The 144,179-nt window shown below is 36.2% G+C and overlaps 2 protein-coding genes across 2 annotated transcripts; one reads left to right on the plus strand and one right to left on the minus strand.

Moving 5' to 3' along the window:
* The first annotated feature begins 2,501 nt into the window (after positions 1-2,501).
* On the plus strand, positions 2,502-18,038 carry DEXI (Dexi homolog). Its single transcript, XM_051963369.1, has 2 exons — positions 2,502-3,750; positions 16,121-18,038. Exon 1 carries the CDS (start codon positions 3,258-3,260, stop codon positions 3,537-3,539), a length of 282 nt encoding a protein of 93 aa, XP_051819329.1. The 5' UTR covers positions 2,502-3,257; the 3' UTR covers positions 3,540-3,750; positions 16,121-18,038.
* Positions 18,039-19,775: 1,737 nt separating this feature from the next.
* CIITA (class II major histocompatibility complex transactivator) lies at positions 19,776-75,985 on the minus strand. The gene is made up of 19 exons (XM_051963361.1): positions 75,737-75,985; positions 56,956-57,102; positions 53,963-54,055; positions 46,820-46,864; positions 46,320-46,406; positions 44,307-44,366; positions 41,864-42,013; positions 40,819-40,959; positions 40,063-40,206; positions 36,506-38,165; positions 34,996-35,154; positions 33,750-33,821; positions 31,353-31,433; positions 26,725-26,817; positions 26,396-26,482; positions 25,678-25,761; positions 24,644-24,727; positions 23,521-23,619; positions 19,776-21,345 (listed from the first exon to the last, which is right to left on the minus strand). The coding sequence occupies exons 1-18, from the start codon at positions 75,750-75,752 to the stop codon at positions 23,544-23,546; spliced, it is 3,279 nt and encodes a 1,092-aa protein (XP_051819321.1). The 5' UTR covers positions 75,753-75,985; the 3' UTR covers positions 19,776-21,345; positions 23,521-23,543.
* Between the last annotated feature and the right edge of the window lie 68,194 nt (positions 75,986-144,179).

Consider the following 144,179-nt stretch of genomic DNA (forward strand, 5'->3'; position numbering starts at 1 on the left):
TGATAAATGTCATCAGCTAAGGTTAAGTAAATATTTTTATAGCTGGCCAAGACTCAAGTAAATATGGGCCTGCACATATTGTACTTATGCAGGTTGTGGAGACACAGAAATAATAAAAATAAAATACAGAAAAAGAATTCACACATTGCTGTAAGTTCTTCACTTTATCTCTCTCTATTCCACACAATAGACAGTGAGTTGGACTAGAGTTGAAAAGGAGGAAAATAAATTGGATTGCTTTCAGAAAATTACCACAGGTTTTTACTGATCCTGAAGTTCCCATGAAAAAGGCCCATCTTTTCCATATTAACATTTTATTAGGTTCTATGGCAGTGAGATATAGAATATCTCTGCATCTGAACGATAATAATCTGGAAAAAGTATCCTCCAAGAAACAAATCCAAAGCAGTGATGGTTCTTTTACATTTTGCAGATGAAAACTGGCATTTATCTGGATGAAAAGAATAAGCACCTACTATGTGTCAGATAAGCACTTTACAAATATATCATGTTTTGTAATTCAAAAAACATTTCCCACAATAACCCTGTGAATAGATAAGGCAAATTTGTCTATTTACAGAGAAGAAAAATAGGGCTCAGGTTAAATGACTTTCCAAAGTCACAGAGCTGATAAGTGACAAATTCATGTCCTTAGTCTTCCTATTATATCCTGTCTCATTTAAAGTTCAGGTAGTTTAAGTAACTTGTTCACAGTCATATATTGAGGTGGGGCAGAGATTGGAATTTTGTTTCCATGACATCATTTAGAATTTACTGTCCTAAACTCTAAGAAGGTAATGAGCAAAAATGATATCCTATCCTACCTACATAGTATGGGGAAGAGGGAAGAGAAAGGATGAATCTTTTAGGAAATGGAACTATACTACTTAGATTCAAATGAGAAACCCCTTTACCTCTAGTTGCACAAACCATTTTACAATATAAGCTCCATAATATCAAGCTGTTAGCATTCTAGAAAGTTCAAATGATAGCTCTCAGGCTTTGCCCTACCAACACTTCCTCAAGAGAAAAGTGCAAAAAAAACGTATATTCACTCCTCACACAACTTCCTAGTTCCCCATGCTAGTTTCAGTAGGAATTTCTCATTTACTTCATTTATAGAATTATAGATTTAGATCTGAAAGAAACCTTAGAGATCATCTAGCTCAGCTGTCTTCCCCCTCCCTCCACTTATATAGATGAAGGAATTGAGGCTCAGAGATATCAGATAAATTGCTGAAGGTCATAAAGGTTGTAAGTGACAGAGATAGGATTTGGTTCCATTCAGACTTCTGTAATGGCGAGGTACTATGCATGGTGAGTGGTGAGGAATGGTGAGGAACAATAAAAACAACACACACACAAAAACATACAGTCTTTGTTCTAATGTGATTTATCATTTGGGAATAGAGAAGGGTACAGGTTTAGAATTTCTACAACCAAATAAGTATGATACAAGGGGCTCTGGAAGTTTAGAACACCTGATTTCAGATCCAGATGCTTTTTACTTGTATGATCTTGGACAGCTCAGCACATATGCCTAAGCTTCAGTTTCCTCATCTTCAAGATAGGATGTCATCTTTGTTCATTGCCTTCTTAGAATTTGGGACAGTGAATTCTAATGATGTCCATGGGAACAAAATTCTAATTAAAAATGGAGGGGCAGCTAGGTAGCATAGTGGATAGAGTGCTAGACCTGCAATCAGGAAAACTCTTCCTGAGTTCAAATCTGGCCTCAGACACTATCTGGGTCACCCTGGGCAAGTCATTTAGCTCTGTTTGCCTCAATTTCCTCATCTGTAAAACGAATTGGAAAAGGAAATGGCAAACTCTTCTAGCATGTTTGCCAAGAAAACCCCAAATAGGGTCACAAAGAGTCAGGCATGACGGAAAAACAAAACAAAACTCTGAACAACACAAAGATGAAGGGATTAGACTAGATGACCTGTAAGGGCCCTTTCAATTCAATTTTAGGATTCTAAGAGAAGAACGAGTGGACTAGGAAACTCTGAGGATGCTTACTCTCTAAACAGAGGGCTGAAGGATTCAGGGAAAGTTTTATGGGAAAAGATGCCCTTGTTCTGGGGAGAAAAGGATTTCAAAAAGAGAATTATGGGGAAGGAGCATTCTTAGGTTTTGCTAGAAAACTTCTTCTGTAAAGATTAACAATGGTGCCATATGTGCAGTAACATGAAAAACGTGTGAATGACTTTTAGTCCTTATTTTTCCCAATTTACTTCCCTCAGTCTTTCAAACACAGGTGGAATCCGGAGGACAGCGCCCTAGTCTGTTGGACGAATTGAGGACAAAACGAAACGAGTCAGCCCAGGGAAGACCGGGCAGCTGGGCTTAGAGAGCTATCCGGGACAGACTCCGCGAAGTGGGGAACGGCAGGAGGGGGAGGGGGAAGAGGGGGCGGAGGGACGAGAGAGATGGAGCAGCTCCCGCCTCTCCCCCCGCCCCTGGGCGGCCCGGGCCAGTGCGCGCTGGGGCGGGGCGGAGGCTGCGCTAGAGGCCGAGCTGGGGCCCCCGCGGAGGCGGGGAGGGGAGACGCGGACATGGGAGCGCTGGCCCCGGGGAGCTGAGGGGGTACCCGAACCCAGCTGGACCTAGAGAGACCACAAGCAGGACGTTTCGGGAAAAGGACATACAGGGCAACGAAGGCGGCGGTGACACTTGAACGAGCGGAAGCGGCGATGTCCCCGGAGCCTCGACCTCCTCCTGGACACTGAGCCCCGCCGCCGGGCCCTGCGTCCCCAGCCCGCGGGGATCCGGCCGCAGTCCGCCCTGGGATCTCTGGGAAGTGGGGAGGGAGCGCTCAGCCGGGCGCCCCCATTGCCGGCGGGCCGGGAGTGGAGCGCTGCCCCTTCAACCTAGACTGCACTACTGGAGAGCCCCGGGGGCTGCCCGGAGGTGCTGCTGCAATTGTCTTACAGTATTCCCACCCTCTCTCCCGCAGCTGCCGCAGTGTGGAAGCATCTGGACTCCTGTCTTGGGACTGCCACATCTGGATACCTCCCCTCTAACAGCACAGGCCTTGCCCGGGTTTCCCATATCTGGAACCCATCATCATAACTGGAAACCCCTCCCCCCTCCTTCCTCAAGTTACTGCAGAGTCCTAACACATCTGGACTTATGCCCTCAGATCCCAAATCTCTCCTTCCCCCTTAGCACAATAACCAAGTTTTCTCCAGTCCCACTTTCCTTCCATTTACCACATATACATCTGGATTGCCCCACCTCAGCCCCCAGCTTGCATGCCCACTCCAGGGATTGCAGCCCATCTGGATGCACTGGGCCCCCTTAGCTCCCATGTGCCCTTACTACCCTATATGTTCTACGTGGGGTTGTTCTTTGTCAACGTCCTGATCCTGTATTATGCCTTCCTGATGGAGTACATCGTCCTTAATGTAGGTTTGGTCTTCCTGCCTGAGGACATGGACCAGGCACTGGTGGATCTGGGTGTACTCTCAGATCCAGGCTCTGGGCTCTATGACACTGACAGTGAGTTGGATGTCTTTGATGGCTACCTGGAATAGGGGGATCCTGGGGCTGGGATCCCCCAGTCAGAACCTTCCTTCTTCCCTCAGGCCTTGCAGAGGAAACCTTCAGGCCTGTCACAGCTTGTGCTTCCTGGGCCAGAATGCCCGGGTCAGGCTGATACTGTGGGCCACACAGGAGTTGCCACCGATGATGTCTTCCCTCCTTCAAGGGGACCTAGGACAATGCCTTCCCTGGTCCTCAAGACCTGTAAGTGTCCTTCCTGCTTTGTAAAATTGAGTGGGTTTGAATACCTGTGGGCTGATCAGGGAAGCAATGAAGGCTGGGGAGCTGTCTGCTCTAACCTGGTTCTAGAGGACCCTTTGACTCCCTATACAGCTTTTTCCCAACTGATTCCCTTAGAGGTCTTTGCTTCCCCCCTCTCCTTGCCTGTTCTGCTCTGGAAATAATTTATAGCCTGTATTCCATGAAGGTAGGAATGGAAAAGTCAGTTCTCCCTTATTGGGTCTTCAGAAATCTGGGCTATGGAGCATTTCCAGAGGGTAACTGTGAAGCTGAAACCTTGTTTATGTGACAGCTGTTGTTCATAAGTGCTTACTTGGACCTGATCAGTTGCTGCAGAAAATTGGAGGGTTAAAAAGAAAGAGAGAAATCGTTACTTTGACATTAAGTAGATCTCAGACTTCTAAAAGGGTCCTCTGGCTCAACTTTGAGTTCAGCTGCCACTGGGCATCAGGAATCCCAGATTCCCACTTAGGAATAAAGGATAAGCCACAAAGCCATGGGACAAATCAAGTTCTCTTTTTCTCTTCCATTTCCTGAGTGAGAAGATATGCAAGGGGTTATCGTTATAGGAAAAAAAAACTATTATGTTATGTGAATTTGTTAATAAAATACCCATAAGTGGTTGGTGGTCTTCCCCCTGAAGATTTAATTTCTTTCAGGAAATTATGAGCTATATAAAAGAGAGGAGAAGGGGTGATAATTATTCCTGTTGTTTTAGGATTTGCTCTAGCAATTCAGATGAACAGTGAAAGGCGCTAAATATCAGCACTTTGTTGGAAGGTGGGGGGCTTGAGAGAAGGGCTATTAGGAGAGTCACTAGTTGGAACTTTACTGAGAAAGAACTTGTGGGAGGGAGGGGAGTCAGAGACCACTTATCTTGGGTATGTTTTTTTTTTTTTCAAGTCTACATTCTGGAATCAGATTTCAGGGTGCCTAACATAATTAATATTGCATATTGTTTCTGTAGGGTAGGCCAACTTTGCAAGGCAACCTGAAGGGGGAATATTAGAGCCTGAGGCTGCCTGTGGCATCAATGTTTGCATTCCCCATTGAATTCCATGAGGAGAGAGGCCCACTGGAACATGAAACCTTAAGGTTAAGACTCCCAGAAATTTCTCTCTTTTGAGGACAACATTAGGGGTCTAAGAAACAAAAGGACTGACTCAGGTTCATGTATTTCTGCCAATGAAGTTATGGAAACCCAGTTAGGTCGCTCTTTGGGGGATTAAGATAGGTTTGTTTGCCTCTTTGGGCAGCTGCTGTTGTTGGCTCAGTCAGATGACAGCTGGAAGAAGTCCTACAGTCCGAGTCCATTCCTCCCCGCCAAGATTAAGAACATCCTGCTTGTCATGTCAGCTTTTTGAGTATTTGCTGGGTTCCTGAGATCATATCCAGGCACCAAGCCAAATAATTCTATAATAATAAGAGTCTGGCCTGAGTTTTTGGGTGGAGATCATCAGAAAAGATAGCTAGGACTTTTCTCTGCTTTCCATCCCTCAATTCCATCCCCCCAAATGTAAAACTGTTCCATTTGCCCTCATTTATAATTGAACACATATTGTGCCCTGTGCCCATCTCCACCAAGATGGCAGTGATTGGTGGATTCCTTTGTGGGGATTATGAGGCCACCTGGTTTCGTTTGCCACCCTGAGAGGGTGGGACATACCTTTGAAAAACCACATACAAGACTCAAAACCATTGCTGTTTTAAAAGAGATTGTTTCCACAATGCAAGTTGGTGAAAAGTCTTGTTTTATCTTTTCTGCTTTGCTAGTCATCACTTTCAACATCAACAAGAAACGCTTTCCTATCCAAATAAAAGTGTTGACATATTCTAACTAAAAATTTAAAGCCAAATGGTCCTACGTAATATTCAGCAAACGGTGTTTAAGTATAAACACAAGAAAACACTCTTTTTTTTTCAGAGGCATCTTTGCAGAGCTATCAGAGTTATTTTTCAATCATGGGAAGTAATGAAGATGTGTCTCTATGTGACAAAGATGTTATTGCCTTGACTTTTTGAAAGAAAAGAAACTTTCAAGACAGGGGAAAAAAAGGGAACATAGCTCCCTTCCTCTCTAGCTTTAATTATCTTGAGCTTTAGCCCTACAAACAACATGCCAAAATCAAGATACATAATGATTATAGGGAAGGAAAAACAACCAAAAATAACACAAAGATCTTTTTTAAGTTAACTCCCCAACTGTGGACTGATCATGCTTATAGGTATTTAAACTGTATAAATCCTAAGCCACAAAATATTTAAGGAAAAATAGCTTCACGCTTCTCCTTCACTTTGTTGTTTGTCTCTCTGTTTTCTCTTTCTCTTTGTCTCCGTCTCATCCTGCCTTTATCTCTTTCTTTCTCTCTCACTGGCAAAAAGAAACACATCTATCTTCCTACTGAGCAAATATTCCTGTAACATTGAACAAACAGATCAGCTATACTCCCGCCTTTCCCTTTTTTTTTTTTTCCTTTTCCCATTGAAGCTGTTCCCAGAGATCCTCCATTTTTTGAGTAAAACTAGATCAGAATCATCAAGATATCATTCCTGTTGCTTTTCTAGTAAAGTGTAACTATGAAAAGATAGGCAGTCAAAAATATTGCTTCCAGGAGGAAAAAGATAGGCTTGCTATTTTTAAAGAGAAGGACATTCTCATTGTTCAAGTACTTTTGAGGTCATGTTAGATCTTGGGATATCCTCCACAACTGAACTTTGACTCATGTTCTTAGTAAAGTCTTTGAAAACACTATTCAGCTGTCTCCGTTCTCTTGGCTTGAGGATCTCTCCATGATATTATCATTTTGTTAAGCTGTGGAGACTGGCATAGGTAGAAAGGGGGTCATAGGAATTAAGAGGAAAATACCTATGGGGCTGAAATGAAAGGAAATAAGACATTTGCAGTTAACCATTTAGATTAGGAGTTCCTTACTTTTTTTCTTTCATAGACCTCTATAGGAGTCTTCTGAAACCTATGGATTTCTCAAAATGTTCTCAAATGCGTGAAACAAAATATCTAGAATTATGAAGGAAACCAATATTATTAAAATAGAGTTATCAACATATTTCCCCCACCCACATTCATGATCTCCAAGTCAAAAACAGCTGATTTAGGTTATCCATATTCCACTGCTTCCAAAGAATGCATGATACTGCATCCTGGATAATAAGAACCAAATTCTTCAAAAATCTGTAACTCTTCCTTTTTCTGATCCTTGTGCAGGTGAAAACAGTGATAAGGTAAATGACCTCAGCATTCTCATTTGCTCAACAGACAAAAATTGTTACAAGCAGATTCCTGAGGAGTTATTTCCAAGACTGCCATATGCCATTAACCCTTCCCAGAGATTGTACATATACAAGAACTCTCTTGTGTTATCTTTCATAATCAATGGTAGAGAGGGTTCTTCTAGAAACACATGAGAATTTCCCAGGGTAAATAGAGCATTTTAAAATTATCATTATCATTATTTTATTTTTTAATTATTAAATTTTCATTTAATTAAAACCATTGACCCTTTACTAACTCCAATAACTTTTATTAAGGTAGAGCATCTTACTGAAATGATTATCCCTTACAGTAGACTAATAAACAATTGTAAATTTGAGAATTTAGTAAAGTTATTTGAGAGGCAGTATTATATAGTGGAAAGAGCACTAGACTTGGCAGAAGACTTAAAATTAAATCCTGGCTTGTCCCTTTATTATCTGTGTGACCTTGGTCCAGTAATTAATTTAACCTCTCTGAGTTTGTTTTCATTATCTGTAAAAATGAGGATAATCATGCCTATCCTAAGTACCTCATAGGGATGATTTAGGCATCAAATGAGCAAATAGGTGGGTAGTCCCATATAAAGGTAAGCTTTAAAATCATTCTTTTTTTTTTTTTTAAGTCTTTGATACTTCCTTCACAACAGTAAACACTATTTCCCCCAGTGACATCTCAGATTTCTCATCTCCTCAAGATATAAACAATCATATTCAGATTCAACATATGTAACTTAGTGAAGTGAGCATAAGGGCAATATAGAACCTCTGCATTTTACTGCTCATCCCTGAGTTGAAAGAGAACATTTTCCTTTTAGAGCTAATTGGAGAAAAAAGGCATTCAATGCTAGTTCAGGTGTGATATTTGATCACCATTTATCATTGACTGCTGAAAATTACTACTTCAGTCCTAGCAGCTTAGAGATTCTAGAAAAGCTACTACTAAAATGCTGCTTTTAAACTTTGTTCTAGAAGGAAGGAAACAAGCATTTATTAAGCTCCTATTATGTGCCAAGCTTTGTGCTAAGCACTGTATAAATATTATCTCATTTGATTCTCACAACAACTCTGGGAGATAGGAAGTAGGTGCTATTATTATGCCCATTTTATGGTTGAGGAAACTGAGGCAGCAGGGGCCAGATGATTATCCATATGGCTCATAAATGTCTGAGGCTAGATTTGAACTTAGGTCTTCCTGATTCCAGGTTTAATGCTCCATCTATTGCCTCACCTAGCTGCTTCAATGAAAATATTTGGTTCTTTGAGCAATTAATATTAACTTAGTAATTAATTCAATAAACAAGAGTTTATTAAGCAAGGCACTATTCTAAGTGCAAAGACAAAATTTAAAAGTCTTTGTCCTTATGGAAACTACATTACAGTAGCGAATACAATTTGTAAATATATAAGAATATATTTGGATGCATTTCAGGGAATTTATGAACTTCAATAGAAAAAAATAGATTTTTATTTTTATTAAATTCTCACCAAAATATAGCATTTCCTTCAATTATTTAAAAACATCATTCCAAAGGGAGTCAGTTGACTTCACCAAAATGCTAATGGGGCCCTCTGAAGTAAAGTGTGAGAAATGTGTATATACCTGTAAAAGTGTTTACCACCTGCATCAGATGGCATAAGAGCTGAGCCTTGAAAGAAACTAAGAATATCAAAAGAGAAAAATGGGGATACATTTCAGGCATGGGGGATAGCCTATACAAAGGTGCAGAGGGGGAAGCTAGAAATTCCAAGTTTAGGGGATACCAAGTACTCCTGTTTGCCTAAAATGTACAATGTGGGAATGAATATCATGAGTGACAAACACTGCTTGGTACCAGGGATAAAGGGGAAGAATTGGATTAATAGTAAGTTAATGGAAGTTGGGAGTATGATTAGGATAATGTTGTAATAAAATATCCAAGAACTGATTAGGGTCTGAATTATGATGATGATTCTATGTGTAGAGATAATGGATATGAGATAGAGGCTGGAAATAGAATCAATAAAAATTGGATATAAGGGTGAGGGATTGGAAAATTTTCAGACATGGGTGCTTCTATATGTTGTAGTACCCTCAAATAAAGAAAGAAAATTGAGCTTTGGGGAAAAATTTAAGTGAAAATTGATTATGCATTGGACATATTGGATTTGAGATGCTTATTGAACATCCCATTTGAAATGAGAGAGAGCAAGGGCAAATAGATAGATCAGTGAATCATATGCATAAAAATGACAATAAAACTCAGAGGTTCAGAAAGGTGTTCTTTTTTTATTATGGCTTTTTATTTACAAAACATATGCATGGGTGATTTTTCAACACTGACCCTTGCAAAACCTTCTGTTCCAAAATTTCCCCTCCTTCCCCCCAACCCATTCCCTATATGGCAGGTAGTCCAATATGTATTAAATATGTTAAAGTATATATTAAATACAATATATGTATACATATCTATCTACAATATACGTATCTAGATACGAAAAATCACATCTAGAAAGAAAATAAAAAAAAACCTGAGAAGGAAAACAAAAATCTAAGCAAACAGTAACTGAAAGAGTAGAATGCTATATTGTGGTTCACACTCATTTCCCATAGTTCTCTCTCTGGGTGTAGCTGATTCTCTTCATTACTGAACAATTGGAACTGGTTTAGATTATCTCATTGTTGAAGAGAGCCACGTCCATCAGAATTGATCATCATATAGTATTGTTGTTCAAGTATATAATGATCTCCTGGTCCTGCTCATTTCACTCAGCCTCAGCTCATGTAAGTCTCTCCAGGCCCCTCTGAAATCGTCCTGTTGGTCATTTCTTACAGAACAATAATATTCTATAATATTCATATACCACAATTTATTCAGCCATTCTTCAATTGATGGGTATCCATTCAGTTTTCAGTTTCTAGCCACTACAAAAAGGGCTGCCCATATGGGTCCCTTTCCCCAGAAGGGTGTTCTTAACTAGGAATCCTTGAACTTGTTTTTAAAAATATTTTAATTACTATTTCAGAATGATTAGTTTCCTTTGTAATTTTATATATTTTATCATTTTAAATTTTAATTTATGGAATAAACCAAACATTTCCATAAGAAAGGATAATAATAAAAGATGATTGCATCTGAAACTGCAAATCTGCTGTGTACAACTTGCTTTTTCTTTTAAATATACAACAAAGTTATATCATGTAAATTTCTTTTTTTCTTTCTCTTCCTTTTTTCCCCCTATTCTCCCTGCCCTCCCCTTGCTCTAGAGATGGCCATCATTAAAAAGAAAAATAGATATATACACACACATATAAAAATTATTCTATGCATACATCTATTCATCTTTTTACTTGTTTATCTTTTATTTTATTCATTTAAAGCAATACTCTGAAAAGAGGACTGTAGGCTTAATTAGATTGCCCAGAGGGTTTATTACATACCAAAATGGTTCAGAACCTCTGGTGTAGACAGAGAAGAAACCATGATAATGTCTGGGAAAGACCCAATGGAACATAGATTATACTTCCACAAAAGGAAACGAGTAGTATATAAGTGAGTTGTATGAGAATAGAATGAAAAGCAGTGTTGATAAACTAAGGAAGAGAGAGTGTCCAAGAGAAGGTGATAGTCAACAGTGTCGAGTGCTACAGAGAGGTCTAGAGGTTTGAGCCATGGAATCAAACAATTCATCCATTATCAATAAACTTGGACTGTTTCAGTGGAGTAATGTCACAACCCAAATTAAGAATTATATAGGAAGAGAGGAAGTGGAGTTGACTTCTTTTTCTAGGATGTGTCTATGAAAGGAAGAAGATATCTATGGGATGATAAGGGATGGGATAGTCAAGCAAAGGGTTATTTTTTTTTTTTAAAGGATCAGGGAAACCTAAGCATATTTATAGGCTTTGAGGAAGGAGCCAAAAGATGGTGCTAGATTGATGACAAGAAAGGGAGAAAATAATCCTGCTATGATCGAAGATCCAAAGTCCCCACAGCAATACAACTGAAATAAAAATGAAATCAAAGAAAAGTGAAATCAAAAATAAAGGAGGCAGGAAGGAATGGAACACAGGGGACAAGTAGAGGTATTGAGGTTGGTGAGGGCCTTTCTTTGGAGATGAGAGCAAAGGAGAAGAGAATGAGGATGAAGGCAAGAGATTTTGAGGTATAGAAAAGTTTAAAAAAAGAGAGAGCTCTTTCCTTTGAAGTAGCAAATAAATTCCTTTGAGGAGAAAGAAGTAAGTAAATGTAGGAAGAGTGAGGTGAGAATAGCAGGTTTGGAACAGTCCCTGTAGTAGGTCAGACAGCGTCAATCAAGAAGGAAGAAAAGAATTGTTAGTGCAATAGTAAGGGGTCTGGTGAGATTAGATAAACTTTTGTGTAGAGAGTAGAAAAAAAGGAGTTTGGTAATAATGGTAAAAGCACTTCACTTAATGAGAAATCTGGGTTTTGTCCTATCTTTGACAATTACTGTGACCATGGACAAGTTATTTAAATTCTCTGAGCAGTACTTTTTTCATCTGTACAATTTGGATAATAATGAGAGAAATGTCTCAAATGAAAAAAAAATGCAAAATGAAGCTTTTTGCAAACCTTAAACATACATTTTTATTATTATAACAATTTAGCCTTGGTGATTACAGATTTTAGTGTATCTTTCACATAAATTATTTGATCACATGGGAGAATGTCTAAATCTCACTGCCAGAAATTCCCAGACAAGAAGACATTTTTTGGTTGGGGGTTTTTTCCATGAAGTTTTCCAACAGTGAGCCATCAAAATGGATTAATTGTTTATTTATTCAGCAAGTGTTTGTTAAGGATTTGCCCTTTTCCAAGGCACTATGCTGAATATACAAAGATAAAGAAGACAGCAGTGTCTGCCTTCAGAGAACTTAAATTCTACTGGAAGAAAATAATATGAATGCACATAAATTAATACTACATATGCAAAATATATGTATGTGTATATATGTTATATATTTATGTACTAAATATATTCTATTGTATATGTGTCTATATATGTATATCTATGTGTATATTAATACATATTTATATTCTGTTATATATACACACACAGATCAGAACAAAAATTACTTTGTATTTAATAAGCAATCTATTATTTATGAGCCACGATTTATATACAAATGTATTTACAAAGATATATAAAGTTCTGTATTGAGGCAGTATAGGATAAAGGATTGGATTTGGAGTCAGGAAGACACTGGGTTTAAATGCTACCTCAGATGCTTACAAGTTGTCTCATCCTGTGCCAATTGTTTAACCTCTATATCAATTTCCTCAACTATAAAAATTGAGATAATAATAGCATTTATGCAGGGGATTGTTTAAGGATTAAGCCCTTTTCAAATCTTAAAAAAACCTATATAAATGGTAGTTTTATTATTGATGTGGTATAGTGATAAGGCCTGGTTTCAAATTCATACTCTGTCTTTAACTAGTTTTCTGACTTTAGACAAGTTCCTTCACTTTTCTTGCTTTTAGTATCTTCATTTGTAGAAATGGGGTTGTTGCTTCAAACTCTCAGATTATATAATTGTATGAAATATTATTAAAGCTCAGAAAAAAGAGGACAGTTTGAAAAGGTTTTATGAAGGAGGTAGGATCCAAGAGGTACTTTGAAGGATGAGAAAGACTTGAACTGACAAGGTAGAAGTCCTGGCATGAGCAAAGGGACGAAGACCCTCATTGGCATATTGGGTGTACTTGCCATTTAATCAGTTTACAGGTATTTATTTATTATGAATGTATTTGCTTTTGACATTTATTATATTTTAGGCATTGTGCTAAGTGCTGGAGTCACAAAGAAAGTTGGAGTCTCTGTCCTCAAGAAGGTCATAATTTTAAAGGAGACAAAATGTAAATTACTAGGTACATACAATCCACACATACATTATATTAGCACTTTGCTTAAATAGTGGCAAAAGAATTGAACTTGGATTCAGGGGAAATCTGAGTTCAAGTTCTACTTTTGACTACTGTTTATTTTTGTGTGTGTGTGAACATACACGTATATATTATTAGTGTTTATGTTATTTGAGACATGCAGACACAGAGAGAGACAGAAAGAGGAAGGAGGGACAGAAAAAAAGAGAGAGACAGAAAGAAACAGAGAAGCACACACACAGAGAAACACATAGAAAAATATACACAGAGAAAAACTTGATGTAATCTCAAAGTAGGTGAAGAGGACTGGAACAGAGAAGTAGTAAAGGCCTATAGAAGAAAGATGGTATTTAAACTGAATCGTAAGGGAAGCAAGGGACACTAAGAGGCAAAAGGGAAGGGGAAGAGTATTCCAAACAGGGGAACCAGTCAGGAAAAAGGCATGGAGATGGGAGATGGAGAGTAGTATTTGCAAGTATGTCAATGTAGCTGAATCCAAAAGTACTTGGAGATAAAACCAGAAATGTAGAAAGAAACTAGTTTGTGAAGAGTTTTAAATCCCAGAGAGAATATTTGATATTTGATCCTGGAAGTAATAGGGAGCCACCGGAGCTGTAGCAAGGGTCACAAATGTATGAGAATTGAGGCTCATATATAGCATTTCTGGAAAAGCCAAAGGCTGAAAATTATTTAATACCATCTGATCTGCCACAGCTGAACCAGACCATGGGAGAAAGCCTGGAATCTTGCTGCAGCATTGTAGAACAGGATTATCCAGGAGTGTGGAGGTCCTGCCAAGTAACTTTACCCAGAAAACCATAGACAGGCTCTTCATTTTCAAGCTCTGAAATCTGGATGATAGGTATTATGGCCACAGGGTACTAATATCCTAGGGCAAGGAGGTTATTGAATTGGTAAATTCTCTGCTCTTCCCAGGCTCAGCAAAGAGAATGGAGACATTGACCAAATGTCAATACCTTTTTAGTCTTTTGGGAGGCAGGTATATGTTTGTGGTAGTATATCTCACTCCTGCTAAATCTCTTTGCTGCTGCCTCAGCAGCTACTCTTTCCTTCCTCTGGATTCATCCACCATGGAGAGACTGGCTGGGAGGAGGCAACAGGAACTTGAGGTGGACAAATTTAATGTGCTGGCCAAAAATCATGAAATAGTCATCAAGAGTCCTAAAATTCAGGCTTGGGTTTGCCACAAACTGCTCTTTTTCCCTCATACATCATTCTCTCCATCCTTTCTATGTCTACTTTAGTTTTCTTAGCCATCACATGGATTTATCCCAGATAATCTATCTTGGAGCTCTAAAAGCCTAAGATTATCTGACCTGAGATTTTGTCTTTATCTGGTACGATTACAAAGTAATGAGACTGACTTTCTTAGATTTGTAAATTTTGTAGTGTGCTTACCTTTCATGTGGAAGGAGTTGATTAATCTTTGAATTTTAGTTTAGGTGGCACAACAGACTCCACTGAGGCCTGAAATCGGGAAGATGAGTTCAAATTCAGCCTCAGAAGCTGTGTGAAGGGCAAGGTCCTTCAATTGTCTGCCTCAGTTTTCCCAACTATAAAGTGGGAATAATAAAGATTGAGGATCAAATGAGATAATATCTGTAATATGCCTAGCACAATGCTTGACAACTAGTAGGTACTTAATAAATACAGCTTTCCTTCCTTTCTTCCTTCATTTACAAAGAGCTATTTTGGAAATGATCTGAGTAATGATAACACAGTTTAGCTGTTATTTTGTAGAAGTTCAAAAGTTCCACAAGCAATTATGTACTGCCTTATATGCCCAAGGCATGGGGCTATGTTTGTGTGTGTTTCTAAACCAAATTCATTCTATTCTAGTCTCCCTTCATATCTTAAGGATTTGTCATGATTATTAAGCACTAGCATGGATGCCACAACTAAGGGATGTGTGGAATTTCCTACTCTGGAGGTATTTAAAACAGAAGAGAGACTCATTGGTTGGGGATACTTTGTAAATTGTTACATAAATTTAATTGCTATTATCATTTACTGTTGTTGTTTAATATTTATCTAGTATAATCTACCAAGCACAATTAACAAGAGTCCATTTAAAAGCATCAAAGAAACAAAGTAGCTGCCTCTGACACTTAATAGCAGTGGAATTATGAACAGATCACTTAACTACTCTGAGCCATGGTTTCTTTACTTGTAAATGGGAAGAGTATTACCTGTGGTATCTACTTTGAAGGATCATGATGAATATCATGAGATCAAAGGTTTAGAATTTGAAGGGAGCTTTGAGTTTATCTAGTCCAACTTTTCACTTTGCATTTTAGGAATGAGGCCCAGAGATGTCTCATGACTTCAAAATTGCTGCACCATTGACTGCCTCCCTCAAATGAAGCTAAATAAAGTCATTGGAAAAGAACAGATAGCCTCTAAATAGCACTTTAAGGTTTCCAAATTATTTTATATACATAGGTTTGCATATAAGGTTTGAGACATTTGATCATCACAAAATGACTATTGCCCCTATTTTACAGATGAGAAAACTAGGAATGAGTAATGCGTGGGTCACATAGGGTTACCTGGCTAAGAAATGTCTAAGGCAGGATTTGAATCCAGATCTTCCAAATCCAGGGCTGTAGCCTTAAAGTGTTTTATAAATGTTCTTTATTTAGAAATCAGGCTAGAACAGGGATAACAATAGCATTGACCTCCCACTGATTGTTGTAAGTATAAAATGAGGTGACATTTGGAAAGCAACTGCAAACTTTAAAATGATACACAAATGTTAGCTATTATTATACTAATAATGATAATAATAAATTTAAAAGAATTAAAAATGAGAAATAAAATTTATGACTCTAGTTCTAATTATAGCATCATATATTTAGCACTTTATATCTAGTTCAATGCCTTCATTGTATAGATCAGGAAACTGAGGCCTACATCATTTAATGACTTGTCCAAGGTGACAGTGTGAACAGCAGAGCCAGGACTCAAAATCAGGTCTGTTGACTCCCAAACAGGGCTTTTTTCCATGGCACCAATTTAATCTCTCCTGAGATTTCAGAGAGAGAGGGGAGAAATTTTGCCTGTGAGTCATATTGAGGGACATTTCTGGCTCTTCTGGCCACTTTGGATAAAGGCTGATTCTGCTCATGTTAGTGACATTAATATCTGCTTTTCACTAGGTCTGCCCACCATGAAAGTGCACCACAATGCAACTCCTGGGATTAATGAAGTTGAAAAGTGCTCAGGTTGGAAAGGCACACAGACTGGAATGGAAAGAAGAGCAATGAAGGAGCCAGATCACAGATTCTTCCAAACAGATGTTCTCTCAGTGACTGTCCAACTGCAGTGTTGCACAAGAGGCCAATGCCTTAGTTTAGTACCTTAAATGATCTGGATGCATATTTTTTATGAAAATCCAAGCTTTTCTCTTTCGATATTATTTCTGATGTACCTTGAAGTGTCAACTTTGGGGGGAAAATGTTTTTTAGACTGTTAGTAATGAAGAGTAGTCGATATCAATATTTGTTGTTAATAAAGCCTAAAGTAGTTGAAATATTTAGAACTTTGCTGGCAATTAGTTCTAGAGATGCTCTCAGTTGGGGACTCACAATTGAAAGAATTAGGGGAATCTTCCAAAGGTTTGGCTTGGTGGATTGTCTCTTTTGTTTTCAATCTGCTTGTCTTCCATTAGTTTTGCAGATCTCTCAACTGTTCTATGGAAGAGAACTAGAACATGTATAAAGAATGACTTAATTATCCAACCCAAGATACTTTGACAATGATAATATTAATTAAACTCAACTCCTATAAACCTGTAAAAGCACTCTCTGGAAAGCTAGCCTCTTTTGATTAAAAAAAAAAAAGATTCAATTAAGTGTTCTGGAATGTTTTGCCTTTTTTTATTCTTACCTTAATAAGGTTGAGAAAACAAGTTTTAAAGAAATTCAGTATTAACCAAGACTATAAAAAGATTGCTAACATTACTTAATAATTAGAATTTGGGCCACTGTGGTTTGGCAAGCTCTTATAATCTCTTATTTTTCCAGCCAGTTGGGCTTATTCAGACCATCAAACTAGCTAATGATGCCTATGGATACAGAATGGAAATTGTAGCAAGATTGGAAAGGGCAACTTGTAATCAGCTTGAAATTTAAGCAATAACAATTAATAATCTCTTCAAGGTATATGACACTTTATATTTGTTCAAATTCATTCACATACAGAATTGTACTTGATCCTTATAAGCCTATTAGGTAGATCTGAGAAAACTGTGATAGATAGAAGAATTGAGTTTAAATAGAATTCAGGTGAGAAGACAGCTTCCAGATGTACTGGACAGGTTTGTCACCTTTTTTCTTTACTTGTGATTTCTAGAAATACAAAATTGTAAGACAGTTCAGTGAAGTAGGAGAAAATAAGAACAAAGAGGAATGTGGAAGACCAAAAGCCCATGCCCATTTTAAAACATAGTATACATTATCAGGAAACGTTGATTATAAACCAGATTTTCCCACTAACCAGCTATGTGATTATATAGAAGTTACATATCCTTTCTGGACTTCAGTTGACATCTCTAAGGTTGGGAGAGCATGAGTTGAGTAAAAAAAGATTATTTTTAAAAAAGCATTCTGGGCTCCTTCAAAGAGAAGATCTAGACAAGTTAGTTTTGTCATCAGAATGTAAAAGAGAAATGTTTTGCAGTTCTAAGAGATACTTACTGAGCTATTTTTAAATTGTGTCCTCTTCCCCCCAACTATTTTCCAGCATGCTAATGTATTTTATTGCCGAGCCAAGTCAGGAGGCAGACAGGCCACTTGACAGGCTTTTCCAACTGTGTGGCTGAAATGCCATCCTCTGCAGGAGCTTTTCATTAACTGGAAGAGAAGAAGAAATTTAGTGAATGGGTTAAATCTGATCCTAAGTTAAAGTGTCCTAGTGAGAAAATTGAAAAATTGAAAAAATAACTTGTGTTGAACAATGTTGTACCTCTTGGAGAAAAAAGTAGCTAATACTGAATTTAAAAAAAAAAAAAACTGTTTATGACAGACATTTTAATATGTAACAATAAATAGTTTTTAATACTCTGAGTTCAAAATAGGCTCTTTGCCATAACATATGGTCAACTTTATGTAAATACCTTTCTTTGATCCTTACAACAATCTTGTGAGATATAATTATCCCCATTTTACAAATGAGGGAACTAAGACTCAGAGATGGGTGGTGGAGATCTTCAGAGTCCAGAGTTCTTTCCACAACACCCACACTGGAATTACCCAGACAGGCTCAACTTCAATTGTACAAGGTGAACCGGTACCAGTCCATTGAGGCATATGTAATAAGCTACCAAAAGGGCACCATCTATACTTTGCCACAGACATACACGGTGCTCACAGCTCAGAAATAGAGGATAAAAATACATCATCATACTCCTGACCCTTCTTTTCAGACAGTGAATGTAGGGCCAACCCCAGGCAATACTAAGAACTCCTCAAAGTTTGTCACGAGTATCCTCCCACCTCTTTTTCAGTTCTCTCTTTCCATCTCCTACCAAGCTTCCAGAATCCTTCCCTTGTATTATGTTGGGTAGGACCCTGTGCACAACCTCTTTCTTCCTACCCTACTAACCAAGCTGCTTATTTAATATTTCATTGTCAATAGTCAGTCTTAAAAGATTTGACAAACTCACCTAAATTGAAGTATTGATGACCAGTAAAAGCTTACTCCTTTACAATTAATTTTAATTTTTAATTAATCAAATAAATTTCAAATTCTAATACTAGCTGGAGATATTTGCCTTTTAATTAGGAATAGTGCCTTAACCCAAAAGGAATGACTCTCTAATAAACACTCTCTAATTCAGATGTTAACTACATGCTTTCTAGAGTGCCTGGAGTCAAACCATGGAAATGGCTGCCTCCCTTTATTGACAATGAATATGTGTAAGGTTGGCCCAAAAGATGGGATTTATTCGGCCCAGTGTTTTGGAGGCCTAGGTGTTCCTAGGGATTTCTTTCCCTTGTCAAGTTGGATGTCTCACTTGAACAATGCCTTAACTCTCTTATCTCTGGAGTCCTAGTTACTGAAAATCGGCCCCTCTATAATATAATGCTCATAGGACTGTTTCCTAAGGAAGTGGGTATCTTTGTCACACTTCTTTGAATAACCAAAGAGAAGAAAAGCTGCTTTTTAGAGAGTGGGGGCAGGAATTTAGATGTATCCTTTTCCCATGGTATTTACTCACTTTTTTCTGGAGATGTTATCCTTCTAATATTCATGTTAACAGTCACAGATCATGAATTATTTGAGCTTGAAGATTCTACCCATTGGCAGACTAACCCAGACTGGACTTCTTTAGGGAGAAAACTTTAAGGAAGGGAAGTTCAAAAACCTGTTTCAACTCAGAATTAGTCAGAATAGATGTGGACCTTGAATAATACCTCCAACCTAATCTTAAATCCTTTTTAGAAGGCCCATGATCCCATACATATGTTTGTGTGTGTGTGTGTGTATTTATAATGATGACTGCGGTGCAAAGCAGACCTGAAAATGAAGAATAGCAAAACGCAGAGAATCTTATGCTATTATAATAATATAATAAGGTTGTCATGTTTTAAATTTTTTTAAATTAACATTTTATTTTAAGAGCAATCACTTCCAGATACTTCTCCTTTACTCTCTCCCCCACTCTTCTTCTCCATGAGTCTTCCCCTTGTAATAAAGAAAAAGTTAAGAGAACCAATCTCCATGAGGATCGAGTTTGAAAGCTAATGTGCCATTCCACACCCATGGTCTCCCACCTTTTAATGAAAGGAAGGAGGCACATTTTCTTATCTCTTTTCTGGAGCCAAGATTTCTCATTATTACACAGTATTCAGTTTTATTTTATTATCCTTTTCGTTTATTGTAGTACTATACATTGTTTTCCTGCTTATGTTTATTTCATTCTGCTTCAGTTCTTATTCTTTCCCATATTTCTTATACTCATTTTTTTGTCACAATATTCCATTATATTCACACATCAAAATTTGTTCTGCCGTTCCCCAGTTTATGAGACTAAGATGCCTGGACACAAAGCAAAATGGCAGCTAAGTTAGACTCTACCAATATGGATTTGGGTCTCTGAACTAAAAGCCTGATGAATGAATGGATGGGGCCTGAGAATTCCAGAAAGGCTCACGGACCTAACATCTATCAGGAAGACACTCTAGTTCCAATGCAGACGTAGTCTACTCTCAGAGCAATCTCAGACAAAAAGAATGTCAATCTCTCTTTTTCAACTTGCACAGGAAAAATCAGCCACAGATGAGCATCCAGTCCAAAATGTGAAAGAGCAAATTGGAAACAGTTGCTACACTCTCTTTTCCCTGAAGAGACTCACTTCCCTCACTTTGGACAATAGAGATATGTGAGGGGGATGCTTGGCAAGCATTCTGTCAAAGAGCTGGTAAAAGAATTAGGAATTTCCCCTCTTTCAGGTCAAAAAAAAAAAAAAGATTTTCACTTCTCTATTCAGGTGTGTCAGATGACTCTCAGCTGCTAATCCTATGATTTACAATGAAAAATGCCCTTTCTTTCGTTGACTCTATAATCTCATTCCTAAGAATCCTTTTATCCCTACTTGTTCTGGTTATTCTGAGATGAGATCCTCATTTCCCACTTTCATCCTTCCATTCCTGTGCTTTTCTTCCAGATTGAAAAATAGTAGATTTGCTTACAAATGAAATACCACCATCCAACTCTTTTTGGTGACAAATGAAATACTGTCATCCAACACTATCTTTAACCCATTCCCCAATTAGTGTAACATTTACCCAGGGGAACTACCATTAATGTTATCTATAATGTTTTATTTGTGTTTCTTGATTATCCCAGCATTAGCTGCCAATTTTTTGCCTTGAGACTCTATAGTTAGGAAAGTCAGTGCAAAAATCATGTGTCCAACAGCCAAAGTGCAGTTACTGCAAGTGCAACCAGGTTTTCTGCATCTTTGAAAATTAGGTGTTAGAAAGCCACAGTTTCCCCTTAGGCTTCTAGGATTTGGGGTTGGAAGCAGACAGGAAGTTCTTTCATTCCTTTCCTCCAGCTCTTGGAACAGCCACAGGAAAAAGGAAATACTGCCACCTTTAGTTCATCTTCCAGACCACAGCTGCCAAATAAATACATCAGAGTGCTTCAGGAGCTGTATTTCATTATCACCCTGGTGCTGATCTGATGGCCTTTTGCAAGGGCGAGACTTTATGCCGGCAGAAGATCAGGAGGAACACCGACCAGACTGAGATGACTGGATACAAACCAACATGACAGCCAAGTTAGACTCTTCTAACAAAGATTCGCCTTTTTTGAGCTGAAGGCCTGATAGATGGATGAAGCCTGAGAATCCCAGAAAAGCTTCTGGACCTAGGACCTATCAGTAAAAGGAAAAGACTGTTTTGAGAACTAAGCAGACTGAAGGATGGTTAGAGAGACTGGGGTAAAAGGAAGTGGGGTATGTACAGGGATCAGATGCAGGAAATCTGAGAAGTGAATCTTTTAAGGCTACTCCATTAAATATCAGGACATGATTGAAATGGTTTAAATGTGAGCACCATCAATTTATAGCTAATAAAAGGAACAACTTCCTAATATTGAGCTGTATAAAGCACAGAATAGATGATCCATAGAAATATGTCCTTCCCTCTGCCTTTACCCTTCTGATAAAATCTTCATCATCTTAGACTGACAAGAGGACATAAGCTTTCTAGGGAAAGAGAAGCCACAGCTTTCTTTGAAATATTTAATAAAGGGGCAGCTAGATGGCATAGTGGATAGAGCACCAGCCCTGAAGTCAGGAGGACCTGAGTTCAAATCTGGCCTTAGACACTTAATACTTCCTAGCTGTGTGACCCTGGGCAAGTCACTTAACCCCAATTGCCTCAGCAAAAGAAAAAAAAAGAAAAGAAAAGAAAGAAGAAATATTTAATATAAGAAAGAAAGAAGGCACAGTGCAGAAGAAATAATAATGAATAATAAGATATAATAATAATAATGAAAAATAGGATGTGAAGTTCAAGTCTTAGTTTTCTTGCTTCCTAACTACATGATGATGGGCAAATCATTCAAAGACTTTGGACCTCATTTTCCTTATTCCTATGAATGAGGAGGTTAGACTATTTGATGTCATAAGTCCTATGCTATGAGCCTAAGCAGGAAGACCAATGGTTTGAGAGGTATTGTGGTCAAGTACAGAGGTGTCAAATTCACAACTAACAAAATCAAAGTGTGGGCTGAACCAGATTTTAAGAGTTAAAATTTGGTTTAGCCAACACTTGAACATTATTATATTTAATTGTAATTGAAATATGTCCAACGAGCATTACCTTAAGGAGCCATTTCTGTTTGAATTTGGAACCACTGGTATAGTGGGAGGAGAGTTGGTTTTAAGAGTCAGGAAGATTGAGAATAGCTAAATAAATCAGATAGAGCACTGATCCTGAAGTGAGAAGGACCTGAGTTCAAATCTGAACTTGGACACTTAGCTGTGTGACCTTGGGCAAGTCGTTTATCTCCAATTGCCTCACATCACCGCTCCCCTCCCAAAAAAACCCCCACCAAACCAGAAGACCTAGATTTATATCTTATCTTTGACACACATTGACTGTGTGACCTCCTAATAGTTTCTGTTATACACTGCTAGAGGGAGTTTCTTAACTCAAGATTATGTAGGCCAAATGAAATAACTAATAACAAAGAAAGAGGAAACACCCCTTACTATGTAGACTATCTGGGGGGGGGGTTCAGAAGTGTGATTTGGAAGGTTCTTTCTATTGCTCTTTTAGAAGTTTTTACTGACTATCCTTTCTCAAAGATGATCACGACATCAGGGAGATGATATCATGACATACAAGTAAATTAGATTCGAGGAAGGGAGAGCTGTGCAAAATCATTTTCTCCTTCAAAGCCACCTGGGTCCAGTGGCCAGATATAGATCAGGATGACTACAAATGGTCCTGGATGCCCTGGGTGACCTTGGCTTTTTTATGTTAAGGTCTTTCATAGGTGTCAGTTTGACTAAAGGTATCTGTTTAATTACCTAAGACTAAGTAAGAAAGAAATGAGGCTCAGATCTATTCCTATTTATTTATTTATTGCTTTATATGGTGCTCAACAACACCACAGATATTCCAGCCAAGATTGCAGGGTGGAACTAGAATCAGGATATATATTCCTTTGTATTCTATTTTGGGGAATATGGGGTTGAGTCTAGGTTTTGTTTTGTTTTTAGTGTAGGGTATATTACCAGTATAGAAATTTCTTTAATGTAGATTGAGAACTTTTTATACTTTATTATCTTAGAGAATTGCCTACAGTTCTGAGAAGCTAACTGATTTGCCACTGGTGGTTCAGGTGGTATAGACTTGAATTTAAGTTTTCATGTTCTGTGTCTTTTAAAAATAGCCTATAAAAACAATTTTGAGCCTGATACTCCTACTTCCTCCCTCTCTCTAACATACAATCCATATAGACTCAAAAAGACTCTGATCATTAGATATTGCACATTCCCTCCTTCACCGGAATAATCCCCAAATATTTCCCCAATTACCTCTCTGAACAGTCAATATGATGTTATCTCAAGCTTATTCGGGAGTCCAGTTGTTGTAGATGTTCCTGAACTCCATAAGGAATGGTGGGATTCCACATCCTGGAAAGGGAGGGGAGGAGAGAAAGGTTAGAAAAAGAAAAGAGATAGTGTCAAAGGCACACAGCATTGTTAATAGAGTTAAAGATCTGGAGTCTAGAAGAACTGAGTTCAAATCCAGCCCCAAATAATTACTAATTATATGATCCTGGGCAAGTTACCTGACCCCTGTTTACCTCAGTTTCCTAATCTGTAAATTGGGGGTGATATTAACACCTACCATTCAAGATTAGTTGTTGTAAAACATTAACATATGCAAAGTACTATGCAAACCTTAAAGGCAATAAGTGTTAGCTATTATTATTATTATTCCTAGATTCTAAATCTGGCTCAGTTATATAACTATGACCTATTAGTTTTATAAAATAGGGATAATAATTCTTGTATTACATACTGCACTGGGTTATTGGAAGATTCAAATGAGAGTATGTTTATGAAAGTACAATTTTTTTCAGCCTACCTTTCCAGGTTTGTTTTATATTACTATATTTTTACACACTCTCCAGACTAGCTCAAAAGACTTAGTCATTCTTTTTTTCTTCAATAGTATTTTAATTTTCCAAATACATGTAAAAATAGATTTCAACATTCATTTTTGTGAGATTTTGTGTCCCCAATTTTTTCTCCCTCCCTCCCTTCACTCCTCTCAAGAAAACAAGCAATTTGATATACATTATATATCCACAATACTTTTAAACATATTCCTATATTTTCCATGTTGTGCAAGAAAAATCAGACCAAAGTGGGGGGAAACCATGAGAAAGAGGAAGCAAACAAACAAACAAAAAGGTGAAAACTGTTTCAATCTATATCCATTTTCTATAGTTCTTTCTCTGGATGTGAATGACATTTTCCATCCCAAATCTATTGGAATTGTCTTGAATTACCACTGTGTATGAAAGCACTTTTTAAAAAGAGAGAGAGAGAGAGAGAATGAATATGTGTGTGTATGTTTAGTGCTACCTAGTTTAGGGGATCATTAGCTTTCCCACATTCCACATCCAGACCTCAGGCTGTCAGGACTTACGCCAATGTCTCAATATGTGGACATTTCTTCAAACTGGCTGTGAGCTGTTGTGCTCCTGCCCCTGTGAACTTGTTGTACTGGACACTATGGAAAAAAAAAATTCATTGATTGTTTGTTAGTCAACAGTGGGGCTCAGTGTTATGATAGCAAAGGATAGGACCCTAGATCTTGGATCTGAGTCCAGAGAGTAATTATCTCAGCCAGACCCTATTTCCTATGAGCAGGGAACAGCTCTTACAAAGGTAAAAAAAAAAAAAAAATTACCCATCCCACATATGGTACCCTTAGATCATAGGTAGGCCCTTAGGGCTTCTATATAATCACTCCAGATTTGCTGATATGCAAATGCCCACATTATGGAAACTCTAAGGACTTACCTATGATCCAAAGGGTTGGAGATAGAATTTTGGCCTAGGGACATTATATAAATTTGAGTGTCTGGTGTTTGAATGCTCATTTCCCTACATCCATGATATATCAGAGGGCTATTCAGGGTAAGACTCAGAAGGGCTAGCATTGTTTTTACTTTCCTGGGGCCAGGGAATGTTGATAGTCTTACTCCATATACACTATGTCCAACAGCCTAGCCTATAAGGGATCTGTGCAGTCTACTTTGGGGACGATAACCCTTTCAACTTCTGCCTCTAGTTCCCCAGCCTAGTACTTATTTAATTCTAGTGACCCAGAATTCCCTGTATACTATGAATTTCTTGCTCCTAAGAAAACTATACATTTACTGGTCAGTAGATAGAGAGGGCTCCCTTGAGAGTCCTTTCTCCTTCCCCTTCCCAAGCTGGAGATGAAAAAGGTTTTGGAATTTGGGTAGATAATTCCTAAGGAGGCTTGCATCTGTCACTCTTCTGGATCCTTTTGAAGCTTCCTCTCTCAGGGTTGAAGTTCCCTAGAAACTACAGCTCCTCTACAAAGTGTCAGGAGGAAATGCTGCAAGTTGCACAAACCAGCCCTCCCAAACCTTTCATCTCAAGCTTCCCACCCCTTGTCCTCTCCAATCACCCGGCACCTCCCAGACTCACTCCAGCATTCTCAGGGATACCATGTCGGGAAGCACGCTAGCAAGATTCTCGGCTCCAGTATCACAGATGCAGTTGTTATACAAGCTGCCAAAAATAGAGTGGGAGGAGGAATCATTGGGTTGGTTCTTACGGACCTGGGATATGGGGGAGGGAACTTCTAATTCTGTCTCACTGTGCCTTACATTGACCACTAGTCATTGCTGGGAGAAAACACATTGTCTCTTCAGTCACTAGGGTAGCTCAACACCCTATAATGTTTGTAGAGTCAATGTTATTAGGTCTTTTTCATACCATCAGAGTTATTAACATGACTTCATACTCATTATAATTTAATAAGACAAGCATTACTAGTCATACTGTCTTAAACACTGTGCCCACAATTATTACATCACTCACACACTACTGTATGGGATGTATTGTTCCTATATTTCAATGGTGACACTATCAAGGGTTATACCTACAGCAGGAGGGGTAAGACTTAAAGAGTGTCCAGCATTAAAGGTACTAGAAGAAGTAGAAGGACACAGGATCTTCTTCTCTGATGGGTGAGAGAGATATCACCATTTGTCTGGGAAATGTCTAGGCCCTAGGTCTCAAATAAGACTCCCTGCAAAGTCAATGGACTTTATAGTTTTTAAAAGTCAAGTTGCTGCTGTGATAGGGAGCTCTATGTATCCAAACCACTAAATTTTCCTAAAAGGAAAAGTTTCTCACTTACCTCAATGTAACAAGAGATCTTGCCAGTGATGGCAGAGCCTTGGCCAGCTCTGTGGCTCCCATATCAGTGATGTTATTCTGAGATAAGCTGAAGGAAACAGTATGGGGGAAGAGAGTGGACAAGAAGAGTAGAGTAGGATAAGAGTACTGGTCGTTATGATTCTTATTTCTGGGGAGATTTGGAATAGCCCAAATTAATTCTGTACTCCCTTTAAGGCCCCTACCAGCCCTCCACCCTACTATGGCTCTTTGATCTAAATTTTGGTCAAAGCTTAGTTTTCTTCCTGAGACTAGGGATAGAGACAGAGTGATCTGAGACTTGGCACTTACTTCAGGGTTTCCAAAGATTTTAGCTCTGGAAAGATGGCAGAGAGCTGAGCCACACCTTCATCCCCAATCTTGTTTTCACTCAGGGTGTCCAGGCTAAAAGAATGACAAAGCACAAAAAACCATTGATTGATTTTGAGAGGAACCCTTTGGCCCCCTGTTACATTATTCCCCTTGCCTAGTCCAAGAGGAGAAATGAAAGGATTTCCTTCTTATTAGTCATCATTGCCTGAAGATTGATGATGTTTCCTCCTGATGCTTCTGATCCATTTGTGTTTGTGTGTATGTGTGTGAACACAGTTGGGTTTAAGGAAGCTGAAAGTTCACTCAAGAACACAATACAAACTTGGCAATTGATAACTCAACATAGTAGAAAGAGTACTAGTCTGGGTAACAGGAAAATTGATTTAGGTTCTTATTCTTCCTGTCACTTATGAACTGGGTGATCTTGGACAAGTACATTAATCTTTCTGAGTATGTGTTTATGTATTTTATAAAAAAGGACAGTAATAGGCCCTACCTACCTCATAAGGACTGCAAGCATCAAATGTGCCCATGTATTTGATTCTTTTCTAATTTTTTTTGTTACTATAAAAAGATTTATAATGCTTAACGCCCAGCTTCTTAAACTGTGGGTTATGACTCCATATGGGATCTTGTAACTGAATGTGGAGTCAAAAATTATAATTTGTTATCATTAAATATTTGATTGTATATCTATTTTATATGCCTAGATAAATGAGGTTTCTCTGATGAAAAGGGGTCACAAGTGGGAAAAGCTTAAGAAGCCCTGAACTAATGAACAGAGAGTTTTGAATCAAAGGCAGGAAGACATAGGCTCAAGCCCTGCTTATGACATTCTCTCGCTGTGTGACTTTGGACAAGTCACATGTTTTCTCAATGTCCCAAGCTAGTCTTTAAGACTAGAAATTGCTAGTCTTCATTGGCAGAGTGAAATTTTCCCACCCAGAGAAAGACAGTGACACAGAGACAAAGACAGGGAGACAGAGGGAGTGGGAGACTCACACACACACACACACACACACACACACACACACACACACACAGAAAATCAGAGGCAGAGACAGAAAGAGAGTCAAAGAGACAAATACACAGAGACAGAGACAGAGAGAGAAGAGAAGAGGAGAGAGAAGGAAAGAGATAAGAGAGAAAGAAAAGGAGAGAGACAAGAGACATAGAGACAGAAAAGAAAAAAACACAGGGATACACAGAGACAAACGCACAAAGATAGAGAAAGAGCAGAAGAGGGAGGGGGGAGGACAGAGAGATAGATTATATTTTTGTATTTTGAAATATAAATGTACCTCCATACATTCAGAAATACTATGACTAAAATTCTAAATGGAGAGGAAACATATCTTGTTTTCTGTAGTAGTCTCACTTGATGACTTTCACTTCCCTGAGGAACCAGACAGAGAAAGGGAGAAAGGGAAATGGGAAATTTTCTATCAGAAATGACAGAGGATCAGAATTTCAGAATTTGGGGTAGTTAAAACCCCAAATGATGAGAGAGGAATCATAGAACTCTTCTATTAGCCCTTCATAGAGCCCACAAAACTGAGGGGAGCAGAATTTTGAATCATTCGAATGTATCTGGGTCCCAGATTGGTCTTGGCTGAATACCTTCCTCAGGTAGAGCCAGAGAAGAAAGGGGATGGAAAGCCAGCCAAACTGGAGTTTATAGGTTCATAAAGAGATTGTAGAGGCCCACTAGTATATTTCTCCATTTACAGATAAGATTAAAGGATTTGCTTGAGGCTATAATAGGTGGGACATCTGGGATTCAAACTCTAGTCAAGCCTTTTGACTCTTAACTTCAACATTCTTTCCACTGCCAAGTTTATAGGACAATAGATGTCCACTGACTCTGGTTTATCTTGTAGTTGTGGCTGGAAGGTAGAAAGATCTTCTGGTCATAAAGTTAGAGGAAGATGGGCCTTAAAGGGTATCTAGTTTGATGCCTTCATTTTACAGATGAAGGAACTGAGTGGCTTAGGATTTTAGACTTGCCCAGTCACACAAGTAGAAAGCTGATAGGATTTTAACTCAAATTTTAGACTCCAGTCTCAGAATATTTTCCCCTATATTAGGGGATTTAAGGGCTGAGAAAAAGGTATCGAAAGGTAGTTGTTTGACTAGTAGTCAGCAATTCTTTTTTACAAATGCTTTCCTGATAGTGCTATATTTGGTTTTTCTCTCTCTTTCAAACAGGGTTGGGGAGTCTAGGCAGGTAAACATCATGGATTCAAAAGTATCTAGTCATATTTATGGAAATTAAGCCTTGCCACAGTCTGTACAGTCAGCATGGTACAACTGGGCTTAGGAAGTAACTCAGGCTACCAACCTGGGCTAAAAGAAATCAAACTGAAAACAAGGAAAAAAATCTCTAAGAGAAAAATGCATTTCTAATGGTTTCTTTTGTCAAGCTTATATTAATATTTCATTCAATAAATATTAATCAAGCACCGACTACATGTAAAACATTGGGGATTTTTAAAAAGAGGCACAAACAGTGTCTGCTCTGGAGGAGTTCACAAACTGGAGAAATCAACATGCAAACAAATATATACAAAACAAACAGGAAATAATTAAAAGAGAGAAAGCACTGGAATTTAGAAGGGTAGGGAAGGATTTCCTGTAGAAGATAGGATTTTAGTAAGTTTATTAAGGAAGTCAGGAAGGTGTATAGTGAGAGAAAGAGAGAATGTTCCAGCCATGAGGCACAAACAGACAGAATACCTAGAGCTGAGACATGTCTTGTTCTTAGAACAGCCAGGAGAACAATTTCACTGGACAGAAGATTATATGTTGGATAATAAGGTATAAGAAAGATAGGAGAGGGCTAAGGTATGAAAGACTTTGAATGCCAAGCAGAGCATTTTGTATTTGCTCCTAGAGACAACAAGAAGCCTCTGGAATTTATTGACTAGGAGGGTGACATGAGTGGACATGAATTTTAGGAAAAACATTTAAGTGCCTGAATGGAAAATGAATTGGAGTGGGGAAAGACTTGAAGTAGTTGGACCTCCTAGCAGACTATGGCAATAATTCAGGGACAAGTAATGAGGGACTTGCCCTAAATTTGTGGCAGTGATAGAGGAGAGAAGGAGAAATAATTGAAGGTGATTGCAAAGGTGAAATGGGCAGCTTTGGCAACAGTTAGGATATGGGCAGTGTGAAAGATAGTGATCCTAGATTGTGAGCCCGAGGGACTGGGAAGATAGTGTTGTCCAGTTGTGTGTGTGTGTGTGTGTGTGTGTGTGTGTGTGTGTGTGTGACAGAGACAGAGACAGAGACACAGAGAGACAGAGAGACAGAAAGAGACAGAGAGAGACACACACACACACAGAGAAACAGAGAGAGACAGAGACAGAGAGAGAGAAAGAGAGAGACAGAGACAGACAGACAGAGGGGGAGAGAGACAGAGAGAGAGAAAGAGAGAGACAGAGACAGAGAGAGAAAGAGAGAGACAAACAGAGAGAGAGAGGGAGGGAGAGAGAGAAAGAGAGAGAGAGAGAGAGACAGAGAGAGAGAGAGCGAGCGCACAGTTTAGGGGGAGAGATACTGAGATAAGTTTTGAACATATAAGTTGAATCTGTCTACTGGACATCCAGTTTCAGATTCTGAAAGGCAGCTAGAAGGTCAACAGAGAGATTGGAAAAGGAAAGGTAGATTTGAGAATCATCAGCATAGAGATGGTAATTAAATCCAGCAAGAGAGACCAGGATAGAACTGTGAGGGATACCTGTAGTTAGGGGCCATGATCTGGGGGAAGATCCAGCAAAGAATACAGAGAAGGAGCAGTCAGGTAGGAGAAGAACCAAGAGAGATTGATGTCCCAAAAATCTAGAAAGAAATATCGAGAAGAAGAGAATGATCAACAGTGACAAAAGAGGCAGAGAGGTCAAGATGGATGAAGACTGAAGAAGGGCTATTGGATTTGGCAACTAAAAGATCTTTACTAACTTTGGAGAGAGTAGTTTTGGTGGAATGATAAGGTTGGAAGCTGGGTTGAAAGGGGTTAAGAAGAGAAAAAGAGGAAAGAAAGTAGGCATACCTATGAGGGCTGTAGCCACGAAGCACAAAAGAGATAAAGGATGATGGTTATTAGGAATAAAAGGATCACGTGAAGGATTTTTTTTTCTCTTTTCAGGTTACGAGAGACATGAGCTAGTTTGTAGATGGCAGGAAATGAGTCCGTTTATATAGAAAAAAAAATGTTTCTTTGGATTCCACTTTTCTCAAACAGTTGATGTGTTTGATGGTTGTCAGTCTGATTTTTTTTTAATTCCCCAGATTTGAGTGTACATTCAAGATTGTTCTACATGATTGCTTTATGGAAAATCAGCATAAAACTCTAGCTCCACAAGGGGGCAACAGTGGCTTAGAGAGTTGAAGTCATTTGCTTAATGATTCAATAGGCATTGAGTTAAGGAGTCTCCTCCAATCCCGCATCTGGTCTCTGGTCCCAAACCAGATACTGACCATTTTTCTCAGTATTACTCTTTCACCCTTCCCCACATTGGAGCTCTTGCCTTTTAATTCCTCCCCTCCTCCTATTATTAGTATTATCATTAGCCAAGAACAGAATAAGGGCAGAACATACTTACTCCAAATGCTGAAGAGATGAAAAAGCTGCAAGTATCTTAACCAATTTTGGAAAACCCTGGGGACCCAACACTGGGCCAAGTCTGGAAAGAAACAGCTTAGATGAGTTTCCAAAAGAGTTACAAGAGGCAATATAGTGTGGTGACTAGACACCACAAGACTAGACAGTTGGCCTTCAAAAGTCAGGAAAACCTTTGGTCTCTGATGTACTGGATCTGTGACCCCAGGGGAGTCACTTAACTCCTACAGATCTCTTAGATTATAGAGTAAGTGTCAACTTGAATTTCTTCAAGTTTTGAGCTATACCCTTTTTGTAATGGCAAGGAACTGGAAATTGAGTAGATGCCCATCAATTGGAGAATGGCTTAGTAAGTTATGGCATATGAATGTAATGAAATATTATTGTTCTAGAAGAAATGATGAGCAGGTTGATTTCAGAAAAGCTTGGAGAGACTTTACATGAATTGATGTTGAATGAAGTGAGCAGAACCAAGAGAACACTGTACACAGTAACAAGAAGATTATATGATGATCAACTGATGGATTTGGCTTTTTTCATCAATGCAATGATAGAAGACAATTCCAAAAGATTTGTGATGGAAAGTACCATCCACATTCAGAGAAAGAATTAAGGATACTGAATGGGGATCAAAGCATAGAATTTTCACCATTTTTTGTTGTTTGTTTGTTTTTTTTTTCTTTTTTAATCTGATTTTTCTTGTGCAATATTACATTGATAGAAATATGTTTAGAAGAATTGCACATGTTTAATAGCATGATTACTTGCTGTCTTGAAAAGGGAGGGAGAGAAGGAAAAAGTTTGGAAGACAAGGTTTTGCAAAGATGAATGTTGAAAACTATTTTTGCATGTATTTGGAAGTAGAAAATACTATTCAAAATTAAAAAAAAAGTTTTGTGCTGTAAGGCTCATATGGGTTTATTGATTCCTTTTTTTTCTCAGTCATGTCCTTTCATCTCTAGCCTCTTTCAAAAATGGAACTCAGAATAAACCAGAAGTATTTTTTTGTGATGTAACAGATATTTCCACAAGCCTTTTTCACTTTGCCCAGCCCCATCTGCCTGAATCCTCCTTGCTTACACTAGATTTCTATGTGAGGCACCTTGAGATATCCATAGATCCCACTGAACATACTTCTGATGGATGGACCACAGACAGAGGAACTTTGGATTCTGATGCCTTCTCTCCAGTAGGAAGGAACAACATTATAGAGTCTCCAACACTTCTATAGCATAGTGATCCCTATTTATATAGTATTTTAAAAGTTTTCAAAATGTCTATCTCATGGCAACTCTGTGAGATTACTTTAAGTTATTTGTTAAACATGTTAACTTCCTAATCTGTAAAAATAATGAACATGAAACTCACTCAAGTGAAGGGACCTACCAATGATCAGAAAGCTAACATTACTATGTTAGAAATAAGGTTTGAATCCAGGTCTCCTGAATGTAGGTCATATAATCATGGGAAAGAACTGGAAGGAACCTTAGAGGCTAGGGAATCCAATGCCCTCATTTTTATAGTTGAGGAAACTGAGACCCAGAGAGATCAAAGTGGCTTGCCTACAACCTAGTGCCTTTTTTCTTTTAAACTTCCTCACATGGTCAAATGTTTGCTGAAGAATTTCGCCTTTAAAACATGAGAATCTGCAAATACTCTCTTTTCCTTTAACTAGCTTTTATGAGAAAACTGAGTCACCATCTGTTGGCCTTCTTCCCTCCATTTCACCTCTCAGGTTTACTATTTTGTCCAGGACCCTGCATTTTGCATTCTTGGTCTGGCATCTGCTGCTCAGGCTGAGCTGAGGGAAGTATCTTGAGAGGAGGGATTTTTTTATGCTTAAAATAATAACTTCAGTGGTTTTTCTCATGAATTTCCTCTTTTCTGTAATACAATTTTCTGTAATATGTAACCATACATGGTCTTCACACCAGACCCCCCCCCCCCAACAGAAGCTATTTGTCTTCCAGATGGAGGAGGAGATTACCTTAACACTTCAATAGATGTTGTCAATCACACAATACGGAATCATCTCAGTTTTGCAGAAGCACTTCCCTTAGAGAAGCTTAGAGGGAATTTGATATGGTCCTTTTTTCTTGGGCAATAAACTCTAGACCATTGCATCCTATTTACTAGAAGTTTGTAGGGAGCCATAATTTAAGTCAGTTGGTGCAACTAGTATGTGTTCTGATAGCTAAGATCATAACCACAAAAACTCAAAGTGGAAGATTGATTAACCTGAGCCAGCTTTGTTACATATGAATGCTAGTTGTTGGGAGATGATATTGTGGGTATACTCATTCAGAGTTCAGGTGCTGCTGGGTTGGATGGGAATATACATAGGGGGTCACAGACCCAAAGACAATCAGATACTACTCACGCAAACTCAAGCTTCTTTAGGTCTCTGATGACAGGAAGGGGGTTACCGGCCTCTATAGCAGCATTTCCTGAACTATAAAGGATATAACATCAGTGATATTACAATCTCAGGACTTTATAGGGGTATTTTCTGAGCCCACAAGAACATGGCACAAGTAATACTACAACCCCAGGGTTGATCTTAGAAGCAGAGTATGCTATCTAATAGGATAATATGAAAGTAAATAGTCCTCTCCCTATTTCTGCCCTTGGTGTCTGTCTACATCTATAGCTAATACTTCACTGTTTGAGATTTATTCTATTGAGACAAAAAAGTGCTAAATTCCTAAGAAAATACATCTCCTTTAGTGAGGGTATTATATTAAGTCATTCGCTCGTAGGGCTTACCTTCTCATATAGTTTTGTATGAGAAGGAATGAGATATAAGATAGGGTTACTTTGAGGGGGGAAAGAAAGAGAAAATAAAAGAATGGTTTGGGTCCTGGGCCTTGCCAAGGTAAAATGCTACAATGGAAGGAAACATGAGGCTAGCATGAGAGTACTTGTTGACTAGGTGAGAGAATTCCATGAAAGGGAAAAGAAGTGAAGAAAACATTCAGATAAACTTTCATTTATTATTTTGCCAAGGTCTGACTTTACCCAGGAATATCTCTCCATTAAGGAAACTAAAATAAGGATATATTTCTCATTTAATGGATAAGATCAGAAATTTTATTATTATCATTGTTGTTATTATTGCTATTTTAAAGGAAGATAACTGCAAGATTTTCACACTTCCCCAGAGGCAATTTTCTAAATTTTGGTGGAAAAGTAATTTGACTGGCATGTATCTGTTATTCCAAAAGGAGGTACTAGATATTTGTCAAACTAGAGAGAGAATGAGAAAGGGAGAGCTTAACTACTGGGTTTCCCTTCCCCAAAAGACTTACTATTTATTGGTCTTGAACACTTAAGCTCTAAGTTCCTCCAGGATCCACTAGGGTTCCTACTTTTCTACCCTGTTGGTTCTTAATTTGGATGTGGGAGATCTCATCTTCCCCTCTCTATTCTTTGGAAGTCAGTGATTGGATAAAATCTCATCTTCCTCTTTGACTCTCTAGTGGGCTCTTTTTCCAGTGGCAAAACTCCCTCCCTCCAACAAAGGAACTCTCCAACCTGCCCCTAGTCTACCCTTTTTTCAAGGTCCTTTTCTTCTTCCCACTGAGAGCTATCAAAGCCAGCTTTATGCTAGTAAGTAGGCTACTTACTTTTGGATATGCACCAGGCTACAAAGGTCCTCTACATCCTTCATGGATTTGACTTTGAAAGGATCAATGGTGAACTTCTCAGTGGAACTTCGGAGTAGTTCATATTCTCCACTTTGCCGAAGGGATTCCCACAGCCACACTGTGTCACTCAGAGATGCCCTGTGGATGGATCCAGGGATCTAGGAACTTCCCATAGGGAACAAAACCCTAGAGTGGACCCTAGATTCCCATAGTAGCCAGGCCCCAACCCAATAGTAGAACAATTTTCTGCAAGGAGCTATCAGTCTATCTAGATCTCAACCATTCCTTAGAATTCAACTCTTCTAGGAAACCTTTAATTACTTCAGTCCTTATTAATCTCTCCTTCCTCCATAGCACTTATTTGCGTATTTATCATCTATTAGAGTGGTATTATTATTTCATGGTTTTATGTATATCCTATCTCCTTAAAATTATTAGACTTTGAAAGTACTTGATACCTTTCATAGCACTGAGTCATCAGTACTCAATAAAAACTCATGGAATGAATTACTGGAGTGTATAGATGAACCAAGGGAACTTCATATAAAAGATAGGTTCTCAGGGAACCTATGAAAAAAATTGTGGTATGCAAGACTTAATTTTTTTTTTGTTATAGGGATTATTCTGATTAAGTACAAAAACATCTAACCTGTCTGACTATGCCCAGGGAAAAATTATTAGTTGAAAAAGAAGATGCCAGAATTTACAGTCTGCATTTCTCATGGCACACATATGACATTGCTTGGATATATGAGGATTTGAGGTTTGGTTGAATGTTATGTAATTTTAAAAAATCTTGTCAACCAAGGTGTGACTGGTTAACATAATAGATTTGAGAATGGGGCTATTGAGTTCCAAGATTCACTTTCCATGACAGTCAGTGAATTTTGCACTGTTCAATGTTCACAGGCTATATCTCCCATTCCAGCCAGCCACCTGAAAATGTCTTAGGTCATAAGGAAGATTAGGTGAAAGATTGGGGATGGATCCAAAGGTCATTCTCACATAGGAAAGGTGACATTATTTTATGGCTGCTTTGATTTGTGGGAGAAAGTACTATATAGAAGAAAGAATCCTTTGCTAGGAAATAGCAAATCTAAAATTCTTCCACAAACTAACTCCTCTGGGCTTCAATTTTCTAATCTACAAAACGGGAAACTCGGTGACCTTTAAGGCCTTATCTAGCTTAAATTCTATATGTGTTTATTTTTATGTGTATATATGTGTGTGTTTATGTGTATGTATACATATATATGTATATGTTGCATTGAGGTGCTTTCTTGTGGAAGAAAGAGCTTTGAAAAGGGATGTACTATGAGACAGGAGACTCACTATTCTGTCATTTCCATTTTGTCCCCAAATATTTTCTAAAATGTAGGGGATGAAGAGATATAGGAGGAGAAGGTATGGAAAGGAAGCTAGTGGACACCTGACTTATTATTTCTCTACTACCCTCCCATTTCAGCCCTTCCCCTGCCCAGGGCCTCACCTGAAGCAAGTAACACAACCAAGTTGGACCAGGATCCTTAACCCTTGCAGGTCAATGGAGGTGCTCCTGAGATCCAGAGAGAAGTCTTTGCCAGCTGCTTTCAGGGCCTCACCCAAAACATGCACATCTGGGGGGGCCAGGCGGACTCTGCAGAAAGAGAGGCAGGAGGGCAGCCCAGCTGTTACGTGCTGCCACAGGTGGCTGTCGGTTGCCTCATGGGCACAATGCAGCAGTTCGAGGAGTCTCCCGGGCCCCAGTGTCCCCGGCTGTAGCTGGGTCAGGTAGCTCAAAAGTACCTTCTGCCTCTTGCACACAAGCCCAACCTGCTCATTTCCACCAAGAGGTCCAAGGCAGGAGGATAGGGGTTGGAAGAGGAGCCCGGCCAAGAAGTGAGGTACCCGCTCCAGCCAATTGTCATAGGGCTTTTTCTTCCTAGGAGTCAGAGCTAGATACCTGGGGAGCTCCTTGGCCCTTACTTCCTCACTGAGAGCCAGCCTCAGAGCTCCCAGGAAGTTCTGCAGGACAAAGGTGGAGAAGGCCATCTCCGGTTCTCTGGCTGTTGGGAGTGGCCACACAAAGTCCCCCCTAATGGCAAATTCCTTCACTTCTGTGGAGGGGAACTGGTCTTCTCTCAGGACGTTGCAATGTTTCTGGCCTAGTTCCCAGGCCAGCTCTGCCAAGCCTGCCAGGCAGTCTCTGGACCAAGTTTCAGATGGCCCCTTTTCCCTGGCTCTCAGGACTGAGCAAAGGAGGCTAACAAAGAGACCAGTGAGTGTGGAGGGAAGTTGGGCTGGACCCTCCTGGGCCATGATCTTCTCACAAAGCTGGCAGAGGGAATGGCAGACAGCAGGGCTGTAGCAGTGACTGAGCAGGTACGGCTGGGCCCGGACAAGCCTCAAGGCCTCATCTTTGTCTGATGGTGAATCCTGGAAGTATTTTTCAAAGTAAGACTCCACCTGCTCATTGGAGAAGCCCTGCACCTCCAGGAGCCTGTCTACCTTGGCCAGGTACTGAATAAATTTTCCCTTCGGCCTGGCTGTAATCAGCAGGGTGCAACCCCTCAGGAGCTTTCTTTGAAAGAGACCAGCCAGCAGCCCCTTGATGGGCCGGGACTCCCCAGGACAGGGACTGGCTGGATAATTCAGAAAGCCATCTTGCCCTTCCAGCTCCTCAAAGGAATCCAGAATGATCAAAGTGCGATTTGGGTGCTTCAAAATGTATTTGAAGATTTCCTCACTCTCTTCCAGTGAGTGATTACAGAGTCTGAAAAACAGATCCTTCAAGCAGTAGTCATTGCCTGGCAAGTTCAGGCTGCAGCATTTGTAGTGAAAGACAAATTCATACTGGGGTAGCTGGCCCTGGGCCCAGTTCCTACAGACTTCCCGAGTCCAGGCACTTTTGCCCAGACCAGCCTTGCCCAGTACTGCGATCACCTGCGTTTCCCTCTTCTGTCCTCTGGGGCTGGCAAACACCTCTCTCCATCCCACACGGGCCTTCTGCCTCTCTGTCCAGTCCTGGATTGCCAGTTCCTTCTCCTGGAACTTACCATTTTTCTCCACCTGAGTTCTTATGAGGTCTACATCAATGTAATGTCTGTTGAGACCTTCTGGAACATCCTCATAAGCCTTGTACAGAGCGTGAGAGAACCGTTCCACAGACTCTGCAAAAAACCCAAAGGGGAGTTAGTAACTCAGTTACCTGAAAGTTTTCCCCATACTGCTATCTCCAAAGCTACCCCTCAACTAACATAGCAAGCAGGTTCTTGACCCTTCTTTCTACTTACTGATATCCTACCCATCCTATAAGACTCTGATTATGTCCCTTCTATAAAGCCTTCTCTGATACTTCCAACCTCTCGTTCCCTTTTCTTAGGTCTTACAATTTCTGTCATACAATTTAGCACTTGACTTCATAGAATTTTGTATTCCTTAAGTATTTCAGGTATGGGGCCTTTATTCCCTAACTACATCCTGGGACTCAGCACGAAAGGTAATAGGATGATTTATGATCTACATAGGAAGGAACTTCAGAGATCATCTGGTATAAACCCTTCATTTTACACATGAAGAAACAGGCCTAGAGAAGTTAAGGGCAAAGGTATGCTGGTGAATGTTTAACCACAGTCACTTCAAGGAAAAAAAAAGTATACAATACACACTTTTAAGTTTAGTCTCCATTGTTAATATTTTGACTATCACTTTTAAAACTCTAGACCAGTAGTGTTTTATTTCAAATAGATAAAAATGGATCTTTACAGGCTACATGCTGACTTAGAAAAACACAAATTAACATTATCTATGCTATATCATATTTGTATTTTGTTACTCATTTTCTAATTACATTTTAGCCTGATTCAACCACATTCCAGGCCAGTAGGTCTCAAAGTTGACAGCTCTGCTCTAAACAATCACAAAATAGTAAACCAATTCCAGATTTGTAATATTTATTGATTTCTGAGATGTAAAAGGTCACACTGAAAATTAAACAATTGGTCAGCTGGAACCGGCTACTGAGGGTTCTCAAAGTGAGATAAGAAGTAAGGACATTGAAAGGATACAAACCTAGGTTTTCAGAATCCAAAGGCAGGAATTTTTCAGATGCTCTCTCATTTATTAATTACTTGAAGCCAGGGGCTTGAATCTAATATTTATTGTGTGTGTATGTGTGTATGTGTGTGTGTGTGTGTGTGTGTGTGTGTGTGAGAGAGAGATAGACAGAGACAGATAAAGACAGATAGAGACACAGAAAGAGAGAGACAGAGAGAGAAGGAGAAAGAGGAGGGACAGAAGGAAGAAGGGAGGGACAGAGAGGAAGGGAAGGAGGAAAGGAGGGAGAGAGAGAAGGAAGGACAGAGAAACAGAGACAGAGCAGAGATAAACAAAGACAGACCTAGAGTCTCACACTCGTGCACACAAACACACACACACACACAAATTCAGAGATAGACAGATACACAGAGACAGAGATATTCAGAGACACAGAGCAAGTTACACACACACACTGAGACAAAGATAGATAGAGAGACACACATACAGAGACAGAGACAGAGATATATGAAGGTATAATCAACAAGACTTGGGTAACGAATTGAATATGGAACTAGGATGCTGGAGAATAAATCAGGTCATTAATAATTTCCAGGTTATGAAGCGGGGTGACTGGAAAGAGGGGATATAATCAGCAGAAGACTTGATAAAGGAGAATGCAGTTAATTCTGTTTTTGGATATTTTAAATTTGAAATGTATATGGGAAATTTAGGTGGCAGGGATTTGGTGAAATAGGACTAGAATTTAGTCAATCAATTTGTAAGCATTTTATTAAATACTTATTTTAAAACTATTCATTAAGCACCCATACTATGCTATGCTGATAATACAAAGACAAAAAGGAAATAGTTCTATTAGTTCATTAGAATCAGATAAATTTGAGTTGTATCATCTTGAGAAAGACATGGTTAAGATATGTAAAGTGCTACTTTTCCATTTCTTCCAAATCCCACTATTCAAGGGGCCAAAGCTGTCCCTTAGTTGGCATGTTGTGTTCCTCAAATACATACCTGTTTTTCTGTCTTGTGAAGTTAGCGCTGAGGCTTCAGGCATATTGGGCATATCTGCTGCTGATGGAGCAAAAGGACTGGTAGAGCCATACCTGTCAGGTGATACTGGAAGGCTCTGAATGGTGCTATCACTTCCTGATGCAGCTTGTGAATCAAAAGTGGATTTAAGTGAACATTGAGACTAAAAATGACTCTCCCACCCAACCATTGGTCATTCCCATACCCTAAAAGGCTTTAGGGAATTATAGAAAGTAGAGGATTTAAAATTTTTTCCTTACAGTAATCCTTTATTTCAAGGAAATAAAATTTTCTTTATTTTCAAAATACTTTATTTCAAAATTATTCCCTCTCTCCTAACCAAAGTTTTTAGATTATTCAGAGGCTCCATTCATTACATTCAAGTGAAGTTGGCAAAGCAAGAGAAAACAAGGGCTCAGGAAAGTAACGTAAATTATCACAGAGAGGAAAGTCAGATCTTTCTAATGTCAATCTAAGTCTATTCCTGTTCAATTACACCTTTTCTATTGCCTCATTTCCTCATTTTTGTTTTTTTTCAAGGATTTCTTTTTGGTGGAGTGACAACATTTATTAGAGGGGAAGATGAAAAGCCCTAGAAAGCCAAAAAGGCTTCACCACATAGGCAAATATCCGAGAGGTGAGAATAGGATCAGGGAGAGAGATCTTATATTTCATTCAGGCTGACCTGTCTAATACTAGTGTGGGTGAAGCTGAGATTGACATATGTAACAGACTTACTTGGATATAAGATAATGTTGGAGACCTTGTTTTCCACTGTGAAGTGTAAGACACCTTGAGGAAAAGTAGAGAAGGTGGGGATGAGTTGGATGGGTCCCCCGTTGAAATTCAGGCAAGTGAGAACAGGACTAGCTGAGGACACTAAGGGAGACAAGGTAAATAGAATCTTCAGGATTTAATAGCTATGAAGGTGAATTGCCTAGTTCTGAGATTTTCAAATGACTTTCAAAGGACTACAGTTCCTAGAAAGTGTTGACTTTCCTAGGGTTATAAACTTTAGGCTACTTTCAGTGTTTTGACTCCTACAATTTTCCTATAGGTGGAAGAAATTAATCAGAGTAGGATTTAGGCTGGGAGGTATTTGGGAATTAGATTATGAGGCAGTGGAGAAAGAAAACTGCATTTGGAATCAGAGAATTTAGGTTTGACTTTCCATTCCCTGCTCTTTACTATTTATGTGACATTGAGCAAGATATTTTCTCTTTCTGAACCTCAGTTTCCTTAACTACAAAAAGAAGGATTATGGACAAGGTGATCTTTAAGGTTCCTTTAAGGTCCTTAAGGTCCCTTCTGACTTTAAGACCTATAATACCATAATAAAGTCTTCTCCACCAATCAAGTTTACTGACCAATCTAGACATATGTAGATTAGAAGGAAGTATATAGCTATAGCTAGGACTTTGTATAAATTATGTTGATCAGTATTGGAGCTGTGTATGGGAGAACAAATAAAATTTTGAAATTAAAATATAGATTAAGAACTGAAAGGGAACTTGGAATCTCTCTAGTTAAATCTAGTCTACCCAATCTAGTCTCATTTTATAGATGAGGAACTGAGGTTCAAAGAGATTAAATAAAATGCCCAAAGTCACATGGGCAGTATGATTTCAAATCTAGTACTCTTTCTTTAGGCTGCTTTTCAAGAAATTCCTTTCATCTTCTATTTCTAATTCCTCAATTCCAAAACAAGCTATTACTCAGAAAACACAGCCCCGGTACTCTTTAACTATAGCCAACAACCCTTTCCCCAATTCCCCTCACATACTGGGCACCAGAAAGGTTTCTTCTAAAGAGAGCAGGCTGGGCTTGGCAACCTGGTCTGCAATAGGAGACAAAGAACTCTTTGGGACCAAGTTGTTGCTAGAAGACACTGTCACTAAATTGTTGGTCACCAATGGAGTAGCTGAGGATGTCTCTGAGAAGAAAGAAAAAAGTCATATTTCATGAAGGTTAGACTGCTCCAAACCAATCTAAGATTGCTTATCATAATGTAGGTATCCAGAAAACAAGACAACAGTTTGTCTCTTATAGTTCAGATGTATGTGAGAAACAATAATGAATGAGTGAAGATTAACTTTCCAAGCAAACTGGGGTGATCAGAAAATGGTTATGGCTAGAGGAGGAATTTTCTCTATCTCTATCAGGTTCTAATATCTAATTATCAAGTTCATGTGCCTTCCTCTTTCATCCCTGACAAATTTCTTTTGACTTATTAATTTGTGTCTCCCTGACCCCTAAAGTGGGCTTCCAAAGGAAGGTTGAGTAGGATTTGGGGATGGCTATCACTTGCCATTCACCACATCACTAGGAGCTCCTTAGGGGAATTTCTACTCAGAGAGCATAATGATCAGTTAAAGACATAGTCTACACTATGGTAATTTGTATCTGGTCAAATGTTTCTTTATTTGTGTTCTATCTATCTTTCAGCTATATATCTTAATTCACCCATTAAAATGGTAACCCCTAGAAGATGGGATCTATCTCCTCCTGCATTAGACTAATGATCGCTCTGGGAAGGACCATCTTTGGTACCCAAAGATTGCATTCATCTATAGCTACTTTGAATAAAAGAAAGACCATACCGAACAATCATGTGGAAGATAAAATACTATATAAATGTAAGCATTATTTTTATAATTATTATTTTCATCCTCAATAAACAAAATTCCAGTAAAGTGTCATTTACCTACATATTCCCTCAAAACCAGAAGCAACAGTCTTCAATAAGTCACATAAGGTCCCTCCTCCACAGCAACCCCATTATGAGAAGACAACAGAGGGCAGAGGGAGACTACCATTGCTTTTTCCTTGCTTACCCATTTTGTCTTAGAGCTTCTTTAAGGAGCTTACTCTCTTCACTTTATACACAAGGAAATCTAAATTCTTCCAAAGAAACTGAAGGAAATGTTTATAGTACAATTGTCCAGTTCTGGAATTGGAACTTTACAGCCAAAAAGATTCATGAGGACATAGATAGAATCTTAATTCTATCTTAATCCTTTGTTCCCTCACAGCTGTGCAGTACTTCCTCATGTATCGCAAAGATGTTTATGGGGAGGTCTCAATCAATGTTGCTAATTAATAGACCAAAGGTATTTGGGGTGGTCCATTTACTCTAGCACATGTTGGCCTAGAAAAATGGATCATATTTTATATCTTAGGAACCAAGTTTGTCCAATCTTCCCATACCATCCTTACCTGCCAGGGCCAGTCTGATAGCTTAAATTCTCTTAATTCCAAATAATCACCCAGAATGGATTGGAACCATCTCAGTTCAGATAAGGACAATGGGTTTGATATCAACAGGTTCTACTTCCTCCTCTCTTATGCCCCCCTTATTTTGTTCATTCATCCTGATGCTGCATCTTTCCCCCGTATAGTTGCAGAGTGATTTATGGTTGACTATATTATTTAACATATTTTACCCCATTTCATTCTCTTTAAAGGGATTATGGATTGTGAGCTTATTTTAGTAAGAAAGACTCACATTCAAGTCCTCCGGCTTGACTCTGCCTGCTTCTGTGTAAGATGATTAATTTCTTATTTGTCTTTTTGGTAACTCTTTACGACCTTAATACCACATGAAACTACAGGTCCAGTGCCTGTCCCAATCCTATTCTTGATTCTTCCAAATGATGTTGTGAAGAAGGCTAGTATTATCAACTCCATTTTAAAAATGAAGAAGCAGGTTCAGGGTAGTTGTTTTATTTAAGGTTGCACAGTTAGGATTTTCATTTGAAAAACTAGGAAGCTGAATTAGATAATCACAAATTTCTTGATCATAAATATTCAACAAAGGATGTCAGAATTGTGTCTGACCATTAATTAATGAGGAAGATAGAGAGAGGATGAAAAGGAAGATGGATACCAAATCTCCAGATACCTAAGAAATAGCAGAAATCAGCAGGAATGAAGGTACTTTCAAACCACTGCTAACCATATGTGGCCAAAAGGAAAGAACCCATTTTTCCTGTCCTCTCATCCAGAAATCCCAAACTCACAGTTTTGAACTGCGATTTGTGCCTCAAATCATATTATAAAATCCCTTGTCACCCTTGTCTATTTCAGAGTAATAAATAATTGAATGACCATATAATTAGATAACAACATGATGAATAGATCTGTGCTATAAACTTAAAACAAACAAGTAAGTTGGATTTGAAATGACAAACCTAACTCAACATCTGAGTTAGGGACATTATGCTCACCTGGCTTTCTGCGTTTGGTCTCCCAATTGTCTGCCTGAGGCTCAGGATTATCCAGAAACACTGTAAAGAGAAAACTACCTTGGAATGAGTGTTCACTGTAAATATGGAGTTAGGTTAATTTGTTTGAAAGAACTCATAAAGCTATAAAAGTCTTCTACTAGTAGAAAGTATCCATTTTCTTATGATTCATAAGGACCATTTTCAACATTTCTATTTGCATCCATCTTGCCTCACCTTTTTTTCTTCTTACTACCTAAACTACTGAAATGGCTCCAGAAGGATTTGAGTCCTGTGAATTTGTTTTAGGCCCTAAATTTTTAATGTGGCTCATTTTGAGAAGGCATCTACATATGGAGAGATAACTCCAATGACTTCCCCCCTGTGGTTTCCCATGGACAACAAAGGCTGGTATCTCCAAGCCAAGAAAGTATATTACTATGCCCAGAATTTGATAATGACCCCTATCCCCTCCAACCTGCTTAACCAGCAGAAAACTCAAGGAGGTCCTAATACTAACTTGTCCTCTCAAATGGGGATCTGTCCTATTGTGGGAGATATGTTTTAGTATAAAGACATGGGGCCAGAAGATCATATAACTTAAGGTGAAAGGTCTCCACAATCAGGCATCAAGTACTAAAGAAAATATCTAAAGAACCAAAGTTGGGCAAGTAAATTTCATACTACCCCAAAAATTATCAAGGATTAAGCATTCATTTTAGATTTTTTTAATTATCCAAGACTTAGGATAAGATTATATCAATCAATGAGCACTGACTATGGACAAAGGTTTGTTCTGGAAATCGCTGGAGATAGTTAAAAAGTAGCAGAAATGGCCCTCATGCTTGGGGAGGTTATAATTTAAGGAAGAAAGCAAGATATCCCAGAAAAATCTAAACCCTATAGCTAAGCACTATATGCAAAACTGGATTAGCAAACATTGCTCTAAGGTACTATAGCTATCAAAATTTAATGGATGATGAAGAAAATGTAGAATAGAAAGAATTAAGTCATTTAATAAAACTTTATTAAGTGCTTATTATAAGCAAGGCAAGGTACTTTGCTTTGAATAATCTAGAAAATTTTTCATTAGATGGCCAGCTTTAGATTTTAAATTCCTCAAAAGTAAGAACTGTCTTTTGCTTCTTTTTGCACAGTGTCTGACACATGATAAGCACTTAATTGATTGATTTCTATAGGAAGAGCAAAATTTGAGGTAAAGGTGAATTTTCAAGGGAAGGGAGGAACACAGAAGATGGTAGAATGACTTTGTATCAAAACTTCAAAGTGAAAGCAAATGGTTGTAAAAACAAATTTTTCTATTTCAGGTTAAGTGCTGTGGAACAGGAAGAGGTAATTACTTAAATGGATAATCATGAACTGGTAATCTTAAGTGGAAAAGAAATGACAGAAATTCAAAGCTCCCATGAAAAGAGCAATAAGAAAATGTATAGTAGAAACACATGATCTCTACTGACAGAGAAGGTTAGAGTTGTACAGTAGATTGATATGTACTTTTTGGATATGGATAATGTGAGCATTAGTTTTAGTTAGGTTAGGGTTTTTTTAAACAGCATTTTTCCCCCTTTTTCTTTTTAATTGGAGAGAGATGGGGAAAACAGATAATAAACTTTTGTTATTTGGAAAAAATTTTGAAGAAAACTGCTAAAAGAAAAAAATTCCTCTTGTCCAAATTTTAGTTGTCTTATGAGAGAAGACTTTGCTAAAAGTATTTCTTTAACCTCTTTGGGCCATTAATAGTGGATTAAATAAGTGGAATTTTATAATGCAGTGTACTTCAAACTCTATGCAAATGAACTAAATGGAAGAAACAATTGGAAGTCACTATAAATTTCAGGAGAGTGACATTGTAGTTTTAGGGGAGTATTTCAATCCAAGTGGTTTCAGAAAGATGGTCCTAACTCCTGACTAAAGATTAGAATGGAGGAGTCAAAGATGTTTGGGAGAAGAGGATGACTGCAAATCCCAGGGGAAATTGCTGTATCATTCACTTACATCTTTTCTGACATTTCTGTGATTTCTGTGGTATCTCAGTCAATGAATCTAAGTTCTCGTTGATCACTTCATCTGGGCCAATGTTTCCTAATTTGGAGGAAATCAGTCAGTCAATAAACATTTATTGAAGCTAGGTACTGTGCTAAGCATGAGAAGAGATGAGAAGAGAAGAGAAAAGAGAAGAGAAGAGAAGAGAAGAGAAAAGAGAAGAGAAGAGAAGAGTAGAAAAGAGAGACACAGACAGACACACAGAGAGACAGAGATAAAGACAGAGAGACAGAGAAAGACAGAGACAGAGATAGACACAGAGAAAAGACAAAGAGGACATAGAGAGGCACAGAGAGAATTAGATGATATCTAAGTTGTGTCTCCACCATAATAAAGGCTGGAAATCTCACAAACTCATTAGAGTACAGTTAGGAAGGCCAGAAAGAATGGCCTTCCTAAAAAGAATGAACAAGAACACCAGTTCTAAACCAACCAAGATAGCCCAAACTTACCAAAAATGCCTTCTGTCTCTGAGAACATATATTCTGCCAGTGCCGCTGCCAAGAAAAGAAAAGGAAAAAAAAAACAAAAACAGCGCATCAATAAACCCAAAGAACTCTTCTACTTTCCATTGCTATGAAATATCCTCCTATTATCTTCTGTATAAATGGGCTCTGTGGTTTAGCACCCCTTTTCTTGAGCTAAGTCCCCTGTGATTGTTTACCTTAGGTTACTAGCTGACAGGGACTGCTCAAGAGGCATTACTAAGGTTTACATCATCACAAGAAAGCAAGAAAAAGCAACATGGCAGCTATTTTGTCTAGCTATTCACTTGTAGAAAGTGATAACCAGTACCAAAAGCATATGTTTCCACTTCTATAAAAGTGACTATTCCAGGTACTCTGAGGAAAAGATCCCTCACAAATCTGGTCTTAATTAATTAAGCCTGGAGTATTGGTGAGCAATCTTCTTCTTTGGAAAGTCAAGTCATCCATTCATGGCAACTATATTGTTATCCCCAGAGGATTCAGGAATTTTTCAAATTGCTCATGTGATCTAGCTTAGGAGCCCATCCATGAGGAAGAATTATGTTAGTGAGCCCAGCAAAACCAATTCTGGGTCTTCCACATCCGTGTTGACAGTATTCTCCTGGCTGTTCCTCAGTTCTGAAGTACATTAAGCATCAGTGCCTATTCCCCCTCTCCCATTCCTTCCCCTTCTTGCATACCCATGTAGAAACAGGTCACTTAAATGTTACAGTAGTTGTCTTCTGTGTCTGTGATTTTTAATAAAGGAAAACAGAAGCAAACAACCCCTTCCAAAGGACAAAAACTCTTTTCATCTCTCCTTCTTTCTCTTTCTTTCCCCCTCCCTCCCTCCCTTCGCCTCTCTTTTCCTCCCTTCCATCTTTTCTTCCTTCCTTCCTTCTTTCCTATCAAACTTAAAATAACACTTCAAATCAAATATTGGAGCAAACAAAGCCAACAAAAGATTGGAGTAAGACATTTTTCTGAGCACTGTGACAATAAGGTAGAGACCTATCTAGATCTCACACACCTGAAGTGGCAACAGTGGCCACAGCAATATTAGCTTTAGGATCTCTTAGTCCAGTGAGGATAAGGAGTTCTGCTCAGAAAGAGATTACAGGGAATCCTTTGCTGACAGCTAGTGCTAACTGGCAAGTCTATTGCCCATATGCAGTTCTGAGTAGCAGTTTCAGAGTGGAGATGAGTGCAGGGAGTTGCTCACAACGGAACAGAGATCTGGTCACAGTTCTAAAGCAAAAAGTAGTACTAGTTCTTGTAGCTACAGGGACCAAAGATCCTTTCAAAGTAAAAACCAGAGCACAGATAAGAATTTTGGTGACCATCCCTCTCCCAGGATCACACCACCTCAGAAGCACTTGAAGATCCCAGAATTAACTCTGAATACAGTAAAATACAGTAACAAAAACCTGAAGTGTGAGACAGTGCCTCCCCAGTCCTAGGTGAGCAAAGTTTACCTTTAAGATAACATTCAAAGTCAAGGAATAGATCAGGAGAATGAGCAAACAACAACAACAAAATGAACTTAACCATAAAAAGTTACAACAGCAAGAGGAAAGAACAAGATATAAACTCAAAGAAAACTGCAATGTGAAACAGCTACCCAAAAAGCTTCAAAGAAAAATGCTAATTGAACCCAACCCAAGAAGAATTCCTAGAAGAGTTAAAGAAGATAAGAGTGGTAGAAGAGAAACTGGAAAAATGAGAATGGTGTAAGAAAATTATGAAAAGAGCATTAACAGACATAAAAGTTCATTGAAGAGAATTCCTTAAAAAACAGAATTGGCCAAATGGAAAAAAGAAGTACAAAAATTCACTTAAAAAAATTCCTTACTTACATGGACTGATCCTAAGTGAAATGAGCAGAACCAGGAGAACATTGTATATGGCAACAAGAAGATTATATGATTATCAGTTCTGATGGATGTGGCTCTCTTCAACAATGAGATGATTCAGACCAGTTCCAATGATCTTGAGAGCCATTTACACTCAGAGAGAGGACTATGGGAACTGAGTGTGGTTCACAACACAGCATTTTCACTCTTTTTGCTATTGTTTGCTTGCATTTTATTTTCTTTCTCATTTTTCCAGTCTGATTTGATTTTTCTTATGTAGCAAAATAATTGTATGCATATGTATGCATATTTTGGATTTAACATATATTTCCATCATGTTTGACATATATTGGACTACCTGCCATCTGGGGAGGGGGTGAGGGAAGGAGGAGAAATTGGAACACAAAGTTTTGCAAGGGTTAATGCCACAGAATTATCCATGCATATGTTCTGAAAAATAAAAAGCTTTAATAAAAATTCCTTAAAAATAAGAATTGGGCAAATGGGAGCTAATGATTCCATGAGACATTAAAAACTATTTAAAAAATCAAAAATTAAAAAAAATAGAATATGTAAAATATCTCATTAAAAAAAAACCTTAACAGGAAAATAGATTGATGAGAGATAATCTAGGAATTATCAGGTTACCTCAAAGTCATGATCAGAGAAAGAGCTAAAACAGCATATTTCAAGAAATTATCAAGAAAAATTGACATGATATTCTAGATCCAGAAGATAAAAATAGAAACTGAAAACCACCAAACACCTTCCAAAATGAAAACTCCAAGGAGTACTGGGATTCCAGGCTACCCAGATCAAAGACAACAAACTTCAAGCATCCAGGAAAGAACAATTCAAATATTATGGAGTCATAATCAGGATCTCACAAGATTTAAAGACTTCCACATTAAAGAAGAGGTAATTAGTAATATAATATAATAACATGATACAAAAGCAAAGAAGCTAGAAGTACATTGAAAAATAATCTACCCAGGAAAACCGAGTATAATTATTCAAGGGGAAAAGAGATAATGAAATAGATAATTTTCAAACATTTCTGATGAAAAGACCAGAGCTGAATAGAAAATTTGACATTCAAACAGAAGATTCAAGAGCAGCATAAAAAGGTAAGTATGAAAGAGTAATCAGTTAGAGATTCAATAAAATCAAACTGTTAACATTCCTCTATGGGAAGATAAATGTAACTACTATGAACTCTATCATTATTAAGGCAGTTAAAAGGAGTTTACATAAACAAAGGGTATGATTGTGAGTTGATTATGTTGGAATGATTTTTAAAAATTAAGGGGTAAGAAAAAGAAATGTACTGGGGAAAGGGAATAGTTTATCAGGAAAATTTTGTCACATAAAAAAGCACACAAAGAAGAATTATTACAATGGAGAGGGAAATGGGGATGAGGGTAGCAATCAATATTGTAACCTCACAAATTGGTTCAAAGTGGGAAGATATATACACAATATATGTATGTGTATGTGCATGCAAGTTTGTATACATGTGTGCATATATATATATATAAAAACTCAGATATGTTTAAAAATATCCAATAGGGAAATTAGAGGGGAAGAGGATTGTGGTAAGGGAAAAGATGCCACAAAGGAGATAGATTAAAAGAGGAAGTGGGGAAAAGCAAAATAGACTTTTGAAGAGGGATAAGATAAAAAGGAGAGGGAAGAAACAGAAGAAAGTGAGATGGAGAGAAACACATAGTAAGCGTAACTGTGAATGTGAATGGGATGAGCTCATCCATTAAAAAAAGAAGCAGATAGTGGAATGTATTAAAAACCAGAATTAAATAATATGATGTTGACAAGAGACAAATTTAAAGCAGAAACACACACACATAGTTAAAATAAAGGCTTGGAACTGACTATGCTTCAGCTGAAGTAAAAAAGCCAGAGGTAACAAGCATGATCAAAGCAAAACTAAACCCAATTAAAAGGAATAATCAGGGGAAATATTTTGCTAAAAGATATCAGACAATGAAGCAATATAAACAAATTTTTACAGCAAGTTTCTCTAATAAAACCCTCATTTCTCAAATATATATTGAGTGTGCAACTGAATATACTTTTCTCATTGACTATCTATTATACCCAGAATGCATTCCTTTTTTACTTACAGTTAATGATTTAGGTGGGTTAATTTTATATCCTTCAACTTCACTAAAGTTGTTAATTGTTTCAACTGGCTTTTTAGTTGACTCTTTAAGATTCTATAAGCATACCATGATATCATCTGCAAAAAGTGATATTTTCTTTTTTTATTACCTATGTTTATTCCTTCAATTTCTTTTTCTCATCTTATTGCTATAGCTAGCATTTGTGGTATAATATTGAATAATGATGATAATGAACATTGTTGCTTTATCTTTGTCCTCATTGGAAAGGCTTCTAGTTTATCTTCACTGCAGCTAATGCTTGCTATTAATTTTGGATAGATACTATTTTGATAAAAGCTCCATTTATTCATATGCTTTCTAGATTTTTGAAAAATAGGAATGGTTGTATTTTGTTAAAAAAGCTTTTGAGGAGCAGATTGTAAATTGGCATAGAGTCAGAAGAGAAAGTTAATTTAAGATGTATATCAAGAACTTGAGAACCTTGAGGGTTTGTGCATGAGATTAGAATAGGGGAAGGAGCAGGTATGTGGGATATAGTGGAAAGAATATTGGCTCTGGAATCAGAAAACTGAGTTCAATCCCACCTCTGACACATACTCCATGTATTGCCTTGGGCAAAACAGTTTCCCTGTACCTCAGTTTACTCATCAATAAAATGAAGGGATGGGATTGGCCTAGATGATCTTTGAGCTCTCCTCCAGCTCTAGATGTATGAATCCTCTGAAGAGGAATGGAGAGAGAGAATTTGGTATATTTGGTTTATTCATTGAATCCTGAGAGACTACATATGAGACTTTGAGAGCCAGTGCTTTCCCATCAATGATATTTGTTTTGGGGAGTATTGACAAATGGTCATTAATTAGATTTGGTTCCATACCACTTATCAATCAAACAACAAGCATTCGTTAAATGCTTATGAGGTGCTAGTATTGTGTTAGGTATTGGGGATACAAATACAAAGGATAAAATAATTTTTGTTTTCAAGAAATTTATTTTCTAATGGGCCATCAAGTACATCAAATACACAAGTACAAGTACATATGTATAGAAATACATTTACTTATACATATTTTATATGTATAGAAATATATTTACTTATACATATTTTATATATATAGAAATACATATAAAATAGAAGAGGTAAAAATAAGCACAATGTTGGTGAAATCATAAGTACTTTCCCTTTCCCTAAGTAGTTAAATACAAAATAGTTAAAGGGGAAAAGCACCAGCCCAGAAAGAGTTTATGCAGAAGTGTCACTTGAACTATGTCTTGAAGGAAGTGAGGCATTCTATGCAATAGAAATGGAAAGGGCATACATCGCAGGTCCATTCAAAGGCATGGAAACTGGAGGTGAAGGGTCATATGGGAAGAACACAAAGAAAGCCAGTTTGACACTGGAAATGTAATGTAATATGTAATGAAACTGGAAAGATAGGTTGGGGCCAGGTTGTAAAGAGCTTTAAAAGCTAAACAGAAGAGTTTATATTATCTTAGGGAGTCACTGAAGTTTATTGAGTAGAGATAATACATGGCCAGATATGTGCTTAAGGAAAATCACATATATTTCTGAATTTATACTGGAAAAGAAAGCATCCAAGCATAAGGAGGAAAGAAAAGAAACAGAACTGGGAGCTAAGGGGAGCGAGTAATTATAAATGGGTCCATGCCAGATACAAACAAAAAGTGTTATTGAAATATAAGTCTGGAAAGACATGGTGGGATAACTCTAATGAAAGACCTTTAATATCAGAGGACATGATTTTTGTCCACCTGCATTTTTGATTTCCTTCACAGGTTAATTGTACACTATTTCAAAGTCCGATTCTTCTTGTGTGGCAAAATAACTGTATGGACATGTATACATATATTGTATTTAACATATACTTTAACATATTTAATATGTATTGGTCTACCTGCCATCTAGGGGAAGGGGTAAGGGGAAGGAGGGGAAAATTGGAACAAAAGGTTTTGCAACTGTCAATGCTGAAAAATTACCCAAAAGTTATAATAAAAAAAAATATCAGAGGACATGGGTTAGAATCCTGGGTTGGCTACTTAGTTTTTATGAGTTCTGAGACAAATGATCACCCCTCTAATGTGGGGTTTGGATTAGTCAATCTCTAAGGTCCCATAGAACTTGAGTCTGCATCTGACTCAACCTTCTCTTGGTTGTAGTTTAAAGAAAGGGCCTCACTTTACACATAGGTAGTATAAAAAGGAGTTTATCTTCCATCCCGCTACTTAATGCTTAAAATATTACCTTCCTTTTACTTAGAGCAGTGATTTCACTGGTGATAGCTTTAACAGGAGGAAGCCTACTTGATCAAAGTAGGGCAGATCCTTTCAATTTACAAGAGTGACCCAAAGTAGTGAAAGATTAAGCAACCTACCCAGAGTTACACAGCCAGTATATGTCAAAGACAGGGTGACAACAAACTGTAGTCTCTAATAAAATGCAGTTGCCTCAGAGAGATATCACAACTCAATGTTGTACCTGTTTTACCAGATCTTTTTTTTCCTAGCAGCAGTTTTTTTGCTTTATTTTATTATAGATTTTTATTTACAAAACATATGCATAGTTAATTTTTCAGCACTGACCCTTGCAAAACCTTCTGTTCCAAATCTTCCCCCCCCCCAGATGGCAGGTAGTCCAATACATGTTAAAATATGTTAAATTATATGTTAAATCCAATATATGTATAAATATTTATACAGTTATTTCTGGCAGCAGTTTTGAGCACAGTGTTTGGGAGCACGAAGATACTTGTCCCTTGGGTGAAAGAGAAAGCCAAAAAGGAAAAGTGGAAGAACAAAGACCATAGTCACGTGCTTTTACAATGTATCCTTGGACTATTTATGTCCATTAGGTGAAGGGGGGAGGAGAGCCACCCTTCATACTTCTTCCTTATTTTGTGTGTCTTTCCTTGCTTCCTCCTAACCCCTCCAACCTTTTGTTATATTGCTGACTCTGAGTTCATAATAAATAGATACACAAAATAGAGCAAAAACAAGAAATTTTTTAAAAAAAGAATATGAAGTTATTTCTGATATTTAGCATTTTATCATCATTATTATTTTAAATTCAAACCATAGGTTAAATACCAGCATCAGCACCACCCATGCCCTCATACCTATCCTGTCATAGGCCTCTCCTGTCCCCTCATCATCTATGGCATTCCACAGCCTGTTGACCTGATCACAGTTGATTGTATCAGTTTCAGGATCTGGAAGGAAAAGATAATTGAATGAAAGAGAAGTAACAGTGTTCTATCAAAAGAATCTTGAATCAAGAACCAAAATCCCTACTCTTCTGCTATCTGTGTGACTTTGAACACATTATTTAATCTTTCTGGGCCTTCATTTAAACCTCTGTAAAATGAAACTATGGACATAAGTGAATAGATGGTCAGGCTTGTAGTTAGGAAGACTTGAGTTTAAATGAGGCCTCAGATACTTACTAGTTATGTGACTCGGGGCAAGTTATTTAACCTTGTTTGCCTCAGTTTCCTCTGCTATAAAATGAGCTAAAGAAGGAATTGACAAATCACTTCAGTACCTTTGCCAAGTAAACTCTGGATAGAATCATAAAGGTTTGAACAAAACTGGAAAACAATTAAACGACAACAATAAAATGAAGCTATTGAATTAGATAACTTCTAATATCCAGGTCAAAATTCTTTGAATCTATGAGGAAAAAGAGGGTAAGAAATCCCTGGAAAAGACAAGTAGAAAGAGGGCCTGGGGTGAGGCTGAAGTAGAAATCGGTTCCCAATCAGAGCGCTATCTCTGTAATGGCCACATGGAGCTGTCCGTGGTACTTCCATACTTACTGGAATACCTCATTATATACCTATTAAATGGAATGGAATACCTATTAAAAATCTGACATTATAACTACTTGTATGATCTTGAGCAAAAATTTTGGCTCATTGAGACTTAGTTTCCAAGTCTGAAAAAAAATTATTACATGAATTAAGTAGTCCAGCCTCTGGAAAGGATTTTGCTCTTAAAAAGGCACTAGGTCTGAACTCTATAGCTTTGTTCTAAGTCTCTAAATGCCCTCATTGGAGCACACAATGTATATAATCATATCAGTCAGAAAGTGTTTTGAATAACTGCTAAGAATAATTTAGGGTTTGGAATCATTAAAAGGCAACTAGGTGGTGCAATGAATAGAATGCTGGGACTAGAAGTTCTGAGTGCAAATTTAGCAAATTCAGATACTTCCTAGCTGTGTGGCTCCCTCTGTCTACCTCAATTTTCTCAACTCAAATCAGGATCATAATAGCATCTATCCTCCATAGTTGTTGTAAGGATCAAATGAGATCATATCTGTAAAATGCATAGTACAGTGCCTGATACTTAATAAATGCTATTTCCTTTTACTCTCTCTTGACATAAGAAGTTGAATCAGAGCAAGAAAGCGACCATGAGAATGGTAGCAACATGATATAGTAGAAGGATCATTGGGGAATATAAGAAATTAGAAGATCTCTGGTTCTATTAAAAATCTGACATTATAACTACCTGTATGATCTTGAGCAAACATTTTGACTCATTGAGACTTAAGTTTCCTTGCCTGAAAAAAATTATTGCATGAATTAATTGGATTAAATTTCAAGATCTTTATAGCTCTATCATTCTTGATTCTAAGAAGAAAGGAAAAACTTATTTCTCAGATGCTCCAGAATTGTCAGCAGGTCTGTATTTTCCTATAGAAAAAATAAAAACTCAACTTGGAAGTTGTTTTTTTTCAATAGTATGCTTATAACTTATCTTTTCAGATTTTTCTTTTTAATTTTCTTCACATATTCTCTGTACAAGCTAAACTGGCTTATTTGATTTTTTTTGAACACAGAATTCTATCTCTCATCTTCCAGCTTTTTTGTGATTTGTCCCCATCCTCCCTATAATGCACCTTTTTATTTTATCCACTTAGAATACTTAGTTCTCTTCAAAATTCAAGCACTACTTCCTATAGGAAGACTTACCTGATTGCCCTAGTTTTTAATAGTTTCTCCTTCCTCAAATTAGTATGTATTTACTTATGTGTATAACTTTTTTATTTTCTTGGTTGTATGTAAACTTATGGAAAGCATGGAGTATTTTTTTCATTTTATCTTTATATCCCCAGCACCAAGTTAAATACATTGCTTAGCACAAAATAGATATTCTGAAATGGTTTGTGAAGTTGAATGGTATCAATGTAGTTTCCTCTCATTTCAAGAGATCCCATGGAAAATCATACAGTCTGGAGCTGGCAGGAGATTATGAATGTCACCTCATACAACCCCTTCATTTGTCAGCTTGGAAAATGAAAGCATAGAGAAGTTAAGTGAACGGGCACATAAGTAGTTAGTAGGAAATCTGATATGCTTCCTCTTTTTTATCACCTCTTTTCACTTCTCTTTTTTGTGTATGTGTGAGTAAATTTTAAAATTCATTTAAACTTAAAATAAAAAAAATTAAAAAAGAACATTTCCAAAAAAAGAACATGAGAAGATTCAATGTAAAACAATAAATTTACATTTCAAGAAAATTTATGTAATAAATAATGCACATTGTTTTCAAAGCTACCCAGCTTTTTTTTGCTTTTTATAGGTTTTCTTTTGTCCTCTGCTGTGCACTTTTTCCTTTTTTCCCCCTTTTTCCCCAGTGAAAGCTACAATTAAATATATATATGTATATATACATATACATATACATGCACACATATATAAAACACACAAAAATGTAAATATTTATAACTCCCATATATATGTATATAAGATCATACTGTGCACATCTCTATTTGTCATTTCTTCTGAAAGGTGATAGTATCTTTCTTAATAGATCCAAATCTTTCCATATTTTTTAATCAATCAGTTCATCATTTCCTACACCACAGCAGTATTCCAACACAAGCATGTCCTTTCTGAAAGATTGTCTGTAAAGGTTTTCCTCCCAATTTTCTGCTTGACAACATTGGCCACATTGATATGTATGAAAGAAAAATCTAATATTCCAAATAAGATATTCTGATTACAAGACTAGTGTTTTTCCCATTAAACTACGTTAAAGGCTGGGGTGGTGTAAGGAGCTTGTAGGATAGGATGCGTTTGATTCCTTTGGAAGCATCACTCACCTAAAGAGAACTCAATTTCTTCTTCTGTTGCCAGGGGTTGGTCATAAAAATGGAAAAGATGTAGGGGGTCAACATCGCTTTGTAGTAGCCCCATGTAGCTTCCTTCTGTCAATGGCCCAGATTCCATGGCTGCACACTGATCAGTACCTGAAATAAACAAAGCATACTCTTTTAGCAAAATAGTATTGAATTAGCTTGTTACATACCACAAAGACTCCATTGGGGGTATATAGTAGGTAACAAAAGTCAGGCCAAATGGATACATATTTATTGAATGCATGTTGTGGACTAATTCTATTTAGAATACAAAAAATTTAGAAGTCTCATGGTCCCTGCATCCAAGGAATTTACAATCTAAGTGGGACATAAAGTAAAGATCCAGAAAGCAAAGAATAATACAAGACAGTTTCTATATGCAAGTGTTGTATAGTAGAATTCAGATTGAAAGAATTATAGAAATTTGGAAAAGAAATCAATGGAATTTAAAGGGAAGAGCTAGAATTTGAATTAAATTTTGACTTAAAAGATCTCTAAAGTCTCTTCTAACTCTAATATTATTTTTGGGGGGCAATTGAAGTTAAGCGACTTATCTAGGGACACAGTGCTAATAAATGTTTGAGACCAGATTTGAACTTAGGTCTGCTTAAATTCACATCTGGTGCACCACTTAGCTTCTAACACATTCTAGTGTATTGGGGAAAAGGGAAGAGACATTTTTGAGGGCAAGAGGGAAGAGCATGAACAAAAGGACAGAAGAGGAGGGATTTATAGTGACTGAGAACACAGTCATAAGTCTACTCAATAAAACTTGTGGCTCCCTGTTACCTTTAAAACCAATTATGAATTTCTTTAGTTGACACTGAAAACTCTTCATAATCTGGATGCTTTCCTTCTTTCTAGTCCTCTTACATACAAATCAATTCCACACAATGTACAATCTAGGCCCAATGGCCTCTGGGCTATCAAACACACAAGGTATTACATCTCTTGTTTTGGTATCTTTATATGAATCATTCCCAATGATTCCTTCCTCATTCCTCCCTCTTAGAAACCTTCCAGTTTTAGCTCATATATACACCTTTTCTAAACCTAGTGCCTTGCCTTCTGAAATTATCTTCTCTCTATTATAGGGATTCTTTATCTTCTTGTGTGTGTTATGGACCTTTTTGGTAATCTGGTAAAGCCTATGGACCCCTCCTTGAAATACTTTTAAATGCATAAAATAAAATACATAAGATTACAAAGAAAAATAATTATATTGGAATGTAGTTACCAAAATATTTTTATTGCCATCCAGCTCTACTTATATATTTATATTAATGTACATGTTGTCTCCTCCATTAGAATGGAAGTGCCTTGAGGTCAGGGCCTATTTTTGCTCTTTCTTTGTATCTCCAGTGATTAATACAGTGCCTAACACTGACATAATAAGTGTTTATTAAAGGCTTTTTGGTTAATAGCCTACATTTACATTTCCTGAACTCCTCTCACAATAATCCTGCAAATAAAGGGAAAAAGAACTAATGACTTCTTACTTGATTATATAGCTATCCCTTCTACACTGTAACTTTCTCTATTGAGGTTTTGATGTATTGCGGGTTGGTATAAGAAATCAAATGGGAATTTTTGGTAGTTTTGTGGACACCACAGATGACACGGAAAGACTAGCAGATGACACAGAAAAAATTTCGCAACTAAGAAATGCATAAAATACATGTATAGAATTGTGTAATATCAACATATTTTATCTTTTAATAATACAATAATTCAGACTTCTCTGGTACAAAGAGAAGGCCAAAAATTTTTATGAAATATACATTATACTCTTTTGTTTTGGCAATAGGGGTTAAACTACTTACCCAGGTCACAAGCTAGTATGTATTAAATATCTGAAGTCAGATTTGAACTCAGTGACTCCTGGACTGACTCTATAATGGTACTTTATCTACTGCATCATCCAGCTGCCCTGGATCATAAAATTTTACACGTATTTTCCAGATCACAGAGGTGTCATGCCCCTTACTACCCCATGCACAATGTAGAAGGGATAACTGTTTTGATATTTTCTAACAATCTGAGAGATCCTAAGAATAAGCACATCAGAAAGGTTACCCCAGTTTCTCACAGAAAAACAACTTTTCCTTCTTTTATCACAGCCTTTTCAAAGTCAGCCTCTGTTCTATAAAAGGGTCAGGATGAAGACTGTGTGAAAACACACATACACACATACAAACACACAGAGAAGATGTGTGGGAGGGAACAGCTATCTGTGACCAAGAGAAGAAGAACTGAGAGTGCACCACTGTCCAATTTTTGAAACAGAAGAAGGATGTACAGAGGATTGTGGTTGATATCTGGTCTACTAGGACTACAAGAGAATTACTGATCAGACATGAAGAACTTAAGTCTGTTTTGTTACCCTGAGTGAGTGAGGCAGCCTAAGAGTCTGAAGCTTTCCACATGCCTCAAGACTACCCATGTTTTTCCTCAAAGATTATTTCATTTGCTCTCAACTTTTTCCCCCTCTAGACACAACGTCACACAGAATACTGTTTTAGGTTCTATATTGGCCCTGTGGGACAAATGACTTTACTTTTCTGAGGCTCAACTTTCTTATTTGTCAATTGGAGATAAAATACTTGCCTTAACCTACTTCATAAGGTGATGTGATAATGAAGAAATGACTACAAGACAACCTTCAAACCCATGGAGCAAAAATACAAGATATTATTGTTACTACTACTACTACTACTACTACTGCTACTACTACTACTAGTACTACTACTACTACTATTACTACTTACTACTATAACTACTGCTGTTACTACAACTATGACTATGACTACTAATATTACTACAGTTACAACTATAGAGCAAAAACAGACTCTGATCTCGAGGTACTTCCATTCTAATGGAGAAGACAACATGTACATTAATCTGAATGTATAATAGAACTCACTGATATTGTATTACATACAATACACTACAATATACAATATTACATATAATAACTATGACTGCTATGACTATGACTACTATTGCTACTACTACTACTCCAACATGTCTAAAACAGAACTTAATGTCTTTCTCCCCAAACCTACCCAACTAGAGCAGAGACTACTGTTGCCTGGTTTCTGAAGATTTTGAAAAATGAAAACATCTATAATGTTAGCTAACCTCTCCATTTCTTTCAAGAATACTATCATTCTTCCAGCCTTTCAGGTTTGTCATCTAATAGTCAGTCTTGACTCTACTTCCACTTATTCCTCATATTCAATCTTTTGCCAAATTTTGATCATCCTAATTTCAAAACATCACCTGAATCCTTCTTTTTTGCATCGCTCCATAGCCACTACTCTTTCTCTTCCCTTGTGCCACAGTTATCACTCCTAACACATCTCTTCTCTCTTCTCTCTAATCTGTTTTCCACACAGCTGCCAAAATGATATGTCTAAAACACAAATCCAACCATGTCATTTCCATGCTAAAATGTTTCAGGGATTCCCTCTAGAACAAAGTAGAAATTCCTCTGTTTGTATCAGATAAGACAATAAGAACTTTGTAAATCTTAAGGCACCATAAACAGATTAGCTATTATTAACTATCCACTCACTCTATTTTGCATTTAAAGCCCCATACAATTTGGGTAAACTTTCTTTCCAGGCTGAACACATGTTACTTTCTTTGGCTTATGCCCTCTGTTTCCCAACCAAACTGACTTACTTCATAGTCTCCATACATGACAGTCCATGTCCTATCTTTATGGCCACATAGTATACAGTCTTCTTGTATGCTATTCCTCTCCTTCTTGACTCCTAAAACTCCTAACTTTTTTCAAGTCTTAGTTCAGCTATTACCCCTTGTAAGAGACCTTTGCTGATTGATTATCCCCATTGTGTGTATGTGTAATATATGTAATATGTAATAATTTGTTGTTGTTTTTGTTCAGTTGTTTTCAGTCATGTTCAATTCTTTGTTATCTCATTTGGGATTTTCTTAGCAAATGGTTTGTCATTTTCTTTTCCAGTTCAGATAAAGAAACTGAGGTTCATATAGCCAGTAAGTCTCTGAGGCAAAATTTGAATCACCTAGATGCTCAATAATAATAATACTACCATTTATATACTCTGGTTATGTGCTAGGCACATATTGCTTTGTATAACTAAGTGCTAAGTGTTTTGGAATTAGTATCTCATTTGAGCCTTATGACAACCTGGGAAGTAGTTCTAGTATCATTATCATGATGAGGAAATGAGGAAACTGAGGTAAAAAGTCACTTGTTCAGGGTCACACAAAGAAATATCTGAGATTAGATAGAATTCAAGTCTTTCTAACTCCAAATCGACACTATCCAGTGTAACACAATGCTAGTACTTTGCATTTATTTTATTTTTACGCATTATATTCAGCTAGTAGAATATAAACTCCTTTAAAGCAGGGACTTTGATTTTTGCCTTTTGGTATCGAGTGTAGTGTCTAACCATAGAAGATATTTCTTAAATACTTGTTGAATTAAGTCTGGCTGATTATCCTTTATCTTGAATGTGTTGGTGTGTGTATATGTGTGTGTGTGTGTGTGTGTGTGTGTGTGTGTGGTGTATTTGATGGGAGAAGGGAATAGTAATCCTTTGACTAGCTTCTCAGGCTCCTTATACGTTTAATTTATACAGCATGAGACAGGGGCAAGACTATTCAATTTAGAATCAAAGGCACCTCCGAAAATATTTATCTCAACTCACTCACTTCACATTTATATTGTACAAAGCACTTTCCTTACAATGGCCCTGTGAAATAACTAGCACAAGCATAATTACCTCTATTTTACAGATGAGGAAACTGAGACCCAAGAAGTTAACATAACTATTTGTTAGCTATGCAATCTTTGGCTAGTTATGTTTATTCCTTGATTCTTTGCTGAACACTTTATTTACTTTATACTCTTTTCCCCCTTTCAGCCCTCCCCCCCACTTCAAGCAAGCTGCAGTGAAATATAAAGATATATTTATGTATACATATGTAGATATATACATATATATACACACTCACAAATACGCTCCCATATAACACATATCTTTCCTATCCAATCCTAATTTTTCTTTCCCCACTCCCACAAATTTCCCAGTCCTCCCACAAAGGTTCTTATTCTTTTCAACCAGTCAGCCTACCTAACTACTCCCATATGGCTTAGCTTAAACCAACTACCTCTGCCACTTCCTACCCCAATTCTCCTCTAACCTAGCTCTGGAAAAGAGTGTTTCCCCTTATGAAGAGTTAGTTGCTTTTACTTTCTCCTTCCTGTTAATGATTTAGGGACGTTAATTTTAGATTTGAAATTATACCAGTTTCCTGGGGCCCCAGGGAGGAAAGAGGCAGGTTCGGAGGAGGTTGCAAGCTGTTATCTGTTACAGCTAGTATTATGAGGAACCAAGAGTGCAGAGGAAGGAAGAATCTTAGTAAATTCTCCCCCTTAGACTTTTGTCATATGTTTGATGAATGACCAAAATGGCAGAGTTGGGGATGGAGAGGTATAAGGAAAGGGAAACTGTAACAAAATTATCAATCATATCCTCTGTTTTTTTCCTTTTCTTTAGATGAATCATATTCAAAAAACCTGAAAGATCCAGGAAGGAGATAATACAACTGGGAATATGGGTTCAGATTAGCAGAGTGTGTCTCATTGCTTTATGAAGAGATCAACATATACATGCTATTGTATGAAACTGCCTGCCATCTAAGGGAAGGGGTGTTGGGAGGGAAGGGAAATGTTGGAACAGAAGTAAGTGCAAAGGGCAATGTTGAAAAATTACCCACGCATATGTTTGGTCAATAAAAAGCTATAATAATTAAAAAAAACATATAGGTGTTATAATTGAAGGAAGATAGGAGATCACCTTTCATACTGGGTTATTCTCAAGCCCAATTCCAATTCATAGCATATCATTCACTCCCTTGGTCCCTAAAGACTTTTTTTGTCTTCTTCAATCAGTACAGAAGCAAACATTCCTGGGAAAGCTATCACTTTAACCTCTAGTCGTCAGCCTTCCCCAGATGAGCCAGCCAAGAAACAGTTCAATGGGAATGGGATATAAGAGAGATAGCAAGATAATGATAGGAGTCCAGGATTTGGATTGACTATTAGATAGTAGAAGATACCTTCCACTTCATCTCCTTGAACCCTTCAGCTGTCATTATTCTCTCTTGCATCAAATATGCCTAGAAAATTTAAATTTCTTTTTTGTTCTTCCTCACTTTTTATTACATTTATATATTTTATTATATTTATACATATATACAACTATATTTTATGTTTATACCCAATATTCTATATCTACTTTATTATAATTGTATATTTTATCATATTTATACATATTATGTCATATTCCTTCTTCTAAGTAAGCTTCCTGGAGGCAGATTTTTTTTTTTTTTGACTATGTCCCACAGCTCTTCAATGCCTTGAACAGTTGTTTTAATAAATGTTTTTGAAAGTGTAGAGCTAAGGATTGCCAAGGACAGACTTCTTAGATGGTAATTTTTCTTAGAGATGGCCCTAAGAGAAAGTAAATTGGGAGGAGATAAAGAGGAAGATGATGAGAGAATAGGTTGAGTTCCAGGGACTAAAACAGAATGAGTGCTTTCTCTCATCTGAAATGCCTGGACAGTTCTCAGATCACTTCTTATTTCTTCCCTCTTCTTCTACTTCATACCAGCTCCTCTGACACTCTTCAAAGAAAACCCCCTGCCCTCCCTCTAGTTGTTCATGGTGCCTATTTGTCTGCTTGGCCTTTTTTATAAGATGGTAATCTCTCTCTTCAGGGCAGACAAAGGTCTATTCCCTCACCCTAAACCCCTGTGCCTGGTGCTTAGTGTATATATATAGGCATAACAATGGATCAAAATTCTGCCAAGGTAAAGTGTAATTTACTTCAAAAGAACTCATAAATATTCTCCTTCAGAATCCCTGCAGAGCCCTAGAGATGTGGGGAGAGTAGTCTCAAGCTATAAATGGGGAGGTTGAGACTCAGAGTGGAAAAAAGTTGCATAATCTCAAAATTGTACAAAAACTCAGCAAATTTGCACTTGAGATACTCTTCATTCTGGTTGATGCATTTTGCCATCGAATCATTGTCCTTGCAGTCAGGTAGACTTGAATCCAAATCAAGTCTTAGACACTTTTAGGAACTACGTGACCCTGGGCAAGTAACTTAATCTGATTACCTCAAAAAAAGACAGAGTCATACATCTTAGAGAGAATTAAAATAACTGACAGGATTAGGCAGTTTACATGTAAAGAGTCCAGATGGTGAATTGGAAAAAGCAGAAGTCTAGATGAAGTTAGGAAGTTCAGATTTTAGTTATGAGTTTACTATTAACTATATGAGTGACCTGAAGTTCCTGCCCCTATTTGGACCTTTGTTTCATAAGATCATAGGGGCACAGATCAAAAGCAGGGAAGGAACCTTCTAGGCCATGTACAGATAAGGAAATCTGAGGCTCAGGGAGTTAAAGTAATTTGTCCAAAGTCACTCAGCAAGTATTAAAGACAGGATTTAAACCCAGATGCTTTGAGTCCAATTAATTGCTGCCATGTTTCTCATATTTTACAAATAATAATATTGGGTTAGTTGATTTATAAATACATTCTGGTTCTAATATTTAGCAGTTTGAAGATGGAATTATCTCTTTAAAAAGGTAAGGTGAAATTTGAGAGGGAAGGGTAAAAATACAGCTTTCCCTGCCTAATCAAAAGAAGGGAATCAGCAAGAGTGGGCATCTGATCCTCGGATAAGAGAGGAAAGAATGAATCAAGTCAGTACCCAGTTTTACCCAAAGTGAGGCAGAAGGACACTGAGTAGCTGATCTCCTTGAATGAACCCCGTGTTTCTCCTCTGAGAGGAGTCTCTGGGGAAGGGGAGGAGGACCACACAAAATGAGGTGACTGTGGTTTGTTGATCAGTGGTGTGAGACCGAACCATCTGCAGGAACAGCACACTGCCAAAAAAAAAACAAAAAAAAAACCCAAAACCCAAAAAACAGATTCCTGTTTGCCCAGTCTAATTTTATCATTGTTGTTGTTTTGTTGTTGTTTTAACAGACGATTAGTGCTTTCAAATCCCAGAACCTCCTCAGGCCTCCACCTGCTTTCTAAGAAAGACAGGGATATATTAACTAGGATTTTCTTAGAAACTCCACTCTTCAGTTACTTTATCTTTCACTGGGCTCGGCTACCAGAGATTATGTGAGAGTCTGTGACACTGTAACTTCATAACAAGAGATGTGGGTCTTCTATAAATACTAAAATGTGAGAGACACAGAAAAACAGAGACAAACACACACACACAGACACAGAGAGACAGAGACAGAGAGACAGAGAGAGACAGAGAGAGGGGGGGAGGGGGAGAGGGAGGGAAGAATAGACAAAGACAGAGACACAGAGAGACAGACACAGAGACTAACAGAGACATAAAGACCCACACACACTCAGAGACACCCAGAGAGGCAGGGACACAGAAACACACAGAAAGAAAGACAGAGACAGAGACAGAAAGAGACAGAGATGGAGGAGAGAGAGAGAGCATCAGCTTCTTAAATTGGGATTTGAAGAGATCTGAGTTCTGTGGTTTTTATGGACCATTTATTGATAGGCATTAAAAAAGAGTGATTCAATCTTTACTTCCTAGCCCTTCCATTTGTTTTTAAAAACCAATACTGTTGAGTCAGATCAAATTCCCTATCATGAACTAGGCACTTTTAGGCTGTCAATATAACATTGAAATAGTCCCTGCCTTCAAGAAGCTTATTCTCTATCAGGGGAAGTAACATATACACATAAATACATTAAAACAATATTTTTCCAAGAGTTATGGGGGGGGGGAGGTTTTGGCTGCTGAGAAGATAAAAAAAAAACCTAGTATAGAAGGTGGAACTCTAGCTTAATTTTCAAGGAATTAGGGAATTTTGGGAGGCAGGGATAAGAGCCAGTCTATGCAAAATCAGAAAGATGGAATTTTTGGGTGAAGAATGGCAAGATGAATTTGGCTTTACTATTGAGTATATTAAGGTACATACTACACTAAAAGACTGGAAATGTAGACAGGATTTAAAGAGTTTTAAATGTCTCATAAAGTAATTTGTAGTGAGCCCATCAAGTGATATAGCTAGGCTGGTGCTTTAAGAATATTGCCTTGGAGTAGAAGTGGTAACATTGTCCCAATAGGCTCCTCGAGCTCTAATCTCTTATCTTAAGCTTGGGGGAAATATCATAGCACCAGACCTAGCAGAGTGAACCTTAAGCAGCCTGATACTCTCCTGGTGACATCAGGATGCACCATACACACACTGAAAGGGCAGGAAAGAGAACAAGTTCAAAACTCTGAAGATGGGAGGCAAGATTAGCAAGAGGAAGAAGGGATGCAATATAAATAGTGAAAAAATCAGGGATAAAGACAAGAAGGCTGAAGAAGTTAGTGTAGAACAGAGCTTCTTAAAGTTTTTCCACTATGGATCCCTTTTCATAAAGTGAGAAATTTTATGCAACCCCAGGTATATAGAAATATAAAATAAGTATACAAATCAAACACTTACTGATCAAAAATCATAAAGAAATTTACTTTAAAATAGTTATTTGGAATACATATAATTTTACCATTCATTAAAGATGAAAGCAAACTTGCATACTAATGAGATGGATGTGCTTCTTTGTATTTACATAAAGAATTAAATCTTGGAAGAACATTTGATACCTCTTATGTTGCCAAACTTTTCACACACATTCAGTTATGTGACCCCATAGGGAGTCATGACCCACAGTTTAAGAAGCTTTGATGCAGCAGAAGAAAGTCCCAAGAAGAATGATGAAACTCAGATAGTGGCAGAGAACAACAAAGTGAAGACTAATAAAGATTCCCAGGTCAGTGCTGGCAAGACTGAAGAGAAAGTATCAGAGAAGGATGTGGTGAGTGACAGGCAAAGAGCTCTGAATCCAAAGATTGTCGCTGGTGCAAAGGCAGAGCAGCAGAAGGATATGGAGTGGAAGCAGACTACTGCCTCTGACACATCAGCCAGGAGGGAGACTTCTCAGACTTTAACATCTAGAACTTCCAGTCTTTAGAAACCACAGCAATTAGTAAAGTAGATGACAACAGAAAAAAGGAAGAGGAACAAAAGCCTGAGGCTTGCCCATGAAACTAAAAGTAAAGTGACTCTATTTCAGACTAAAAACCTAATAGCAGTAAAGCTATTGCTTTTTTCAAGGAGACACCGGGAACAATAGAAGCCTATAATTCTATACCTAAGGTCCAGAAACCTGTGGTCCCAGCAGAAGAGGGAAACCTTCTGAGACTCCAATTGCTCATTTGGATCTAACCATAGCAGTGAAAGAGTAACAAGAACATCCTATTAAAAATTAAAATAATAAAAACCACTTAAAAAGTAATCTGTTTCTTGGCCTCTCTGCCTCTATCTATCTTTGTCTCTGTCTCTATGTATATCTGTCTGTCTCTGTTTCTATGTCTCTGTTTTTGTCTGATTCTGTCTCTTACTCTCTTGTCTGTGCCTGCCTGTCTGTCTGTCTGTCTGTCTCTCTGTCCATCTGTTTCTCTCTCTGTCACACACACATACACTTTCTCTTCCTCCCAGCTATATTAACTTGTTTCAAATCTGAAATAATAATATGTATAGCATCCCTCCAACCCACCAAAAAAGATGTCCCATCAAAGGAAGGAAGAAGGTGGTGGTCGAGAAAATAAAAATAGCATTTTTTGTGGGAAAAGTATCTAATATACCTTTACAACTTTATAAATAAGTCCTAGATTTTAGAGGTAAATGTCTGAAAATATGATACATTTTTTGGTGCCTGAACTACTGTTAGATTTACTCCACTATATGTCAAAATAAGTTCTTCTATAAGGGGGTTTGGAAATGCTATGTTTGTTTCTATCCACACTATTTTTGGAAGTAAGAAGTAATCTCATCCCTTTTAGCCTATGTAGATTTCTCATGACCAGTTGAAGTATGTCTGTGTTTGGGTTCTGCTTATTGGTCAGTGGAAATGGAAAAAAAGGCTACATTTATTGCAGCTCCAGTTTTTCTTTCATTATGTTTCACAGACACCAAGACAATATTCTTTGGAAAATGAAAAAAATGCATACACACAAAAAGAAAAAAATGTTCAATAGATGCATTTAAATTATATGCAATTGTATAAATGGTACAGCAGAAATGACATTAAATTCTTAAAAAGAATATTACTTTGACAACTATGTAATGAAGGTAGATTAGAAATAGGAAAGATGAGGCTAGGTTACTATTGGGAGAGAAATGGAACTGACAAATGGATGTGAAAGATAAACTGATATAGAAGATTGGAAGGTTAATGGTCATATGATTTAAAAGTTATAGAAGTGGGGTGTAGCTAGATTATGAAGGGGAAAAAAACAAATGATCACAAATCATAGCCTCTCCACTTTCTCATGGGTAAGAAAATTTTTCAACATTGATCTTATCTCTAAATTATTGATCCTACATATATTAGTATCTCCTACCAAATCGCCACAAGGTTTCATTAGAATTATATTCCACAAACATTTATGAAGCATCTACTATGCTCAAGGCACTTTGCTAGGTTCTGGGAACATAAAAATAAAAATGAAAGACCTTCCCTCAAGTAGCTTATATTCTACTAAGATAGGAATAGCATGTATACAGTGCAGTAGATAATAGAATACTGGATTTGGCATTAGAAAGTTGTGGGATTCTGATAATGCTTCAGTTACTTAACTAGTTGTGTGACCCTTGGCATTTAATCTTTATGGACCTCAGTGTCCTCATCCATCAAATCATGCAGTTGGACTTAATGATCTCTAAGGTCCATTCCAACTCTAAATTTGAATTAAATACAAAGTGGATGCAAGAGGATAGACAATAACTTGGAAAAATAAGGCTAACAGCTAGAGAAATCTCACTAAGAATTAAGTTTTCTGTTGAAGGACATTAGGTATTCCAAGAAACAGAAATGAATAGGGAACGAATGCCCCAAATGTTAGACCCCTTCTATATAAGGTCATGAAGGCAAAAGATAAGGAGCAGGCAGCAGATTAGTTTGAGCAAATCTAAGAATATTTGAATGGAGTAATATAAAATAAGATTGGAAAGATGGATGGGAGTCAGAGTGCTGGAGGACTCAAATACCAGATTGGGTAGTTTATATTTTATCCTAAAAGCAATAGGTAGTCATTCAAATTTTTTTGAGTAGGGTTTAGGGGTGACATAGATAGAGAAGGATTTAGGAATACCAATTTGGTAGCTACATGGAAGATGCTGGAAGCAAGGGAGCCCAGACAGGAAATTAGGATGATAATTTATATGAGAGTTGAGAGCATCTGAACTAGATTATATAAGTAGATGGAAGGGGTTGATTAGAAATGCTCCCACAGAGCATGCTCAGAACTGCCCCTTCTGATTTTATGTGAGAGCTTTGAGACCTGCATCCAGTCATGTATTGGCCCTACTCTTATTGGTAAGCTTCTCCTTGTACCTTTACTTTTGGGAGAAGTCCTGGAGAGGTCCAAAGAAATCAGTTTGCTTTCCTCTCCAAGCTATGCTTCTGACTTTTCTGACTTCAACATTTCTTGCCTGAAGTTCATCTCACCCTTTCCAACTTTTAAATTCCCTTTTTTTGGTATTGTCTTCCTCTAACAAAATGAAAGCCCCTTGAATACAGAGACGCTCTTTCTTTTTTATTTACTTTTGTATCTGTAGAGCTTAGCCTATAGTTAGCTCTTAGTAAATATTTGTTGCTTTGTTGTCTTGCCCTGGGGTTGGGGTTTCAAATTCAAAAAGTAATAAAAAGACGTCCCAACCCTTTTTATTAGAAGCAAGCTCCATAGGACTGAAACTGGTCCAAAGTACATGTCTAATATAGGATGACGAGTGGGTCCCAATTTCCTGGGCCCAGTCATGGTAAACAAGAAAGAAACCAAAACTGGAAATATAAAAGAAAAGTGAGATGACCAGACCTATAACCAGAGAAAAAACTGTCTTATCTTGAACTGTTATGTCCTAACTTAATCTTAAATTCAGCATATCTTTGAGCAAACTCACCATCTCTTCCACAAAAACAAAAACAAAATTTACTTCCCAATTTCTGTAATTCTAACTTGCAGTCATCTAGCTTTTTTTTTAATTTTTAATTTTTTAATTTTATTTTATAATAACTTTATATTGACAGAATCCATGCCAGGGTAATTTTTTACAACATTATCCCTTGCACTCGCTTCTGTTGCGATTTTTCCCCTCCCTCTCTCTACCCCCTCCTCTAGATGGCAAGCAGTCCTTTATATGTTGGATATGTTGCAATATATCCTAGATACAATATATGTTTGCAGAACCGAACAGTTCTCTTGTTGCACAGAGAGAATTGGATTCAGAAGGTAAAAATAACCCGGGAAGAAAAACAAAAAATGGAAATAGTTCACATTCGTTTCCCAGTGTTCTTTCTTTGAGTGTAGCTGCTTCTGTCCATCATTTATCAATTGAAACTCAGTTAGGTCTCTTTGTCAAAGAAATCCACTTCCATCAGAATACATCCTCATACAATATCGTTGTCGAAGTGTATAATGATCTCCTGGTTCTGCTCATTTCACTTAGCATCAGTTCATGTAAGTCTCTCCAACCCTCTCTGTATTCATCCTGCTGATCATTTCTTACAGAACAATAATATTCCATAACATTCATATACCACAATTTACCCAGCCATTCTCCAATTGATAGGCATCCATTCATTTTCCAGTTTCTAGCCACTACAAACAGGGCTGCCACAAACATTTTGGCACATACAGGTCCCTTTCCCTTCTTTAGTATTTCTTTGGGGTATAAGCCCAGTAGTAGTGCAGTCATCTAGCTTTGAAATTTTGGAGTCATTTCTCCTCACATTTAATCTGTTGCCTAATCCTATTCTTCCTTATTTCAAAATGTCTAATATTCATCCTTTTTCTTACATTCACACAGCTGTCACCTAGTTCATGGCCTAATTATTTCATGCAAAGTTTGCCCTATCAGCTCCTTTCAATCTATATGGCAGACTAATTTTCCTAAAACTGGTTCACATTCCAAGTTTTCAATCCCAGTGGCTCTAAATTGCCTATCTGGGGAAATCTTAGCTTTTCCAACTGAAAATTAAGTCCTTTACATCTGGACTCATTGTACCTCAACTACCTATGACTTTGTAGTACTAAGTCCAGTTAGATGAGTCTACTTAACATTTGCTTCTTATGTCTTGTTTTTGAATGATTTGTTTCTATTCTTATCACCACTCATAACACTTTCCCCAGTCCTCTCTGACCATTCTTCAAGGCAAAGTGGTAATCACTTCCCGTTTAAAATTTTAGCTACACTTAGGGGCTTGCAATATCACCATTTGGTGCTTTCTTCTCTGTTTTAGCATTCCAAAGTTTTTGAAGGCATACCTCATTGAATATGTCTCTAGATGGATCAAACTCCTAGCTAAGTACTGAGTATATAAAAGGTGATCAGAAAACACTGAGATTAAATAGTTCTTCCTCTGTGTTTGTTTGGGAGACAAAGGTACTTCCACTGCTCCACTCCCAACATGTTGATTCTTTAAGGGCATAAACCGGTATGGTCCAAGAATCTGGACAACTGGGTCCTCATTGCTTTTGCCCTAATTTGCATGTATGACCAAATCATTTATATCTTTAGGTCCATTTAAGAAATTGGGGGACTTGCCTACTCTAATCTCTAAGCAGTTTTCAAGGTCTAAAATTCAATAATTCTGATTATGAAGAGTTCGATTAAAAACTTTTCCAGCTTCTGGCTTCAATGGAATGGGAGGTAAGCCTGAAAAGTATAGCCTCCTCTTTCATTCTAGGAACTGTACAGGCCCCTTTTATAAGGAAAAACATAACAAGAGGAGGAGCACCTTAAAGTCACTTTATCTTTTATGGGTCTCAAGTTTACTTGACTCTAAAATGAAGGAGTCAGACTAGGCCCCCCAGGCTTAGAGCTAGAAGGAAGCTAAGAGATTATCTTGTCCAACCCCTCTCATTTCAGTTTAGGAAACAGAGCTCAGGAGAAGTTAAGTGACTTTGAAGTCAAAAAAAAATTAAAAATCAGTGCTTTTTCTTAATTCCAGAATTCTCTTTCCAATGGATTATCTCTAAGGTCCCATCCAACTAAATTTTTAAAAATCAGATTATTCAATAAATCTTTCACATTCTTAAGTGGTAGCACAGTATAGTGGAATGAGCAGGACCTCTGGAGTCAGAGGTCTTTAGATTGAATCATAGCTTTGAAACTTCTTACCAGTGTGATCATGGAATAGGTATTTTATCCTATAGGGTCTTAGTACCCCTTCCTCCCTCCCACCATGAGATGCTGACTGTTGAGATGCCTTGTAACTTTAAATCTACAATCCTATGATGCTAACATTAAATAATCCTGAGTAGTGACACAGTGACTACTCAAGTATCTGGCACATAGTAGATGTTTAATGGAGCAATGAGGTGACACAATGGATAGAAGTTACTATTGGAAAGATTGTACAATAACAATTGGTGCTTTGTAAACACTTGTTGTTTGATGAATTATTTTTAGTATCTTAGTGTGAATGATTTTATTGGATTCTTTCCAAATTGATTGAAGTATTAGAATACTTTCCTTCAGTGGAAGGACACTAAACCCAACAAACTATTTTCCCTTGAAAAATTATACTTCTAGCCAGTTTGGTTAGATTCTCCAGGTCTCATTTGCTGCCTTTATCACTATTCCTAAGAGTAGAACAAGAAATGCTACACATGCTACAAATATGTGTGTGTGTGTGTGTGTGTGTGTATAAATAAATGTGCATAATATACATATACATGCATGTACGCATATACAATAATCTACACATATATATCATACATACACACATAATTGTTTTAATTATGTCCAACTCTTTATGATCTCTTTTGGAGTTTTCTTGGCAAAATACACATATACAAATTTCTCTCTCTATATATATACATATATATATATATATATGTTTGCATGTATATATCATGTATTCCTCTTCATAGACTGTAATCTCAATGATTACAGTCTATGAAGGAAAAGTAGGTTTTTCTTTTTTCTTTTTTTCTTTGTTTTCCTGCTCCTTGTGCACATAATAGGTATTTATTAAATGCTGGGGGTGGGGAGAGTAGCTAAGTAGTGCAAGGGATAGTGTCAGACCTGGACTCAGACTCATCTTCTTGAATTCAAATCTGAACTTAGACTTACTAGCTGTGTGATCCTAGGCACATAACTTAATTATGTTTACCTCAGTTGTATTTTACATAAGTTCAAGTGTGAAGGCTAATCAAACTAGAAGGTTCTAGTCACTGCCCATTTTCTTCCTCCCTCCCTCACCTTTCCACCCCACCTTAACAGCCCTCTTCCGTTCTCCCCCAGGACTATAATCTCCAGTTTTCATATATAAAAGTGTGCTAAAGAAGGAGAAGGCAAATCACTTCAACAACTTTGCCTAGAAAAACCCAAATAGGGTCACAAAGAATTGGATATGTCTGAAAAATGACTGAATGACAACAACAATTAATTGTTGGTTTGGATTGAAGAATTTGGGCAAGGGCTTAAGATTCTGCCATTGTCAAATTCAGAGCAACCACCTTTCGACTGATTATCAGGAAAACAGGAATATATTAAGAACTTTAACTTTTCAAAGCCTTCATATGTGTTGCCTCATAAATACTCAAATACGCAAACAAAAACTCCAGCAATAGGAGCAATATCATTTCTAATCTTCACACTCTCACCCAAATAAAATAACTTATTGCCCAAAGTGATACAAGTACAACTGAAACTCAAATGCAGATCACTCCGCTCACTGCCTAGTAGCAATCTTCTAGTTAGATTTCAGGTTCATTGGAATACATTCGTGATAACTAGAAAATTCAGGATTTAAGGCAAATTCAGCTGAGGAGCCAGGAAAGAATAAAGGAAACAAGAAGTTATTAAGTACCTACCTTGTTTCAGGCATCTGTACTAAGTACTTTACATACATTTGATCCTCATAACAACCTTGGGAGGTGGGTACTTTGTTATTCCCAATTTACCATTGAGGAAACTGAGTCATTGAGAGGTTAAGTGATTTGCTCAGATTCACGCAGTTAAGTAATTGTGGTCACATTTTAACTGGGGAAGATGAGTTTACCTGACTCAAGACCCGGCACTGTGTCCAGTGCGCCACCTAGCTGCCCAAATTGTAAACATAAGGGGCAATATTTCAATCCAGTTTCTTCTTCAGAGCCAATTTTGAATGGCACTGTCCATGTGGGGCTGATTTTGGGAGCCTGGGCAGACCTCAGTCACCCTACTTCTAAATCATGTGTCTCCATCTTTCCCTCTCTTCCGCCCTCCGTTCCCCGCCCCTCCATACCTTTTCCACAATTAAAATTGTGTTGGGACTTTACCAGAAAAGCAGAGAGGAGAAATAGCCCAAGGGCAGAAGTTCAAATGTGAAGGCTAATCACACAAACTGGAAGGTTCTAGTCACCGCCCATTTTCTTCCTCTCTCCCTCACCTTTCCATCCCACTTCAACAGCCTCCTTCAGTTCTCCCCCAGTACTATAATCTCCACACCAACGCTTCTTCACACCATAGCCACTCCGCCCCCGACTCCAGAAATCCGAACTCCCTTCTGCAGCCTTTGCAGGACCGCTCCACTTAACTCTACTTCAGAAACATACAGAACTCTGGCTGGTTCACTGCCACAAACGGCTTGGCCATCACCCAACCCCAGCCCAAGCGCTTCTCCCAGCTTTCCGGGTGTCTAATTTCCCTCCCTCTAATGTACCCTTCTCCACCCTCTGTTCTGCCTTTGGAACCTTAAAGTTCGGAGGCCTCTCAGAACTGGAGATTAGCCGAGGTGGGTTTATCAATTTCGAATACTAGGACTAATGTGGCCCAGCTTTGTCCCTCACTCCCTACGACTCCCAGCTAGAGGGTTTTCCCGCTGGAGAAATCATCCTGTGAAATTCCTTAAAACTACTTGCCCTATTGAAATGACGTTGCAAAAGCCTGTTCTCGGCTCACAGTCATGGGAAGGGGACTAAATATCGCAAGGTCCTTTGGGGAAATCTGGACTCCCACGATTTTTATATTCATTGTGGAAGTATGGTGTATTTTGACTGGACTTGGAGCTGGGAGATCTAAGTCTGAATTCGGGCACGAACTAGACTATGTGAACCTGGACAAGTCATCTCTCTGATTCAATTCCTCATTTGTAAAATGAAAGAGATGGACTCGAAGACCACTGCATTTTCGGCTATTCTTCCAGCTATTTTTTCCCCTTTGAAACTTTTTTCTCCGTTAATAGCTTTTTATTTTCAAAATAGAGGCAAACATAATTTTCACCATTCAATCCTGCAAAACCTTGTGTTCCAATTTTTCTCCCTCTCTTCTCTCCCACTCCTTCCCTTAGATAGCAATTAATAAAATATAGGCTACACATGCACAACTCTTCTATGTATATTCCCACATTTCTCATGTTGCACAAGAAAAATCAGATCAAAAAGAAAAAAAATGAGGAAAAAATCAAGCAAGCAACAACAAAAAAGGTGATCCACTATGCTATGATTCTAAACAGACGGAAAGAGAGACAAATGGACACACACACACACACACACCTGGGCATCTCTGGCTACAATCTGTGGCTAGGGTATGAGAGCTACAAATTGGAAAATAATCCACTTTGCCTTGGTCAGTTTTGTCCCACGCCCGCACCTACCACGTAACTGCCGCATCCTCTCTTCAAGTTGCAGCTACAACCTGCGCTCAGGTATGGAACTGTGAATGTTAGCTTGACCTTTGGGTTCAGTTTTTTCGTATCAGCTTAGATCAATGAGTAATGGTAATTGTAGTGGCTGCCTGTCTTATGCCCCGTAGTACTGATTTGGAGCAGTTAGGGCGGAAACTAGACCCTTTCCTCCTTCCCGCCTCCCTAGCTCAGAGCCACCCACCTCTCCTAATCTTACACCCCTCCCCCAACTTCTCCTCAGCAGACTAGCCTTTGTAGTGAATGTATTCAAACTCCTTTCGTTTTCTATTTTAGGATTAAACTTAAAGCAGCTTTTAGAGTCTCTGTGTGGGGGGGGGGAGAGGGAGGGAGGAGGGAGAGGGGTGATCTTTGGACTAGATAAACAAGCAAGCAAAACCCATCACATACATTCATCCAAGGTCCGCTCCCTCATGTGCAGGTGTTCCTTTCAGTCTGAAACTGCCCTGCCCGAATGTGTGCTCTGCACACATAGCTGTTTATTATCACCTTAATTCAATTAGCTAGACGGGAAATTTCCCTCTCACCCAAAGATCCAGTTGTGTCCATTCACTTTCAAAGTCGTACACGACTCTTCACATGCTCATCTTCGCATACTTAATCCTCTTTGCAATAGTGCTACCCCAAACCCAAATTTTCCTGTAGTCCATTTAGTTCATTTCATTTAACTCAAAACTGCCACTTTCAAACTCTGCCGCTATCCCAAAGAGCGCAGGTGGGAGCCACAGTTCCAGAGGGATGCGCAAAACCGGGAAAGAGTTGAGTTTTCCTGTAATCCTTCTGAGCTCTTTCCCGGAGCAGTGCGCAGTTTAGAATGGTTACCTCGCTACCTTTCGGAGTTTCCCTCACTATCTTTCGCACCAGTCCCAGAGCACAGTAATAGTTATCCACCACGCTACCGGGTAGTCCCCACACCACTTCACTCCCTTTTCTCACAAGCAAATCCTAACCACAGGACTAGTGGTAGATAGACAAGGTGTTCTGGGGTCAAAATGTCTTAGTCTTAGGAAACCAGGAAGGAGAATGATCCCTGCATCTTACTAAGAGAGATGAAAGGTTATGCAACTGGGAGGACTAAATGGACATAAGCCAGAATCAGGTTTTTGAGAAGACTTCAGACATCTGCTGACTGTGCAATCAGTTCTCACAATCATTAAAGAATTCCTGAAGTAGACAAAATGGCAATTACTTTTGTAACATGCTATGGGCAGCCACACCTAACCTATAACCAAATCAACCAACTTGAAAAAGAAACTAAAAAACATAAGAAAGAAAATCATTCCTTGAAAATTAGAATTGGACAAAAGAAAGCTAGTAATATTCTAAGACATCAAGGAATAATAAAACAAAATTAAAAGAATGGAAAAATAGAAGCGCATGTGAAACATCAGAAAAACAAACTGATTTGGAGGAGAAATAATGAGAATAGTAGGACCACCTGAAAATTATGATAAAAAAGAATCTTGATACACTATTACAAGAAGTTGTAAGGAAAATGTCCTGAAGTTCTAGAACCAGAAGGAAAAGCAGAAATAGAAAAAAAAAAAAAAGCCAAACAAACAAAATCACTGATTCCCTGAAAGAGCTACCATGAAGAAAATGTACAGGAATATCATAGCCAAGTTTCTAAGCTCCCAGGTTAAAGAGAAAATATTGAAAGCAGCAAGAAAAACAAAACAATAATTTAAATATCCTAGCCCTATAATAAGGATTACACAAGACCTAGCAGCTAATATTTTGAAGGACCCTAAGTCTTAGAACACTATATTCTGTAGACCAAAAGAGCTGGGAGTATAATACAGGGCAATTTACCCAGTAAAGCTAACTATAATATGTGAAAGGAGTCAATTTTATATAGTGCAAAAGATATGGGATCTGGAGTTGGAGGACTTGGCTTTATCTCCTAGATCTACATTCTACTTGTGTGACTTTTGTGGAATTTCTTTTTCTTTCTGGGTTCCAGGTTCTCCATCTGTAAAATGAAGCAAGTAGGACTTTATTTCTAAAGTTCCTTCAAGCTCAAAATTTAACAATCCCAAATGAACCACTGTCTTGGACTACATTCATTTAAATTCAATAATCCATCTAGTATGCTAGACACTATGTGCCTGCCTTGGGAACTGGAAACACAAAAATGAATACCAACAAAGTCCACTAGGAGCTATTATGGAGTAGGACAAGGACAACCTCTACTAAATAAATATAATACAAGGTAAAAGGGTTGGAGGTACCAAGGCAAACACCAGGCAAGATTTTGGAAGATTTTTAAAGTTCTTCCTAGTAGCCATGAGGCAACACCTATGTGACCTGAGCAAATAACTCCAAACTATACAATTTCCTAACCTCTAAAATAAGGTGCTACACTAGGTGATCTCAAAACTTCATTACAGCTCTAAATCAATGACAATATGATATCTTAGAGGTCTTAAGATCTTCCTTTCATCTATTTTTTGGGCAAATTTCACTGAAATCTATTTAAAATTATAAATGACATATCTATATGGAAATGTTGGAGGCAGCCATTTTACTTTCTGATGGCATATTGCATTATGAGTTGAACTTCAGGTTTATTGTCAGACCCTATTTAGAATGATTATTGGCTGAGGAATCGGAAAACCTGAGTTCTGGTCTTGGCTCTGACATTTACTTATCCTTTTCAGAAATCAGTTTCTTCATAAAAAAAAGAGGCATGATAATATCTCTTCTGTATCATATCTGAATTTATCCAAAAGCACTTAAAATCTTCAAATGGCATTGTGAATAAGAAAGATGAAGAGATAAATGAGAAATTCCAACAAAGTAAGATGCAGGAAAATATTTTGTATATCAAAACACTCAAGGGATAGAATGTTCAGAATATAACAACTGAAAAAAACCCATACTCTGCATCTCTGTTTGATAGATCCCAAGGGAGAATGACTTCTAAAATGTTTATTGTACATATGTGTCTGGTTTTACTAATAATAACAGTCAGCATCTATATAGCACTTTAAGATTTGCAAAGTATTTTATATATGTAACCTCATTTGATCTTGAAAATAACCTAGTAAGATAGATTATTATTATACCCATTTACAGGTAAGAAACTGAAGCTGAAAAAAGAGTGAATGATTTGCACAGGATCACACAGGTAGGAAGTGTCTGAAGCAGGATTAGAACTTGTCCTGACTCCCTATTCAAGCTGCAAGTGATGATGCTATCTTTGTGTGTTAAAGGTGGTCCTTCCCAGAACAGTGAGAATTCATTCTCTGGATTGTGATTGTGATTATTTTTAAAGACTTTTTTGCACTTGGAACTTTTGTCTCATTGGCTACTCTATACTTTCAATTCATCTCCTCCTTTATGGTACTACAGGAGTCTATTATGGCCAAATAATGTTATATTTTGATGTGTCCTAATAATAGAGAATCCTTTTTGAGTTGAAAGAGATCTCAAAAGGTTCCCTGATCTATCACTGCATCCAGGAAGGATTGTTAATTAGATACCCTATTAAGATGACCAAAGGGAAATAGTTGGTATTTGACCAATTTCTTTCTTCACTTTTTCTGCTATTTGTGATTACATCAATTATACTCATGTAATAACAGATAGTAAAGGGCAGATAATAGAGGTGATAAGATGTTAAGGTAACTAGCTGTAAACATTCTGCCACCTCTTATCACCTTTTTATGAAATGTGAACAAATTTCTCAATTAAATTAAAATGGTTGGGTAGAGGGAGGAGAAAGATTTTCTTTTCTGTATCCTTTCCACTAGGGGCAAGGATACTTAAAAGTGGAGCTTTTTACCCATGAGGAGACAGGATTTTATCAGGGATCACATAGATATAGATATCTATCTGTATCTATCTATATATCTACTTATACATATATACATATACACTTATAATACACACCCATATAATATTTATACATATATATGGATACACATGTATGTATGTGTATGTATGTGTACACTCACACATAGTCTCCAAATGGAGAGAGGCATTATTCAAACAGTCTTAGTTACAGACTTGAAAAGACTAGCCCTGACCATTAAGAATCCAGATGTAGAGAGGAAAGGCCTTAGGACTTCAACTGAGAGATCTGGACAGAAATGTAAAAAATCTCCATGAGGAAAAAAAGAAGATTGAGGTCCTACAGATCCCAGAAATATTAGCTGCCTTTGCTGTATATGTTCCCTACACATATATATATATATATATATACTCTAAATTTGTGCTCACTTACATATGTGATGTGTATCTGTGAAAGAATGTGCTCCAGATTTACAGGAGAATGTTCTAAAACTATTATTCTTATTACACCATATTAGAAAATGCTTCTAATTTGTAACTACTGGCTAATGTTAAGAGGAAGCCCCACTCCCCCCATGGGAAGTTCATGAGATATAATTTCAGAAAAGGAGGGATCCTACAGAATAACCCTTGAATTTCAAAATGGCAACTGCTTCTGTGACAGTCAATTTGCTAATGGTAATGCAAGGGAGGGACCATCCCAGAAGGGATGCTAGGTGAAAATTTCTTTAAATTCCTTTAAAGACCTTCAAAAAAGAATATTCCAATCTCCTTCAGTACTTTTTATTTAAAATAATGTTTGATACCATCATGTGTCAGGAAAATCTTCCTATTGTTTGCAAATGTCCATTATATGTAATTTCTGACATCTTTCTTGCTCTTTTTTTTTTCATGAAGCAAAAAGAAGGGCTAACTTCCATTCTCTAAACAATTGCCAGTAAAAGATTCACCCTCAAGTTGCTTCCCAGACAACTTCCTAAGTAATGAAGTCCCATTTAAAGAAAAGCATAAGTTGATAGTGGAAGGCACTATGGAAATTAAGCATAGAAATAAAGAATTAGAGGTAGGAGAGCTTTTGAGATAATTTATTTTATCTCCTTCATTGTACAGATAAGGATACAAACTCCAGTTTCCAAGATCCTTATGATGATCCTTACTGGGCTTCTTTACCCTCAGATACCTTTAGGTCTTGGTGTTTTGGATAAAGTGTGAAACTTTAGCCAATTTTGTATGTGCTCTTCATACTTGCTTTCTAATCAATCCAACCCACATTTATTAATCACCTACTATGTGTGAGGTCCCAGGCATGCAAAATTCAAATGAAAAACAGAGCCTGACTTCCAAGAGCACATATTCTGTTGACTTTGATCATTGATTCAGGTCAAACCTATCAACCCCTACTCCTCATACCATGACATGGCAGAAATTTCAGATTTTCTTGGCTATCCATTACTTTGCTTTGACATGCTTCAGCTTATAGATTATAGTTTGCTTGACTCTATTAACTCTGTTGACTCCAGGCTTGAATGACTGATTATATACTCATAGTGATTGATTAGTTGCTACCACCCTACTTTGTTTCATGGTCCTTGGTTCCTATTCCTATGTCTCAACCCTAAGTGACCTCAGACCTGGTTCTAGATGGCTCCTACAGATCTCGGTGTTCATCCTTTTACTTTCCTTCTTGAAAGTCCACTGGCATTTCATATTTCCCAACAGGTATGAGGATAAGTACTGAACATTGTGCTATGGCAATGATGTGACTAGGTTTTTAGAAAATATGATAGGTAGATGAATTTTCCCATATCATATTCTTTTTTGTGCTCCCCAGGTTGATTCTTATTTTTACTGTATAAACTCCACTATTGTCTTATTTTTGGAGACTACAAAGCATAGTAGGAAAAGTGCAAATCTTGGGGACTAGAGAAACCTGGCTTCATACCTCATTTCTAACATTTATGTATGATCATAGGCAAATAAATAATCCCTTTGAACCTATTTATTTGTAAAATGGGGATAACAATATCTACCTGGGAGAGTTGTAAGGCTAAAATGGAAAAATGTATGTAAAATGCTTTGTAAAGAGTTTTTATGGTTATCAGCTATTATACTTTGTACTTTGATAAAATCATTCTTCCCCATTGGATGGATGAGGCTCTTCACTTCTAGGAATGTTCTCTCTCTTCATTATTAAAAATCATAATGCTGTACTTCAAGCAATAAAAGTTCTTGTTCTAAATCAAGGTAGGGAACTGAATGTAAGAGATGAGGTCAGACCTATATGGGGATCTTTACCATGGCTCCCTTAATCAAAATAATTAAGTGTCTCTATACCTATGTGTTGACTTTTCTCGATAGAGAAATGTCTGGGAATAATGTCCACCAGTCTTGTGAGAGGGGACATTTTCATACTTTTCCTTATGTCCTCTGAACATATTTAGTAATTTTTTCCTTCACCAGGGCCTTCTTCTAGGTGAAGAGAGCACAGGTCAAGAGAGTAATGAATGCAACTCTCCCTGAATCACACCATTGTGGAAATACCAAAAACTTGCAGACTCCCAGAACTAGCTCTGAAAACAGTAGTACATGAGCAGAGCTCAACTTTAACATAAAGTTCAAAGTCAAGGAATAGATCAGAAAAATGTGCAAATAATAAAAAAAGAAACTGATAATAAAAAGTTACTGTGGTGGCAGGAAAGAATAAGATATAAATATGGAAGGAGATAATAATGTGAAATAGCTAACAAAAAAACCTCAAAAAAAATGTTTCTTGGACCCAAGTCTGACAAGAATTTTTGGAAGAGTTAAAGAAAGTGATAATAGTGCAAGAAGGGAAATGGGTAAAAGAAATGAGAAAGGAGCGAGGAAAGGAGGGAAGGGGAGAGAAACAGAAGAAATAGGATGGAGGGAAATATACATATAATTCTAATTGTGTATGTGAATGAGATGAGTTCACCCATAAAAAGGAAGTAGAAAGCAGAACAGATTAGAAACCAGAATCCAGCAATATGCTGTTTATTGTAACAAAAAGACACATAGAAACAAAATAAAGAGTTAGAACAGAATATATTATACTTCATTAAATTGAAGTAAAAAAGGCAGGGGTAGGAATCATGATCTCAGACAAAGCAAAAATAGAATATAGATCTAATTAAAAAGAGATAATTAAGGAAACTACATTTTGCTAAAAAGTATCATAGATAATGAAGTAATAGCAAAGATTTTTATAGCAAGTTTTTCTGATAAAGGCCTAATTTCTCATATATATATATGTATATGTGTGTGTGTGTGTGTGTGTGTGTGTGTGTGTGTGTGTATGTGTACTGGATACATAATTTAATCAAATTTATAAAAATGGGAACTATTTCAAATTGATAAATGGTCAAATAATATAAACAGACAATTTTCAGAAATCAAAGTTACCTATAGTTACATGAAAAAATGCTCTAAATCACTTTTTCCCCCTGAGGCAATTGAGGTTAAGTGACTTGCCCAGGGTCACATTGGCAAGTGTCTGAGGCCAGATTAAATTCAGATCCTCCTGACTTCAGGGCTGGTGCTCTATCCATTGCACCACTTAGCTGCCCCTCTAAATCACTTTTTTTTCTTTAGATTGATAAAAGAGGTTTATTATAGGGATTGGGAAGTAAGGTTAGAAATCCTGACAAGGAGGCATAAAGTCTCATTAGGAAATAGGGAAGATAAAGAGAGGGTAGCACTGGAAAAGAATATCTAAATCACTTTTTATTAGAGAGATACAAATGAAAACAACTCTTAAAATCAAAGTAAAATTTTCTCGCTTTTTCAAAAATATGATTAATACAAAAGTATGTTTTGTGGGATTTCATATGTTTAATTGATATCATGTTGTTTGCCTTCCCAATAGATATAGGAGAGTAGGAAGGAGGAAGAGATTGTAGGATTAAAAAAAAAAAAAACTGTTGGAAATAAATAAATATTATGAGAAGTGGAGTCTTTTCCTAGAAACTATATTACGAAATAGTTACTTTCAATTTCTTTTTCATTGTTACTGATTTTTTTTAATAGGATAAATGTTGTTAACCATTGTGTTACTACTCCAGGAATTTTCTTACTCTAGAAAAAGACAGTATGAATGCAGGTATAAGTGAAAAAAGATAAATGGATTCTACAGTTGCAGCATATATTTATCAAGCAACCTCCTTGTTTGGAGACTCAGAGGTATAATGAGAGAATTGATTGACTTTCATAACTTCCAAAGTAAAAAAAATGTGCCAGCAGTTTTTGAGTGGGAGAGACTGTGACAAGCTTGGACAGGTTTGAACAAAGGAGTGATCTTGATAGTTTCACCTCCCATTTTGTCCCTGTTGCAGTTTCAAAAGAGAAACCAAGCTTTACTCAGAGGAAGAGTTGAGAGCCCTATTGGGAAAGAATAGATCAAATCATGCCGGCAAAGCTAAGTGGGGCATCGAGGAATGACAAATCCCTCTTGCCTGCCAGCATGCTACTACATTACTCTCTACCAGTGCTAGACATTTATCAAAGAATCTTATATGGTTTTAAAATACACATAAAGACAGGTTGTTGCTGGACTTCTGTATACATAAATGTTGCCAGCTTAAACATATTCTCATGAGAACCAAAAAACATTTCAGGGGTTTAGGAATTGTGTTCCTAATATAGATAGCTCCTGGCAATTTGCTGAAAGGAATTCAATCTGGGGTCCGTGAGCTTAATTTTTATAACCACATTCAATAGAATTATCTCTTTTCCAAGCTTTTGTGTTTTATTTTGTGAATTAAAAAGTATTATTCTGAGAAGAACATTATTCTGTAGACTCAACTAAGTAATCAAAAGGATCCATTATACAAAAAAAAAAAAAGTTAAGAATTCCTGCTGATTGGAAATGGAAGTCGAGCAAGAAGTCATATAGCTTTCTATTCTGGGTCAAACAGAGTCCTGATAGAGATGTTGTGTTGCTCTTGATGAATAAGAAATTGAGCTTCAAATATAAACTTCAGCCTAAAGGTATTAGATGGCTAGGTCCCTTGATCTTTGTTCCTAAGAGTTTGGGGTTGGGAATGAGGAATTTCCTTCTAGAAAGGAAACAATCATCACAGCCAAAGCTTCAAGAAACAGACAGAATCTTCTTTGTGTATGAGTATTTTGTCTTTTCTAAAGGAGTTGTAGTAGGAAAAAAATCGACCTTTAAGCTAAAAGAGCAATGGCAGAAGCCATTTCTTCTCTCACGGTTTGATTTCCAGCTGAAGGCAAAAGCTAAGAAACAGAGAAAAGCAACAGTGGTAAGGAACAGCTACACATGACCAACACAGAACAACACAAACACAACTTGCCATTCCCATGCTCCTCAGAGAGACCATACACTATTAATGGGGTGCAGAAATTGGTAGATGATATCACCAAGTGCTGGCATTATTATTGGCAGCTGAAGATAGGAATTTCCCTTCTGCACCTGTATCCTGTTTATAAGTGTGTGCTTTTCCACAGATGTTCCTTATGTGTGTTCCCTCTTCCCACCAATAGGTACTTATCTGTGGAAGAGCGTACCCCTAGTTTATGTTTTATAATTACTTTTCTTAATTATGTTATTTCATTAAATGCCTTTGCTTTAAATAATCTTTTGGCTGGGCTTTTGTGGAGCTATGGTTGTAACGGGATATGTACTCACATAACAGGTAACTTTGGAATAAAAGTGTGAGTTGATGGGCTGCCTTAAGTGCTACTTGCACAAGAGACTCTGTTGAAGGAGAGCTTTTGAGGCTGTTTCTTTGTTTTACTGTCACACCACCAGGACCTTTTATACTCTATATCTTTTAATTAATCTGGACCTCTTCAATGAAATCAATTATTTCTCAAAACAGCTTTGCCTATCAATATAAGAAAAAGGAAATGGATGAATAATACCTATTGTAGTAATAATAATACCTATAAGATGTCATTATAAGATAGTCCAATTAATTAACACAACAGTGCATAGGACCTGTGAGTTGGACCCAGAATTCAACAGAAGAAAGGGCCTAATTGCATTTAAGAAATTGTGGGGTGTGTGTGTGTGTGTGTGTGTGTGTGTGTGTGTGATTTAAACAACCACAGACTCAGACTGGGGCAACTATTCCGGAGCTAATTGGGCTTTGCCTCTGGAATGGCTAAATTTAGGAAACACCAATTTGAAGTCATTCACCTGGAGGGAATGGTGTCTGTTCATCAGTAGGAAGTGTGTGATTGCCAGTACTCTGGACTTTGATCATGGGTGTCTGTAGAGAGCCAGAATTCTGAAAAGGTATATTTAAGACTCTGTATGATTGATGAGATATTGATTCTCTAGCTGATGATGTAATCACTCTAGTTAAGTACATATACTTAATGTGCTGTGGTGATGTATGCTACTATAGTTAGCACTTGCGCGGTAATGGCTCCACTTGTCCATGCTCATTGTGATGTAATGATGTAATTGTACTGGAGTATTTAAAGGAAGTCTCAGACACAGAAGATTCTCTCTCAGCCACAGACACAAGAGAAGATGCCAGATTCCAGATTCCATCTTTGACCAGCCACGTGGTGTTCCTGCCTCCTTTACTCCTCCACTAAGACCAAGGACTCAAGCTGATCCTGAGGTCCTCAGAGTTAGTCTGGACATTACGGGTGTCCTTTTGCCAGTTTATACCGGCTCATTTCAATGTGGTCATCTAAACCTCAGACATCTGCAAAGTATGTAAATCAGAACTTGATTTATTGTTTTGCTGATTGTCCAGACCCAAAAAAGTGATGGAAAATTATCAAAAATGAAGATTAAACTTAATTTTTCCCCAGAGAGATAGCTGTCAAACATTTGCCACATATTCTGATTTCAATCCTCCATCAAGGGCTAGAGAAGTCAGAAACAGGTATCTCTTTCCCTTCAGGCTACTCACTCACTCACTCACCAAGTACAAAGCTTGGAGTAGAATGGCAGTTGGATCCAATTTGTAAATGTCTGATTTGGGAAAGGGAGGGAAGATGAAGTGAGGAGGAGATGCACCTCGAAGAAGATGCTTTTATCTGAACAGACTGTTTCTTATATATGAATGAGAGGCTTAGCAATAGGAGAGAAAAATTCAGAGACTCAGTGGGAAATAAGCAGTTTAATGGTAAATGGCGTTAGGATGGGAGGAGTCATGTGACCAGAATTAGGAGAAACTCTTTAAAGCTTCCACCTACTTCCTTAGCACTACACTACTACCCAATAGATATAAAAGAATTCAAGTAAGGTTTCCAGCATATTGGGTGTATTTGTGAAAGGACATAGGCAAGAATTTCCCATCTTAAGAAGGTGAAGAAGGGTTAAGATCTTTATAGTGGAGATAATATCTATATTGATGAAATTGTAGGTCCATTGACATACTTAGAATGTGTTAAAATTAATTAACATTACTCCTCACTTCTCACTTTTAAGAATCCCTGATTCCTTCTGGACTCAGCTCAAACATTATCTTCTTCACCTCTTTCCCAGGTGTCCCAGCTGCTGGTGCCTTCTTTTCAAGTATATCTTCCATCTTCTCTACACAGATCATGTATTTACATATTTGTTTGCTATAGTTATTACTATAACAAGTGGGACTGTGGAGCTAATTTTGTTTAACAGTCCAATAAGAATTATTAAAATATTAAGTGAGTAAGACAATGGAAATTGTCTTGGATTTAGAATCAGAAGACTTGACTTTGAATCCTTGTTCAATTATTCATTACTTCTGTAACCTTCGACAACTTAATTCAGTTCAATTTCATAAGCATTTATTACTACTATATAATTACTTATTGTTACTACTATCACATGCCAGACATTGTACTAGACATAGGAGACAGAAAGACCCAAAAAAATCCAAACCCCAAACCCCCACAAGACAAAAGTCTTTGCCTTCCAAACTGTTCAGTGAAATAACATGTGAAAAGATAAATATATAATTCTGTGTATATAAACTTTATTGAATCACTTAACTTCTCAGTGAGGGAAAAGGGAGGGAGGAAAAGAATTTGGAAATCAAAACTTAAAAAAATTTAAACACATAAATGGGGGGAAAATACATATTTAAAAAAGAAATGGGAATGGGTTGGGTTGAGAAGAATGCTCTATCAACTGGGCTGATTAGGATAGGCTTCCTGTAGGTAGCAGCACCAAGGATAAGATTTGAATCTAGGGATTCTGTTAGATGGAGATAAAAGGGGATTACATTCCAGACATGGGACAAAGGTCTGGAAATAGAAAATGAAATATCATGTATGGGAAACAATAAAGGAATGATATGGCTAGAATATAGAGTACATCATAGAGAGCAATAGACAATAAGCCTGGAAAAGTAGATTGTAAAGTCAGGAACCACCAATACTCTTTGGGCAAGAAAGTAAATATGTTTTAGGAATATCCATTTGAAAGCTATATTGATGATGGATATAGTAGAGGGGAGAGATTGGAGACAGGGAGACTAATTAGGAGGCTACTGAAATAGTCAAGATAAGATGCTCTGAACTAGGATAGTTGGCCTTTTGAGTGGAGGGAAGGGAATATATTGTCCAGATAGAATTGAGAAGACTTGCCAATGAGTTGAATGCAAAGAGTGAGGAAGAGGAAAGATCTGAAAATGACTCAAGTTGTGAATCTTCCTGACTGACAAGATTGTGGTATTCTCAACAGAAATAGGGAAGTTAGGAAGAGGGGAAGATTTTTATGGGAAAGGAAGTCATAGTTTTTGTTCCTTCATTCCTAAATTGAAAGGATTGGATTAGATTTCTAAGGTCCTTTCCACCTTTAATCTCAATGATCTTTGAAATATTTTCTAAGATAATGGTATATGTTGTGTACATAGTCCAAACAAAAAGAGTAATCATCTATAGATAGTATGATCCTCCAAGCATTTACAGATGGTAAGATACTAATTACATTGAGCCTCCAGTACTACAAAGTCACAATAAAATATGTAATAATACAAAAAGGAAGATGTTGGCTTAACCATCCAAACGGGAAATTAAAGTGAATGGAAAACATATATAGCTTAGAATAAAACATATCATTAAATAATTAGTATCAGTTGCAATACAACTAGCTTTTAGATGTTGAACAGACATGACATATGGCCAATAAGTTGGATCACTGATAAAGTGGAAAAAGCCTTAAATTTGTAGTCAAGAGAATTGAGTTCAAGTCCTGGCTCTGTCCATTAAAGATCATATCTATTAAAGATTTATCTATAAAATAAAGGTTATGGACAGATAATATGATGATATCAAAGAGTCTATCCAGCAACAAATCCTGTTATTGTACAATAGTTTCAGTGATCCTAAAGTATTTGTCACTTCAAAAGCTTACTTTTCCTGTTAATATATTTTTGATGATGCCCAAAATTGCAAATCATGGAATTACTATCTTCAGAAGAATTAAAAGTATAAATAACCAAAAAGAGCAATGGAAAGATTTGTGAAAAATGTAGTCTATAATATATCACCAATGATGATTACACATCAGAAATAGCATAAAAAAGATTTATGAAAAATGTAGTCTATAATATATCACCAATGATGATTTACTCATCAGAAATGGCATAAACACACACATACAATTGAAGTAGTATGGTACAGTAGAAAGAACTTTAACTCTGCAATCAGAGGATATGGAGTCAAATACTATCTTTGATGCTTATTACCTGTTTGATGTTGGTCAAGCCACTTACTTATCCTTCTTGGGTTTCAATTTGTTCATGGGTAAAATGAGTTAGATTAGATTACCTTTCTAGTACTATATTTATGATCCAATGCAGGATCAGAAAAGGAGGTAAGTTGGTTGTGTACAGAGAAGAGACAACCAATCAGCATTTATTAAATGCTAATTTTAAGCCAGACACTGAGGGAATAAACTCTGAGAATGAAAAGAAAACAGTGAAAACTGCCCCTTCCCTCAAGGAGCTTACACTTCGATGGGAGAGCTTGTAAGCAAATAAATATGTAAATACATGATCTGTGTAGAGAAGACAGAAGATGTACTTGAAAAGAAGGCACCAGCAGCTGGGACACCTGGGAAAGAGGTAAAAAAGATAATGTTTGAGCTGAGTCCAGAATTCCTTCGAATCAGGGGTTTTTAAAAGTGTGAAGTGAGAAGTAAGAGTATTTGAGATCTCAAATAAACAACTTTACTACTACACTGACACCCTAAAAATATGTTTAGCCAACTTTTACTGATATCTTTTGTTTACATTGTTTACATCTTGTATCCTCTGTCTTATCTTTTCCCAAAGAACTATCCCTTATGACAAATTATTTTTAAAAAATAGAAGAGAAAAAAATCTAGCAAAATTAGTCAAAACATTGAAAAAATCTGGCAATATAGACAATATTTTATATTAAAAGGACTAACAAATAGACAACATTTCATGGGAAGAAATTTATGGAATAATGAGGACAAGATACTAAGTAGAATAAAACAAAATTAAAATATTTGAAAGTGTGGTGCGCTGCATCAATGGTATTAGTATCCACATAAATAAACACACAGATCCAACAAGACAATGAAGTATTATATTATTTTTAACTTATATATGTTAATATGTGAAAGGTGTATAATTTCAGCCCTTGGACAAGTAAGATCTAATTCCACCTATGCTTCAGTAGTCATTTTTTTAAATTAAAAATTCTTTTAATAAGCAAAATTTTGCCCTTTCTCCTTCCCATCTTTCTTCTCCTCCCTTTAACCCACACTGAGAAAAAGAGAACAAAATCCTTGTTAGAACTATATGTAGTCAAACAAAACAAATTCCCATCTTGGTTATATACAAAAAAAGTCTCAACCTGCACTCAGAGTTTATCATCCCTTTTTAGAAGGTTGATATCGTGATTTGTTATGAATCTTTTGTGGTTTGATCATTGCCTTGATCAGAGCTTGTTTTCAAAGTTGTTTGTCTTTACAATATTATTCCCATAGAAAGTATTCTCTTGATTCTGTTCATTTCACTCTGCATCAGCTCATACAAGTCTTCCCAGTTTTCTTTGAAATTATCTTCTTCATAATTTCTTATAGCACAATAGTATTTCCATACCTTCTTGTATCAGCTCGGGTATTCTACAATGGGAATGAATAACTCCTTTGGTTTCTATTTCTTTATTACTATAAAAAGCTGTTAGAATTATTTGTATGTGTAAGTTCTCTTTTTTCCCTTTTTGTCTTTTGGGGGAGAACTAATATTGGTATCACTAGATTAAACTATATGTGCATTTTAACTTTTAACTTTTTAAACTTTTATTAATTTTAACTAATTTAACTTTTTGGGCATAGTTCCAAATTGATTTACAAAGTGGCTCAACCAGCTTACAATGATACTAACCTATTTTTCTGATAGCTCCTCAGCATTTGTCATTTTCTGTTTTTGTCAGTTTTACCAATCTGATGGTATGAGGTGGAACCCCAGACTTGTTTTAATTTGTGGATCTCTAATTTTTAGTGATTTAGAAATTTTGTATATAGCTATTCATAACTTCTGAATGCTACAAATTCATAGTCTTTGACTATTAATTGGGGAATAACTCTTATTATAATAAGCTTGAATCAGCAGTCTTAAAAATGAGACCTTTATCAGAGACAATTGCAGCAAAATTTCCCCTCATCTTCTTGCTTATCTTCAAATTTTAGCTGCATTGATTTGTTTGTGCAAATATATTTTAATTTGATTTAATCAAAATTGACCATTTTACCTTCTGTGATCATTTCTATCCCTTTTTTAGTCATGACTTTTTTCCTTATCCATAGAAATGAAAGATAATTCCTTTTTTTGTTCCTCTAATTTGTTGATGTTGTCATTTTTTAATTCTCCTTAAGAGTTGTTTTGATTAGGAGTTTGTTTCACTTCCTTTAATTTACCCTTCCTTTAAATCTTTCCTTTCACATCACTCTTTTCTTTCCTTTTTCCCTGTTGAGTGAAATGTATTTCAGTACCCAAATGTATGTGTGTATCAATCAATTCCAGTGAGAGTAAACTTCAAATGTTGTCACCTACTTAATTCCTTCCTCCTTGTTTGTATAGACTTTTATTTGTATGCTCTAATTACTTGAGATAATTTTTACCAACATTTTTCTCTGATCTTTTTCCGCTGTGTATTCCTCTTTCCCTCCTTTTCTTTCTTCTAAGATCATTAAAAGATAACAGAAACATCCCTAAACCTTCTGTCTAATTGGATTCCCTCTATTATTCCTGATGATAATAGGGTTCAGAAGGAATTAATAATAATGACAATGATAATAATAATTAATATTTCTGTAACAGCTACTATATACCAGACACTCTTCTAAGAATTTTACAATTATTATATCATTTGATCCTTACAACAATCCTAAGAGATAGATGTTATTATTATCCCCATTTTACAGATGGGGAAACTGAGACAGATAGAAATTAAATGATTTGCCCATAGTCACAGAGTTAATATCTGAGGCCAGATTTAAATTGCAATCTTCCCAACTTTAGGCTTAGTACTGTATTTACTGCATTTCCTAAATGCCTCATATATATATATGTAAATATATACATATATATACACATATATATCATCTCCCCATATTAGAATGCAAACAGCTTATCCTTGTTTAGTCCCTTATGATTAATCATACACATTTATCTTTTTATTGTTTTGTGATTTTGATCATTTTATTTTAGAGTTTCTTAGGAATGAGCACAAGTCCTTTGTTTCATTAAGAGTCCACTTTTCCTCTGTAGGATTATGCTTGGTTTTTTTTCCTGCAAAATGAACTTCCTTTCTAATGACAAATCTTCCTTCCCATTTCAGAAGAAGAGTTCTTCTCAGTAAAGGAAGCCTAAATGAGTAAGATCATCTGTCACAAAATGGAAAATAAGTCAGTCACTTTCAAGAACTGGTACATTCTTCTATTCTTGGTTCCATCTGCTTACCAGAGCTGAATGAGGAAGGAAGCATTGCACGTCTGGTAATGGCTTTCTTTCCTTCCTTCTTGCCCAAGATATTTAGGAACATTCTAGGGTAGTGATTATCAAAGAGATGGAGGATATCTTTTTTCACTTCATGGACCACTTTTCCAAAAACAGAATATTTCACAGACTTTTTCTCCTGTTCCTGTCTTCTATTCTTTCTAATCACACTTTCTTTGGAAGAAAAAAAATTTCATCCTTTCCATAATGGGTGGGAACTTTGATGATTTTGAATTAGAAGTCAATGATAAGAATCACAAATTAATTATTAATTCATACCAAAGTATAGATATTGTCATGTGACCAAAGACTACCATTTATTCAGAATCTAAACTCTAAACACAAGAATACTAATCATGATAATGCACATCTATAGAGCAATTTAAAATTTACAAAATGCTTCTGTTACAACTATGTGAGGCAGGCACTGAATATATCATTATCCCCATTTTGCAGAAGAGGAAATTGAGATTCAGAGAGAAGTAACTGCTCAAGATCAAAGATATAGGGATAGTAAGTTGGAAGTAGTATTCACAAGACCATAGATTAAGAACTAGAAGAGATCTTAGAAATCTTCCAGTCCCAAACCCTCTTTTGATTGAACTCTGAAGATGAAGAAGTCTGGCTCAAGGTTATATTTGTCCAGGTTCACATAACTAGTAGGTGGTTGGAATTTCCACATAGCTTTTCCTGATACTAGTTCCTGCACTCAAGCCACTATATTATGTTGCCTCTCAGACCTAGGTCTTTTAATTCCAAGATTAGTGCTTTTTTTCCTCCATAAATTCCAATAAGAATTTTTCTATTTCAGTTAGGCCAGTCTCTTCACTAGCCCCACAAACAAAGTGTCCTGGATCATACTAATCTTCCCTCTTCTGAATTTCTATTACATTCACATTGGCATTCACAATCAATCATCTGACCTCTTGAAGAATATTGGTTACTTCATGTGTCATTCAACAAGAATCATCACCATCATCATCACTGTATATTTTGTTTCCTTATTAAGATGGAAAACATTGGACTGATTATTTCATTTCCTTCAGTTGGTAGCACAGGTCTGGATACTTAGTAGTGTCTAGTAAATTAATTTATTTCACAAATATGAGCAATGAGGTCTTTAAAAAAATTATTCATTTATTCTTGCAAGGCTCTTAAGTTTAAGTCAGGGTCACACAGCTACTAAGTGTTATGTCTAAATCCTCGTGACTATAGGGCCCATATTGTATTCACTGCACCATCTAGCTGCCACAAGTTTTTTTTTTTTTTCCAAAAGATATTGGAAAATGTTTTTTGTCATCCAATTCAATACATATTTAAAATTCTATGTAAACCATAGTGTAATAAATGCTTTCAATAGGAATAAGCATCAATTTCATTAATACAATGAGATTTTCACAGACTTTATGATAAAAAGAAATGATTAATTAGCCAATAAACACTGAATTCTTCACATGGCAAAGAACCATACTTTATTCTGAAGATATTAATGTGTGTGTCTATATTTCAACATTTCACTTTTTTTCTAATTCTATATGAGAAATATTAGACTACTTAATGACAGAAGAGCACGTTTTTCCTGTAAGATTACAGTTGTTATCTTTTAGTTGTGGGGCTATCAGAAAATGAAAATATAATTAAATATTAACAGTTTCTGAATTAATCATGTGGAAGTTGTGAAGTCTTTAAAAAGATATATAAGACAATAAATTCTTTTATATTAGAACTGACAGTGTTTATCACTCTTCATACTCCTATTATGTATCACTACCAAAGCAACTATAGTCTTCAACTAGATTAACTTGATCAATTTATGTTTCATGCTTTAGCAAAAAATTCTGAAAATGGATATGAACAAAAAGAAACATTGGTCACCTCCTGGAAATATATGCTTTCTATTTTAAGGTTGGTCTTTTGTCAAAAGTATCATCAGTAGAATTACTCTTTCTGACTTACTCAGGGAAACATTATTAAATTGGGATTCCAGCCTAATATTGTGTTCTGACTGTTCCTTAATTTATCTGGATGTTGTTGGATGGATTAGAAAGGGGGAGAATGTGTAGGAGAAATTCCTCTCTGTTTTTCTTCTCCTCTCCCCAAATTTCTACACACCTACCAATTATTTGTAAGGAAGGTAAGGATGAGGGTATAAAGTTATTGCAAATGGTTTGAGGATACAAGGAATTAATATAATCAACTATCACTATTTGAACTAATGGAAGAGTAGCAAAGATGTTGGATTTAAAAATCAACATCACCAGTAAAAAAAAAGTCTAGAGTGGTAAACAACTGTGTCTTGAATGAGTTTGAATAATGCAAATTTTGATTTAATACAAGTTATAAAATGTTATTAGATTTAATTTAATAGGAATCAAAATTCAACTAACGTGATAAGAGCAAGCTAGCCAAGCAGTTCACATTCTGTTACATCATCAATCTATACTTGCCTATCTTTGCTTGTGGATGTGATGTCCTACTGAGTACCATATTATCAATAGTAGTGTTAAAGCCCCTAAAAAATAGACCAAAAAAAAAGAATATTTCACAAGGAAATACTACAGTGAAAAAAACAAAGAGACTTATTATTACATCAATAAAAATGCATTCTTCTTAACAGAAAAGTCATTCAGACAAAAGATTAAAACTTATTTGAGACAGTGAAAACAAATGAAAATGAACTGAATAAATTTTCTGTAAACATTGATTGGTTTAATTTAAAAACTGAATTTGCATAATGTTAAAACTACTGGAGAGGTAATAAAAATGAGGATACACTGATCAATATATTTTAAATATAGAATAAACAGGCTTATTCTGGGAAAGGATGCCATCTAAAATGTAAAATTTTTAAGAAAGAAAGAAAATTGACTTTGAAGGGTCTAATGATCACCAAAAATTTTACTAGGGGTAGATAATATAGAAGGGGATACTAGATGAAAATTAATGCTTCTTTATTGTTCTGGACATACTGATGCTTCTTGTTTTTTGGCACTTAAATAAAAAGCATCAGTAACTAAAGCTGATTTTATTTTAGCTCAGTTGTTGGAAAATATTGCAAACACAACAATATTGAATTTAAAGCATTAGTAATTCAGATTATGTTCCAAGTCATCTAACTACATTTGGTTCATTGTATGAGAATGTGAACATGTAAATTCATCAAGATGTGGATAAAGCTCTAACATCATTTGTATGAAGATTTAAAAAAGAAAAGACTGTTCAATTGTCCACTATTTCAAAATCTGACTTTTTTTGTACAGTAAAATAACTGTTTGGACATGTATACGTATACTGTATTTAACTTATACTTTAACATATTTAACATGTATTGGTCAACCTGCCATCTGGGGGAAGAGGTTGGGGGAAGGAGGGAAAAAGTTGGAACAAAAGGATTTGCAACTGTCAATGCTGAAAAATTACCTATGCATATATCTTGTAAATAAAAAGCTATAATAAAAAAAAGAAAAGACAGTTCAATCTGTGCTGCTAAAATATTTAAATGATAATAATTATGCTTTTATCATTGTCAATATAGGTTTATTGTTAGGCATAATATTTAGTATTTTTTTATTTTTTTAAATTTTACTTTCTATAATTATAATAAAAATTTTGCCTTCTAAAATTATTACTTTGTAATACCCTTGAATTAGAAATACATTTTATTATCCTTTGCTGTTATATTGAATTAATAAATACTTTATTTTTAAAACTTAATATTTTATTTCTAAAAATTTCCATCATGTATTTCAATTGAGCTGGAAACAATCAACATATCTTACATTAAATTAAAACAATGATTAGTCAAAACCAAATAAAGTGATCATTCTATGGGATTCATTATTTGTACTAGTTAATACCCAGCTATTTTAAATGCCTACCACATATAGAGCACTGTGCTCGTTATTGAGGATATACATGATTTATATAAGAGATGATTTCTGCCCTCATTATACTCTAGTAGGAGGATAATCTGTAAAAACTATCAAGTACAACATTACTTAATAAATACATTAAAAATAAGAAATAAAGTATTCTCTAAAGTCTGAGGAAAAATTTTATTGTTCAGGGAGGTCAGAGTACCATATGGAGAACTAGGTATCACTTGAATTGGACCTTAAAAGTAATAGAACAGGAATTCAACATCAAAGCAAGGATCTTCCATTATAGACAACAGTGAACAAGGGTACAGAAGCTGACATCACAAAGTTGAGGAGGGAAAGTTTAATCCAATTTAAGTGGAGTATGAAATGTGTAGAAAGGAATGATATTAATAAAAAAGTAGGGCAAAGTGGCATCCAATTGTGAAGACAACAGAGTTTACTTTAAATGGCAGTAAAAGATTTTGAACATATGAATTAAGAAAGCACCACTGAAGATTTTTGAGAAGAGGAGTAGTATGATCCAATCTATTCATAAAAATATTATTCTAACTATAAAATGAATTATGAATAGGAGAGATAATAAAGGTAGAAAGATTTATTTAGATGGCTTTTGTGATAAGCCAGACAAGTGGTAAAGAGGGTTGAGCCAAGATATATTTGGGAGAAATGTTGTGGGAGTTGGATAGACAGAATTTGCTAACTGCTTGCGTGAGGACAATAAGGAAGTCAGTGATAACTACAATTCTAGGAACATGGAAGAGAAGCTGAATACTGCCACAGGTGAAAATTGTGCTCAGCTGACAGAATTCCAAAGGATAAGGAAGAGAATAAGCTTGTTTTATGTATTTATGGGACATCCAAGTAAAGAGGTCCTGTAAGCAGTTGTAGATGTGAACTTAAAGCCTCAGATTTAGGAAGCATCAATATAAGGTAGCAGCTGAAGCTGTGGGAATGAATGAATGAAATTGCTCAGATATTGTGATAGAAGAATAGAAAAGAGTCAAGGACAAGCCTTAAAGAAACACATTTATTAAGGGATTAGAAAGATGATAAAGCATCAGCAAAACAGATGAAGAAGAAACAGCAAAGTATACTGTCTTAGAAGTTACTACATATACTTGGTGAGAGTATATGCAGTAATGATAGGAGACAACAGTATCAAAACCTATAGAAAATTCAAGGAGGGTTAGAACTGGAAAAAAGGATGATCAGATATGGGAGTTGATTAGAAAGTTATTCACGACTTTCAGTATCTTGATGGTGGTTGCATTCAGTTCAACAAGGAGCTGAAGAGAGAATGGATAGAAATTAAATAGATGCAAAAGATAAACATATTTTCTTTCTTCCAAGTTTTTGGTAGAATTGGGGAAATCTGAGTGTATTCATACGTGAACATAAGAGCCAGGGAAAAGGAGAATTTAAGGATTAGAAAGAGAACATAATTAATAGAACAAGTTACTGAACAAAGTGTCAGGGATGATATAAAAACACAAGTTGAAGAATTAGCCCCAGTAGACAGTAGGAATGCCTTGTCTTTTGTCATCAGAAGAAAAAAGGAGAAACTGGAGAACATTCACATTCATCATTTCTATCTATTCTCTCTTCAGCTACTTATTGAACCGAATACAGCCACCACCAATTTACAGAGAGCCATGCATAACTTTCTAATCACCCCCAAATCCAATCACCCCTTTCTTCAGTTTTAACCCTCTTTGAACTTTCTAGCTTTTGACTCTGTTGATCTCTGTTCTTATTGAATATTCTCTCTACCCTCTTTCCAAAATTCCCCTTACTTCTTCTTCCTCTCTGTTGCTGGTGTTTTATCCTAGAAGGAGAAAGTATGAAGAAAGAGGAGAAAGTGAGCAACGTCCACCTTAATGGAGTAGAGAAGATGTAAAAAAGGCAGCAACTCAAGAAGTAGAAGTGTCAAGAGATTACAGTGTCTTTGAAAACAAGGGAAAAAGTAGAATATCCAGAAAAGGATGGCCAACAATGCCAAATGATGCAGAAGGTCAAAGGGGATAAAGATTTCGAGGGGCAAAAGACTTTTAAAAAATCCTATACAGTGAAAATCGATATCCTTAGAAGCAATTCTGAAGCAACATGAAATACTTAAATGCCTTCCAAATCGTTAAAGATTAAATTATACTGAGTCCATGGTTAGGCACAAAATGTATTTTGTCATATTCTGATCTTTGTAAATTAGTAATTTATATTGAGTGTTTTTTATAGTCTCTCAATGACCTAGAATCATTAAATAATCAGAACCACTGATCATTCTGAATAAACATTAATCTTCTCAAAAAGCTTCTTGTTATTGTTTGGAATATCTAGTGGCCTACCAATGGCTTGTGGGCCATACTTTGAAAAGCTTTGCTCCATATTGAATGAGTGATTAAAAAAAATTAATTTAGTGATCTGATTGTTGTTCTGAGAGGTATTTTTTTTCATGGGAAGAATAACATTTAGAGTGCCATGAGCCTGAGAGAAGGGGGAAGAGAGATAGAAAAAGAGATAGAATATTCTTTTCCACAAAGTAGAATCCTTGAGTCACCTAATCAGTCACATACAGATGGAAATTTCTTCTGTCTTAAGACCTTTGGAGAAATAGATGCACACCTTGCTCCTTTGTCTGTGTCCACTCTTATTGTTTGGAAGGATGAATTCAGTAGACTTCTTTGAGAGGAAAAAAGTCAAAAGAATTATAATTATACAATTTGGAGAAGAGAAGATTTAATAGCTCCTAAGAGGTAGAGATCATATTTTCCCTCAGAGTACCTAGAACTTGGCTAAGCCCACTCTGGCAGGGTGAACAATAGGTGCCCCCAAAATGCTTGAAGATGGAGTGGGTGACTCATTGCTTATTCCACCAGTTCAAGCCACATGGCAAAGAGATATCGGGAATGTGAGCCCAGAAACAAGGAGTGTGCATTCCCTTTCATCACACTCCTTCTTTTCCTTCTGCCAAAGCCAGTTCCACTTTTTGGAGCTATGCAGATAAGAAGTCAAGATCACATCCCAGAGAGGAAAAAAACACTCATATAACAGGAACCAGAAATAGACCAGATTTGAGATAGAGAATGGGGGGGAGGGCAGATAGAATTGGAGAGATGGTCAACTCCTTGAAATCCCAGAAAGTTGAAACCTAGAGGGTCAACATTTTCCACTATTCAAAACCTTTCACTTGCCCAATACATAACTATATTCCAAGGTCCCTTTTGCTTCTTCTACCAAACCCTTGGATGATCAGGGATACTTAAGACAAGAATGGGCTTTTCTTCCTTCTGCTTGTTATCAGATGAAGTAGGCTCTACTTCTAAGGCAAAATTCTACCATTTTCCCTTAAGAATGACTCTACGGAGTCTTGTGAGAGACATGAAGAAGGTCTAAATTGCAGGTGCCCTCTACCTCCCCAGAGTCACAAGCCAATTTCAATATCAAAGATGGAACTTCAGACTTTTCCTTCCCTACTTACCATTTGCTATGACTCTTGTTCTTTTTCAGACCTTATATCTCCGCCACTAATAAAATGTCATAAGCTATTCATTCTGAAGAAAGCAAAGGGAGGGAGAGAAAGGTGAAAAGCCCCCAGACCTCCAGGCAATTACTGTTTCCCAGGCCAAATATCTTCCAGCTTATTACCTTGGCTCCTTGAGAAGGAGACCTCATCCATCCCTGGAGTCTGGAGCTTGTTTTCAGGGGGTCCCACATACTGGGTCAGGGTGCCTAGGCACAGGTCCCACTTCTCCAACAGGGACAAGGAAACCTTCCTAGCCAATGCTTCTCCATCAGACTCTTGGAGCAAGGTCTGGTGGTACTCTTTAGAGAGAAGTTTCTTTTCCAGAAGATCATCCAAAAATCCTTGTACCTGGGAAGGCCAAGCATTGGATAGCAGTGCCCTCACCTGGGGCAGGATTGCCTTGAACTGGTCCATGACCATGCAGAGGTCCAGGAGGGATCCCCACTTCTGAGTTTAAACCTCTGCTCACCAAAAGAAGCCACCCAGACAACAGCATCCAAAAGATGAAGTGAGAAATTTGACAACCCAACCCACACACTTTATTTACGAAAAAGGAATATTTCCTCATTTGATTTCAGGCTGTGGGTACAACTGTGTAGTGGAAAGAGCACGAGACTTGTAGACCAGAGACATGAGTTGGAGTTCTGGTTCTGATGCTTGGTAACTATGTTACTGTGGAAAGCTGACTTAACCTTTTGTAGTCTCAGTTTCCCTATCAGCAAAAATGGGACAATAATGCTTTCTCCTTCACAAGGCTGTGAGGAAAATAGTTTGTAAACTTTAAAATTCAATTTCCATATCTAATGATATTATTCCAGCTTGAAGTAAGCTATTGCTTGATTTTGACCATAGCCTGTTGTTGGCTGAACCTGATTCAGTCTTAGTTCCTTTGCGGTTTAAGTCTAATGTTTGATTGCAATGAGTCATGTGTAATTCATGCAATTCAACAAAAAAGGAGGCTTTCTAAGCCATAGCATAGATAGGATATGGAACTCAGCTCAGGTATCCACTTCCCCTAAATTGAAAGTGTCTAGCCAGGAGGTATGATATAGTCACTTAGGATTGTAGGGTGTATAAGAGTCTTTGGATATTCACTAACTATGAAAAGCACCAAATTTCATTTAGCCAGGTATTCCATTTATGTACATGGGATGCTACAAAAATATGTCCTGAGACCACCAGGAATTTGCCTTCAACAGCTAGCTGTTTAAGGCCTAGACAGACCTTAATGTCTTGACCTAGTTAAGTCTTAAGGACAATTTCTTTGCCTTTTCAGAAAAGTACTTGCCTAAACCAGCAGAGGGAAGGGGAAAGTACCTTGACCTATTAAATATTCTAACTTCCTAGGGGTAGTTAGAACTTGGTAGAGATTCTTGAGCAGGAGTCTATGTTTTAGGAATATCAGCTTAGTAGCTTACTAAATACTTCAAAAGAAATACCCCACCAAGGGTATGGGATCACCAACTTCACATCTTTCCTACTTTCCTGCCTTGATCTTCAAGCCTCAAATTTTGATCCAATTTACCTTGAACTATGATGTTGAGGACACATGGAGTCATTGTAAATTCTGGATATTATGGTTAGATATTTTTGTTGGAGTAGAAGTTATATACTAGGAGAGATGGGAAGGATCAATTGAGAACAGATTAAAAAGGAGGCAATAAAGATGAAATAAAACATTTTCAAATAATTTTTATTTATTTAATTTGTTTATTAATATAGAAAAACTTTTCATTCTTAATAAAATTATTAAACTGCTTTAGTAATAGCAATATGATTGCTTATGTTTGTTATTTCAGTTTTTTATTTTTTTGCGACTGAGTTTCCTCATTTTGTTTGGCCTGGAAACAGAGTGGTCACTCACAGTTTGACTTCAGTGTGTATTGGTTTGGGAACTTTAAGATATTCCATTTGTTCATCCAGAGTTGGTGTAACCCTTATTAAGTAGCCTGATGGCCCTTCACTACTTATGATTCATCTTATTGGTGCTAGACTTAGTGACGGATGTTCTATTGGTTTTATTCCTATTGCAACTCAGAACTCACACATTCAAGAAATCCACTAACCTCAGCTTCCCCCAGTACTCATGTAGTTGGGTACTGCCATAGCTGAATGTTTTTAAAAATCTTAACATTTTGTGATACAAACACTTTAAGTTCTGGTTCCAAGTATAGTTTATTTTAATACTTGTATTTAATGGTTGTTGAAAGAGATGCTTCTTAAAATCCAGATAGAAGATGTTCATAGTAGGCTATGCTTACTAAATCATAATATTCATTTTCCCAATCTCATCCACCAGTTATACAAAGTTTTCTGTTGAAATTAGCCTAGAAAATTTCCATCTTTCTCATTCAATCAACTATTCTTACAAACTAACCAGAAGTTGTTGAGTTTTAAAATTTTAACCATTCAAAACCCACTGAAACTCCTAGTTGTCTGATTTTTAAAACAGGTAAAAATTCTATTTCTAAGTTTTAAAATGTGCATATAAGAGAATTTTACAGGTAATATATTTATGCTGTTTTTGGCCACAAAAGTATAGTTTTTAAAATATTATGTTAATTGTGTATAACTCAAACTATCACCAGCTAACATTTCCAAATTCAACATCTGCTAAAGGGAAGATAGTTGTTAATGATAGTAGATGCAAATTAATATTTCAAATAGTTCTCTTGATAATTTAAAATATAATTTATAATTTTATAATTGTAATTATAAACTATAATTTAAAATCGGGCCCCACTTCTTTTCAGATAAGGGTAAAACATCCTTGATATTACCTTATAATTTCACTAAAAACTTGCATTAAGAGAAGAAAATTGTCATTCTTCCATTTTCTTATTCACTTGGGATCCCTTCTTTGTGGATATAAATCTGTTTTAAACCACTTGTTCATTTTGTGAAAACTTGATAATATATTCTGTAGATCCATTTCCCTGGGTACGTAGGGAACTGTAATATTTCTCAATATTCTGAAAATAGATGAACACGCATGGGTAGCATTGTCAAAGTAAAATTTCTCAGGATACCTCTCATTCCATATTTGTCACATGAATGCTATTTATGAGTTAAGTGGGCATGCCAGTTAAAGTTAACAAAGCTAAATTTAGTAAAAAAAAAAAAAAAAGCATAAATTCTAAAAATTTTCCCTCATCCTCATGTATCATTTTGTGTAGTCTCTGGCAGCCACTTAACTCACTTTAGAGCCACTGAAAGTTTTTTGAATTTAATTAAATTCAAGTCTACAAGTATTAAGTATTCATGCCACAAGGATTAAGTGCCTACTATGTGCCAGGTATTGTGCTGAGCACTAAGGGAACAAAAAAGACAAAAGATAGTCCCTGTTATCCAGTAATTCTTAGTTTGAAGGAGGATATAGGATGTAAACATTTATGTACAAATGAGATATACAGGATAAAATGGAGATAATCTTAGAGTAAAAGTACTAAGATTAAGGAGAACTGGAAAAGGCTTCTTGAAGAAGGTGAGACTTTGGCTAAGACTTGAGGAATTCAGAGAAACAAGGAGGAAGAGATTAGAAGGGAAAGAGGTATGGGAGACCACCAATGAAATTAATATCCTAGCTCCTTGAGTTGGGAAAGGTGGGAGAAGAATATCAAGGAAATCAATATCAACTGGATTGAAATACATTTAACAAATATTTATTCATCATCTATTATGTTCTGGGCAAAAGAAAGCTATACAAATATAAATGTGATTCCATTTTTTTTATTTCATTGTGTTCACAGGCAGGGGTACTAAAACTTTTAAAATAGGGGGCCAGTTTACTGTCCCTCAGACTGTTGGAGGGTCAGACTATAGTAAAAACAAGAACTTTGTTTTGTGGGCCTTTAAATAAAGAAACTTCATAGCCCTGGATGAGGGGGATAATTGTCCTCAGTTGCTGCAACTGGCCCGCGGGCCGTAGTTTGAGGACCCCTGGGTGGTGAAATTAACTAGAACTTTGGAGAGAAAGGTCCAAATCCCATCTTCTTCAGATAAAGAAACTCAGGCCAGAGGAAAGAACTCGCCCAAATTACACCATAGCTAAAGATTCATCTTCCAGACTGTGAGACAGGAGAGGTTAGTATTTTAGAGTAGGCTGAGAAAATCATTATACAGTAGACTGTATTCATGAGTATAGGTGACTGTTCCTTATCCATTGCCATGACTTCCTACCAAAGAAAAGAGCAAAATGTTTTATCTCTTCTTCAAAATTCCATTTTCAAGCCTCTTGCTTATCCCCTCAGAGAGTTACAGCCTGCCTTCCCCCACCCCAATACCATCCAGAAACCATCAGTAGATATGTCTCTGCTTCTCCCTCAACCTCCATGGGATTGGCCTGCCTTGAGCTGCTCTACTGAGGGATGAGAGGGCACAGAAATGCAGTTTGGAAGATAGATGAGCCCCAGGCTACTGGGTATCCTTCTCCCCTTGTGGAGGGAAGGGCAGGGGAAGAGCGGAACTTCTTCACGAGTATTCATGGTCAACTGCCCAATCTAGGGCTCCAGTGGTATGGAAACTCAGCTTCCAACCCCAAAGCGAGCTCTCAGCCAGCCACAAACATTTCACCAGGCCCTATAGATCCATTTTCCCCACATTTTAACCCTGTTTCTTATACAAATAGAGAACAGCCTGAAACAGAAGCTATTATTTTCCCCTTCTTTTTATAGCTATCCACAGACTTCTAGCTGATCGGTGAGATAATACAGCCTCTGAGTCATCTTGATCATTGGAAGGGGATGCAGTTTGTTGACTTTCACTCCTGAATTTTCCCTTGTGGACACCTGATGTTTTTTCTTGGCCTTTGTTCTTGGCCCATGAGTATGAGTGGCAGGTAAGATCTGGGTTCAGGGACTTGGGGAATCCAAAGCTTCTGTTTCAGATCTCATTGACCACCTGGGATCAAATCTGATCTCTGAAATGTACTAATCATGTGACCCTGGGCACTATCTTAGTACCACAGCAACCCTGTATTCAGAATAGGTGCTGGTCTTCCTTAGTATTGGGAGTTTCCTCAATGGAAGTTCCCATTACTAATGAAAGCACATAGGTCTGCCTCCCCATCTGCCCCCCAGATTATAACTGTCATTATTATTGTACTATAAAATTATATTCAACTAAAATTCAATGATTAACTATACAATACAATATAATGACCAGTTATATGCCAATGATCTGTTATTTCATATCTTTATCATTATAATATTGGATTATAATTATCATTATATCATCTATAATACATATTATGTATAAATATAAAATATATTATATATAAATAAAACATTATATATGATACATAAATATGTTATTTTATCATTATAATGACTGGACTGGACTGAATGGATCAGCTTCCAACAGAATCCATCAGTAGCCCAGTAACATGGAGAATATGGCTTGATCTGGGTCTGTTTTTAATTGTCCACCAGGATGAATTTTGGATGAAATAGAATCTTAAGATTTAGAACTAGAAGAAATTTCAGAGATCATGTGATAGTACAATCTCCATCCCCTCTCCGAGTTTTATTGTTGTTGTTTAGTCATTTAATCATATGCCTACTCTTTGTGACCCCATGGAACATAACACTCCAGGCCCTTCTGTCCTCCCCTAAATCAAAATCTGCCCAAGTTCCTGTTCATTGTTTCCATGACATTATCTATCTGTCTCATCCTCTGCTGTCTCCTTTTCTTTTTGCCTTCAATCTTTCCCAATAACAGGATCTTTTTCAATCAGGCCTGTCTTCTTATTGTGTGGCCAAAGTATTTAAGCTTCAGCTTTAGTGGTTGACCCTCCAGTAAATAGCCAGAATGTACTTCTTCACATATCGACTAATCTGACCTCCTTACTTTCCAAGGGATTCTCAAAAAATTTCTCTAGCACCACAATTTGAAAGTGTCAATTCTATAGAACTGAGTTTTCCTTGTAGTTAACTTTCACAGTCATAAATTGGTACTGGAAAAATCATGGCTTTGACCATGTAGACCTTTGTTAGTAAGATGATGTCTCTGTTTTTTAATGTGCTGTCCAGATTTACTATAATTTTCCTTCCAAGCAAGGCTTGGCTATAAACACCATCTGCAGTGATATTTGATCACTCGGAGGCTCAGGGACTCCAGGGAATCCAAAGCTCGGAGAATACAAAATCTGATATTGCTTCCATTTCTTCTCTCTCTTTTTTCCAGGAAGTGGTAGAATCAATTGCCATGGTCTTAGTTTTTTTGATGTTAAGTTTCAAATCAGCTTGTGTATTCTCTTTTTTTAACCCTCTTTAAGAGGCTTCTTAATTCTTTACTTTTTACTATCAGAGTGGTATCACCTGCATATCTGAGATTGTTGATATTTCTCTTGGCAACTTTATTCCTGCTTTTGATTCTGTCATGTTGTACAATGTATTCTGCATATAAATGAGGTAACAACACACAGTTTTGTCTTACTCTTTTTCCAATTTTACACCAAACGATTCTTCCATGATTAGTTCTAACTATTGCTTCTTGCACAACATAGAGGTTTCTTAAAAGAAAAATAAGATGATCCGGTACTTCCATCTCTTTAAGGGTTTGTTGTATTATGTTGTAAAAAGGGCTCTAGTGTAACTAGTAAAGCAGAAGTAGATTTTTTTTCTGAAACTCCCTTACTTTCTCTACAATCCAGCAAATGTTGGCAGTTTGGTCTCTAATTTCTCTGTTTTCAAAAAAAATTTTTTTTGCTTTTCTAGTAATGCTTGGTTTACATATTGCTGAAATCTAGCTTACATAATCTTAAGACAAAAAGGGAAATGATTTAAGTCATATAGTTCTCATTGTCTGGCAAAAAGAAATGTACAAATTTGTGTTCTTGAATGGTGAAGTAATTTTTCCAGGGTTACAGAGTTAGTAAGTGTCTGAGGCTGCATTTGAACTCAGATCTTCTCTACTCTAGGGTCAACACTTCCACCTAGCTGGGTACCTAATCTTTTCTCAGCTTTCTAGTTTTCCCAACTATTTTTGTAAATTCTTATTTTAACAGCTGAGATCTTTGGTTTATCAAATACTAGGCTAACAGTGTTCATTTGTTTTTGTGTATTGTGCATCTAATTTGACTACTCCATTTCTTAACCAAATAATTTTTATGATTATTTTTTAATAGTATGATTTGAGATATGGGATTACTCAGTCCCTTTCCTTTCCACTTAAAATTCTTTTCTTGAGATTCTTGATCTTTTCTCTGACTAATTTTTCATTTCTTCCAAATGAATTTCATTATTTTTTCCTAGCTTTATCAAATAAGCCTTTGGTAATTGGACTTGTGTGAAACTAAATAAATAAATTTAAATAATGTCACAATTTTATTATACTAGCTCAAACCACCCATGAGCAACAAATATTTCTCTAATATTTAGATTTTGCTTTATTTGTGTAAAGAGTAGTTTTTTAGTTATAGTTGAACTGTAGTCATATAAATTGTAATTTGTACTGTATTTTGTAGTTGTACTGTATTTATATAAATTGTATTCACACATAGTTCCTGTATGTGTCTTGGCAAGTAGATTCTTAATATATTTTATACATTATGTTATTATTTGAAATTTATAGGATTTCTCTCTTTGCTAAATTTTATTGGAAAGGCTAATGATTTTGTGGGTTTATTTTATAGCAACTTTGCTAAAGTTATTGCTTTAATTTTTAATTGAATCTTGGCTTTTCTGAGCAATCTATTACATCATCTATAAAAAGTGATAATACTATTTCCACTTTCCTATGCTTATTCCTTCCACTTATTTTTATTTTCTTATTGCTACAGCTATCATTTTAGCACTATACCAAATAGTAAAGATGATAATGGACACTGTTGCTTTACCTTTGATCTTATAGGAAAAAATTCTAATTTATTCCCATTACATATAATATTGGTTCTTGGTTTTAAATAGGTATTTTTCATCATATTGAGAAAAATATATTTATTCTTAGGTTTTATAGTGTTCTTATAAAGAGTAATGTCTGTTGTATCTTGTCAAAAGGTTTTCAGTGTATATTGATATGATTATATGACTTATTATTCTTATTCATATGATCAATATATTTTTTATAATTTTCATAATAACCAAAGTGCATTCTTTAATATTTAACATTTCAAAGAACTGTGTTTTCTTGAGTATAAACATTCCTTCTACCAAAGAAGACTGACATCCCTTTAGCCTTATCACAGGTGGAATTGCTGTGGTGATGAGCTTTCTTTGAACCTGTTTAGTCTGATCCTTGAATAACAGGCATCAGATTCATTATCAGAGCCTGACTCATAGGCTTTCCAGCTTGGTAGGACCTACCAGAGTTTGTTCTTGGTATGGTGATCTCTATTATTGTTAGTAATGTGCAAGATATTAATACCCCCATTTATTTCTCTCTTTCATAAACATACATACAACCTCATTCAATAGATCTGATGACTCCCTATTACACACACACACATACACACACACAGACAGAGGGACAGAAATGGAAACATAGAGAGACACAGAGATAGAAAAAGAGACAGAAATTCAGAGACAGAGAGTCAGACCTATTCTTATGAAAGTCACTCTGGTAGATGAGCAGAGAATAGATTAGAGTAGGGGGAGACTTGAACCAGAGAAGCCAACTATGTTCTTCCAGTCTTCTTGTAATCTCTCTATATCTAAATCATATATCCATTTTGACTTTATCTTGGTAAATGGGGTAAGATGTTAATCTTTGCCCAGTTTCTATCATACTGCTTTCCAGCCTAAATTGTTTTTTTTTACCAAATAATGAATTTTCATCCTAAAATTTTAAGTGTTTACTCTTGTCAAATATAAGTTATTATAATTATTTGCTGCTATAAATCATATGTTCACTCTGTTTCATTGAGCTATCTTTCTATTTCTTATCCAGTACTAGATAGTTTTGATAATTACTGCTTTATGATATAATTTAAGATTGGGTGCTGCTAAATTAGGCAAGGACCCACACTTAACATCATACACCAAGATAAGATCAAAATGGGTCCATGACCTAGGCATAAAGAACAAGATTATAAATAAATTAGAGGAACATAGGATAGTTTATCTCTCAGACTTGTGGAGGAGAAAGAAATTTGTGACCAAAGATGAACTAGAGACCATTACTGATCACAAAATAGAAAATTTTGATTATATCAAATTAAAAAGCCTTTGTACAAACAGAACGAATGCAAACAAGATTAGTAGGGAAGCAACAAACTGGGAAAACATCTTTACAATTAAAGGTTCTGATAAAGGCCTCATTTCCAAAATATATAGAGAACTGACTCAAATTTATAAAAAATCAAGCCATTCTCCAATTGATAAATGGTCAAAGGATATGAACAGACAATTTTCAGATGAAGAAATTGAAACTATTACCACTCACATGAAAGAGTGTTCCAAATCACTATTGATCAGAGAAATGCAAATTAAGACAACTCTGAGATATCACTACACACCTGTCAGATTGGCTAAGATGACAGGAAAAAATAATGATGAATGTTGGAGGGGATGCGGGAAAACGGGGACACTGATGCATTGTTGGTGGAGTTGTAAACGAATCCAACCATTCTGGAGAGCAATCTGGAATTATGCCTAAAAAGTTATCAAACTGTGCATACCCTTTGATCCAGCAGTATTTCTATTGGGCTTATACCCCAAAGAGATACTAAAAAAGGGAAAGGGACCTGTATGTGCCAAAATGTTTGTAGCAGCCCTGTTTGTAGTGGCTAGAAACTGGAAAATGAATGGATGCCCATCAATTGGAGAATGGCTGGGTAAATTGTGGTATATGAATGTTATGGAATATTATTGCTCTGTAAGGAATGACCAGCAGGATGAATACAGAGAGGCTTGGACAGACCTACATGGACTGATGCTAAGTGAGATGAGCAGAACCAGGAGATCATTATACACTTCGACAACGATATTGTATGAGGATGTATTCTGATGGAAGTGGATTTCTCTGACAAAGAGACTTAACTGAGTTTCATTGGATAAATGATGGACAGAAACAGCTACACCCAAAGAAGGAATACTGGGAAATGAATGTGAACTATTTGATTTTTGATTTTCTTCCCGAGTTATTTTTACCTTCTGAATTCAACTCTCCCTGTGCAGTGGGAGAACTGTTCGGTTCTGCAAATATGTATTGTATCTAGGATATACTGCTACATATTTAACATATATAGGACTGCTTGCCATCTTGGGGGGGGGAGGAAGGAGGGAGGGGAAAAAACGAAACATAAGTGATTGCAAGGGATAATGCTGTGTAAAAATTATCCTGGCATGGATTCTGTCAATACAAAGTTATTATTAAATAAATTAAAAAAAAAAAAGATTGGGTGCTGCTAAATTAGGCAAGGACCCACACTTAACATCATACACCAAGATAAGATCAAAATGGGTCCATGACCTAGGCATAAAGAACAAGATTATAAATAAATTAGAGGAACATAGGATAGTTTATCTCTCAGACTTGTGGAGGAGAAAGAAATTTGTGACCAAAGATGAACTAGAGACCATTACTGATCACAAAATAGAAAATTTTGATTATATCAAATTAAAAAGCCTTTGTACAAACAGAACAAATGCAAACAAGATTAGAAGGGAAGCAACAAAATGGGAAAACATCTTTACAGTTAAAGGTTCTGATAAAGGCCTCATTTCCAAAATATATAGAGAACTGACTCAAATTTATAAGAAATCAAGCCATTCTCCAATTGATAAATGGTCAAAGGATATGAACAGACAATTTTCAGATGATGAAATTGAAACCATTACCACTCATATGAAAGAATGTTCCAAGTCACTATTGATCAGAGAAATGCAAATTAAGACAACTCTGAGATACCACTACACACCTGTCAGATTGGCTAAGATGACAGGAAAAAATAATGATGAATGTTGGAGGGGATGCGGGAAAACTGGGACACTGATGCATTGTTGGTGGAGTTGTGAACGAATCCAACCATTCTGGAGAGCAATCTGGAATTATGCCCAAAAAGTTATCAAACTGTGCATACCCTTTGATCCAGCAGTGTTTCTACTGGGCTTATACTCCAAAGAAATACTAAAGAAGGGAAAGGGACCTGTATGTGCCAAAATGTTTGTGGCAGCCCTGTTTGTAGTGGCTAGAAACTGGAAAATGAATGGATGCCCATCAATTGGAGAATGGTTTAGTAAATTGTGGTATATGAATGTTATGGAATATTATTGTTCTGTAAGGAATGAAGCAGGATGAATACAGAGAGGCTTGGCGAGACTTACATGAACTGATGCTAAGTGAAATGAGCAGAACCAGGAGATCATTATACACTTCGACAACGATATTGTATGAGGATGTATTCTGATGGAAGTGGATTTCTTTGACAAAGAGACCTAACTGAGTTTCAATGGATAAATGATGGACAGAAGCAGCTACACCTAAAGAAAGAACACTGGGAAATGAATGTGAACTATTTGCATTTTTGATTTTCTTCCCGAGTTATTTTTACCTTCTGAATCCAATTCTCCCTGTGCAACAAGAGAATTGTTCGGTTCTGCAAACATATATTGTATCTAGGATATACTGCAACATAGCTAACATATATAGGACTGCTTGCCATCTAGAGGAGAGGGTGGAGGAAGGAGGGGAAAAATTGAAACAGAAGTGAGTTCAAGGGATAATGTTGTAAAAAATACCCTGGCATGGATTCTGTCAATATAAAGTTATTATAAAATAAAATTAAATAAAAAAAAAAGATTGGGTGCTGCTGAACTTTTACATTTTTCATTTGTTTCTTTGATATTCCTAATTTTTGTTCTTTCAAGTGAATTTTATTATTTTTACTAACTTGGTAAAATATTTTTTGTTAATTTAATCAGCATGGAATTGAATATATATATATATATATATTGTTGGTGGAACTGTGAACTGATCCAAACATTTTAAAGAGTAAATTAGAATTATGTTCAAAGAGTTATTAAACTTCCTATACCATTTGATCCAGCAATACCATTATTAGGTCTGTTTACAAAAATGATTAGGGAAAAAAGAAAAGAATCTATATGTTCTAAAATATTTATAGCAGCTCTCTTTGTAATGGCAAAGAACTGGAAATTGCAGAAATGTCCATAAATTAAGGAAGGAATGGCTGAACAAGTTATGGGTATGTGATTGTGATGGAATACTACTGTGCTATAAGAACTGATGAGCTCAATGATCTTAGAAAAATATGGAAAAACTTGTATGAAGTAATAAAAAGTGAAATGAGCAAAATCAAAAAAGTTTTATAATGAAATAGCAATATTGTTTTAATGACTTTGAGTGAATAAGCCATTTTGGCTATTGTAAATACCCAAATTAACTATGAAGTTCATGAAGATGTTATCTGTGTACAGAGAAAAGTGATAAATTAAAGTATGTATATATTATTTTTACATAGAATATTTTTACATCTAATGATAGCCGTGTTTGGGGTGGGTATGGGGGAAGGAAGAGAAAAAGGGGAAAAAAAGAAATTTACATGATAACTATTATATATTTAAAAGTAATAGCAGGTTGTACATAGCAGATTTGCAATTTCATATTCAAACATCTTTTTAAAAAAATTACACTGTTATGGATATGCTTGTTTTTTCCATAAATTAAAAATAAAATAAATAAATGTGAAAAAGACAAAACCAACCAAAAGTTCAGTGCAAAGTCCAGGTGTACAATAATCTCAAGAAATAGTTTTACAAAAATATTCAATGAAATATTGACAAAAGAACCACACCTGTCCATCAGCAGAATTAAGAGACACTACAATTGGCTTCTCTTTTTACTCCGAAAGTCTTCAAAGGCTTAGTCTTTTGTTCTCTGTGTTAATATTAGTTTCTTTTCTCTGCTGTGAATAGCACTGTTGGTGTAATGAGTAAAATGATGACTTAAGACCCAGAAAAACATAGGTTTGAATCTTGCTTCTGACATGTATCAGTGTGTGACCTTAGGCGAGTCATTTTACCTCTTAATATTGTAGGCCAGGGATGTCAAATTTTCTTAAGTGTTCCAATTACATTTTAATCTTCATTTTTTCAGATTCATTCAAGAGTTTTATGGACTACTGTGAATTTGACATCTCTGACCTAGCCAACTCTCTAAAATGATGAATTGGAATTCTCCAATCTTCATCATGGGAGGGATTTTTCTCATATGGGAGTTTCTTATATCCCAGCTACAATCCTTATCTCTCTCTTTATTATATTTATATTGGGAGAGACAAAAAAAGCTTTTCTAAATAGAAATTTACACATTTAACTATCAAACCTGGGATCAATCTCACAACAGGAGCTCTTTCCTAATCTATCTCAACAAGCCACAGAGAAGACAAGTGTAGAATCACATTAAAGGAGAACTATCTCTTTTGAGTTCATATAGCAGATAATTGCTGCTGAAATAATTCTAATCACAGTACAGAAATTATAGAAGTTAAAAATCTAGATTTTTTAAAGTTTAAGCACAAGTTCAGAGGGGTAGAAAAATAACCCCTGAACAGAGATTAGGCTTTCTTGACAAGCTTTTGTAGATAAAATTACATCAGGGGAGACTTTTACATATTGTAGTCTTATACTTTCTTTTAGGCAAAGAAGTTTTTTTTTTTAAAGACAGATTCATAAACCTCTTGCTTCCTTCAAAGTCACAAAATTTGAATAAACTAATTTAATAAGAGTTAAAATCTTATACATCTTTTAAGGAAGCTAACCAAGTTAAACAGATTATATATACGAAGTAGATCAAGTTATAGATTAAACTGTATCAGAGGATTCACAAATACACCAAAACATATTAAGTCAAATCACTTGAAAAGCTTTCACTCCCTTTTCAGCTTTTTATCTGCAGAATGGTAAACAGTCTTTCCCAACAATATTATTTCATGAGTCAGATTTTGATTGAATGAGGTTAATATTAACAGAAAATGGCCTTTCAATTAAACAAAAAGAAAGGTCCTGAACTCCAAACAACACAAGTTAATAAAAGGATGAAAAAATCACACTCTCTAGTTGGTAGTAGCAAATCTAGACAGCAGTTCAGTTTTCAAATCTCGATTCCTAAAAAGCAGAATGATATTCTCATGAATTATGTTGCAACAGAACTTTAATAGTCAACCTCCAAATCACTAGCACTAGATGACTAATGTTACTTCATCCATGTATTGAAAGTAATTACTCTTTCAAAGTATAATTCAGGTGATGTAGACTAATGGCATCTATTTCCTTGTGCCTACTTTACCACTTACAGCAAAAATCTGCAATCTAATTCTGGAATATATTACTTACAAATGATACTGTAAACTTATCTTCCTTTATGCTATATTTCTTTGCAAGGGTCCAAGGAAATCTATGAATAGATTTTAGGTGTGTGTATGTGAGGGTCTATCTATGAACTTGGAAGAGAAAAAAATTACATATTTATTTCAAAATATATCCAGCATTTATAATAATAGCATTTTCAGGTTAAAAAGCACTTTATAAATATTATCTCATTTGATCCTCTCAACAATCCTGTGAAGTGGATGCTAATTACCCCATTTTCTAGATGAATTGAATCTAAGAAAGATTTAAATGATTTGCTTAGAGTCACATAGCTGTATTTCCGTTGTAATCTGATGTGTTTTGTTTTAGGCATTTAAAAACATTATATTGAGGAAGCTAACAATTTTTAACAATCAAAGGGGTCTACAACTACGTTTAAGTTTAAAAATCTCTGTTCTATACATTTTTTTTCAATGAGTTCTCTAACATCCAAAGTCTTAAACTCTCTCCTGAACAAAGGTGACTTTGATCTATATCTTTAATCTTAATTTCTCACTCTTGCAATACTCTACCTCTACAAAGAGCACATCCATTTGACCATTCCATGAATATTTAAAATGAAACATGCTAAAATCTGAGCCTATCATTTCCTCTTTCAAAGTAGCACACCCCGCAGTTCCTCTATCAATGGCTCTCAGATTGAAAAGTCATTTTATAGCCAAAGGAAAACATCTAATACAATTAAATTAAATTGAATAAACACCTCCTAAGTGTTTAAAGTAGAATTTCCAAACACACCACGAGATCCACAACACTCTAGAGTATATCTAGATAGATAAATATATAACTGGGAATTTTTTTTTTCTTTATTATAGCTTCAGCACTGATAATTGCAAAATCTTTTGTTCCAATTTTTCCCCTCTTTCCCTCCACCCCCTCCCCCAGATGGCAGATAGACCCATACATGTTAAATATGTTAAAGTATATATTAAATATAATACATGTATACATATCCATACAGTTATTTTGCTGCACAAGAAGAATTGGACTTTGAAATATACAATTAACCTGTGAAGGAAATAAAAAATGCAGGCAGACAAAAATAGAGGGATTGGGAATTCTATGCAGTGGTTCATACTTGTTTCCCAGAGTTCTTTCACTGAGTGTAGTTGGTTCTATTCATTATTGAACAAATGGAACTGATTTGGTTCATCTCATTGTTGAAGAGAGCCACGTCCATCAGAATTGATCATCATATAGTATTGTTGTTAAAGTATATAATGATCTCCTGATCCTGCTCATTTCACTCAGCATCAATAACTGGGGAATGCTTAAGAAAATTAAAACACAATAAGACATAGGTAATGTTATTATATAGTGCATTGCGTAGTATATACTGTCAGAAGGATTTAGTAGCCTCATTTCAAAATTTGAGTTTGACACCACAGTCTTAAAGCTATGTGATCTGCTAAGAATCATTGTATATAAAATAATCTAAAGGAGGATTTTTAGAACTTTGTTGGAGTCCTCTGTTGAGGATTTGTGGAAGAGCATGGATGAAAAGATGAAAAAGTACAACAAAAGGCATAGACAGGTTGTAATCTCTATAAGTGTGGGGAATGCCCATGGCAGTCACTGAGAATACAAAGATGAAAAGTGAAAGTTTGTGACCTTGAAACGCTTGGAATCCATTAGTTGGATAAGAAATGTACAAAGGTAACTAATAAAAGTTTGAATATGATTAAGTGTAGAGGAAAGGTCGAAGAGAGAACCCTGGAAGGTTCAAGATTACTTTCAAATGAATGAGAGGATGGGCATGGACCAGAGAAAGCTTTGTGGAAGAAATGCTCACTTCTTTTTTGTTATTTTATTTTATTTTTTCATGCTGTTTATGTTTTTATTTTTCCCAGTTACATGTAAAACAATTTTTTACATTTGTTTTAAAACCTTGAGTTCCATAATATCTCCTTTCCTTCCCACTTCCTCCGTCATTAAGAAGACCCATGTATAGTGATGCAAAACATTTCTATATAAGTCATGTTGCAAAAGAAAACAGTTTCACACCCCTCCCCAAAAAATCCCCTCAAGAAATTTTTAAAAAGAGGATGTTTCAGTGTATATTCAAACAAAATCAGTCCCTTCTCTGAGTATGCATAGTTTTAAATCATGTCCTTCAGAATAGTCTTGGATCATTGTATAAACGACAGCAAAGTCATTCACAGCTGATCATTCTACAGCATTGCTGTTGCTTTGTACACAGTATACTTCATTTAGTTTGAGTTCATGGAGAACTTTCCAGATTTTTCTGAGAGCATCTAGTTTATCATTTCTTTTAGAACTATAATATTTCTTCATAATCACATGACACAGTTTATTCAGCTATTCCCCAAGTGATGAGAATCTTCTTAATGCCCTTAATATTCTTTACCTGAGAAAAGAGCTACTATAAATATTTTTGTACATATAAGTCCTTTTTTAAAAAAAATCTCTTTTGGGATTCATGTTTAGTAGTGGTATTGTTAGGTCAAAGGATATGCATGATTTTATTACCCTTAGGGCATAGTTCATAGCTTTTGATCATTTGTCAATTTGGGAATGGCTAGATTTTTTATAAACTTGATTCAATTTTCTATACATTTGAGAAATGAGGTCTTCATCAGAGAAACTTGCATCAAATTTCTTTTCATGATTATTATTGATAACTATTCACCCCATTTATTCTTTTTTTCTCTCCTTTCACTCTGTCCCATTTCAAAAGTGTTTTGCTTCTGATCACCCCTTTCTTAATATTCCCTCTCTTCTATCATTAAATAGTTACATATTCCTTCCCCTCCTACATACAGAGTAAGAGATTTCTATACCCATATTGAATGTATATGTTATTTCCTCTTTGAACCCATTCTGATGAAAGTAAAGATCACTCAATCTTCCTCCTTTCTCCCTTTTATGCCAGGTAATTTATGCCATCCCACCTCTCCTTTTTCCTTTCTCTAAGTACATTCCTTTCCTATCCCTTAATTTTATTTTTTTAGATATTACTTATTCATATTCAACTTATACCTGTGCCTTCTGACTTTATATACTCCATCTAACCACCATAATAATTAGAGAGTTCTTTGATTTGTATCATCTTCCCATGTAGATTCCTACAGAATAAAGTAAAAATAATAAAAATTGTTAAAAAAATAAAGTAAACAGATAAAGCTTACTAAGTCCCCTATGATTTCTCTTTCCTCCTTTATGCTTCTCATGAATTCTATATTTGAAAGTCAAACTTTCTATATGGGTCTGGTCTTTTCATCACAAATATTTGAAAGTCCAATAAAGGAAATAAATCATTGAATGTCCACCTTTTCCCCTGAAGGATAATACTCATTTTTTGCTGGGTAGGTTATTCTTGGTTGTAATTCTAGCTCCAAAGCTCTCTGGAATATTATTCCAGATCCTCTGATCCTTTAATTCAGAAACTGCTAAATCTTGTGCTATCATGATTGTGCTTTCACTATTTTTGAATTGTTTCTTTCTGGAAATTTGCAATATTTCCTCCTTAACCTGGGAGTTACATAATGACTATAATATTCCTGGGAGTTGTTATTGTGGAATTTCTTACAGGAGGTGATTGGAGGATTATTTCAATTTCCATTTCTCTAGTTCTAGAAAACCAGGACAGTTTTCCTTGATAATTTCTTTATAGATGATGTCTAGGCTTTTTTTTTAAATCATGATTTTCATGCAGATCAATAATTTTAAACTTATCTCTTCTGGATCTATTTTCTGGATGAGTTATTTTTCCAATGAGATATTTCACATTGTTTTCTATTTTTTCATTCTTTTGGTTTTATTTTCTTGATTTCTCATCAAATCATTAGCTTCCATTTGCTCAATTCTAATTTTTAAGCAATTATTTTCCTTAGTGAGCTTTTGTGCTACCTTTCCCATTTATTCAATTTTGCTTTTTAAGGCATTCCTCTTCTCATTAGTTTTTTGTATTTCCTTTTGCATCACTCTCATTTCTCTTCCCAATTTTTCCTCTACCACTCTTATTGATTTTCAAAATCCCTTTTTAGCTCTTCCATTGTCTGAGACCAACTCTTATTTTTCTTAGAGGTTTTGGATGTAGGGGATTTGACTTTGCTCTCATCTTCTGATTGTATGTTTTCATCTTCCTTATCACTACAGTAAGTTTCTATGTCCAAAATCTTTTTCTGTTATTTGTTCATTTCCCCAGCTTATTGCTTGACTTTTAACTCTTTGTTAAAGTAGGCTCCATTTCCAGGGTAGAGGTACAATGTCCCAAGCTCCAGAAGTTTTGTGTAGCTGTTTTAAGCAATCCTTCTAGAGACTGTATTGTGAGCCAGCATTACAACCCAGATCTGAGTATGGGCAAAGCAACAGAGTCATATCTTCAGTCCCAGTAAAGAGGCCCCAGCAAATCTCTTTCTGATCAGCCAATTGGCCCCCTTATCTGTGAGTGGAGATCTTTGGAAACCACTGCTGTCACTGCTGCTGTCTTGTCACTGATGTTGATTCAGTGACTCCCAAAGCTCACTCCCTTCTCACACCCTAGTGTGATAAACCTTTCCTGTTGTCATTCCAAGTCATTCTTGGCGTTTGTGGGTTGAGATCACTGCCACTGCCATTGATTCAGAGGCACAATTGCACTCCAGATCCATCCCAATGCAATGGATTGTAAAGGGCTGAAACTCTGACTAGGTGCACTGGAATCAGACAACCGAGTACTTAAGGCTAATTACCAATTGGATACTACTCTATTAGCATATGCTTGGAAAATGGCTCTTCTCACTATTCTGTCCTGGTTCTATCTTTTGGTGTATATAGAAAATTGTGGGAGGCACTAGGGGGTGGAGTAAGACAAGCCATGGTCACTTTTTGGGTGATAGAGGAAGAGGAGAGGTCGTGGAGATCCTGTGTCCATTCCCTTGACTTCTATCCCTAACGACCAATAATAAAGACTAAGGACTTTTGCTTATCCTGACTCTGGCTGATTCTAAGGGATCCAGGCTGCTAACTCGGTTCTCACAATGGATCCCTCTTTCTGACCTTCTGAGATGACTTTGGCTGGAAAATTGTTACTTTCTTATCTTTTTGTGGGTTCTGATGCTCTAAAATTCATTTAAAGTATTTAATTAAATATATTTGAAGGAGTTTGGACGTGAGCTCTGGCAAGTCTCTGCCTTTATTCTACAATCTTGGCTCCTGAAATGTAGCTTGACTGATATGTGAGAATCCCTTTATTCAAAGGAACCCTCTTCTTCAAAGACATTTGTGCATAATATATTATTGAAGTAGAGCCTGAAAGAAATATGCTGCTCACAACCCTTAACTCCATGCCCATTAAAGAGCTCAGGTGCCATATTACCTGAGATTTCACTACTAGAACCTTATGCCTTTGGTGTAATCAGTTCCCTTTCAAGAAGCAATTTGTTAACATGCAATTAACATAATAGGAATAGATCATTAAGATATTCCCAGGGACTTCCACCTGCTTCTATCAACTCATTGCAAACATGTTTGGATGGCTCTCCATTAACTGATGCATTTCTTTAATTTCATTTCATTTTATTCTCTTATTGTCCTCTCTAGATATCACATACCAGCCAAGTCAAAATGCTCACTCACCTGGTGCAGCCTGTTAATAATATGCATACTATTTCCTACATATAGGTGTGTTCTGAGGCCAGCTCAGACCAGCTCCAAAAGTAAGTGTTAAATTTTCAGTGTAAGCACAGATGATTTTCTTAAATCAATGAAACAACAGATCAGGGCTTGATTTATTAATATTATTTCAAAGCTTTTTATTTCAAAACATATGCATAAATAATTTTCTACTTTCACCCTTGCAAAATGTTATGTTCCAATTTTTTTCTCCCTCTCTGCCCGCCTCACACTCCTCTTCCAGTCATCAAGTAATCCAATATATGTTAAACATGTGTGATTCTTCTATACATATTTATGCAATTTTCATGCTGCACAAGAAAATGGACTTATTTTGTTGTTTTCTAGATTAAGAAAATGATGGAGAAAATGTTAAAAATGCAGATTAAATATAAACTTTGTCATACTTACTTTTTTTAGATATGTTTGTCAACATTTATCAAGACATCTTACCAGAGCACCCTCTTCACTAGAATTTCTTACTCCTTTATCAATCCATGTGCCCTAAGGAGTCCTTGTTCCTGATTCTTTGTCTAGCATTCACCAATCTTTTTTTATCTCAAATACTGCCTTTTCTGCAGGATTGTCAGATCATTATTTTTAGAGTTAGAAAAAAAATCTTAGAGAAAATTTAGTCTATTATACTTTTCTCATTAAGCTACTTTTAAATATTTTCAAAGCATCTCACAGATTATTAGCACCTCACAAAATTTTAAAGCCAGATAACATATGATTAAAATAATACCTATTCTTTTTCTTTATGTACTCTTTACTTATTCTCTACTCGGTGACCACAGCAATTCCTGTGAGCTTAATTACTATCTTTATATAATTTACTCAAAGATCCCTTTATCTAGTTCTAGCTCTCCCAAATTCAACATCTCTAAAATAAAACGGATTATTTATTCCCCCAAAATGTCCCTCTTCCAAACTTTGAATTTTCTATCAAGAGTACCACCATTTTTTCTAGTCATTCATAAGCACAACTTCAGAATCATCCCCAACTCCTCATTTCCACTCCACATATCCTATTAATTGCCAAGTTTTATAGATTTTACTTATATATCTCTTGCATCTTTTTGCTTCCTTCTATTTTGCATGTCCACCAACCAAGTACAGGCTCACATAACCCTAATCTGTATTTTTGCTATTGTCTCCTAATTAGCCTCCCTGCCTTGGAAAGCCAGTGAAAACCATTACCACGCTAATGTCTTATTTGGTAAGGTAGAGTGATTCCCATCTCTGTATCTTTGCACTGGCCGTTCCTCTCACCTGTCATAAACTCTGTTCTCATTCCAATCTCTTAGACTCCCTAATTTCCTTCAAATCTCAGATCAAGGGCTGTTGTCTACATGAAATCTTTCTGGTCTCTCCAGTGGCTAAAGTCAACTCCCAGAATCACATTGTATTTATTTTGTATGTGTAACCTCTGTCCCAAAGCCCATTGGTATGGCACTCTCTTCCTATTGGTGGAGATGAAATCCTTGCCCTATGCAAGAGACAGTGTAAAGTTGGTGAGAGACAAAAGCTTTAGTTCTCAGCTAGTACTCCTTTGGGGACCCTTTAAGCAGGGGGCTCTTTTGATGGACTTTTCAAAGCCACTTCCCCTCTGAGACTCTTCAGGCCTAGTATCCTTTTGGGGCTTATCAAGTTTCCTAATCTTGTTCAAGCATCAAGTTGCTTCAGGTGTTGCTGGCTTCTAATTTTGAAGAGAAAAGATTGAAGAGACCAACCTCACTTCAGGTTGCTGAAAGAACACACTCTGAGAAGACATTAGACAAGCTAACCATCTCCTGTTCCTGTATCCAGTTTGTTGCTCAACAACTTTGGAGAGTTTCACTTTTGATGAGAACTAGTTTTCTCTTTCTTGATCAAGCTGAGTTGTCTCCCAATGGGAGAGTTCCTTTATTCTGTTGTCTGGCATTTATTCTCCTGTGTGTACTTTCTCTGGTTTCTGTTATTATAATGTGGATAAATTGAATTTCTCTGCAATTTGCCATTGGTATTCAGTGTATAATTGGTATTGGTGAGAAAGAGGTCAAGTGCTGCATATAGAGCTTGGGGTCCCTCTTACTCCACAAGTGGCAAAATAATCAGAAGTTAGATGAAACTCAATCATTTAAGAATACAGGTAGATATTATTTAGCCTAGTATCTTTTTTCTCTGAGGAGAGCAGAATAACCCTGCCTTCAACTTCTTGCTTCCCCTCTGAACAGAAATTAAAGTATCCCTTGGAGAAGGGTAGGAAAGAAAGAACTAGAGATTTCTGTTCTGCCTCCCTTTGAACCACACAGTGACAGATCTTTCTATACATGTGGAACTCTCCCTTCTTTACATATGTATTTTATAAAAAAGGTAGGGATTAATTTCCATCCTCAGATATGTATGTACACATACATGCATATTATAAGCTCTTTCAAGCTCACATATTGGGGAGACAACATGTATATTTGTGCATATCTGTGCACACATGTGTATTCTCACACATGTGTGTAGATATGTATACACAGTACATATATACCTGTATGTGTTTATGTATGCATGTATACACATATATTCATTAATTCATTCTATTTTTAAAAATTCATATGTGTATGTGGCAACTTCAATAGAATGTAACATTGTTGAGGACTACTTTCCTTTTTTGTCTTTGTATCAACAAGTACTTAGACAATATATAGTACATATTTAATAAATGTTTGTTGATTGCTACTCTATATTTAAATAGCATTTTATGCTTTTTCAAAGCATATTCACATACATCTCTTTGATATTTGATCCTTACGACAACCTGATGAGTCAGGAGCAGGACTCAAGTACTTATTTACATTTTATAGATAAGGAAACAAAAGCCATCACAGAATAAAACTAACTTGCTCTAGACCCATAATAAGTCAAAGTCAGAATCAAGATTACAATTTAAATGACTCAATTCAGTGCTCTTTCCATTATGCCTTGCACATATTAAATATTCAGGATTTGGTTGATGAATTGAGTTGCTGAATATACTATACAGATTTCCATCACTTCAATTTCCTTAATATTTCCTTCTCTCTTTTCATACCACTCATCCCCTTCACTACCAACCTACATATAAGTCTCTGCACAGAATAGGAACTAAATAGATGCTTCTTAAAGAACTACCTTGCTCTCTCAGTGTTCTGTAAAACTCTAAGACTGGTCACTCTTGAAGGTGAGTCATAGAATTCCAACATTAGAGGAACTCCCTGAGATCATTGAATCTAACTTATAGATGGATTGATATGTTTTATACAATATTCCTAGCAAGTGATCAGTTAGCTTCTACTTGGAAATTTTCAAGGAAAGAAAACCCATTAACTTTCTAAGGCATCCCATTCCATTGTCAGACTATTCTAATTGTTAGGAACTTTCCCTTGTTACCTTTCTTCAAGATTCATTCATTGTTCCCATGTTTGTCCTTTCTATAAATAAAAAATGTGTAATCCTTGATCTATATAACAGCTTTCAAATATTTGGAAATAATTACCTACTCCCTCCCTCCTTTCCAGGTTTCTCTTTTCTAGTATAAGCATTTCCAGTTTCTTCAATTCAAATTCATGCAGTGCCGGAAGGCTCTCAGCTCTCTCTCAGTCTCAAATCACAAAGCAGGTCTCTCAGAGGAGATAGCACAAGGTATTCTGTGATTTTTTATCTACTGATGGAAGTCACAGGTCCTCATTGATGTTTTTTCAATAGTCAGTTAAAGGGATCCCATTAACTCAAATCAGTTCAATCAAATGAAATGACATAGCAATAAAAGTAGAAATAAATCATTTTTCCAATAAACCTTGGACACACTCTTCCCGAAATGCATATACTAGCAGTGAAAAGAATGGACATAAATAGGAAATAGGGAACATATGTGGAAAAACAAGCATATAGAAATATATGAGGCCAGGGTGTTATTGTATGAGATGAACATATGTCACTAGGACATAATAGAACATAAAGGAAAGGAATCTCTAGATTAGTACCACCTTTACTTCATGTTCATAAGGGATGTTATTTAGGTCATACACATATGGTCTGATGGTTTTCCTACTTTCTTCAAATTAAGTATGAATTTTGCAATAAGAAGCTCATGATATGAACCACAATCAACTCCAGATCTCATTTTAATTGACTATATATAGTTTTTCCATCTTTGATTGCAAACTGATTTCTGTATTGACCATCTGATCACATCTATGTGTATTCTTTTGAGTTATTGAAAAAGTGTTTGCTATGGACACAGCAACTTACCTTGACCAAACTCTTTTTATCAGTCTCTGTCTTTTTTATTTTGTATTCCAAAGCTAAGTTTGCCTGTTTTTCCAAATATCTTTTGATTTCCTACTCTAGTATTCAAAACCCATATGATGAATGTGACATAAGTTCTTGGTGTTATTTCTAGAAGATACTGTAAGTCTTTATTTAACTGAGTAACTTAGGCCTATTCAGCATCAGTGTTTGGAGCCCAAGCTTGTATTACTGTGATATTGAATAGTTATGTTGGATTCAAACAGATATCATTTTGTCATTTTTGAGATTAAATTCCCGTATTGCTTTTTTCATCTTTTTTTTTTAAACTACGAAGACTATTCATTTCTTCTAAAGGATTCTGTCCATAATAGTATATGCAATAATCACCTGAATTAAACTCATCTTTTCTCATCCATTTAAATTCACTGCTACATGATTGTTTGATGTTTAATCTTTCCGTTTACTGTTTGACCACATCCAGCTAACCTTGGTTCATAGATCTTACTTCCAGGTTCCTATGAAATACTGACCTTTGCAATATCAGACTTTACTTTTGTCACCAGACACATACCCAGATAAGCTTCCTTTTAACTTTGGCCCAGCCACTTTATTCTTTTTGGAACTAACTGTGGCTGTCCTACAATGACATCCAGTAACATGTTGGACATCTAATTTGAGGGGATCATCTTCATGTCACCTTTTATCATTTTAATACTGTCCTTGTGGTTTTCTCAGCAAAGATATTGAAGTAATTTACCAAGTCCTTACTCAATGGATCACCTTTTGTCAGAAGACTCCACCATGACCTATCTGTCTTGATTAACTCTGAACAGAATAGCTCATAGTTTCACTGAACAATTCCCACCACCATGACAAGGCAATGATCTAGTGATCCTGAACATATAATATCCATCAAATGCAAACAGGTCAGGTATAATTATTTAATTAATCAGTTATGGAGATTCTCTGTGTTTCTAGCTTCTGGCAAAGTAAAAATATTTGGCAATGGTAGTATCTCTTCCCCCATGAGAAAAAAAAAAGTTGTCTTCCATATTAATTTAGTTGAAAAGCCAGAGGATTAAAAAAAAAAAAAAACTCCTTTTAGAAGAGTAGTCTGAGCCATAATATTTGCAAAAGACCAAAATGGAAAAAAAAAAAATACCCTTCTCAGCCTTTTTCTTTTCTTTATCACATGAGTACTTTATTTCCAGAATCTTGGCTAGAAGGGGTTCCATATCTAGTACACATTATTTGCTTCAGGTGTCAGGCTTATTAGTCCATGTAGCATGGTCTTCTCAAATAGTGCTTTCAGGCCTAATCTTTTACTCTTAACTGAATTTCCTGATCGCTAGGTTCATATCTTTCTGGGCATCTTTACTTTAGCTTATGATGAACTTTTGATGAACCTTCTCATTTTAATCTTTAAAAGGCTATAATATAATTATTCATTCTAATTTTTGTCTCTTTTAACTAACACACAAGGTTGTTTTTTCTACCCTTGTTTTGTAGAGTGTTAATGTGTTTAGGCATGGCATTCCATGTAACTAAGATATATGATGTGGTTAACTTTATTTGGTTATTTAATCTTTTTTTTTTTTTTAAATTCAAGTTCTTGGCTTTGAACTCAGAACTCTAACATAGAAACAAGCCATTTTTAATCTAAGTTTGGAAATCTGCATTCTTGACCATGTAATGAACAAGATAAGATTGTTTCACATAAGCCAATTATTTTGGGAGAAATTACAGTGGTATGGTATGCGAATTGTTTAGGATATGCAATAATTTTGATATAGTTTGATTTTATGACAGTAGTGGCCAAATATTTGTGCCTTTCTTGGTACTAGGCTGACTTAGAACATTTGAACTTTGACCAGATGAAACTGATTTGAGCTGGTTTCTTGATCTTCAGTTTATTCTTTATTAGTTGAGTATTGAATTTCATGCTGCAACATATGTTTCCTTTATTTTTGAATATGTTTTAATTGCTTTGATTTTTAAGAATGAATAATACTCCAAGAGCACACTTCAATAACTAGTAGAGATATTCCAGTAACTTTGCTGGAGATAATTAAAACCTAAAATGAAATGGGATTGTTACACCAACGTGCAAAAAAAAGTATGATTGGAAATGGAAAAGAATACTAAAGCTGACAAATTATTATGGCAAAAATAGGCAAATGAAGTTTCAGAAAATAAGATATTAAGAAAACCCTGGCTCTTGATTCCTTTACAGTATGGCATAGGCTTCTTGTAGTTGGAAAAACATCAAAAAGACTAGTAAAAAACAAGAATTACTGTTACCATGAAGAAAAAACATTTGTCATGAGTAACACATTAGTACTATTAGAAAAATATAATTTTTAATTGATTAAATTGTTTTCATTCAAGGCTGTACCAAAATCAATGGTAGAAGAGCAGGTGAATCTATCAAATCTGGGCATCTTCATATGTAAAAATAAAAAGACTCATATATACAAAATGTTTGGGGAATTTTTTTATCCAGTGGGCTTGGAAGTCTTGTCCCAATTGAGGGAACAATGGATCCTTAACAACATATAAATATACCGAGAAGCAGAATTTATTCCAGTTTAATTACTCTCTCAGAGGTAGGTAGGCTATATCTCTCCATCAGTACTCTCAGATGTTTAGGATACCATTAACTTAAGCTTTTCTGGCTGTATTCCCCTCATTTTAGAAACTAAAACCTCAATTTCATGTAACTATTTAAACATTTTCTCTCAAACTTCCAGGGCATACTTTTCTCTAAAACACTTGAGTTTCTGTAAGCTCAAGACTTGGTTTAGTTCTATATGGCATTGGTCCTATCAAGTTCATGTCCAGGTGTGACACTGTTGCCAAGCATATTCTTCTATCGTGCTAGAGTCCTAAAAATCCCTTCTGAAAACGTTTTCTTGGGGCATCAATATTGTGCCATATATCCAACCTTGCCTGAATTCCAACTCTCAGGTAACTATGGTCTTGTCTTCTGACCAAAGTTGTAGCCTTTTACATAGAGTGAGAGAGAACAAAGGGAAAGTTCAAGGAAGCTCCATTTCTGAGGAGCCTTATGTCAGCATCATGAAAGAAATCCTCATGACACTTCTCCTTTCCTCATAGGTTTTATCAGATGTAGCCACATTTCCAGAGTACAGCTGAAGACAAGACACAGAATGAAGCTGACTCAAGTCTTTTTGAAGACATCAACAGTTTCAATCTGCAGCTAATGGGAAAAGGTTCTTCCTATCATGTAGTTAGTCAACAGAAACAAATTATAGAACTATGCATACTACAAGTATCTCCAAGGCACTTGCTTATAAGTTATTGTGATTCTTCTAGAAGCAATCCCCTTAGAGTATTACCTATGGAGAAACATCATCTGAGCACACTGATAGGAACTGCATTTGTGTCTACAAGAATTATACAAGAATTAAAGAAATTTCAAAATGGAGGAGGAATATTACAACATTTCTACATCATTTTGTCCCATATCACACATAATAAAGAGCTGAGAAATTTTAGGTAAATAGTGAAAACATGTTTAAATGGTGGGAATTTGCTAGACTTGAAAAATAATTTTTTTCAAAGGCCTATTTAATATTCAATATGATAAAAATGTGGTTTCATGATGAAGGATTAAAGAATTTGCATCAAAATCTTGTGAACTTCAAATCATGTAAAATGAATGTTCACAATAAAATTAGGACATGTTACACATTAAAAGGTTTTTGAAATATACAAAAAAACGCAAAACTTTTTGCACATTATTGAATTTATTTCATTTTGTTCCAACTAATTTGCTCACCACTGCAACATTATCTTTAGAAACCAAGAATTAGACATCAATATAATGGAAAGCACATAATTTTAAATATTTCATTTTAATGCATTTTCTTAGATGTTCCTTAAAATATATATTCTTCAAGGAGCAGGATTGTTTCTATCTTTTAATTTTTCCTTTGTTTTCCCTCTGCTTTACACTGTTTCTAGACCATATTAAGCTCTTAATAAATTCTTATTGATTGATAACTGATTGTTGATTGAACATCATTGCAATAACTTTGCCTAATAACTACCAAATAATTCTGAAGTTTGGAATTTCTTTGTTTCTCAGTTCCCAAATTCTTCTACTCTTCTTTATAGAAAGGCAAATTTCAGAAAGATATGTAGACAAAACTAAGTCCCTGAAACAATTTTATTATCTGTCTAGTCAATGTCTTGATCTTTCATTATGCATATGTGGCCAGGCAAAGCCTAAAGGAGTTTTGAGTTCACCTTGCACTCAGATTTTCTAACATGATCTTCAGTCTTTTCAGGTATTTGTCAGATGTCCCATGTCTTTGTCATTGCCATTCCTAAAACATATTATTCAGAACCAAACTGGTAATCTGACTAGGGCAGAGTATAGCAAAACTATCTTCTTCCCATGTTTAGGGCACTTAGTTTGATTAATGTAGCCCAAGATACTATTGGCTTTTTTTTTTTTTAAACTACTATGTCACACTTTTGATTTATATTGAGCTACTAAGACCTAGCGCAAGTTTTCCACAAAACCATTATCTAGTCACACTTCCTTCATCCTTCATTTTAATAGTTATTTTGAAACCTGGTTTAGATCTACATTTATTTATATAAATTTGTATTTATGAATAAAATGATCCTGACTAGAGATTCATCTTATCACTTCTTACCTGGATTATTGCAATAGCCTCCTGGTTGCTCTTCCTGCTTCACATTTCTTCCCACTATGTGCATTAGACCTCCTCCACTCAGCTATCAAAGATATCTTTCTAAAGGTTGGGTTTTACCATGACAGCTACCTTAATACACTTTGGTGATCCCCAGGATCAAATAGAAAATCCTTTGACTTTTAAAGGAATTCATAATCTGCCCCCTTTTATCTTTGCTATATTCTTTAAACCTTATTCCATTCTACATATACTTTGAGTGACTCTGGACTCCTTGAGTTAGTTCCTTACATATGACACTCTAGTTTCTAAGAGGAAATGTTTTGGAATATTTTTCTTTCTCATCTGCTTACTGTTTTCCCTGGCTTCCTTCACTCTTTCAATTAAAATCCCACTTTCTGCAAGAAGCCTTTTCTGGTTCCCTCTAAATATTAATATCTTCTCTTTCAGATTACCTCCAGTTCCTCTTTTACATATATATTATTTGTATAAATTGTTTGTCTATTGATTCTCCCATTAGACAGTGAGGGTCTTGAATGCAGGAACTATATTTTTTTTGTTTTCTTTGAATTCCAAGAGTTTAGTATTTAGCACATAATACTCTTAATAGATGTTAGTTGATAGACTAATAATCTATTAACGTTTTAGGTAACTCTCTAAGACTAAAAATTATCAAAGAATTACTAATCTGCATTGGCAAAGAGAATTTCTTCAATGGAAGTTCCCAGATTAATGGAAATATAGGAATGTACCTCCCTACTCCCACCCCCAAAACAACAACCAAACAAAACAACAACAACCAAAAAGTCTTCACGTTGTCGCTTGAAGACTACTATTTCAGTTAATTATTTCAGTTAGCTTATTGAGATCTTTTTAGAACCTAACTATTGTATAATGTCCTTCCAGACTTTTTTCATTTTCTTAAATCCATAACATGTATATGTACATATATATACATGTATATATTTGGAAACATTATAGTTTTTATGACCATGAAAAGGGAAGGAAAAAAATTTGAATTCTGAATGAACTGGGGAGCCCTAAAATACCAGGAAGTGATATGAGTTTGCAAAGAAATCTGCCAAAAATATGCTTAAATTACAAGACAATACTTAGTCCTAGAGGATTTGAGATGGAGAATGATTTTGAGGGAAATATGGGAGACTTTGGGGGAATTAGAAAATGCCCACACATGGCTAATACAAAGATATGGTGAAGAAATGTGAAAAGACTTAGATATTAAGAAAGACAATTCTTTCCTTAGCCAGTTGGACTTGTTTACCTTTGTTCAGTATGGTTTTAAGTATCCAAAATATGATCCAAAAGTATTTTAGAGAAAGCATTTCAAAACAACAGATTTTGCCAGAAGCACTTCCCCTCAAGAGAGAGAAGTCACAAAAGTGAGTTCTTCTTTCCAAATAAATAATCAAATCCACTTCTCCAATACCAAAAAAATTAGAGATACACGAACATGATATGTATAAAGAATTCGAACCCAAGAATAAACTCAGTTCATTATTACCACTGCCTTCTTACTTATATTTCCTTAACTCAAGACACTTTTTAAAAAGTCTTGGAGAAGGAAGAGGGAAGGAGAAATCAAAAATTATTTCTTATTTTCTCTACATTGACAAATATATAAATTTTTCCTCATAAGAATTTCTAAACAATTTGTCTTCACACCCAGAATCCTATCCTACCTGCACCTCAGTCCATTCTACATTGTAGCCACAAAAAACTGATCAAGGAAAGGAGTCTAATATATTAGTTTTCATGCTTTGTAGACATAATAACCTATAGTTTTCCCACCTCTACTATCAAGGATGATAAGTGTCTGATCCAGGGGTGGGCAAGAGTGACTATTATATTTTTAGTGTCAGCATTTTCCCTTGGCCAGTGTTATAAATAAGAACTTTATTTATTGTTTTGTTGACTGTTTAAACTTTAGAAAGCAATGAGAAAATGTCAATAACACAAAACAAACTAAACTTAAAAGTATGTCATGAGCACATTTTTGTCCCTAGAGAGCCAGTTGTTAAGCATTTATCAGCATACTAGTGGCTCCAGAGTCAGTCAAGAGTCTTGTTTCAATCCTCAGCCTTCCTCAGTACATAACTTTCCTCTTAACAATCCAAATTACTATTAGTATTATTTGGATCTCAATTACAATGACAACAAAGGAATAAAATGGTTTCAGGAATGGAGTAACTGGCTCATGAATTACCATGTTCATAGCTCCAAAATAAAGCAATGATTAGAAGAAAGAATTTTCTCAGGAAGGGGATTTCCCAAGGGCTTAATCTTTTTTTTTTCCCTATTCTTTCTAAATCCTCCCTAATCTAATCCATTCTGCATACTAATTACTACTACTACATTAGTCTTACTAAAAGATTACCCCAATCATTTGATCCCTGGTTAAATAACATTCGACAATACCTGCTAAAATCATGTTTTCCTTTCAAGGTCTAGTTCAAATACTCTGAGACTCTGATCAGATGTAATATTCTTTAAGTCCCTCTGGAAAAGGGTAGGATGCAAAATAAAAAATATCAACTTTGAAATTTTGCTGAATATGTAAACGTGTAACTTTTTTGGTTCACCTTTTTAGAACTTTAGAAACCATCTACTCTGTGTCCTAGAACAAGGATTAGAATGAATAAGGGTATTTTAATTTTGAGAAGGGATATACCACTAACAGTGGCAGGAAATCTATAGATCTTTTCAATGAATAAGAGAATCTTTGGAAGGAAAACCACAAAGAGCAAAATGTTGGGGGGAGGAAGGAAGAGAAATGGCATGACTTCCCGGATGGGCACCCAGAGGCCTTAGTAAGGACAATAGTTTATAAGGCCTAAAATTCTGACACATGACTGAGACCAGGAAGGCAAGGGAAACCCACAAAGCTGACTTGAGACCCATTTTTTAGTTTCAGATTGAGTACATGGGTAGCAGAACAAAATCTGACATCCAAAGGACTGAAGAAAAATCTTTTTTGGGCATTATTGGTAGCTCTGGAAAGTCCCCAAAACTCCTAGAGTTGAATAAGGTCGGGCTCTAATTAAAAGTTACAGGTAGATACCCCTGTGGAGCTCATATCTTCACTTATTAAATGGCTCTTCATGGCTCTGGGTCCTGGAAATGAGATTTCTCATCTACTGCTTCCTTATCCTTGGGTGACCCAACACCAAGACTGCCAACCCTCTGGCTCAGATTTCTGGGAGTTAAGATATCAGTCTGGTTCCTGTTCATAGTTCCACTCAGATTTTCTCCCCTGGGAAAGGGAACAAATCAGAATTGAGCATACATGAAACTCCATGAAGAAGATAATATCTTCCATGTCTGTGGTGTCTAGGTAGAAATATCTTGACCAAACTTCCCAATAGTGGAAGCAGATTACTTCCCATTATATAGATAGGGATTAACATGCTATATAGATAGGGACAATTTACTGATTTCTCAGTCCTGGGTTCCTAGAGACACCAAGTTAGATCAGTGGTATGGTGAAAAGATCTTTTGCCTGGTAATCAAATCCTGGCTCTGGCAATGATTAGCTCTGTGACCCTAGACAAGTCACTTTTCCTAATTGGGCCTGAGTAAAACGAAGGTGTTAGAGGTGATGATATTAAAAATATTTTCCATGTTCAGTAGTTTATACAATTCTATGAATTGCATTCTATATTTAGAAACATTCAATAACACTGCTACACAACTGGCTCAGTTCTGAATACTTTTCTAGAAGGAAGACGTCAAAACTTCCTCCAAGACTCTTAATCCAATTCTTAGTGGCAAACAAGCTCTAGCTCCAAGAAGTTTTTTTTATCTCATTTCTTACCCCTGTCTCCTCACCGCCCCCACCTTCCTTATTTCCCATCTAACAACCATACATTGTATTCTCTGAAGAAATAATGCTAGATGTGGTAGCAGGAGAGCCTTGTGTTCAAATCCTACATCTGGCATTTGCTAATTATATGATTATAGGCAAGTCACTTAACCTTATCTATAAAATGGGGTAAATAATATCTGTAGAACTTATTTCACAGGGTTTTTATGGATCAAATTAAATAATTAAGCAATTTCCATAAGATGTCTTACAAACCAGTTATTATTATGACAACTATTTACCACCATCAAGCACATCATCCCTAGCAGATTATTGGGAACCCCAATCCGACTTCTCTATGTGTGGGAGCTGGGGTCTGAGTAAATTGGAAGGATTTATGGAATGAGGGGGTTCCCACACCATAATTCAGGGCTCAAGATCCATTTGCATCAGATTCTTCTCATTGGTCAAGACTGATTGATCATTCATACATGCCTGTATGAGGGTCAGAGTTGGTGAGAGATATCCTAGTCTTTTGTATTCTGGCTTTGGAGAAATGTAGAAAATTTCTGCATTTTCCTGAGGGAAAGATCACAGAAAGGAGAGAAAGACTAGGAGGAAGCCAACAGGAAGCAGTGGTGTCAAATTCAAATCAAAACAAATTCCTGCCCATAGAAAATAGAAATTCACATCACCTCTGAGGGAAGCTAGGTGATGCTGTAGTGTAGCCAGAAACATTTCTCTTCTTCAGTTCCAATTTGGCCTCAAACATTAACTGTGTGAACCTGGATTAAGTCACTTAACCCTGTTTGCCTCAGTTTTCTTATCTTTAAAATAAGGTAGAAAAGGAAGGGGCATGCCATTCCAGTTATCTTTGCCAGGAAAACCCAAATGAGGATACAAAGAATCAAACACACCTGAACAAACTCAAATATTGTCTATGTCGCATTATATTTTTAAATTTTATTTTGATCCCCATTCAGTTTCCATAGTTCTCTTTGGATAGAGATGGCATTTTTTTATTCAAAGTTTATTGAGTTTGCTTTGGATCACTGAACCACTGAGAAGAACCAAGTCTATTTTTGTTGATCACTATACAATCTTCTTGTTCCTTTGTACAACGTTTTCCTGTTCTGCTTGTTTTATTTAGCATTATTTCACATAAATCTTTCTAGATCTTTCTAAAATCAGTCTGTTCATCATTTTTTACAGAACTATAATATTTCATTACTTTCATATACCATAACTTATTCAGTCATTCCCTGATTGATGGGAATCTACTCATTTTCTAATTGTGGCAACAAAAAGAAATGCTACAAACATTTTTGCATATGTGGATCTTTTTCCTTCTTTTATGATTTCTTTGGGAGACAAATCCAGTAATAGTATTGTTGAATCAAAGGATATCCACAATTTTATAGCCCTTGGGCATAGTTCCAAATTGTTGCATTGTATTTTTATTTTGTTAAACATTTCCTAATTTTATTTTAATCTGGTTGTGGCCACAATCAATATTTATGGAGTTTTGCTGCCCTAGACACTAGGGTTGTGAGTTTGACACCTCTGAAGAGGATCCAGTACCTACATGAGTCCCTCTCTCCCCTCACACTGGAGATGGATATCTTGAGAATCTCTTTTTAAAGATATAAACCAAAAAGAAAAAAAAACCCTCAAAGTAGGATTTTTCTTGTCCTAAATTCTCATCAACTTTATCCCTCATGCAGAGAGGGACCATGGTGTAATCACTTTCTGCCAATGAGGAAAGTCATATAAATGAACTTTGACTCCTTACTTAGAACACTGAACATTTGTTTCCAGGTAAAATTCAGTTAAAATGATTGGGGCAGCCTTGGAAGGGGAAGAAGTCACAAAGGGGAAATTTGTAATTTGTGGGTGTTAAGGTCGGGGGTAGAGGTAGGAGGAATGAAGTGAGAAAGGGCAGCAATTCTATCTACCTTGTTTTGCTGATATGTTGGGCATTCTAATTAATAAAATAGGAATAATAGATTTAGGGCTAGGAGAGAGCTTGGAAGTAATCTAATACAACTCCCTGATTTTAGAAATTGCGAAGTTGAGACCAAGAGAGGTTTAATGAGTTTTCCATGCTTTATTTAGTATTAGAATCAAGATTTGAACCCAGGTTGTCAAAGTCCCAATCAGTTATTCTTTTCTCACTATACTTATATTTTGCACTAAAATATACCCCAAGTGAATTTTTTCTTTTAAATATTTTATTGATTTTCATATAGTTCTCACTATCATCTCTCAATTATAATAATTAATCAATTAAAAAAATAAACAATCCACAGGCAAGTACTTGTCTCTGAAAATACAAAGACATAAATGAAACGGTTTGTGTTTTCAAGGACCAAAAATTATTTAGTGGAAAAAAATTTAAAAACATGTCTACAAAACAGTGGTGTTAGAATATTGCATATAGCTTCCAACATCAATAGCTGGTTGACATAAGTAAATATAAAACTAATTTTTAAAAAATCATCTCAGTTACACAAAACACATCAATACATTGTCTGTGTCTAAAAATGCATGGGTCATTCAATACTTCATCCTGCCCAGACTTCTAAATGACTTTTCTGTAACATCTTCATCATGCCATCTAGTCTAGCATGCATCTTTAGCACCCCCCAAAAAACTTAGACTCTACCCATGAGTGCCCCAGGCCTGACAGGTGAGATTTCACCTTCTTTTCAATCCAAGATTGGCCTTGGGAGCACATAGGTTCCATGATTCTTCCAGGTCTACTTCCTGATGATCTCAGGACCATTCTGCAAAAGTTATTCCTTGTTCCCTTTCTAACGTCCTCTACATGTTGTTTTTCCTCATTAGAGTGCAAGTTCCTTAAAGGCAGGCGCTATCTTGTTTGTTTGCATTTATATCCTCAGTGCTTAGAACAGTGCCTGTGTAGATGTGTAATGAATATTTTATCTCTTTCTATCTATTCACACATCCATTCATCTATCTATCTATCTATCCATCTTTTTATCTACCTACCTACCTACCTACATGTCATCTAATCAGTCTATTATCTCTTCAGAGAGGTGTACGTCCAGATTATTACAAATCCCAATCACTCTCACCATTTCTACTCCAGATTAGCATTTGTATATTCCATAGTCAGATGTCAAGGTCCTATAATCTCTTCAGCAAATCAGTTTTAGAAAAGTTTCATTTGTTTTCTTTCTTTTTTTTTCCCCAATAGTATTTTGTTTTCCCAAATTTTTTTCAACAAGTTTTCAACAAGAAATGCTTCATTTAAACTTGGCATGACAATAGGAAGGAAAAATAATTGCTACTGGTTTGCTGTATCTATTTCTGTCAATCAGACTTTCTGATTGTCTCATATGGGTCATTGTCTGGTTTAGGAACTGAGGAAGGGCAAGGGGATGTGGGTACAACATTACCCACCAATCTCAGGCAGAAGTGGTGAGGATGGGAATGTTCGAAATTTGGTTTGGGTCTTTCTGGAACAGATTTCCAAAGGTCTTGTCTGGCTATGTCTGGGTTTTTTGTTTTTTTTTTTTCTGTAAGAAAACTGAACTAGAATTGTACATTAGTAACTGTCTGGTAAGAAATTCTAGAGGCTAAATGTTTAGTCTGAAAAATAAAAGTAAAATACTGTTAATTATTATATGGTATTTCATTCAGCAGTTTTGAGGACTGTTCATCTGTTATTTCTGTGCTTCTCATATTATCTGAGAAATGAGAAGGATGAAGAAGGTAGAACAAATAATAGAAATTTATATTGCACCCTTTTGAAGTTAGATATGATTTTATTTTTACTTTTACTCATATGATGATTACAGAAAACAATAAATGCTTGTTGAATTGAATTGTATTTGGACAGATAATTGACTTGTTCACAGAAAGGACTAGTACCTTATCAAAGGTCTCATAGCAAGTGAACAAATAGCAGAACTGAGAAAGTTGAAAAAAGAGGCTTCCGTGTGGCCAAAATATACCAAGTAGAGCTCTACTAAGAACATCAAAGTGAAAAGAATACTGAGCTATGATTCAGAAGATTTCATTACTAGTTGGCCTTCATCACTCTGTTATTGACAAATAAGAGAACTCTGAGGTACCACTTCACAGCTCTCAGATTGGCTAAGGTGACAGGAAAAGATAATGATGATGAATGTTGGAGAGGATGTGGGAAAATGGGGGACTAATACATTATGGGTGGAGTTGTGAACTGATCTAACTATTCTAGAGAGCAATTTGGAACTGTGCCCAAAGGGCTATCAAACTGTGCATACCTTTTGATCTAGCAGTGTCTCTACCAATTCAGCATCCCAAAGAAATAATAAAAGAGGTCAAAAGATCCACATGCACAAAAATGCTTCTTGTAGCCCTATTGGAATCCTTACAAAGTGTTAACTCATTAGAGTTGATAGAGACAATAATTATCTAATTTAGCATGGTTCAGTATGCTTAATCTGATCTTACAAGGAGATGTTATGGGCCAGAAGAAACAAGGTACTAAGTGGAGCTGAGAAACAATGCTTGTGTTCACACCTTTAGAGAGCTCATATAAGCAAGAAGCTCTTAGGGCCAGAGAGCACTCTGGGACATACACAGAGCACTCTGGGAGAGCCAGAAGCCCTCTCTCAGAGGTAAGTCAGATCCATTCCATTTTCCTTTGTGCTGGCTGGAGGCTGAAGGACAAACCTTTGGATTTGGAGACATTCGGAGAGAACTCTTGGAACCAAGCAGAGAGATAGACCTCTAAGAAAGCTGCCTGGGCTATTTTGAAGGAAGCAATAAAAGATCTGAACTTTTATCACCTGGCTGTGTTTTGAGTTGATTATTACTTTTAATTGAAATTAAGGCTGCCTCCAGAAAACCTCCCCAAGAAACCTGCTCCCAGAGAGAATCATATTATATTAAAAAGAAAAGAACACTACACAGCCCTCTTTTTGTAATGGCAAGGAAATGGAAATTGAGTAGTTGCCCAACATTTGGGAAATTAGTGAATAAGTTAGGGTATATGAAGGTAATGAAATATTATTTTTCCATAAGAAATGATGAGCAAGATAATTTCAGAAAAGTCTGGAAAGATTTATATGAACTGATGTTGAGTGAAGTGAGCAGAAACAAGAGAATGTTGTACATAGCAATAGGATTTTGTGATAATCAAATATGATGGTGGTGATTCAAGGTAATTCCATTGGACTTGGGACAGAAAATGCCATTCCTATCCAGAGAAAAAACTATGAAGACTGAATGTGAATCAAAGCATAGTATTTTCACCATTTTTGTTGTTATTGTTTGTTTTTTTTCTCTCATTTTTTTTTCTTTTGGTCTAATTTTTCTTGCACAACATGACAAATACAGAAATATGTTTAAAAGGACTGCACAAGAGAACACTGTATATAGCAACAAGAAGACAATATGATAATTAACTTTGATAGACTTGGCTCTTTTCAAGAATGATTCAGATCAATTCCAATAGATTTGGGATGGAGACAGCCATCTGCATGCAGAGAGAAGACTATGGGGACTGAATGTGGATCACAACATAGTATTTTTACAGAAATATGTTTAGAAGAAGAATTTGTGGCCAAAGAAGAATTAGAGTACATAATGAAATGCAAAATGGATTATTTTGATTATATTAAATTTAAAAGGTTTTCTATAAATAAAACCAATGCAGATAAGATTAGAAGGGAAGCAGTAAACTGAGAAAAAAAATGTTAACATCCAAGGGTTCTGATAAAGGACTCATTTCTAAAATATATAGAGAATTTTCTCAAATTTATAAGAATACAAGACATTCTCCAAATGATAAATGATCAAAGGATATAACAGACAATTTTCAGAGGAAGAAACTGAAACCATTTCTAATCATATGAAAAGGTGCTCGAAATCACTATTGATCAAAGAAATGCAAATTAAGACAACTCTGAGGTAGCACTACACACTTCTCAGATTGGCTAAGATGAAGGAAAAGATAATGATAAATGTAGGAGGGAATATGGGAAAACTGAGACACTAATACATTGTGTGTATTGTCTGATCCAGTCATTCTGGAGAGCAATTTAGAAGCCCAAAGGGCTATCAAACTGTGTCTATCTGTTGATCCAGCAGTGTCTCTACTGGATCTGTATCCCAAAAGAGATCATAAAAAAGGAAAAGGACTCACATGTGCAAAAATGTTTGTAGCAGCCCTTTTTGTAGTGGCGAGAAACTGGAAGCTGAATGGATGCCCATCAACTAGGGAATGGCTGAGTAAGTTATGGTATATAAATGTTATGGAATACTATTATTCTATAAGAAATGATCAGCAAGGTGATTTCAAAGAGTCCTGGAGAGGCTTATATGAATTGATGTTAAGTGAAGTGAGTAGAACCAAGAGAACATTGTACCCAGTGACAACAAAATTATACGATAATCAATTCTGATGGATGTGGTTCTTTTCAGCAGCAATATAGGCCAGTTTCAGTGGTCTTATCATGAAGAAAGCCATCTGCACCCAGGGACAGGACTGTGGGGATTGAGTGTAGATCATAACATAGCATTTTCACTTTTTTTGTTGTGGTTTGCTTGTATTCTGTTTTCTTTCTCACTTTTTTCCTTTTTGATCTGATTTTTCTTGTGAAGCATCATAATTGTGGAAATATATATAGAAGAATTGCAGATGTTCAACATATGTTAGATTACTTTCTGTCTAGGGGAGGAAGTAGGGGAGAAAGGGAGGGAGAAAATAATTTGGAACACAAGGTTTTACAAAGGTGAATGTTGAAAATTATCCATGCATATGTTTTAATTATAAAAATCTTTAATAAAAAATTAAAATAAAAGGATTTCACATCTTTAACCTATATTAGATTGTTTGCTCTCTTAAGGAGGGGAAAGATAAGAAGGGCAGTGAGAAAAATTTGGAACACAAAGTCTTAGAAAAATGAATGTTTAAAACTATCTTTACATGTATTTGGAAAAATAAACTCCTATTAGAAAACAAATAAATATATAAGAAAGAAATAGCATTAACTTTCTAAGTTAATGCTTCTAAGATAAAATACAAACTCCCTAGTCTGTCACTCAAATTTGGTTTCAAATTATCTTTGCAGACATATTAACCATTACTCCCCTTCCTGCACTTAACATTTTAAGCCTGACAAGACGACTTCCCATCCCACAAGTAGGGGACTTCATCTCCTTTCTATTAACTTTTGCAGATGCTATCCTCTGTGCTAAGATTTTAGATATCTTTGCAACTCTCCATCTTACCCCTACAGAAGGGAGTGTCTCTTTTCCCTACCTTTTTCAAGCTTATTGTTGTGTGTTGTTTTTCCCATTATTAAACTCCTTGAGGAGAAGGATTGTCTTTGTTTTTATTTGTATTTGTATTCTCAGAATTTAGCAAAATGCCCAGCACATAGTAGGTGCTTAATAAGTATTTATTGACTTTAATGAGTTGCACCTCAGATTCCTGCATGGTATTCCACTCAAGGTGCCTATGAGGCAACAAAATCCTGATCTTTTGAGATTCAGCTCATATGCAATCTCTTATGAGAACTTTTTGCTGCCTTCTCTCTTCTCAAACTGTCAGGATATATATATATATATAGATAGATACAAATATAAATATATCTATCTACATATATATATATATATGCTTGTAAGTTACATCTCTCCTTCCATTACTGGGGCTCTTAACTTTTTTATGTGTATTTGGGACAATTTGGTTACTCTTAGAAGAGAACACTTTCAAAATGTTATTTTTAAATGCATAAGATAAAATGCCTGAGATATCAAAGGAAACCATTTATATTGAAATATAAGTAAATATTTTCAAAAAAGTTAATATAATTAAAATAAGATATAGTTAAATAAATATAGTTAAAATTAAAAATAAAATAAAAAATATTTTTAAAAGTTCATGGACACCAAGTTTTAAAAAAAAGAAACTTCTCAAAGATAGGTATTGGTTTTCTCTTTGCTGTGCATAGAGTAAAGGCCTTCATGTAATTTTCTTTCTCTGAGTATCAGCTCTATGGAGCTAGTAATACTTGCCCTTTATATACCTCATGGGACTATGCAAATGAAAATCCTTTCTCCATGATAGAGTTCTGGAAAAGCTTTGAAAATAGAAGAGTTTCGATATAGGCAGAGTCTCTGAAATTCCATGAATTAAGACCCACTAAATTTTCACTTAGGTTTAGGATGAGGGGCAACAAGAGAGGGACTATTTTGCTTTTTTTCCCAATATGGTGCTTCCAATTTAGAAAGCCTCAGGATTCCTCTAAGTAACAGTCATTGACTCACCAGGTCTGTCATTCTCCATAAGCAGGTAGGGATCCCTCTCTGGAGACTATGTAATGAGACAGAGCTCACTTGTTCTGGAACCTGACTAGAACTTCATTCAGCCAGGAGACTGTGACACATAGGATCATGGGATCATAAATTTAAAGCTGGAAGAAACCTTAGAAGCCATCTGGTCTTACAGCCCTCATTTTGCTGAAGAAGAAACTAAAACCCAGAGACATTAAATGCCCAAAGTTATAGAAATAGAAAGTACCAGAGATTACTTCCTGAAAGATGACTTTACTTCCTACCTTGCTATTTTCTCCCTATTCTCTTACCTATCCACCTTTCAAGGAGGAAGAGGAAGAAAAGCAGGATAATGAGCAGGAGGAGGAGAAAGAAGAGGAGAAGGTGAAAAAAGGAGAGGAGGATAAGGAGGGGGGAGGGGAAGAGAAGGAAAGGGAGAAAAAAGAAAAGGAGAAGGAGGAGGAGGAAGAGGGAGAAAGAGGAGAAGGAGGAAGAGGAGAAAGAGAAGAAGAAAGAGGAGGAGGAGGAAAAGGAAAAGGAGGAGAAAGAGAAGGAGGAAGAAGAGAAAGAGGAGAAGGAGGAAGAGAAGAAAGGAGGAAGAAAAGGAGAAGGAGGAGGAAAAGACATAGAAAGATAAAAAAAAAAAGGAATGGCAAGATCATTTTACAAGTCTAGCAATGCCTGTTTAAAGGTCTGGTCTCCTCTAGTGCACTTAGCTCACCTACTTCATAGGACCTACATATTTTATTTTTATTACCATCAAATAACTTCCTGAAAATTCATAGGCTGGTCTCCTTGGGTGACCCTGTTGCTCTAGTTGCATCATAGAGGTGGGAGATGGGGAACTTCCATGGTATTCTGGACTTAATTCTTACCCACAAGGAGGAACTAGTTGTTAAAGCAGAAAGAAAAGGAACTACTCCACCACAGAATTTGTGACAGGAAAAGAAGACCAAGCAATCTGACAAATGGTTTAGATTTTTGGAGGAAAAAAAAAGATTTCAAAGGATTCAAAGCAAGGATAGTTAAGATCCTGTGCCCCAAAGGACCTGATGAAATTATGAAATGGTCAGGACATTCACACAATTATTTCACACAATTTGTTACATTCCTCCTACATTGTTTTAAGAACAGCAAATTTCAAATTAATATTTGGAATTTTTGGACTTGTATGTACTTTCCCACAAGTTTAGAGCTTTTATTTATACAGATTTTTCCCCCTAGTATACTCTGCTCCTTCAATGAATCCTAAAATTGAAAATTTGGGCAAAACCCAACTAAACAAATAAATGACAGTATTTCATCCCTATAATCTTCCATCTCCCTATTAGAAAAGGAGGGATAGCTTTCCTCTTCTTTATACTGGTACCAAGATTAATCATTGCAATTTATCTGCATTTGACCATATTTGTGTTATTATAGTCATTATATATTTGTTCTCTTGATCTTATTCTTTATGCTACATCAATTCATACAACTCTTTCCATGTTTCTCTGAAGTTTTCATAAATGCTAAACATAGTATAATAATATTTCACTTAATTTATATACCAAGTTCATTCAGCCATTCCCCAATTAGTGGATATCCAATTTGCTTCCTTTGGGGGAGAGCTCTCACAAAGACGGCTACTATGAGTATTTTGCTAACTATGAGATCTTTCATTTTGTCAATTTTTTTTTTAGTGTTTATGTACAAAACTGCAAGATTGAATCAAAGAATATGAAAAGTTTAGTGACTTTTCAGATATACTTCTCAGAATGGTTAGAACAATTCATAAGTGTTCTTGCTTCCTACAGACCCTTCATACTATCACAATCTTTTATGATATTTCCAAGTTGATCTGTATGGGATGAAACTTTAGTCATTTTAACTCACATTTCTTTTATTATTAGTTATTTGATGAATACTTTCATATAGTTATTTGTTTGTTTGCATGTCTTTTAATGAGAACTTTTGGAGAAACTTTAGGTCATTTTTATCACTTATTTATTGATTTTATCCTTCTCCTTCTCCTCCTTCTCCTCCTCCTTCTTCTCCTCTTCCTACTCCAATTGAGAATTGTATTAATTCCCCATGTAAGTTAAATAGCAGACTCTTAACACAGATAGTTGAAGTGAAGATTTTTTCATAATCAAAAGTTTCTCTAACAGTAAATCATTTCTGTTATTACATATTTCTGTTTAGTTGGGTTTTGCCCAAATTTTCAATTTTAGGATTCATTGAAGGAGCAGAGTATACTAGGGGGAAATATCTGTATAAATAAAATATACATATTTCATAGATTTGATTAGTGTCAGCGAGACATCTTCAGAGGAAATTTTGAAACCATATTTTGCTTTAATGAAATAAATAATAGTAATGAGCTCTTAAATTTTTCAGATATCTGCTTTCATTCTGCCAAAGGTAGCTTGGCTGACAAATTTGTGACTAGTTTTTGGAATAATTTCCTCCTTCAACAGGGAGAGAAAGCTTTGTGGTAGAGGTGGGGTGAGGGGATCTCCATAGTATTATGATCTTCATTCTGACAGACAAGGAGGAACTGAGTGCTAAAGCAGAAAGAAAAGGAACCTAGAGTAAAAGTAACTACTCTACCATAGAATTTGGGCTAGATGAAAGGAAGACCAAGCAATCTAACAAATGATCTAAATTTTAAGAGAAGAGAGATTTTGAAGGTTCAGGGCAAGGACAGTTATGATTCTGTACCTCAAAATTTTACAGGCAAAGTCAGCCCAAGAAAGATGAAAAGCTATTTATGAAAAGACAACTTATTCTTGAAGACTGAAACCTACTCATGTTGGTATCCTCCCAAACATCCACTTGGCAGTTACAGGATTTTCAAGATAGAAAATTTCTCTTTGCTCCTCACTTTTCCAGTGAAGAAAAAGAAAAAGAAAAGAATCTTTGAATTTGGGGTCCTTGATGCTGGCATGGAAGGAATCTCAGAGCCATAAGACCCTCAATCTCCCAGCCCCCAAAAAGGATGCTGACCAGGTCTGGTTTCTTTCCTGACCTAAGCTCATAGGGACAGGGAAATATTACATGTCTAATAAAATCAAGAACAATGAATTTCAATTAATTTCACTCAATTAACATTTTTTCTTCCACTTATTTCTCTTGTGAGCTTGAACAAATCATTTTTTTCCCTATCAAGACCTTAGTTTCCTCATCTATAACATGAATATTAAAATAGAAGGACCCCTCATATGCAAGGTTTTTTTTTCTTTAAAAAGGCAA

This window comes from Antechinus flavipes, chromosome 1 (genome assembly GCF_016432865.1).
Source record: "Antechinus flavipes isolate AdamAnt ecotype Samford, QLD, Australia chromosome 1, AdamAnt_v2, whole genome shotgun sequence".
Taxonomy (NCBI): Eukaryota; Metazoa; Chordata; class Mammalia; order Dasyuromorphia; family Dasyuridae; genus Antechinus; species Antechinus flavipes.

Bases quoted from the DNA above. Each gene is read 5' to 3' on its own strand.
- DEXI (XM_051963369.1), top strand. From the start codon at position 3,258: ATGCCCACTCCAGGGATTGCAGCCCATCTGGATGCACTGGGCCCCCTT.
- CIITA (XM_051963361.1), bottom strand. The intron at 40,207-40,818 runs GTAAGTCTGTTA...TTGATTCACAAG, and splicing joins CAACATTATCTTATATCCAA to CTGCATCAGGAAGTGATAGC. The intron at 26,818-31,352 runs GTAAGTATGTTC...TCATTCTTTTAG, and splicing joins TCATCTCTTCAGCATTTGGA to CCTGGACACCCTGAGTGAAA.